General features: G+C 35.9%; 9 protein-coding genes, 1 non-coding gene and 1 pseudogene across 23 annotated transcripts; 10 read left to right on the top strand and 1 right to left on the bottom strand.

Moving 5' to 3' along the window:
• Positions 7,235-13,622, top strand: LOC109703463 (auxin response factor 12-like). 2 transcript variants are annotated; one of them, XM_020224053.1, is made up of 15 exons: positions 7,236-7,670; positions 7,752-7,861; positions 7,955-8,053; positions 8,144-8,200; positions 8,282-8,437; positions 8,526-8,610; positions 9,323-9,413; positions 9,491-9,655; positions 9,731-9,853; positions 10,094-10,169; positions 10,530-10,677; positions 11,011-11,999; positions 12,077-12,267; positions 12,461-12,575; positions 13,222-13,622. In XM_020224053.1, exons 1-14 carry the CDS (start codon positions 7,628-7,630, stop codon positions 12,546-12,548), a joined length of 2,421 nt encoding a protein of 806 aa, XP_020079642.1. In that variant the 5' UTR covers positions 7,236-7,627; the 3' UTR covers positions 12,549-12,575; positions 13,222-13,622. The 2 variants fall into 2 exon arrangements, with proteins under 2 accessions (XP_020079643.1, XP_020079642.1); XM_020224054.1 differs by lacking the exon at positions 9,731-9,853 and having other exon boundaries at positions 7,235-7,670.
• On the top strand, positions 22,432-26,829 carry LOC109703464 (zinc finger CCCH domain-containing protein 32-like). Of its 2 annotated transcripts, none has more exons than XM_020224055.1 (3): positions 22,432-22,834; positions 23,725-23,835; positions 24,516-26,829. In XM_020224055.1, exons 1-3 carry the CDS (start codon positions 22,721-22,723, stop codon positions 26,472-26,474), a joined length of 2,184 nt encoding a protein of 727 aa, XP_020079644.1. In that variant the 5' UTR covers positions 22,432-22,720; the 3' UTR covers positions 26,475-26,829. The 2 variants fall into 2 exon arrangements, with proteins under 2 accessions (XP_020079644.1, XP_020079645.1); XM_020224056.1 differs by lacking the exon at positions 22,432-22,834 and adding an exon at positions 22,992-23,080.
• LOC109703514 (protein DJ-1 homolog D) lies at positions 30,330-35,369 on the top strand. The gene is made up of 5 exons (XM_020224147.1): positions 30,330-30,487; positions 30,639-30,755; positions 32,736-33,176; positions 34,274-34,636; positions 34,940-35,369. The coding sequence occupies exons 1-5, from the start codon at positions 30,422-30,424 to the stop codon at positions 35,126-35,128; spliced, it is 1,176 nt and encodes a 391-aa protein (XP_020079736.1). The 5' UTR covers positions 30,330-30,421; the 3' UTR covers positions 35,129-35,369.
• On the top strand, positions 43,284-48,542 carry LOC109703469 (probable polyamine oxidase 2). 2 transcript variants are annotated; one of them, XM_020224064.1, is made up of 10 exons: positions 43,284-43,665; positions 45,093-45,205; positions 45,453-45,541; positions 45,640-45,753; positions 45,901-45,988; positions 46,075-46,160; positions 46,255-46,357; positions 46,656-46,753; positions 47,354-47,783; positions 48,131-48,542. In XM_020224064.1, the coding sequence occupies exons 1-10, from the start codon at positions 43,638-43,640 to the stop codon at positions 48,443-48,445; spliced, it is 1,464 nt and encodes a 487-aa protein (XP_020079653.1). In that variant the 5' UTR covers positions 43,284-43,637; the 3' UTR covers positions 48,446-48,542. The 2 variants fall into 2 exon arrangements, with proteins under 2 accessions (XP_020079653.1, XP_020079654.1); XM_020224065.1 differs by lacking the exon at positions 45,093-45,205.
• Positions 52,499-53,878, top strand: LOC109703714 (lignin-forming anionic peroxidase-like). The gene is made up of 4 exons (XM_020224434.1): positions 52,499-52,729; positions 52,835-53,026; positions 53,222-53,387; positions 53,475-53,878. Exons 1-4 carry the CDS (start codon positions 52,499-52,501, stop codon positions 53,858-53,860), a joined length of 975 nt encoding a protein of 324 aa, XP_020080023.1. The 3' UTR covers positions 53,861-53,878.
• Positions 58,540-60,196, top strand: LOC109703570 (lignin-forming anionic peroxidase-like). Its single transcript, XM_020224227.1, has 4 exons — positions 58,540-58,888; positions 58,980-59,171; positions 59,557-59,722; positions 59,809-60,196. The coding sequence occupies exons 1-4, from the start codon at positions 58,649-58,651 to the stop codon at positions 60,192-60,194; spliced, it is 984 nt and encodes a 327-aa protein (XP_020079816.1). The 5' UTR covers positions 58,540-58,648; the 3' UTR covers positions 60,195-60,196.
• On the top strand, positions 62,065-65,870 carry LOC109703622 (probable adenylate kinase 6, chloroplastic). The gene is made up of 4 exons (XM_020224317.1): positions 62,065-62,640; positions 63,210-63,350; positions 64,339-64,611; positions 65,579-65,870. Exons 1-4 carry the CDS (start codon positions 62,314-62,316, stop codon positions 65,720-65,722), a joined length of 885 nt encoding a protein of 294 aa, XP_020079906.1. The 5' UTR covers positions 62,065-62,313; the 3' UTR covers positions 65,723-65,870.
• Positions 71,526-77,554, bottom strand: LOC109728952. Of its 11 annotated transcripts, none has more exons than XR_002221169.1 (6): positions 77,180-77,554; positions 76,895-77,080; positions 73,898-73,981; positions 73,534-73,659; positions 72,217-72,366; positions 71,526-72,010 (listed from the first exon to the last, which is right to left on the bottom strand). XR_002221169.1 is itself a non-coding variant. In XM_020259517.1 (6 exons), exons 2-6 carry the CDS (start codon positions 76,975-76,977, stop codon positions 71,945-71,947), a joined length of 501 nt encoding a protein of 166 aa, XP_020115106.1. In that variant the 5' UTR covers positions 76,978-77,080; positions 77,175-77,554; the 3' UTR covers positions 71,526-71,944. The 11 variants fall into 11 exon arrangements, 8 of the variants coding, with proteins under 8 accessions (XP_020115106.1, XP_020115104.1, XP_020115105.1 ...); XR_002221170.1 differs by having other exon boundaries at positions 71,526-71,973; positions 72,219-72,366; XM_020259517.1 differs by having other exon boundaries at positions 72,219-72,341; positions 73,898-74,000; positions 77,175-77,554.
• Positions 77,907-77,979, top strand: TRNAA-CGC. Its single transcript has one exon. It is a non-coding gene; the product is annotated as a tRNA-Ala (tRNA).
• Positions 79,876-82,999, top strand: LOC109703713 (annotated as a pseudogene).
• Positions 105,491-107,782, top strand: LOC109728994 (butyrate--CoA ligase AAE11, peroxisomal-like). Its single transcript, XM_020259576.1, has 2 exons — positions 105,491-105,794; positions 105,920-107,782. Exons 1-2 carry the CDS (start codon positions 105,597-105,599, stop codon positions 107,525-107,527), a joined length of 1,806 nt encoding a protein of 601 aa, XP_020115165.1. The 5' UTR covers positions 105,491-105,596; the 3' UTR covers positions 107,528-107,782.

The raw sequence follows: 115,857 nt of genomic DNA, 5'->3' as shown, positions 1-115,857 counted from the left end.
ACTACATACTCAACCCTAGCTAGGGACCTCTTAACCGCACATTTCTCATTCCAAATGTTGAAAAATTAATAGCACCAATAATTTGGTGCTCTTTATAATATTCCAATCTATTTCTATACATATGTATGGTATTACAATAAGCTGTAAATTACCTCTCTTATTAAAGAAAATTTTGGCCCGTAATAAATTGTAAATTGTAAGTAAATTAATATAAGCTGTAACTAGAGAAATAAAATATATGATTGATTTAGCCTATCAAAAATTGGAGCAACATACATAATTAATGAGTTAGCTCAAACGAAGGACTCACTAAATAATGAATTTGAGCACTCAATCTCCATCTTTTTAAATAGAAAGAGTTTTATTAATCCTGACATAAATTGTGAAGAAGATCCTAAACCACAATAAAAATAATAAAGTGATCAACTATTAAAATTAAGATATTGCTCGGTATTGTCGCTGATTTTCTTTCTGAATAGATTTTTATGCAAAATAATATAAAAAGGATGATAAATTATTTACAATATTTACATCCAAAATATTGTCTAGCAACGAAAAAAATCAAAATGTGAAAGTAACCTTTTTGGTCTCAATTTTTTTTTAAATAAATTAGTGTTAGAAAAAAGAAAAGAAAAGGAAACATAACAACGCTGTCAAAGGAGGCCTAACTTTTCGATTTATAATTTCTTGAGCTGGACTTGAAATTGACAGTTACGAACCCCCGAGAGTTCACCGTGAGAAAAATCGGTCCGGCAAAAAATAAACCAAAAAACATCTTAACACATCATAAACACCGATTTCCACGGATTTCCTATACATTCACATGTCACTAAGAAAAGATAAAACAAAACTCAAAAACCAATAAAACTAATTTACGCATTAAAAAGGTAACGGCTAGTAAGTAATAACGAAACCTTAGGTGACTTATTCCGGCATCCAATCAGGTCCTTGCGCGAATCAAGCGCGACGCAAAGCGCCATTATGAATTTAATGCATGGGCCCGATATCTCGGGTCCATGCATCGCGGGCCGTGCCGGGTGGGACCGCGATCAGAAACATTTTATGCCAGCCTCTCTCTTCCTGACACTGTTGGCTCTCTCCCCTGCCCCCACCACACACCACCACAAGCAGGAGTTCAAATTAAAGAGTGTGGCCATCCATACTGTTCCAACTTTTCACTGCCCTTTTTTTTCAAAATAAATAAATAAATAATTAATTAATTAATTAAGCTACGTAATCGAATCTAATTATTTGCATCTTTATGTTAAAATTATTATCGTGTTTGAACTCTGTCCCCTTCGTTATGGTATTCGCCTCATTTTTAGGTGTTAGGTATGATATAGTGCGCGCGCGCGTACATATATACATATATATGTATAAAGCTTTAGCCTCCGTTTGGTTCGGGGTTAAGGAAAAAGTAGTTATTTCAAGAATAGAGTTAAGTTCAGGGTTAAAGTGGGGTTAAAGTTTTTTTGTGTTTGGTTGGGGGGTTGGAGTTAGTCTAGAATAATGAAAAATAGTGTTTGGTTTGAGTAGGTGGGATAAAAAGATAATGATTGATAAAGAAGGATAATGATTGGTTGAAGTATGTGTGATAAGAAAGATAGTGGATTATTATGAATAGAAAATAGTGTTTGGTTGGAGTTTGGTGGAATTAGATGGGATTAGCTAACCCGGGATAATTTATTTGAGGTGGGATTAGCTAACCCCACCTATTTTTTTGGATGTTTGGGGATAAAATGGGAGTTAAGGGGTTATTCCACCCCTTAACCTCCAACCAAACAAGGGCTTAAGATATAGAAATTTCTTGAGCTTCAATAGATGATGTTGATCGATACCCTAATGACATATTAAGTTAAATGTGCAGGTCAATTACTATATATGCTTTGGGATTGGTTTTGCATGAGAGTTCTAGATGAACTTCTATTGCTTTTGTACGCAAATAAATTGTGCATGCATTGATAGATGATTTTCACAAATATATTTTTATAATTGGTCACAACCAATCAGTTTCACGTGATTTACTATGTAAGCATTTGATTTGGTTGAGATATAACTAGAAGTGTTTCTACAGTATAAAATTTGAAGTAACTTTTCTACTTCACAAAACAACAGTCCAATATTTAGCAAACAAAAAATCATGCAAAGCTTTTCTTTTCTTTTTTTTCTTTTTTTTTTTTACTGTAGTGAAAAAGGTGTTCTTGATGAGTTACCTCACCTTGAGTTAAAAGTAGAAACCATGTTTTTTTTCTATTTAAGGGGCATCTTATGAATTTTTTTACTACACCTCGACGATATGCTATTTTAAAATTACAGCTGATTAATTTATTTAGTATTGCTCAATAAAATAATATTAATTTAAAGTAACCATAGCATAAAAAAAATAATATTAAAATCTTTTAAACTGTTTCTACTTTTTGCTTATCATGAGAACATCGGTTTTGGGTCTCCAAACTTTTATTTTTGCTAAAACTAAAAATACTCCACCAGAGATGGCTCACATTAAAAGTAAATTAAAGTAAAACAATTGTTTGTATATTCTACAAATAGAGTGTACATTTCATATCCCACTCATCTAATAGTATAAAAGTTATTTTGACATTTTAATATAAAAAACTAGTAAGATCATTACTTTAAAAATATAGGTAAAATTGTATAAGACTTATCTGAGCTATTACCTTTTTGGATTAGACTACCTAATCTCTACAAATTTTAGTTTTACCACATGACCATTTAGTTGATTTGATTTGAACTAAGTAGTGACATTTTAACTTCGAAATTTGAATATATTGTTTATCTTTACAAGTTAATTAATAAGCATATTTTATATAATTTGCATAATTAAAATTTTTTAAAAATAAATAATTAACTTAAATTTTATATTTGAAAAGTCATTAGATTATTTAAATTAAATATATAAAAAATTAAATATAAAATTAAAATTTTAAAAAAATTAAATAGTCAAATTAGTTTATATGAGCTTTATACATTCTTACCATAAATATATTAACATTTAATATATAAATAAATAAACTGTAGTATTTATATCTTACTAATTATAAGAGAAATGTACAACTGTACAGAGAATACTGCTGTGCAATATATACCTTGTTTATTAAGCAGAGATGTCAATTCATAGATGGGGCAAGGTGTTCTTGCAAAGCCAGATGGGTCACATCAGAAATAGTAGAGGCAAGTACACAAACACCATGCCTGATGTGACTGGTGGAACCCATGTTGTCCACCCTTTCAAACCCTAAAAATAATATATAATATATATACATATACACAGAGGGAGAGAGATGAGCTGGAATACTATTAGTAGGATTTGGCCCTTTTTGTTATTAAATTTTTAACCATCGCATAAAAATTTATGCACCCGTTTGGTTCGGGATTAAGGGGTGGAATAACCTCTTAATCGTGAAGTTATTTTCAAATATCCAATTTGAGGGGTGGGGTTAGCTAATCCCACCCCACTATTTCAAACAAATAAAATACTATTTTACTCACTATCCTTCTTATCCCACCTACTCTGACCAAATATTATTTTATCTATATCTGGACTAAACCCAATTCTCAACCAAATAGAAAATTACTTTAATCCCACCTTAATCCTGAACTTAACTCTATCCCTGGAATAACAAGTTTTTACTTAACCCCGAACCGAACGGTGGCTATAGGATTAAGATGATATTAGTCCCTTAGAATTGAGTGGTCCCCTAGGGTTGAGTGGGTAATTGGTTGAATAGTATAATCTAACGGATGGAAATGATCAAAAGGTATATCTATAGAAAACTCGATAATATCAAAAGCTTGATGCTATCCATAGTATAGTAACCGGACTCCCTTTCTCTCTCTATATATATAGAGCTAGGTTCTTATACTGTCTATAGTACCAGGACTTCGGTACTATAGTCTCGTTTTCAACATTACAATATTCAAATCAACGATTCATATCTTTAAAACCGATCTAGGGTATTTAAAGATTTTAGAAATAAAATTATATATTTTTTCGAATTAATTTACTTTACAAGCAAATTATTTTAAAATTGTCAATTTTCAATGGTCAGTACGACGACTTTGTAATTTAATGATGTAGAAGAATCTAAATTTATTCAAATTTTAATAAAAAATACTTTAAACTATCTAAATCAAGATTAACATCCTTTATTTTGAATTTAAAAGTTCCATCCTTAAATTTTAAAGATTGTTCAATTTCAACCGTTCATTAATTTTGACATAATTCACTTACTAAGTAACAACGATGTTGAAAAAAATTAAAATTTTAATTTTTTAAATTTTTTATACCCTATATAATATGTAACAAAGTGGATCGTTGATTTGAATATTTTAAGACCGAAAACAAAACTACAGTACTAGGAGTTTCAGTATTATTGATAGTATAATAATAACCTAATATTATATATATATATATATATATATATATATATATATATATATATATATATATATATATATATATATATAAAATTATTTTTTTAATAAAAAAGAAAGAAATAAGGAAATAAACAAATGCCATGTTGCCTAACATTTACATTTTGGTTTCTTATGGAAGTAATATATGGGTGATGGTTACACCTGTGTAGCTATATCTCATCTTTTTTTTTCCCTATCTAGGTCAGATGAAATATTCCTCTCATTGATACCTAAGTAGAGCCTCCACCACATATTTATTCTGCAAAAATATTCAGAATTTGATTGATTATTTTATTTCTAAATTTTAATGACAGCTCCATCAGTGTAGTTGTTTCGTGTAGAAACTGATTATTAAGTCAGAGGTGTGAGCCCACGTAAGTCTATATACAAATCTAGAGCTCTATCGAGTTTTTGATTTTAGGGTTAATTCCATACAGATTTTTATAAATATAGTAAATAATAAATATATTTTTATAAAATTTAATTTTTATATAATTTCTGTAAAAATTCTAATATTTTTAAATATATTTCTACCGTTAGAATCCGTTATAAAATTTAGTTAACTATAGATTAAATACTTAATCCTCGTTAATTTTTAATATTTTTAGCTCTCTTATATTATACTGTTATGATTTTTAGATGAACGTATTTGTGATAACAAAATTGAAAAAATAAACAGGTCTCTAGCGGTGACAAACTAGAAGGATATATTTGAAAATATTCAAATTTTTATAGAAACAATATATAAAAAGTGAACTTTGTAGGGATATATTTATCATTTACTATATTTGCATGAACATGTATGAAATTAATTCTTGATTTTGAGTGCAAAAAATATAAAATTTTCCTACGTCACCATTAGATTTATTTTTAAAGGATATAAATAGAATGAACAAATAAGTTAAAAGCATTCTAATTCTAATACATAGCCTGTTAATTTCTGTTGTTTACATTTAACAACAACTTGCGCGACTTTTGATGTAATTGTAATTGTGTGCTTAGGATCTACGTAGCAAATAATTTTTTCATCTCATCATATTGGGTTGAAATCATCAAATATGCATGGAACGGAATGTGTTAAATATATAAATTGTTGCTATAAATCATTAAGAAAGGAAAAAAAAAATCGGTCGCATTGTATTGAATCCAACAACTCAGGTTTTCATGCAATTACTAAATGCATAGAAAATTAAAGTTGTGACTTTGAAATTAAGCACTAAACATTTACTTATAATTGTACGAAGATCGACCATTTTTACCTTAGAGAACTGTGAAGTCGAGTTCGGGGAGAGTCATAAGTTTAATTTTCTGCGATCGGACTTTTCATTTTCAAACAGTTTCTGTTGATGCGACCACTCATTTAATATCAAATAATTACTAAGCATAGAATTAAATTTGTTCTAAATAATAATCTTGTTATCTTATGATAATTTAGGAATCAGAAAAAGTTATTCCTTATTAAATCCGTGCATGAAGCCCAAATTAACTACGTAGGATTATGTTCTACGCATTTACATATCCGAGAATAAGGAGACAATCGTGGAGCAGTTAAATCTCATCGGATCAGATTCGGATAAGAATTTTTTAAAAACTTGAATCTCAATATAACAGATGAATTCAAAATCCAAGCCCGATGGTTTTTGAAAATTTATATCTAAATCGGACCCAACTAAAGATCTAAAATCCGAATCCGAAACAATCGATTTCTCTTTATCATATATTAAGTGTATTATATTAAAATTTATAGTTTTAAAATATACATTTAAATATAACATCATCAAACATTCATGTGTATAATATATACTACAAAATTTATTCATCTTCGGATCATGTTCGAGTTCGGATTGAGTATAAATAAGATTCATTTCCGAATTTGTTACATCTGTATGTAAAATTATATTTGTTTACTATAGAATAAATTCATCCAATTTGGATTTAGGTTTTTATAAAATTTGTCCATATGCAGTCAACTGAGTCAAATGTTTTATGTGGTACTTATTGTTGCTTGTACCTTGTTCAATGAACCGGATTGGACAAGCAGAGTGAAATTATATGAAGACCCCTCAAACTTACAGGAGATTTTAAAATACACCCTAAACTTAAATTTCTCTTTTTCCATGGACTTCACCTTATTAGTTTTTTGTTATTGCCACTAAATTTATTTTTGTTAAGCAAATTATGAATTCTAAAAAGATTATTAATTGTTTTAATGCACAACTAGTTGGATTCATTTAAACCGTTACCAAATTCAACAATTTCTTCAATTTATGATGAATAATTTTGTTGAACTAAAAAAAAGACGGATTGTCCATAAAAAAATAAAAAAGATGGAAAGCTAATTTCAATTGTTCTGTAGTGAAAATTTTTTTATATATTTTTACAAAAAAATTGATGAGAAAAGTAAATAAAAAATATAAGTTCAGTCAAATAAAGTAGTTCAAATACGAATATTTGATTTTGATGCGTTTAAATCTTTTTTTTTTAACTCCACATCTTTAATTGCTTCATAAATGTATAAAAAGAGGCAATTTTATTTGGTTCACGGGTGACGTGGTGGACCCGGCTCAGTCAAACAGGAAACATCCTTTCCTACCCGATTATTACGGAGAGAGAGAGAGACCGTAGTTATATAACCGTCGTTGCGCCCCATCGCTACGTCCACACGTACGTACGCGACCGTAGCGTACTTAAACAGGGGAATTTTACTCGGAAACCCCTATCCTTCTCGAAATTTATAAAATCCACCCCCTGCCACACACACTCCCACAGTACCTAACGCGAACTTAAAATGGCGCATACGACCTAATTCTCCGTCCTCTCCTCGTCCTCTTCCTCCTCCTTATCTCCTCGTCCTCCCCCTTCACCCCTCCCCCCTCTTTTCCTCGTAGGATCACTAGCTTCGTAGCTCCGCTTCGTCCTCTCATGGCGATCTCGAGCTCCTCGGAGCTCGGATGAGGTCTCGCGTGGTCCGTCTAAAGAAGCTCCAGTAGCTCCTTCTTTAGCTTTGGAGTGGGGATTTGGGAGCTGATGCGAGGGTTCGCTCCTATGGGACTGTAGATCGCGGTGGTTCTGAGTTGGTTCGGCTTCTTAGAGAGATTTAGAGTGTTTCGAGGGCGATGGGGTTTTGGCGGGTTCGAGGATTGATGAAGAAGCGCTCTTGAGGGGCTTCGGCGGAATTAGGGTTTTGGAGATGAGCACTTCGGTGGGAACCCTGGATCCCCGCCCAGGAGAAGGTATTGTTTTGCGATTTTTGTGCTTAATCATGCCCCTTTTTTCGATTTCCTTCTTAAAAGAGGCACCTTTAACCTGTTCAGAGAAGAAATGCTTGAACTCGGAGCTGTGGCACGCCTGCGCCGGCCCCCTCGTTTGCCTACCGACGCTCGGAACACGCGTCGTCTACTTCCCTCAGGGTCACAGCGAGCAGGTGAGGGTTTTACTCCCCCACCAAAATTTCTTTTAATGAGCAGAGGCAAAATAACCTGGGCTTTAATATTCTATGTTTGTTTCGGAATTTAAGGTTGCTGCATCCACAAACAAGGAGGTTGAGGGACACATCCCAAATTATCCAAACCTACCTCCTCAATTGATTTGCCAACTGCATGATGTTACAATGCATGTGAGTTTTTTGGTGTTATTTTGTCACGAATTAGTGTGGTTATTTTCATGCGTTGGATCCTGGAAGTGTTGATAGGTTTCAACTTTTCAGGCAGATGTGGAAACAGATGAAGTTTATGCTCAAATGACCTTGCAGCCTCTAAACCCGGTAAGCGTAATTGTACAGGATTGTGATGTTAAATGAAGGTTGATTGAGGAGAATTGTTGGGCAATTTTGTAACTTTTGCAGCAAGAGCAAAATGATGCTTATCTTCCAGCTGAGATGGGCATTATGAGCAAGCAGCCGACGAATTATTTCTGCAAGACTTTGACGGCGAGCGATACCAGTACTCATGGAGGATTCTCCGTTCCTCGCCGCGCGGCCGAGAGAGTGTTCCCTCCTCTGGTCTGATAAGTGTGTGAATGCGATTATTTTGCTGTTACACTTATTGGCTGCGGCTAAACGAATAACCGGGGAATTTTAATGTTTCTAGGACTTCTCACAGCAGCCGCCAGCTCAGGAGCTTATTGCTCGGGATATTCATGATATTGAGTGGAAGTTCCGGCACATTTTCCGAGGTAAGTTCAAAAGGTTGCTTATCTTCAACTTTCCTGTAGAATGTTTGGGATTCTTTTTATTAGTGTTGTTCAAATTTTGTCTAATATGGGGGCATTCAACTCCAAAATATTGATTCACCAAAATCATGTGTTTTGACTTTTATGGTATTTATTGAATATCACGTTTTATTGTGCAATGCTTGTATGACGTTGTAGCTCACCTTTTCCCTATCTGGGGTAATATCCCTTTGCGCTCTTTATAGCTTGTTGTGATAAGTAACAGTGGTGCTAATGCATTTCAACTTGAGATTCTATTACCGCATTGAACCAACAACTTGGCATTGACGTGTTGGTTCTTGAGAAATTTTTTTCAGTTCATTTGAACTATTTTATCCTGTACATGTGATATCTCAGGTGGGGCACGCATAAACCACAAAATATTGGGTGCCAAATTAGTGTTGTTTTCTTTTCTGTTTTGTCCAAATGTATCGTATCCTTTACTTGTAAAACAACAATGAGGTTCATGACTAATATAGTCTATCTGCTATAAACGGTACTCTGAAATGAGTAAAGTGGTATACTGACCCAAACAATTATGTTCAATTTGGTATACATTGTGCATTCATGACCTTGAACAATTCAGGTTTTTATGCTGCAGATATAACTAGCTAAAAATCTTTGTAAGCAAAATTTAATGCCATCTTTTATGCATTTGTACATCATTTTGTTGCAGGCCAACCAAAAAGGCATCTTCTAACTACTGGCTGGAGTGTGTTTGTCAGTGCCAAGAGACTTGCAGCTGGAGATTCTGTCCTCTTTATATGGTTTGCTTTATAATGCCTACTCTTATTAGTCTTTTATGATGGTTTTCTAAATTCACTCCTGTTTTTATTTTGTTTAGGAATGAGAAGAACCAGCTTTTACTGGGAATCAGACGTGCTAGTCGGCCACAAACAATAATGCCTTCATCTGTTCTGTCAAGTGACAGTATGCACATTGGACTCCTTGCAGCAGCAGCTCATGCTGCTGCAACAAACAGTCGCTTTACTATATTTTATAACCCGAGGTAATCTTTGATTAGCCTAGGTTGTTGTGCCTATGTTTGTCCTACTGAAATCGTTGAGGCTGGTGCAATTTGTAGGGCAAGTCCATCTGAGTTTGTGATTCCACTGTCTAAGTATGTTAAAGCTGTTTTCCACACTCGAATATCGGTTGGAATGCGCTTTCGTATGCTGTTTGAGACTGAAGAATCAAGCGTTCGTAGGTAATAAACTGGTATTTGGTCATGATTGTTTCATAGGAACCTTCCCTAGTTGTGCTAAGACTTTTCCTAGTTTGGTGATTTTAGTTAATTATTTTCAGTTGGTGAGATCACTGAGATGCTCCGTAGTTGTCTTGCGGAATTTTATTTATGGTGATAAAAGTGTATATAAATGTGGGTTCAACTGGTTCTAGTTTACAATAATTTGAGGACAAGTCTAATGTAAATGTCATCTCAATCTAGGTACATGGGAACGATCACAGAAATAAGTGATATGGATCCTATACGATGGCCAAATTCTCATTGGAGATCAGTCAAGGTAATAAGTATTCTTAGCTGTTTCATTTTTTGTGTGTATCTTCTTGTTCTAAACCTGCCAAAATTTCCTTCGAGATGAATTCTATATGAAAGTTTTACTTTCACTCTCTTCGTATTTCTTACTTCCAACTGTATTAAATTGTGCAATTTAAATTGAACATTTCTAGAGGAAAGAATTGGCAGTTGACGTCTTATAAAGGTTTAATTGTTATTTTTAGTAAGTAGCTATGCAAGTTCTGATTGACTGCCTTGTAACTTATGTTTTACGTATACAATATGCCGGAGTGTTCAAGTCATACTAAACTCTGATTTTTTTCCTTTTTCTTTGGGATGGGAACGTTGTACAACCTTTAACTGACAGGTCGGTTGGGACGAATCGACGGCAGGTGAGAGACCGCCTAGAGTTTCATTATGGGAAATCGAACCTTTGACAACCTTTCCCATGTACCCCTCTTTGTTTCCACTTAGGCTGAAGCATCCTTGGTATCCCGGTGTGCCTGGTCTACACGGTATGTAACTATGCATTAGTATTTTATAAATGTCTATATTTTTTCCTCAATAGCTTTAACTTTTATAAAATCTCTGATGAGTTTCATGTGCCAATTGGGTTTCAAAAAAGATAAAACAGGAACAGATATCTTTAATACGGAAAGTCGACAAAAACCTTTAATGCAGTAATCTAATTATGGAAGTATATTCGATGAAACATATGATGTGATGTTGTTGTTATCATCCAAATTAGATATTGATCGTTCTATATAAAAGCCTGTTATATGATCGAAGCATTGATTTCTTCCCTTTCTAATATTGAATTCTTTTCCATTAACTTTTATATGTCAAAGGAGACGATAGCAATGCTTTGATGTGGCTGAGAGGTGTTGCTGGAGAGGGAAACTATCAGTCTTTAAATTTTCAGTCACCTGGTATGGGCTCATGGGGCCCACAGAGGGTCCAATCTACCTTGCTGGGAAATGATCACGACCAGTACCAAATGATGGCAGCTGCAACGTTATCAAATGGGACTTCTATGAAACAGCAATTTCTACATATTCGGCAACCTTTGCAGTCTTCCCAAGAACCCAGCAATATAAACCTGTTAATGCAGCAGCAAATTCTTCAGCAAGCAAGTCAGCAGCAGTTGATTAGTCCTCAGTCGCAACATGTTTTCCACCAGCAATTGCAACAACTGCAGCAGCAGCAGCATCAGCAGCATCAGCAGCAGCAGCATCAGCAACCGCTCAACAACCAGAAACAGAAGATTCAACAGACGCAGAATTATCAGGTCCCTAGCAGCCCTGTGTTCCAGAAACAGTCGCAGTTGCCCTCTCACCTTTGTCAGAAATTTGGCCTTTCTGATCCAAACATGAACTTTTCAACAATTCTAAATTCTAACAGTGCTCAGAATATGTTAGACTCTAGTTTCCTTGAAGGAAGTTCGAATATGATAGACTTAACTAGAATAAGTCAACCTATGATGAGTGAGCATCAGCAATTACAATGGGAACCAAAGCCAATGGCATCGCATTCTTCATCCTTTGGGGGCTCAGGTTTGCTACCATCACTTGTGGGCAAAGATGGTTCTGCCGGTAATGAAAATGATGGCCATGGTGATGTAGCGAACCACACCCTGTTTGGTGCTAATATCGATTCTTCCTCACTCCTCTATAATGTAGTGCCTAATCTAACTTCAAATGCTGGTGACAATGATGTATCAACAATTCCATATGGTTCTTCATCTCTTCAAAATCCGTTGTATGGTTGCCTCAACGAGTCATCTGGTTTGTTGCAAAATTCAGGAGAGAATGATTCAACAAACAGAACATTTGTGAAGGTGAGAACCACATATTAAGTTCTTCTGAGTATCACCGTAAAAAGTTACTAATTAAAGCTTGTAATCTTCATATGCAGGTGTACAAATCAGGATCAGTAGGAAGGTCATTGGACATCACCCGCTTCAACAACTATGATGAATTACGTGAAGAGCTGGGTCAGATGTTCGGTATTCAGGGTCAATTGGAAGACCCTCATAGATCAGGCTGGCAGCTTGTATTTGTTGACAGGGAGAATGACATACTTCTCCTTGGAGACGACCCCTGGGAGTAAGAAACAAAAGAAAGATTTAATTGCCTACAACATAGCATTTTACTTTGAAGCAAACATTTTATCTCTCCCATCCCTTGTGCTTAGTCTATCTGCTTTATAACCTGCATATTGTCCTCCTATCATAAAAAAGAAACAGTATCCCTCTTCTGTGTGTCTCACTTGGGTGCTTGCTGCCAACCTTAACTGCAGATCATTTGTCAATAGCGTTTGGTATATTAAGATACTCTCACCAGAGGATGTGCAGAGTTTGGGAAAGCAAGGAAATGATCCCCGTTAGTCGTCTCAAATAGAGCAGCAGTACGTGGTATGTATAAATTCTGTCGGTATACCCCCATGCTGAATTACCTTTTATCGCTTAATGGTATAGTATACTAGATATGCATTGCTTATTTTTCCTCTAGTCAGGAGTGATATTTCCCATTTTATCTACTGCTTTTGTTCTGCTTTAGTCCAAAAATACATGTTTTATTTAACCTGTGACAAAGAAATATATTTCATTTTTCACATTTTGGAGAGGAAAATGTTTGAAAAGAACAATCAACAACATGACTAGGAGACTAAATTTTCTAACCCAACAAGATCCATCCAAATAATGAAAAGCATGCAATAGTGAGAATGTCCAAGCTGCAACTAACCTCTTAGATATATATTAGGGTTTGAGTCTATCAATTTACACAAACAATAAAGGTTAGTTATCAGTATTTTGTGGTGGAGAATATGGCCAGAGTGTAGATATCAATTATACGTACATGTTGCTATTTCTAGCTCATTAGGGACTGAACAGAAGTTGGCCAAACTTTAATTTTAAGTTGCAAAATACTAGAAATGTTTTCCAAGGCACTACAAAATAAGCATTTTCCCCCCCTTTTATAAGCAACAGACTAATTGTCCTTAGCCAGGTCAATCGAATGTTATTTACTTTTTTCAATGGTGGTTTTTAATACTTGCAGGTTCAATGGGAGCATTCACCAGTGTGGGTTTTATGTTTAGAAGGCTCCCAACGTCAGGTTATTTTGTACTAGTAGAGATACGCTAGTCAGTAAAATGTTCACGACGCCTTCGAAAAATGCAGATTTGTCTGTTTAGATATAAATATCTTTCTTAACTTATAATTTGCTGTGGCATGTCTCTATATATATTAAACCACTGCTATAGTTGATAAGTTTTCGATAGGGATCCCGTGTGGTCTCTCGTGTTCCAGTTAACTGGTTGTAACACGAAATATTGAGGTGATTCCGTAAGCTCTTCTATTTCGGACATTTAAGTTATTTCCTATTTATTTAAGAGGTGTTTTTTTGTGTGTACATTTAAGTTATTTCGTACTTATTTAAGAGGTGTTTTTTTGTGTGTATTTTCTCTGGGGCAATTACACCACTATCTGAACTTTAGCAGAGTTAAGTTTGGTTCCTGAACTTTTGAAATGTGCATCAGACACCCTAACATTGTACACTGTTCCATATCAGTCCCTTCCCTCATCCTCTATTTGATGGGAAATATGAAATAGTTGCCTTCGCCTGATGCATCTGCGCATCCGTGCACCATGTATCCGTGCACCATGTATCCGTCGAGCATTCATCTCGTCTTTTGCTTTTAAATCGGCCATCTAATCTATAAACAAAGAAGAGGTCCTTAGTAGGATGGCGTGGCGCGTAAACATACAGATGCATCAGATGAATCAGTGTGATGCACACTTTGGAGGTTTCATTTCCAAATTGAAACACTGCTAGTGCTGTAGTTTACTTCTCTCTTCAGTGACTTGATTAGTTTGTCGTAAAAATGCTTGGAAACCCCTTAAAGTATAGACAATTTTTAAGATAGGCCCGTGAACTTGTTTTGACTCTAGAGAACTTACTCCAGGTGAAAGAATTTAGATCTGCGAAAGTTGGCAGAATCGCATACTACTTTAACAAAATTTTCGATTCAATGATTGAAACATCTTAAGCCAAAACAAGCGAAAGTTGAATGATCGTCTATTGAAAAAATAAATGAATAAACTTCAAGGAGCTATTTCAATTGAGTTAAAATTGAGTGATTATCTAATGTATATTACATGCTTGAAATTATTGAACAAGTGATATTAAAGCAGATTACGGATCATATGTTCGTAGATGCACTAGTCCTAAGATGTTTGTAAGAGACTATGAAATCAGAAGGGTTTAAGTAATATTTTATATATTTATAAAATTATGGCCTTCGTAAGTTTTATATTTGTACCAGAGTCTCCTGGCACGTCACTCGAACTCAAAAACTCCACTCGATTCCTCACCCCATCAACCAAACCAACTCATTAGCCTCTTCTCTTCCGGGTGCTGCACTCACGCGAGGAAACACCAAAAAAAGCTTCTTCCTTTATCCTATGCTGGTGTTCCTGATGCTAATGATTCCACACCACCTCCTTATTATTATTATTATTAGTATTATTATTATTATTAGTATAGAAAGAAAAATAACATAATGATTATGCAAGAATTCACCAAAAATACTACCAACTTTCTAATTCTTAGATCGAAACAATTTCGCATACCATCACTATATCCCAGACATTTTTTTGAGAAAAAGGTAGCACGCTATCCGCTTCATTCATTAAACGGATGAATTAAGCTACAAGAGTGAGGCAACATGGCCTCGAGAGAAAACAAGCCGGAAAAAAAAAAAAAAAAAAAAAAAAAAAAAAAAAACAACCATAGGTCCAAGACAGCTAAGTGGCTAGAGGGAGATCCCACTCTTTCAGCAGTAGGGAGAGTCTCTGGGTTGCTAAACCGGGGTTCGGTGGGATGTTCCGAAAGATACAATCGTTTCGGGCATTCCAGATGCTCCACCAGCAGCCAACTAGGTCTGTAAGTCTGTTCCGCTTCTTTAGATGGTTCATTAAGCACATCCACCTATCCCACACAAGGTGTACATCATCCCCCAAATCATGGGCCTGGATGTCGTCCACTCCTGTCACTAACACAAACTTGTAAAAAACACAGCGAGTGAATAGGTGATCCACAGTTTCTTCGTCCGCCCCGCAGAGCACGCAAATAGGATCGCTAATCCACCCCCGCTTAACTAGCTTATCCCGTGTGAGAATTCTTTTCTTAAGCACTAGCCAGCTGAATACTTTAACCTTGAGAGGAATTTTGAGACTCCAAATGGCGCCGGCTCGGGCATCCCTCGTCCCGCCGTCCGTCAAAGCCGAATAGGTCGATTTAACCGAGAAGTGTCCATCATTATTCCATCGCCATTGAATCTCGTCCCGTCTGCTCTCAACGGTGTAGCGGGATAGCCACTCCACTAGCTCCGAGAGGTTCGGTATCAGTGCTTGCATTTGTTCCAACTCGTCTCCCAAGATCTTGGTCCAGTTCCAGCCGCCCCTAGTAAAGCATTCGCCGACTCGAAGGTTTTTCCCTTCAGATCTAAGGAAAGCTTCCGGGAATAGTAGGTGCAATGGCTTCTCCCCACACCATCGATCCAGCCAAAAATCGACTGTATTTCCGTTCCCAAGCTTAAAAGCCGCTCCCCAATTAAAGATGGTATTAAGGCTGAGAACTCCCATCCACCAGCTAGAAAAAGGTCTGAAGGATCGCCCCTCCCTTAGCGGTTTTCGTCTTCGGTAATATAAATGTCTGACTACCTTGTTCCATTGTAAGTCAAGCGCCTTGTGGAATTTCCACCACCATTTGGTCAAAAGGGCTTGGTTCATGGTAGCAACATCCAAGATACCTAGCCCGCCTTCCTTCTTGGGCTTACAAACGTTCTTCCAAGCCACGAGGCAACCTTTCCCAGGGAGGTTGTGGCCGCCGTTCCAGAAGAAATCTCTTCTAATGGCTTCGATACGCTTAATCGCCCATGCAGGAGCCTTGAAAACGGATAGAAAGTACAGGGGTAGGTTAGTAAGAACAGCGTTAACCAAGATAAGTCTACCGCCTCTAGAGAGTAGTTTGGCTTGCCAACCCCCTATTTTGTGGTGTAGCTTTTGGATGATCTCCCTCCACGCCTCCCTGTGAGGAGGTCTAGGGGAAAGAGGTAAGCCCAAGTACTTAGTCGGGAGGGTACCCTCTCTACAACCGAGAATGTTAGCTAATCTAGCACCTTTTCCGTCGTCCTTACCCAAGTAGTAGAGTTCAGACTTAGCCCTGTTGATTCTCATACCCCAAGCCCATTCAAAGAGGCGCCAAAGAAACCTGAGGTTTTTCAAGTATCTGCTTCTTGCTTCGCTGAAGAAGAAGGTGTCATCCGCAAATTGGATGAGAGAGACCTTACAAGTCTCGTTCGGTCCAATGCCTTTGATGAGCTTATTAGAGATTGCCTCGTTGGTCATACGGGCTAGGCACTCTGCCACCAGCAGAAATAGGTAAGGCGAGATCGGATCCCCTTGCCTGACACCTCTTTTCGTCTTTATCCATTTGGTCGGCTCTCCGTTCACAAGAATAGCCACTTTCGCATAACACATACAGAGTTCGATCCAGCTACACCACTTGTCGTTGAATCCCCACCACCTTAGAACTTGAAGAAGGAAAGACCAGTTAACCCTATCGTAGGCCTTCTCGAAATCAACCTTTACCCCCACTCCATCCACTTTCTTTTTACAACTCCATCCAATAAGTTCAGCGGCGGTCACGTAAGCGTCAGTAATGTTCCTACCTTTCAGAAAAGCTGACTGAGTGGGGGATATCAAGATCGACATCACCAGTTCGAGCCTATTCGCCAATACCTTAGATAGGATCTTTTGGATCCCGTTTAGCAAGCTGATAGGGCGGAAGTCGGTTGCCCGTTCAGCTCCCTCCTTCTTAGGGATAAGGCAGATGAAAGCATAGTCAATGGGAGCCGTGGAGAGCCTCCCCTCAAACATCTCCTGAAAAATGTTCAAGATATCCTCCTTAATGGTGTCCCAAAAGGTTTGGTAGAATAGCAGCGAGAATCCGTCTGGGCCCGGCGCTTTATCACTGCCGAGTTGGAATACAGCTCGCTTTATTTCGTCTAAGCTGAAGGGTTCGGTTAACCTCGAGAGTTCAGGCGACTCAACACGATTGGATCGAAAAAGCCATGCCCAGTCACCAAAGGACGCAGGGTTGGAATCCTCGGGGGTGAAGAGGTTCTTAAACGAGCGGTATAAGTAATCTCGTTTCTCTTTCTCTGATCGGTATGTAACGCCATTCTCAACGAGTGGGCCAATCCGGTTGGCTCTGCGTCTGCCATTAGCAACTGAGTGAAAGAATTTCGTGTTACCGTCCCCCTCTCGTAGCCAATGCTGCTTGGCTCGGGCTTTCCAAATGACTTCTTCGTCACGGAGCACACATCTCAGGTTATCCTTTAGTTCGTTTCTCCTGTTGCTTAGGTCTGGCGGTATATCACCTTGTTCTTCTGCTTTATCAATTTTCTGTATTTCCTCCATAAGTTGATTCTTAACTCTCCTTACACTATAGAACTCATTGGCGCACCACTCCTTGATCCTTACCCGACAGTGTCTCAGCTTGGCTGTAAAGGTGAGGACAGCCGGCTTGTCTTGTGTTCCCTGTAAACCCTCCCTCCACCATTCCGGAAGCTTAGAAAGGAAACCCTCGTGCTTCAACCAGGCTTCCTCAAAACGAAAGATCGTATTCTTTGCCCTGGAGGAAAAATCAGCTGTAAGTAAGATAGGGCAGTGATCGGATGCAATTCTAGGTAAGGCTTCCACCCGTGAGAGAGGAAACTCCTGATCCCATTCAGGGGAAACGAGGAACCGATCCAGTTTCGCCAAGGTTGGTTTCGCTTGCAGGTTGGACCACGTGTAAGATTGGTTCAACAAGGGCAGGTCTATCAAAGCGAGTTCAGAGATCAGCTCGTTAAATAGGGCCGTGGCTTTGATGCTCCAAAGCTTTCCCCTCCGTTCGACTTGTCCTCTAGTGCAGTTGAAATCACCACAGATGATCCACTTTCCTCCGCAGTGGTTCTTCAGCTGAGCTAATTCAGCGAGGAACTCCTCTTTACCGTCCCACGAGGCAGGCCCATAAACGTTAGTGAGGTAGAACTTAGATCCGTTTGTGTTGGAGGAAAGTAGAGTAGTGATCGAGTAAGTCCTCACTAGGACTTCTAAGCAAGAGTAATAGCGAGAACTCCATCCAGTGATAATACCGCCTGAGGCGCCATCTGCTTCAAGAAAGACGCATTTGTTTAAAAAAGGACCGCCAACACTCCTAAGGAAGGACCCGGATACATATTTAACCTTCGACTCCTGAAGACAAACAACTGCATTACACAGTTTCGACACAACTGCCCTAACGGCACACCGTTTCGAGGGGTCATTAAGCCCTCTAACGTTCCAACTACAGATGCGAAACATAAGAACAACCGATAGACTCTCCACGACAAAACCCAAAATGGAGTCCACTGGTCCCCGAGCCGCTCTGACTACATGCAGTCATTCAAAAACGCCTTAAAATTCTTCGCGTCGTTCTCAGTGAGCTTCACTCCGCAAAGGAGGCTCTTGGAGGAGAGCCTCGCTGCGGATAGTCGTCGCCCGGCCGGCTGATCGCCTTCACGTAACTTGATTTTCCTGACCATAGCCTTGGACAGAATTGGTGAGGAATGGGTCTGTGTCAGCCGTTTGCTCTTTCTTAGTGGCTTCGCTGGAGGGGTTGCGTCAGTGAGATCGGGAGACATGGAATGCCCCGGGATCAAGCTCGCGGCCACTTCCTCGGCAGGTTCAGCGAAAGCCGATCCTCGACCTGTTCGTAATGCTTCATTCCTCCGCAATTCGGTGGGGGACTCCCGTCGCTGTCGCCCAAGCCTACCGCTCCTTGTGTCAGNCGGCTGATCGCCTTCACGTAACTTGATTTTCCTGACCATAGCCTTGGACAGAATTGGTGAGGAATGGGTCTGTGTCAGCCGTTTGCTCTTTCTTAGTGGCTTCGCTGGAGGGGTTGCGTCAGTGAGATCGGGAGACATGGAATGCCCCGGGATCAAGCTCGCGGCCACTTCCTCGGCAGGTTCAGCGAAAGCCGAGACCTCCAATGGCGGCTCAAGACTGGTGAGCCGATCCTCGACCTGTTCGTAATGCTTCATTCCTCCGCAATTCGGTGGGGGACTCCCGTCGCTGTCGCCCAAGCCTACCGCTCCTTGTGTCAGGAGTAACGAGCCCACATTATCCCGCACAGTAAGATGGGCCAACCCGAGGGCCCGCAGGGCAATGACATCCTTGCACGTGGTCTGACCAGTTGGCGCCAAGGGGGCCCATCTTTTGGCAGGTGGAGGGGTGGGGGGCCCAATAGTCCCCCCAGACTGTGACACGGTGGTACTTGTCGGTGGAGGAAGCTGGGCGTAACACCTAAAATCGGGTCCACCAAAGCTCCCCCCAAGCCTTCAGACATCATCACACTCCGCCCCCACTCTACAGTAATAAATCTCTGGTTCATAAAGCCTGGGCTCAGACCCGGTCTGATGATCCAGGCCCGCGTCCCCACACTCACGAGTACACTATCACCGCCACATGGGGCCAAAAGCATTAAACCCACATCTGACATCCGCTTCCCGGGTTGTGTTCCCAATGTTTGTATCAGGTCAGCAGCAGCCTCGGGCCCCTCAACTTTGGGGTTCGTGTCGGTCACATCCCCACATCCCTTATCAGGTAAGTGGGAGTGGACCTTCCGAACACCTCCCTCTACTGCCCCCTCCATTCTAATGCAACTCCAGGCTCCCTCCGGCTCCCCCTTCCTCAGACTTCTCGCTTCCCACTCCTTGGTATTGGCGCCTGCCGTTGCGCGAGGCCACCGGTCGTCCGCCGCCGGCTCCCCTTCTTTCCCGACCTTCACGGCCGAGCGCCCGGTCTCTCTCTCCCAGCCGTTCCTCCCCAGAATCTCCTTTCCGGTCTCCGACTCCGCTCGCCGTCGCACCTCGCCCACCGTCTGCCCTCCCTCGTTCAGAATCTTCTGAGCCGCATCCCTCTGACGCGTTGCCCCACCCCTTCCTTGTTCCGCCTTGTGGAGCGACTCCGCCGTTCGCTGGGTTCGCTTAGGTACCCTCTCCGTAACTCCTCGTCGCATCTCTGCCGGGCGATAAAGCCTCGCCTGGTGTGCACCACCGCTAGGGTGCACTCGGGATCGGTCGGGCCCCTCCCCCTCCTCTACTTCTCCGGCCCCCGCGTCCATCATCTCCACCGCCACCGACGATTCGCCCTCATCCCCAGTCCGCAGACTGTTGTCATCACCCTCCTCGTCCCTCCTCCCTTCCTCCGGTCCATTCTGCGGCGGCAGAGGTGGGTCTCCCCGTCCCCCTTCTTCAATCCTCTCCCAGCTCTCGATGTGCACCATCACAGGGTGCCGCTCCTCATCCAGCACTATCGACAGGTTTTGGGGGACATCTCGCACCGAATCCAGGACCACCTGGCACCGAAAAGCTCGCAGATCCGTCATTGCTTTGGTGACCGAGTCCGCCTTCACAAACCTTCCGAACCCGCTCACTATCGCCGCTACCCGTGGGACAGTCCAAATCTCAAAAGGAAGGTTGATCAGCCGGATCCAGGCACGCACCCTAGACCGGTGAGCACGGGCATACCTGTACTGACCCCACGGATAGCAGCGGATCCAGAAGTCGTTAAGGGTGAGAACCTCCCTTCTTGTTAGGTCGTATGCTGGTACCCATTCCGGCAAAAAAATTGCAAAGTCCCTCTCCCTATACCGAGCGACCGCGAAGTCGTCGATATAGCCCCCGAATCGCCTTGCTAATGCCGTTTTGATTGTTGCGATAGGATCAGGCCCCAGGTTTGCAGGGCGGAGCACGTCCGCGAGGACCGCATTACGTCGCATCTCCCGTCTTCGTAGATACTCGTCCGTGTACGGGACGAATACTTTCGACTCTGGCACACGATCTTGGCGGTGGGGAAGCCTATTCATGATGTCGTTCTCCGAAAGAGCTCTTCTCTCCTTGCACTGTTGTGCTCGATGCCCGAAGCCCAAGCAGCAGAGACACCGCACCGGATCGCGGCACGCTACAGCTTTGTGATCCTTGGCCAGACACCTAAAACACCTTTTTGCAAGGTATTTACTTGCCAAAAGCTTAGGTCTCTGGTTGTATGAGTGTTTTTTGAGTGGTACGTGGATGGAAGAGAGAGGTGGCTTCAATCCCCTCACCAGGGCCTCCTTATAAGACTGCCATCTGGGGGGGGAGGAGTTACTGCACCCACCAAACCCAAGGTACCTTCCCTCTCCATAGGCTGAGCTGTGTAGCCCATCCGTCTTGCCTTCTCGGTGTCCGGCATTAACATTGTTCTTGAACTCAGAGGTTGACCCCTTTCCGAAAACATGTAAGGTCCTCTCCTCCCCACCCTGGCACCTTTGCTTCTTCTCCCCAGCTCCGTCTACCTCGTCCGTTCCGAGCTGGCAAATCGATCGCTCACCTCTTAAATGGTCTTCAATGCTACCCCTTTGTCTCCCTCGATTAGCTCCCTGTCCAGTAAGAAACTCCTTGCCATCAAAGCACTTACCTACCTTCACTAGCTCCTTGCCCACCTCATCGGCCCATACTACCCGCTTTCGGATTGACTTGCCCTTCTTCTTGGATTGTTCACTGTGGGTATCCTCCCTCATCTCTCTGCTGTGGATGTTCTCGAAGTAAATTATGTACTACAATCAAAGGCACAGGATAAGAAGGGGCTTGATTTGATTTTCCTGCAAAGCAAAGTGTCTTCCTAATTTTGAGTACATGATTTACATGATTAAGGCTCCTGTTGAAGAAAGTTGACTACGTGATACTATATCCCAGACATTGAAAAATCAAAAAATTGATTGTAAACACCTTCCCTTTTTTTTTTTTTTTTTTTTTTTTTTTTTTTTTCTCCCTACTATTAAAAATATTTTCGCTTCGTTCATCATACAAATAATAACCGGGAACTTTCTCTCAAAGTTTCCTTAATTTTTCTCTCTCAGTTTCCACTTACACTGATTTGAATTGCTTCCACCACTGTGAATTAAAGATTCGTCAAAATTAGTCGCTCCACAGTTGTGTGTGTTAACTATAAAGAGAGTTAAGTAACTTAATAAAAGTCTAAAGAGACAACTTAAATAATTAATTTGTATTTTTTTTCAATTATTTTGCGGATCGGATCGAACTGGGTCGGGTTTTATGTTTTCGCAAGCCCTGCGGAGTCTCCTAACCCAAACCTGTCGCCAAAAAGACGAGCCCAAACCCCTTCCCCTCTCTCCAACTTCGCTGTGTTTTTATCCCCATCTCCGCCCCCAAATCCCTCTCTCTCTCTCTCTCTCTCTCTCTCTCTTATTCCGATTCCCCCCCGATCCTATCCTGCTCAGATCTATTTCCTCTCTCCTCCGCTGCCCCCATAGGTGCCCTAGTTCTTGGGCGATTACTCTGAGGATCGAGCTCTCGACGCCTCGGAATCGTCCCGGATTGGCGAGATCGATCCCGGATTCTCGATCGTATTACGCGGAGGGAGGTAAAGGAGAGAGCCTGGGAGTGGGTTGGGGGTGCGCGGCCATGGAATCCGCCGCGGAGCGGGAGGGGGTTCGCCCTTTAACGGCGGAGGAGGAGGCGCTGAAGCGGAACACCGATTGCGTCTACTTCCTCGCCTCGCCATTGACGTGCAAGAAGGTAGTTCTCTAATTCCTTTTCTCTTGATTTGTACTCTTTTCATCTTGAATTGTGGATTTTATTTGTTTTTTTTTTCCTTCTTTTTTGTGTGTGTGGTTTGTAGGTAATTTGTTGGCTTTGCTTGCATGAACTGAGCTGAAAAGGTGATATTTTTCAGCTGAAATTTGTAGGGTTTTGATTGGTTGTTGGTTCTTTTGGAGGATCTTGAAGGTCTAGGGTTGAGCAGCTAGGGTTTTGGACCTTATGGTGAGAAAACCTAGGGTTTTCTTTTCAGATGGAAATAAATTGGGTGCTTGGTTGAGATAGATCTAATCAGAATATCTAATACGGTTCTTACTAGGCTGCAGATGTTGATGTGAGAATATAGAACTGGTTGTGGAATATCTTGCTGCTTCTCCTGTAAATTTCTTGGTTAATTTTGTGAAAGAAGCTCGCATATAAGTAGTCTACAATGCTTTGCATAATCTATCAGAGTTATGACTTGAATTTGTTACCAAGTTTTATCTTTGCATAGTTTTTCATGTATTAGATGAGATCCCCTTGTGGGCTTATTCACCTCAGGGATTTGCTTTTAATTTTGGGACAGAAGAGGCCATGCAGAACAAAAAACATTGTGCAGTATAACAAATACTTGAAATTTCTTTCGGCACATTTCATAAATGAATTCCCAATGTTCTTAAACAAAAATAATAACTAATTTAACTTGCATCACATTATACTGATTTTGTCATTGTATATGGTTGGAAATTGTTGTGTTCTCTGTCGCATAGTTCACCTTTGTCTGCATTATTAGTTTAGGAAGGTTCTTAGTTTGTAGTGACTGCAATTTTTTTTTTTCTATTAAATTTAATCTTTTGATGAGTCGCATTGTTTTTTCCTCTTTTACTCAGGGTAGCGAATGTGAGTATCGTCACAGTGACGGAGCAAGAGTTAATCCCAGGGATTGTTGGTACTGGTTCAATGGCAGCTGCTTGAATTCAAAATGCTCATTTCGACACCCGGTAAGCCTTTGTTTGAATATTTTTTCTCTACACATATATATGTATAGATTTAAGCTAGAATACAACATCCTTACTCATCAATTTAGAAATCTACATTGAAGAAAGTCATAGGCACGTAGGTTCAGAGCCTGACCAACTATCCTATGCGCAGTGTTAGATTTTTCTAAGCAATTTGGAATATTTAGAAATTAAATGTAAGTCGAACAAAAATCATCTGCGCCATCCATCTTGCTCTAGAACTTTGGAAACAACTTTTTCTATCATGAATTCAACTTACTTGTGTTATTCAAAACTGTGATAAGAAACTCCCTTCTATTGTAAAAATTGCCACTTTTAAGGTGGTAAAAGAGTTTGCAAAAGTATGATTGTGAGTTTGTTATATATTTCTATCTTTAATGGCATGAATACTCAATATCAATGTCCTAAAATTGATTTGAATAGGAGGCGTTAGCTTCCAAATCCGTATGGGTGTATTTTAATATTGTCAATAGTTTCACAGATGTTTGTATCACTGAATATTTAGTTCCTATCAGTTCATATGCTGGAAACAAAGTATGCCGTTATAAATGTTCACCACCATTCAACATCTCCAGTCTTATATCACTTAGATTTTTTTTTCTTTTTCTTTTTTTTTTACCAAAAAAAACCATTAAGCTTACTGCTGCTGTTCTTTCTCTCAGCCGCTCGATGGTTTGTTTGGTGGCCCGCCAACTTCAGGACCCACCCCACCTCCTCCATCACAGGCCCCAGCATCCGCACAGGGAACTGCACCCCATTTTCCTCCTTATAACACGAACAAGCAGAGTGTTCCATGCTACTATTTTCAGAAGGGTAACTGCATGAAGGGTGACAAATGCCTGTTTATGCATGGGCCTCAGGCTGCTGCAAACCCTAATCCTCAGCAGTCGGCCAAGGTTCCGATAGCTTCTACTGAGCCACCTCAGTCCCAGAAGAAGGATTCATGGGGTATCAAGGAGTGTCAACAGCAAAATGTACCTACTCAGCAGAGTGCAGCTATAACAAGTGCCGATAAACCAAAAGCCAATATTGATAAGCCGGCTGTACATGTTGATAAGCCAAAAGTCAATGTTGAAGAGCCCGCCGTAGCACCGCCAACTTCTGCAAAAGCTTTTATCAAGGCTGAGGGTGCATCACATAATGTACAGCCTGTAAAGAAAAGTTTGCCGCCTTATTTGCCAGATGATGATCTTCCTGAATTCGATCACAATTATCTTGCTGCTGGCAAGGGGTATGTGCAGCAGAGGAGGAGCCGAAGTCACCAAGTTCAGCATTTGGATGACCGGGCCCAGAATGGTAATAGGGATGCTGATGAGTTCTTGGGGGAGTCTTCTCCGGGCTTTGATGTTCTTGTGGACAATGAAGATGAAGATTCTGGTTATTTACACAATGAAGACAATTTTGCAGGACCGTTGGTTAACCCTATTGATGATTACGACTACCATCGAAGTGAATATGAACTCGCGGTCAAAGATGAAAGAGATCGATACAACGAAATGGCAATGTACGATCGGCTTGGACGGGCACACGGCAACTACGAGCTGGATCGTTTTAGGGCTTCACCCGAGAGATTGTCTGTCCGTGAAAGAAGGCTTTTGCACAGAGAGGCTGACCGTGAGGAGATTGGTGGGTCGGATTTGCGCCATCGGCTTACAAAGCAGAGAAGACTTAATGGTTCGAGATCAGCTCTTAGTCCCGATGGCCGTGGTGAGCACTACCGAAGGGAAAAACAGTATCCAGGGGAGAGAAGGCGGGACCATCATTCTCGCAGAAACCATGACCACCCTCAGCGTGAGAGCTCAATAAGCACCCGCCTCCAAGGTAGAATAAGACTTCCTAGGAGATCTTCACCAGATAGAGCTGATCTCAAAGAGAGAGATAGAGGAAGACCTCGAGGTAGAGTCTCTCCAGTTCGGCCGGTAGACCTTCACAGTAGGCATCAGGAAAGAACGAGGAAAATAAGTGAGGAATTCACCACTGACGGTAGGAACCTTGGGGGCAGGCTAGGTAAAAGAGATGAAGTGCAGTCAGTGAACTTTCCTGGTCCGAAAAGTCTCGCAGAGCTGAAAGGTGGGAAGGCCGTCGAGAGCTCCCAAGAGCAGCCGGCAAAGGGTACGACTTCTGCTTCTAAAGAGCAACTTCGAGAACCTGTAGGTTCCCTTGGTTTTGAAGGTCCAAAACCACTTAGTGTCATCCTGAAAAGGAAAAGAGAGGCAGCATTGGGTAATGGTGAATCGTCTGGTGTCAGAAAAGAAGACGTTGAACGAGATGCTGGGACACACGAAAAAGGTGGTGAGCAAGAAATGGGCAGTACCCTTGAAGTGCACAAGGTTGGAACGGTCGAAGAAGAGGAAGAAGAAGGTCTGATCCCTTCAGATGGCGAGGATATAAATTATGATGGCAAATCTTCAGCAAAAGGAGATATGGTTGAAGCTGAAGATGGTGTTGATGCTATAGAGGATCAAGAGCTGGAGAATTATGATCAGAGGGATGGAGAGTCTGATTACGAGGCAATGGAGGGCGGTGATTATAAAGTAGAGGAGAATGCTTATCCGGAGGACGATGATGATTTGGATGATGAGGATGACTTTGCGCGGAAAGTCGGGGTCATGTTCTCTTGAAGTCTAGTTTTAGTGGGAGAGCGGAAGGGAATGTTATTGCTTGCGGTTGTTTTGCTTTAAGTAAAAGGCCTCGAGAATTTCTGTGGCGCATTATGGTTTTTTTAAAAGTTAATAGTGCCAAAACCTGTTTCTTATATGAGGCTGATAGAAGTAGGTTAGATATGAAATGGGGAGGGTCATAATTTTAAACTTGGTGCATGAGGATTTGTGGGCTTTGTTCAATTTTTGATCCTTGTGCCCTTGAAGCATGTGTTCTATTTGTTTCCTGACTCGTCGCGAGATGATTTACTTTGTCTATTTACGCAGAAAATGGATAAGATAATGAATCAGCCTGATTAGGGCATATTTGACTTCACCAATTTTGTTTCTTCTTCGTTTTTCTCTGCATGACATGTTCTCTTCTTGGGTGTCGTCTTGTTTTGCCGATGTCCCAGCCTTTGTTCTCAGCATGCTACATTGCTGCCTACCTGGTTGCTCTTCGGTCATTGCGGCGATTGCCGTGAAGGCCTCGTTGGGATGTGAGCTGTTTCTCGGCATGCTTGCGAGTAGTGTTGGTCGACGGTCTTCGACTTGACAGTTTTCCTGTTTGTAGGTTTGGTCTTACTGGCTCTGCAGTGTCATGCTCCGGTGTTCTGTGCCGGCTGTTGCCCGCGGCAGTGGATGGTGTCTTGCCGTGGTCTGATTGTTTGACTATATGCATTCTGTTTTTCTTGTGTCATCCATTTCATTAAGGGTACGTTTGTTTCACAACAAGTTGAATTTTGGATTCAAACAGAGTTTAGTTGAAAATTATTTCTTTTTCGTTGTTTATTTTTGAAGCTACGAAAGTGTAAGTTTTTTTAATTCCGCTGTTTGTTTGGCAGGAAGTAAATGGTGTACAAGCTATAAATAATACGTAAATAATGAATAACTTGATAAATGTAACCCATTGTATTATTTTAATTTATTTTATTTTTTATCTTTCTTCATCATAATTGATTTTATATTGTTTTGTTTACGGCTAAAAATAGTTTCACCTTTCTCCACTTCCACGAAACAAATAGATTCTAATTACTTTTGCAGGCTCGGGCGACCCATTTGGTGAATATGCCTTGGACTCTAGTTACTGGGCCGAATTATGCAAGCGTCCGTTCGTTATGTGGGCTTTTGCCGAGAACTAAGGGCCTCCATTAGAATTTATCCTTCTCATTTTATTGCCTGCGATTATGGAACCTTAAGAACACCTCTCTATCATGCATTACTAGTGAAGGCCCGCGCTACGCTGCGAAAAATTTATATAAAAAATTAAATTTTAAATTTTAAATTTAATTTTTATTTTTTTGTACATGATCCGTAATTATACAAATAAAAAAAATTTAGAACAGGGGAGGAAAAGGGGGAAAAAGGGTAAAGAAAAAGATAATATAAAAAAAAAAGAAAAGAGGGAGGAAAAGAAGTATTTAAAAAAAATAAATAGTAAATTATATAATAAATTATTATATAATAATATATATATATAAATAAAAAACTATATATAATAAATAAATATATATTTATAAATAAAATTATATATAATAAACAAATAATATTATTTACAAATAAAATTATATAATATATATATATATATAAATAAAATTATATATATATAATAATAAATATATATTTAAATAAAATTTAATATATATATATATATATATATATAATATATATATATATATACTTCCCTCTCCTCCTCTGCTCTCTCTCTCTCTCTCTCTCTCTCTCCCGCTCGACTATCTCCCTCTTCTGCTTCTCTGTTTCTCTCTCTCTTTCCCCCGTTCGCGTGCGAACGGCCACGCTCGTGGCCCCCACACCCGCCCGCGCGCTCGCGAGCCGCCCGCGCCCCGTAGCCGCCCTCCGCTCGGTCCCGCCGCCCCGGTGCCCATCCCTCGCCCCGCGCGCGCCCAGCAGCCGCCGCAGCGCCCCGTCTCCCGCCGTCGCCCGCCGCTCCGCGCTCGCTCCGACTCTCCCGCCCGCTCTATGGGAACGGGGAGAGAGAGCAGAGAGCGGGAGGAAGGAAAAGAAGGGGAGAGGGGTGGGAGAGTGGGAGAGAGTCTGGGGGGAGGGAGAGGTATAAAAGGAGGGGGGGGGAGAGCTCGCGCGCGCGCGGGGGGTGCGGGTCGCCCGCACCTCCCCACCGCGGCCCGCGCCCCGCCCGCACCCGTTGGGCGCGGGTCGCGCGCACGTGGGGGAGAGAGAGAAGGGGGGAGAGAGAGCCGCGGGAGGGGGGAGGAGGTGGGGAGAGAGAGAGGGGGAGAGGGAGAGAGAAGGGGGGGCTGGGTGTGGAGAGAGGGAGAGAGAGTGAGAGAGAGAACCAGGGGGTGGGGCCTGCCATGTGCGGGCGGCCCGCACCCCCTGCGCGCGCTGAGAGAGGGAGAGAGAGACACTGTCTGCTCTCTCTCTCTCTCTCTGCTCACTCTCTCTCTCTCTCTCTCTTCCCCCTCTCTCCCTCTCTCTCTCGCGCGTGCTGCGGGCGCGGGTCGCCTGCACGTAGGCCCTCCCCCCTCTCTCTCTTTCTTTTCCTTTCTCTCTTCCTCTCTTCCTGGCTCTCTCTCTCTCTCTCCCTTCTACTCTGCTCTCTCTCTCTCTCCCTCTGTTCTCTCTCTCTCTCCCCCTCTCTCTGTATGCTCTCTCTCCCTCCTCCCTCTGTTCTCTCTCTCTCCCTCTCTCTCTCTCTCTCGCGAGTCCCCCGCAAAACGCGGGGAGCCCACCGTACATACTCTCGATTCCATATTTATATAGATATGCTCTATTTGGTTGCACACAGTTGTTATTTTATTATAGATCTAACTATGTACAGTAAATTATTTTTTTTTTAAGATTGCAGCGTTAGCATCTAACTGCTGTAGCTGGACACACAAAAGCAGACAATTGCGAACGTGACATCTGTAAGTGAAACTACATGTATTGATATATACTAATATCCTATCCAATCCTATTCATTTGGAAATCTTGATTCAAATCCTTCAATGCGAGATCTAAGATGGTCTCAATTCTCGAGCGATCGCACCAAAAACTCGAGTCTCTTTTGGATTTGCCGAATTCGCCTATTTCTTGCTCGTACCAATTAAAGTATTTTTCAATGAATTGTATCGTGTTTACAACTGCACAAAAAAAGGCTCTAAAAATATAATAAAATAAATTTTTTTTTGTTGAAAAATTGATATTGTGAGAGAAAAAAAAATCAACAGTATCACATGAGAGCTGCATCACAAAACGTGGCCGGCGGATCAACTCCAAATCGAGCGATCACAACCGTCCGATCTTACCCACCGCGCTTGCGCGCACGAAATTTAAAACTCCTCCTTTATTTCTGCACCTTCAAAAAAAAACGAAAAAGCCTCCCTCGCCAAGTACGTGAGGCTTATCTAATTGCATCATTGACGTGCCACGTGGCATTATCTTATGCTCGCTCCACCGCTCCAGCGGTCCACCGAGCACCATCTCGAGATACTTCGAACACCACGAAATCGAATGGATCATCTCCTTTCTGTAAAACACCGGACACAACACAACCCACCAGATTATCGACACGTGTCCATGTGCCGCATGGGCCCACAAGAGTATTTGTGGCACGGTCCTTACTAGTAGTAATGTAGGAAGACCCCTCGACTATAACGTTATTTGAGAGGAGCTCTTTATAATTTTTATTAAATTAAAAAAAATGTGGGCTTAATTTTAATTATTTTTATGAACTTTAAGTAGTAAAATAAAATTATAACGATTGAAACTATAAAAGTTTATAAAATTACCAACAAATTAAATAAAGTTAACGCGCCCATTGCGAATTAATCTATAGTTGAGGGGGCTCGTTACATTTTCCATTCCTTCTTCTTCGCCCTATATATTGAGCCGAGCCGCAGTTTCGTGGTCTACTCGTCCGAAACTGAGAGAGAGAGAGAGAGAGCGAGAGCTTGGAGTGGGCGAAAATGGCGAAAGCTGGAGCTCAGAAGAGGGCTTTGATCTTCTGCGGAGACTACGTGGAGGATTACGAGGTCAATCTCCTCCTCTTCCCCACTTCGAATCCCTAATTCGCTTCGTAGTTCGTTCAAAATAGTGATCCTTCGCATGAATCGGGCTCCTATACGCATGAATCGAGCTTAATCTAGTAGTTTCATTTTTTTTTTTTTCTTTGATGATCCGTAGATTATGGTTCCGTTCCAAGCGTTGCAAGCGTACGGAATCGCGGTGGACGCCGTGTGTCCCGGAAAGAAGGCCGGGGAGATTTGCCGAACCGCCGTACATCAGGGATTAGGGCATCAGGTAAGCGGATTTGGGTTTTTTTTTTCCCCCCTGAAATTTGCTGCTTTGAATCATATTTTGGTAATATTTTGGTTATTCAATTGTTGATAGTGTAGAAAGATGAAAATTTGATCACGGGAAATAAAAAAAAAGGCGATTCCTTCGATTTTCATGCTTAGTTGATTGAGTTGACTTGACATGATAGTGGTTATGTGATTATAAATGACTAGTGTCGCTACAATTAGTTTGTAGGCGGATGTAATTAATATTTGACTTTTGTGCAAATTGGTTAAGATGGTGTCTTGAGGAGGATGTGTTATGATTTATGACTCAATTTCAAGATGCAACGCATGATAGTGGGAAATTTGAAATTTTTGGCCTCATCATATGAATGAGTTTTCATGTGAAACGAATAGGGAACATGTAATTGATCCTCTAGTCTCATTGTAAACTTGATGATAAATCGTTTGTATGATGTTGATGAGGCTGTAGCCTAATTATATAAAGTCAATGCATGCTTTTTAGTCTTATTTTGGCATTTCATTGAAGTGTTTTGTTTAATAGATGCAACATTGACATAGTTGTGATATATTTTGTTTTTTTTTTTTAATAATTCAACAAAATCCCTCTCACCCCTCAACTAAAACATCTATTGGACTTTTGACTAAAGAAACAATTTATAAACAGTCCACAAATAGTTGACGTGGATGTTTTATAATTGGCTCAGTTTTGAGGTTAGAAGTTACAACAAATCAAAAAATTAGTGTTTATAATTGACTCTACTAATTGAAAAAATTGTAAGATAAAAAAACTATGTAAGGACGCCTCGAATATATATAGGAGCAGAGGGGTGCTTCTCCGTCTCCGTCCATGTTCCTGTAAATATTTAGGATTTTCAGGCCCCGCCAACAAAAAAAGAAAAAATTTCTCGTCCCTATCTCCGCTAGGATCCCCAAAATTAATTGATCGTTGTATTGACTGATATATTTATTTTTTTAATACAAAAATCCTTTTTACCCTTCAAATAAGATATCTACTTTGACTATAGAAAAAGTTCTTAAAAGCACTTCTATAAATATTCTACAAATACTTAGACGTGGCAGTAATGCTAATGACTCAACTTATTAATAAACAAAATGAGTTTTTTTTAAAAAAAATAAAAAAAAGTGTATGAAGATCCCCTCAACTATAGCCCACTTTGAGTGATCCCCTCAACGTACTTTATTTTTCCTTTTCAAGATCCTCTTTATTGTGTTTTTTAAATTAATTAGTTCTATCTAGTCTAGTTAAATGATTTTAGCACATTTGATTAATATAATTATCTTATTTAGCCAATAAAACCTATTTTAAAATCACTAAGTTAGGGGGTCATCGAAAAACATGATCACTAAGAAATAGAGACAAGTACATAACACCCCAATATATATATATATATATATATATATATATATAAAATTGGATTAATGCATGAAAATGTGCACCATTTATTAATGGAGCTTGTTGAATGAATAAAAAAGATAGTAGTTGGTGATCTTTCATTTTATTTTTCCTACGATATCCTACCATGCATGGCACATGATATTAACTACATGTACCTTTCCCATGAGTTGGAGCAATAAATAATAAAGTAAAAAAAAAGGTAGTACAAACGTAGAAGCTAATGAATGGAGTACTATGTGTAAAAAAACCAAAAAAAAAAAGAGAGAGAAAGAAAATCGAAGGATTCCGTGACTATGGCGAGAACTGTCAGCTTGCACTTGAAACTTTTTTTTTTTTCTATAATAAGAATAAGAAGTTTGTAAATTTTGGGAGGTTTTATAACTGGTCCATTGATTACTTTGTAAGTGGTTCATTGATTATACAGCTAACCAACTGCCTTCAATGATATTATTATGAATTTTCTCAATTTTTGAAGCCCATTTTTGTCCGTTTTGTCATGTTTCAAGACTTCTTTGGCTCTCAGTTCTCACTCCATGAACACTCCTTTCTCATTCATTTCAGACATATTCTGAATCAAGGGGTCACAACTTCACGCTGAATGCAACATTTGATGAGATTGACGTGAGCACGTATGATGGGCTCGTAATCCCCGGAGGACGTGCACCGGAGTATCTTGCAATGAATGAACCGTTGTTAAACATTGTGCGGAAATTTTCTGAATCAAGGAAGCCTATTGCATCTATTTGCCATGGACAGCTTATTTTGGCAGCAGCAGGAGTTGTGACAAACCGAAAATGTACAGCTTATCCACCTGTAAAGCCAGTTCTGATTGATGCAGGTTCTCACTGGGTAGAAGCTGATACAATGGCAAAGTGTGTCACCGATGGGAATTTAATTACAGGAGCAACATACGAAGGGCATCCTGAATTTATCAACCTTTTCGTGAAAGCACTTGGTGGCACCATAGCAGGCTCGAATAAAAGGGTTTTGTTCCTCTGTGGGGTATGTGCAATATCTTATATCTGAAACTTGTGCCATGCATGCTTATCTCTTCGAAAGTTTTTTTTTCCCCACCCTTTTTGGTGCATTCCTCGCACTTATATCTATCTGTCTTGTTAACATTTGCTTAAGTAATGTTTGGCTGACTGTCTTATAGTAGTAGGAAACTGTTTAGCTTTATAGAAATTGTTGTATATTAAATTTTATTTTGCTTGTTACTTAAATTAGAGCTGTCTGTTGCCATTAGCCAAGTAGTTTTAGGCTGTGTTTGGATGTCGGAATAAGTTATTCGATGTGAAGATTTTCTTGTGTAATTGAAACTTCGGAAGGTAGGAGTTTGATTTTTGCTCATTGAAAGGTCTTGACATTTACGAGTTTGTAGGATAGCATTTTTCATCTACGAGGTGATTTATCTTATTCTGAAAAAATAATTTGAAAGCCGAACATACTGTACCATTCTAGACATTTGACCATACTCTCAGCTTCTAACCACAGTAAGAAACCTCAGATTGAATAGGATATCACTGGATAATCTATTTCGACATCCAAACAGGGCCTTAATCTGCTTGGGTTAATGTTTTTATGTGTATGAATTATGTATGAGTTAGAATATACACTTTCTGTGTTAAATCTTTTACAAAATATGTAGTACTTCTATAATTGATAATAAGTTTAAAACAGTCAGCTATAAACCATCAGAAGGGCAGCCCACAATATTTAATTTGACTTAAAACAGTTCTGTGACTACCAAGGAGAGAAACTGATTTGTAGCCTTTCCTGTCAATGTGTCAATTATAGGAAACCTGATTAATGTAATAGTCCTGTATGCTAACTTCTCTAAGTGACTCTTCCTAGAAGTATTCAGAGTTAACAAATTCTTTGAAAGGTTTTGAAAAGCATATATTGTGATAATCTTTTTGTAATATTAGAAAAGAAAAAAAGGAAAGAACAAATGATAAGGGCACTATTTGTTCTTATTGAAAGTTGGAGACCGAACAAGTTGTATATTAATTTATATTGTACGGTTAATTTGTTCAATTGTTCTAGAGATATAATGTTATAATGGCATGGTTTATTCTGGATTTATACAAATATGGCAGGATTACATGGAGGATTATGAGGTGATGGTACCATTCCAGTCTCTGCAAGCTCTGGGCTGCCATGTTGATGCAGTATGCCCCAATAAAGGAGCAGGCGACAAGTGTCCGACTGCTGTTCACGACTTCGAAGGCGACCAGACCTATAGTGAAAAGCCGGGCCATGATTTCACGTTGACTGCATCCTTTGATGGCTTAGATGCCTCAAGCTATGATGCACTAGTTATCCCGGGAGGGCGAGCCCCCGAGTACCTTGCATTGAACGAGAAGGTCATTGCGCTGGTGAAAGAATTCATGGGTCAAGGAAAGCCGGTTGCATCAATTTGCCATGGGCAGCAGATCTTGGCGGCTGCTGGAGTTTTGAAGGTACGTATTATTATTCTCTGTTTTTCTCTTTTTGCATCTAAAATGGCGATAAAATACTGAGTAGGGCACATTGTTATAGCACAGAAAAACCAGATTACTTTTCAGTTTTTCTGCCTGAATTTTTTACTAAATCCATCATTATACTTTAAAATTCTCATTTCTTGTCTACAGTATTTAAACAGCATCCTGTTTCTACTTTTTCTACCTGACCTTCAGCTGTCATTTGAATAGTTTGTTTTTCATCTTAGTATTTCATACGAAACAATGTACAAATTTTGATGATCACCGTACATGCGATAATAGGGAAAGAAGTGCACTGCATACCCCGCTGTGAAGCTCAATGTGGTGTTGGCCGGAGCGACATGGTTGGAACCCGACCCCATCAGCCGTTGCTTCACCGACGGCAATCTGGTTACAGGCGCGGCTTGGCCAGGGCACCCCGAGTTCGTTTCGCATCTCATGGCTCTGCTTGGAATTAAGGTCTCCTTCTAATGTATCACTACTGTCCTTGTTATTGTAAATGTATCTGAAACACTCGGCCTTATAGAACTGTTTGTGTCTCCACCTATCCTGCTTGTTTTTCCAGAGAACCTTTCAGAATTTTGGTGTTTAGTATTTTGTGTCGCGGATGCTAGCTTTGTTGTATTAAGTTTGCTTGAGGTACTGGGTTTTATTTGAGTACTGTTTTTTTCAGAGGGAAATTTCGGAAAGCCTTTAAACTTATTGCTCTAAATATCAATCTTAGTTGTTGGATCTTTCTTCTTTTTATTTTTTTTATTTTTTCTCTGACGAGTGAGGGCTCAACTAATAGGTGTTACGAGCCCTGCATCATATGTGCTTTGTTGGGACCAATTGGAGGCCCACAATGTGCGTTGTTTCGCGTGAGATCTAAACATATGGCTTCTTGTTTGGTTCTGCTTTTTTAACAAAAATTGGATAGATGATTGTAAGAATCTCAACAATTAATTTCTTTTTTCTTTTTTTAAGAATTGCGAGTTTGATTTCCTACAATCCTTTTCAGAATCCTCTCATGCGGTACTCGAATCCATTACTCTGGAACCCAACTGTTGTGCGTCGCAGTTACACACTAGAATGCTGATACTTCGGTTTATTCTCAGCACAATCGCATAATATCGGTATGTAAATCGTAACCTCATAAGTTAAAACCTAAGATCCCGTTCGCTACGAGCTTTCTCTATTTTTTTAAAAAATAAAACTTCTAGATAATTTCTTCAACTCTTATTTTTATTGATTAGATTGCACTACAGTACAGGTCACTAGTGAATTTTTTTTTTTTTTTCCAATGAACAAAATTCTAAATAATATTAGAATAAAAAATTTATAATTTTGAAAAGCTATTTTAAGCAATTAATATGTCATTCTAAAGAGCAATTAATATGTCATTCTAAAGATTAATGAGAGAAAAGAAAAAGGCAAAATTTTGTAACTTTTAAGATAGATTTATTAAATAGTGTATCACGCGTAATAGCTCGATTCCATCTCCAACATGCTCATCTCCTCTCACGAGAATATTCCTCTCCTCCTCCTACACGACACATGCAACAGGTTGGAGAGAGATCATGACTGAGATTGATGGCCAACTAACAACTACCATCGTACCCAAGGTGCCAAAAGTTGAAAAAGGTCAGAAATTCGATCCCCTGTTAATTTCGTTCTACGACTTTCTGAACCAAAAAAAAAAAATTAAAATAAAAAAATCTGTGACTAGTTTAGGTGAGGAATTTGGCATTGAGATCTGGGGGCCTTGTTCTGAAACAAAACAAACTAAGCAGGCAACTTAGCATAATTAGTGGGACAAATTTTAAGTGGGAAGTTCTCAGACGACTCATTGGGGAGTCTCAATTCATAGTCACGTGTCACTTTTATCTTTATCTAAGAATTATAATCCTTTTTATTAGACTTATCTCATTAGTTAGACTTCGTTTGAAATTGTGAAAAGATTGTAGTACTGTAGTGAGAAATTTTTTTTTTTTTTTTTTTTTTTTTTGCGAGATAGGTGGTACGTTACCCGTTTCGTTTTTGTTATTTAGAAATAAATTTAGCTAGAAAAATACGAATCAACTAGGATTCGAATTTAGGTTTCGGATACCAACCATCAAGCCCTTTATCACTTGCTCTAGGAACAGTCGGTCAGTGAAAACTTGTGTTAAAAAAATATTTTATCTATTTTCATATTTAATATTATGTTTTACATATCGCAATAAGATATATTTTTTGCGATCCCATCACAAAAAAAAAAAAAGGAGTATATTTTTCTATGCTTTCGCCCTAACTCCGATTTGTTAATGCCAGCCAAATAGACCTTAATGCCAAACGAGCATTTAATATCTCAAAACAGTCACATTTCGACATTAGGTTGTTGAAAACTCAGTTTCGTTTATAAGCAAATTATAATTTGCTTACAATTTGCCCAATTTGAGGGCGTTTTGGGATGGAAATGTCTTTCTAATAATAAGGTAAAAATGTATAAAACTTATGTAAACTATAGACTAATCTTTAAAATTTTGATTTTTGTACTCAATTTTTCAATTTGTCTGATTTTATTAATTTAAGTTAATTGCTTGCTTTAATGAATTTATAGTTACATGAATTTCACAAAACATATTAATTAAATTCATAAAGATAATCAACATATTCAAAATTTAAAATTAAGAAATTATTAGTTGGCTCAAATCAAATAAATTAAAAGATTAAATAGTAAAATCAAAATTTTTTAAAAATTAGATAGTTAAATCAAAATGATTGATAGTTGTGATAAGTTTTATACTTTTTTACCAAATAATAATAATGTGATCTACGCATGAACTATACAATTCAGGAACATAAACTATTGTATAAACATAAGAATAATTTGTTAAAAAAAAAAAGAAGAAAAGATTATTTTGACTTTTCACTTAGAAAAGTCCAAGCTATACGATTAGCTTGGACTTTAGTAAGTGAAAAGTCAAAATAATATTTCCTTTTTTATATAAATTATTCTTGTGTTTAATTAACTTTATGCAATAATTAATGTTCCTAAAAAATATGCTTAAATAACGATTATAATTTAATTCTAGGCACAGCCGGGTGGGTGTGTTCGCCGTGCGGTTACCAATATCTGTTTAAGAATTAATATTAATTTTTTGATTTTGATTTTAAATTGTTTTAAATCGGTTTGGAATATCGGTTATTCAATTTTAGCGCAAAGTGAAATTAAACTATTATTACCATAATCCTTCAAATCTAATTATGTATATATACAGAATACAATATTATAAAATATTAACATTAAAACCACAAATGTTTTACACTGACATTTTAATAATTAAAAATAATGTTCTATTGAAAAGTCAAATCAAATCAAACAAACTAATACGAGTGAAAACTGCTATAGGATTATTTTCTTATTATGGATTCATGCTTGTATTCAAAATATATAACAATATCCATATTTGGTTCGGTTAGGTTAACGGGTTTTTTTTTCTGAAAGGCCAAAATACAAGCTATGATAAATTTCCAACTACCTTCCATTAAAACACAAAAATAATTAAGTACTCAAGCAATTAAGATAAGCAAACATGCCAAAAACTACAAAATAGAAAAAGAAAAAAAGAAGAAGAGAACAACACCAAGTAACACGTTTTTATTTAATTAAAACTCACAGGGAGACCAATTGACACCATAGTCAAACTTGGAGAAGCAAAAAAAAAACCTAAAAAATATATATAAAATCTAATCTAATCTTATCAAATGGCATCATACTTCGACAAGCAAACACTATGATCACTAAAATAGTAGAAACCACCAAATCTAGTAGGGCTTAAAATACGTAGCATCATTAAGGTGGGGTATCATCATATAATATAATATGAAGTGTAATTATATAGCTTCAATGTATGCAAATGCCAACTACTATTAAGGCAGGTACATTTGAGGACAAAAAAACCATGTGATGAGACAAAGTAGGAATTATGAATCAAATCACAAGCTTAGTGTTAGGTCACATGTGGTTGGACCATAGGGTTAGGGCTTATTCCGACCCAACTTTAGAGTGTAGTACTGTTAGATAAAGCATCGTTCAAAGAGTTTAATATCTTTTTCCTAATTTTCTTTGTAGTAGAAGTACCAAACTTTTGGTTTGTCAAAAGTTTTGTATAATTAGATGGCTTTTGCTGAAAGCAGAATCAGAAGTGGGGGCCCAGAACCTCGCACTTGGTCTATTAGGCTTGTATGTAGATGTTTCCTGGATTCACTCTTTTCAAATAAGTTTGAGCAATTTCTGACTAGCAAGGAATAGATGATCAGATTAAGTTCATTAAATAAATATCGAGTGGATTTAATGAATTTATTTGTTGGTATATATAAATGCTGATATTTCTTTTCTTATCTTATTCTGAATATGCAATTTAACTCTTTTCATAAAAGTAGTAACAAATCTTATAAACAACTAATTCATTGAAATATATATATATATATATATATATATATATATATATATATATATATATATTTCAATGAGGATACTATCGATAGTACAGAGCATTTGGTGCTATCAAGTTTGCTGCCGTTAGATTTACCTCTTTTATCATTTTCATCCATTCAATTATACTATTCAACTAACCATCCACTTAATCCTAGGGGGCCCACATCATCCTAACCGCACATCTTTTAATCTAAGGGCAGAAAACTTAATAGCACAAAGTCATTGGTGCTATTATTCCAGCCTAGTTCTATGTATACATATCTACTCATAAATTTTCAATCGTTGGATTGAGGAATGTGCAGTTAGAATTATAGTGGTCCCCGGTTAGAAAGTTAGCAGTTCCCTAGGTGATTGGTTGAATAGTATGATCGAACAAAAGAAAATGATCAATGGACTAGATCTAACAGCCAAAAACTTATGAGTATAAAGGGACCAATACTCATAAGAGTATGGTAATCGGACTCTATATAGATATATAGAGAGAGTTCGGCTACTATACTATCGATATCGATAGTACCAAAGGTTTGATGTTATCAAATTTTTTACCGTTAGATCTACCTTTTTGACTATTTTCATCCGTTAGATCATACTATTTAATCATCTACCCACCCAACCCGAAGGGATCACTATCATCTTAACCGCACACCACCCCATCATACAAGAATCGACAACCTAATAGCATAGAGCGCTTGCTCCTATTATTAGTCTAATAATCCTATATATGTATATATATATATAAATATAAAATATTATACAAGTTGCTAAGGTAGATCATTTGCAGGGGAGCCATAACATGGAAGGGGGAAAAAAAAAACACACACACATTTTTAAGGCCTTCGGGATAGAAAATTTGGCTTTTAGGATTGCAAAAAGGTTTAAACTAAGAGAAAAAAAATTATATTAATTTATGTTTTTAAGAAGTCGTATATTAAAAGAACATATTAATTTTTATGCAAAAGTAAAAAAAAAAAAAAGTCAGTGAGAACTTTTAGACTTTGTTTGGGATTGCAGGGAGATTGCGTTACTTGCGGTGAAAAAATATTTTAAAAAAATACCATATTTATTGCCGTACGTAATATTGCGTTCCGTATATCGTGATGAGTCGGTTACGATATATTTTCTGCGGTCCTACCGGAGAACGCAGAAGCATATCCCTATATGCTTTTTCAACAACTCAATTTTATCCAATAACATTAGATAGGTCTCAATACCAAACTAACTCTTACTGAAGTTTTTTTTTTAGGAGATATACTTATTTGCATTCTCAAACTATATACTTTTCGAAGCATAAAGTAATTCATGTTTCCAACTTTTTAACCCAACTGTCTTGACAATTTTTTATATTTGGATTAATATTATCACTCTAAAGGAACCATCCAATCCTAAGAGGGATCACTGTTATCCCGACCTTACAATTTTTGATCCAAGGGCCAAAAAGTCGAAAGCACTAACCAAAAAGTCGAAAGCACTACCTCTGTTATACTTTCAATAGTATAGTAGCTCTGTACCATAAGAAATTGGTCATTCTAAATATAAATATGCAACATTTCGAAAATTTTATAAATCCTAAATCAAAGGACTCATAAATCCAATTATAAGAAAAAAAGGGAAGAGAACTTCAAATACCACTCCTGTGGTTTCACACTTTTTTATTTTAGTATCTTGTACCCTGTGATTTCATTTTTTTCTTTTTATTATCTTCTCCACTAATTTTTTTCATTAAATTAATGATAAAGTTAAAACTAAAAGATACTAAAGTGGATATTCGATAAACGTAGGTGAGATATTTGAAATTTTTTGTATATAATTTAACGAATGTTAACGAAAGAGCTGACGAAAAAAGAAAACTGAAACTATATAGTACTAGATTTACATTTTAAATTATAGGATAAAAGTGAGAAAATACGAAATCACATGAGTGATATTTAAAGTTTACCGGAAAAATATTAGCCTATTCATTAATCCAAATCATAAAATAATAATAATAATAATATAATAAATATTAGCTATAAAAAGAAAGTTTTTACTTGTGGCTCTTCTCTTGTCTACCACCTCGACAAGTGTCCAATATCTCCTTCCCACGTGGACCAAACTTTATATCATTTTAAAATGGTCCACTTCTCCTGTAGATTATTGCATGGACCAGGTCCATGCCATCATTCAATGGATTTTCACCCGTTTATTCCTCACGGAAGTAGAATTTAAATTATACGAACAATATTATTCGAAATTTTTTTTTACAAATTCTTAGTATGGTTGATGGAATAAATAAATACACAACAGTAGTCTATTCTAATGAGATACTACTTGAAAGCTGATAAAAATTAAAATCTGTGTATCAAAAACTATATCATCTTACCCAAATCAATCTTAATTGAAATTCTACTTTTATCTATTCTTAGTAATAGATGTAATATTATTTAGTTTTAAAATCAACATTTTTTTTCATTTTTTTCATTTTTGAGTTTATCTTATTAATGTACGACATAAAAATAGGACTGGAGGCTCAATTTTGAGGTCCTTTTGTATTGAATACTACCATATAATTCTGAATCAAAATGAGTTAGAGAACAAACATTAATAATATATATTTACTCTATTAGATTATAAAAATAATATATTTATATTTTTTTAAGATTAATTTTATACAGATTTCTGTAAACATAGTAAATAATAAATATATTCAACTTTTATATATTATTCCTGCAAATATGTGTCTTTGCCGTTAGAATCCGCAAAAAATATTTAGTTAATTATAGGTTAAACACTTAATCCTAGTTAGTTTTTATTTTTATTTTTTTGAGAGATAGGTAGCACGCTACTCGCTTTGTTTATTTCATTTAGAAATAAACTTAGTTAGAAATGTGAATCAACTAGGATTCGAACTTGGATCTCGGGTAACAACCACCAAGCCCTTTGCCACTTGCTCTAGGGACGGTCGGTTAATTTTTAATATTTTTACCTCTCTTATATTGTGATGGCAAAATTAAAAATATAAATAATTTGATAATGGTAACAAATTAAAGGGATATATATATTTAAATATATTAAAATTTTTACAAAAATAATATATAAAAATTAAATTTTATAAAAATATATTTATGTTCATTATCTATACTATATATAAAAGCACGTATATTCAAATTTGGGTCTGTCGACAGACCCATTTTTCGGCGAAAAAATTAGCGCCCATTTTTCTCTTTCCGTACGAAAAATTTTAAATATAAGAATAAAAATAGAAATAGAAACAGCAATGAATACGTCAGTTCTCTATAACAGATTACTGATGTGAAAATCCTAAAATATAAAATTTTCTATTTAATTTCAAAAGTAAGTTTTCTATAACAGATTACGGGTGTGAAAATCCTATAAAAGATATTTTTCTATTTTATTTTAAAATATCTTTTTTAGATATTATCTATTTAATTTCAAAATATATTATTTTTTTTAAGATAACGAATTTTATTTTTCTATTTAATTTCAAAATTTTATTTTCTAACAGATTTTATTTTTCTATTTAATTTCAAAAGTAATTTTTGCATTAGAGATTATTGTTAATTATTTATAATTTAAAGCATATCTTTCTTAATAGCGTGATTTATTATTTTAAATTTTTTAGATACATATTTGGCAATCATATAAAATATGGCCTAAAATTAAAAAATATTTTAAAAAAATATAAATTTTTCTAATAATTATTACGTGCATTTGTACGTACATTTTACTAGTTTTTAAAAAGATATGTATAAAATTAACTCTTTTTTTATTATACTTTCGGCTTAACAACATCTCATTCAATAGCATTAGCGGGTCCTCGATATTGATAAGATGGTCCACGAAAGACGTGGCTGATCATGGTTCAGTCAAAAACAATTCCCTCTGCGCTTTCTCCCGCCCTCGTAATAATTGCATCCGCGTGCCCTCCGACGTTTCCTCGCTCCTACCCCTCAAAAATATCACAACCGCCTAAAATCCCCCATCCCTCACAAAAGGACGGAAATACCCTCTCCAGTTCCGCGTTATTACGCCCACCGAACCGCAAGCGAAGCGGGTAATAACGCCAAATTCCGAGGGTATTTTCGGACTCGCAGGCCGAGGGGTAACGGAAGGGCGTTTTCGTCTTTTCATACCGAGCTCGGCTATATATAGGGGGAGGGGGTTTGTTCCCCTTTTCCCCTCGTCCGTAGAAAGAGAGGAACAACAACGCCCTCACGAAGAAGCGAAGAGTCGTGTGAGATCCATTTCTCTCTCTCTCTCTCTCTCTCTCTTGTTTCTCTCTCTTCCTCGTGGCGTCGTCCACCGCGGGTTTGGGGGTCTCCATCTAGGGTTTCACGTATGAGCTGGTTTGATAAGCTTCGTCGCCTCTCCGAAGCAAGCCGCTTCATGGACGGCCTGCTGATCTTCGTCCTCTCGCAGTCGATTCCTATACGTAGTAATCTCTCGTTAAATCCCCTGCAATCTTAGGCGGTGAGAGGGGGCGGGGGTATTGGGGGACTCGGTTCTCTGGATCCGGCGCCGATGGAGCCCAAGGGCTTCGCGATCGGAGGTATGTGCGATTTCCTCGGCTTTTTCGTAAGATTTTAGGTTGATCGGTTTGATTTTGTGCCGAATATCGGGGATTTTTTGGGTTTCTTATGGGGAATTGATGGTAGGGTCGTTGTATTGTTGCTGATTCGATGCGTTTCTTGCGATTGGATGCGCGTTTCCTGTTTTTCTCATATTAAGATTTTCTCTTTAATGTGTCTGTTTGTGTTCTTTAATTAAATCATTAGTTGCGCGGTTGAGTTTTTTTTGGACCTTTTTGTCTAATCTGTGCACGAGATTTAATTTTGTACTTAAATTGGGATGTAGGCTCCTCTTTTTTTTCTTCTTTGACAATGATTGGAAATATTTGCTTTTCACATTGACTGATTAGGATTGTTTCTGCTACGTTGACTATTAATTTAGAAGTATTAGGAAATCTTTTGAATTATATGGTTGGTAGATGTCACCATCCTAGTTCTTACTTTTTCTCTTTTTTTAAAACAAAAAACGTAAAAGTGATTATATTTTAATTGAAAAATGTTTATTTCTTTCTGATTCTAAAAAATATCTTAAATTTTTTTTAATTCTAGTCATCGGGCAATGTGTCACAAGTCAAAGTAAACAATTAGAAAAGTACAGAAATTAATTATGATTTATTGTATTAGATCAAAGAAAGAACAGAGAATATAAAACCCTGTGATTCATTTGTTACTTCCTTAAATTCCACTCTACTTGCCCAAAGGACATCGATTTGGACAATTTTTCCCCTTTATTCTAAAGTTTTATATTCATTTGTTTACTCTGATATAGATGGATTTCAAAAAGAAAAGTATATTTAGAACTGACGACCTTTAAATGGTAGTCTCTATGATTTGTTCTGCGTCTATAATAAGATATAACTCCTAGAGATTCAGGATCAGAAATGCAAATTTATAAAGTGGAAAGGCGCCCAGTAATAAGTTGGTGTGTTATTTAATTTAATTAGATTATAGTTGGATCATAAAAATGCATAGCTAAATTTGAAGCTAAATTTGATAACATCGAGCCAGTAGTTATGAAATTTAATCCATTAAAAAGTTTAGTTAGGGTGCTCCTTTTTTTATCATCATCATCAATTAAACGTAATTTCTCTTTCATATACTACCAGAGTTATCCTTACTTGGGAACATCTGCTGTCATATTATTGCTTTATCTGTTTGAACTTTGAACTGACTTATTCTTTTATCATTATTGATGCAATTCTTTTGTGTCACCAGGAAGATGGTTTGTACTTATTCAAGTGTGGCGTTTTCCTTCCAAGCCATTTATATTGATTTTCTTTCTTTGCTTTTTCATTTTTAGGATGAGTCTTTGAGGCAATGAGGCATATTTTTTCCTTTCTCTGCTTTCCATGCTACTGGTGGAAGGTTTTTTTTTTTTTTTCATATTTCGCATTTCCCCATGTTTCAGGTCTTTTTTCGCAAATTGAGAGGCAAAAGCTTTCTCCACCTTCAGTCATTGTAATTGGTGGAGGGATTTCAGGAATTGCTGCTGCGCGCGCATTGTCTAATGCTTCCTTTAGGGTAAAAACTAGCACAACATAAAAATTTTCTAGGAACTTGGACCAATTTTTACCTGTTCTTGTCCTTTCCCTTTTATCTCCTTTTCTTCTTCTTTTTACCTGCTTTTCTTTTAATTAGTTCTTAGTACGATTTACAAGCTGCCTTAGATTGCTTTGTAATCGGAAGTGTTGTTCCTTCATTACCTTGGGCATGCCCAAGAATCTTTTGGTATCACTTATTGGTCAACTTATCATTCATTTAATGGCAGGTCACTTTATTAGAATCACGGAATCGTCTTGGTGGCCGTGTGCATACGGATTATTCTTTTGGCTGCCCAATTGACATGGGAGCGTCATGGTGAATATCATCTTTTATCGAGAAATTTCTGTACTAGTGTCTTTTTATTGAAAGGAAATGTAACTTTGTCTTATGACCCCCCCCTTTTTTTCATACAGGTTACATGGTGTATGCAATGAAAATTCTTTGGCACCATTGATCCGTTGCCTGGGGCTAAAATTATACCGCACTAGTGGTGACAACTCTGTTTTGTATGATCATGATTTGGAGAGGTACATATTTATTTTGATATTTGCCTCCTTTCCATTTTAGCTTTATGTGTGCAGGCATTTCGTTCTTCTGTATTATACTAAAAATCTTCAAGATTGCCAAATTTGAATTTCTGGTCTAACAAATCTGCATATTTATGGTTTGCGTAGCTATGCTTTGTTTGGTAGGGATGGACATCAAGTTTCACAACAGCTAGTCATTGAAGTTGGGGAAACGTTTGAGAGAATCCTTAAAGAGGTATACCATTTACGTCCATTTATGTGTTTTCATCCTATGGCTTCTTTGCGAAGGAGATATGAGACTGAAACTTTCTAGTATTACAGACAGTGAAAGTGCGTGATGAACATGCCAATGATATGTCTCTTCAGCAAGCAATCTCGATTGTTCTTGAGAGGCATCCACATCTAAGGTATGGATAAAGCCACTGTACTCAACTAGAATACGAACATGCTTTCAATATCATCTTATTAGGGGTTTTCTGATGTATTCTATTCATTGTGTAGGCAAGAGGGTTTGGCATATGAAGTGTTACAATGGTACATTTGCAGAATGGAGGCATGGTTTGCTGCAGATGTCGATACTATATCTTTGAAAAACTGGGATCAGGTAAGAAATTATGGAAAAATTTCTACATATAAATTAAAGATTCTATGCTTTAGCCAACTACGTATACTCACCAAACTATCACATACTTTATTATATAATGTGATCACGCTAAGAATTTATATTTTATCCTCAGGGTAGTATGTTGGCTACTTTGTCTCTTTATGGCTTAGACAAACTATAGCATTGTGTTGCTTAATTTAATGTCGCTGTTGAAAGATCCTAAGGAAAAATTGTGAAAACCAATCTCTAGCTTGTGATTTATTTTTTTGGCATTGTTGCTGATCTTCGAAATATGCAGGAGCATGTTCTTACTGGTGGTCATGGACTAATGGTGCAAGGTTACTATCCTGTTATAAAAGCACTTGCAGAAGGCCTTGATATCCGTTTGAACCACAGGTATGCTATTGCTATCAAGGGGCATGCTAGGGTCTCTTAACAAACATAATTATCTTGTGTCATTTCAAGTATCTTCCTTATCTCTGAATATAGGTTATGTTTCTACATTACTGTGACATCTAGTAATATTTGCTATCTCAAAGTAGTCGTGTAGTCTTATTATTGGCTATTTGACATGCTTCACCCAAGTAAACATGTAGTCCTTTATAGGAGTGGTTGTGCAAATAGCTTGATGTTTACTTGGCAATGAATCTTATGGTCTTTTGATCAATCGAGGGGGTCTAATGTGAACAATTATTTCTAAATTATTCTGCAATAACATAACTGCTTCTTCAACAACTATTTTTAAACTATTCTGCAATAACAAACTGCTTATTCAAGGGGATCTAATGTGAACAATTATTTCTAAATTCTTCTGCAATACATATCTGCTGCTTCAACAACTATTTTTAAACTATTCTGCAATAACAAACTGCTTATTCTGCTCCAAGTTATAGAGTTAAGGTCTTTCTAGTACTCCTTTTAACACTACATAGTACTTGAACATTCGAGACTTTGTTATTCAAATCCTTACCATCCTTCACTCATCTTGGTTCCTAGGGTTGCGAAAATCATTCAGAGGTATAACAGAGTTATAGTGACTGTGGAGAACGGAACAACCTTTGTCGCCGATGCTGCTATAATTACCGTGCCTCTTGGGGTACTTAAGGCAAACACAATCAAGTTTGAACCCGAATTACCAGAATGGAAAGTCTCAGCTATCTCCGATCTCGGCGTCGGCAATGAAAACAAGATAGCTCTTCGCTTTAGTACTGTTTTCTGGCCTAATGTAGAGGTCTTAGGTACGGTGGCCCCGACATCATATGCCTGTGGCTATTTCCTCAATCTTCACAAGGCGACAGGCCACCCTGTTCTTGTCTACATGGCTGCGGGGAGGTTCGCATACGATATAGAAAAGTTGTCAGATGAAGAAGCGGTTAAGTTGGTGATGGCGCAGCTTAGGAAGATGCTCCCAGATGCTGCAGAGCCTGTAAGTCCTTACTCTTCATGATTGTTAGATTTCCCAAATTATTAATCTAGATCTTATTATTCGCCATGCGTAACAATTAAGCCCCGCCTGTCTATCATCTTGGAGAAGATTCCACTTTACATAATTTATAGAAGTTCAGTGACATTGTTAAGATTCACGTTGGCAGCAGATGATGCTGACATGGACTTAATTGTTATGCAGACAAACTTCGGATGATAAATTATTTAATCAACTCTGACAAGTGCTTGAAAATCAGGGTTGAACCTTCGGGGCTAAGTTTCTACCAAATTTTTTACTGCGAAGCTGTTCTCCTTAATAAAATTGAAAATGTTGATGATTTATTGCAGATTCAATACTTATTCTCGCGCTGGGGGACGGACCCAGACTCGCTTGGGTCCTATTCGTGCGACTTAGTAGGAAAGCCAGCCGACTTATATGAAAGGTTTTGCGCCCCTGTGGACAACTTGTACTTTGCCGGGGAGGCCGCCAGTGTCGATCATTCTGGGTCTGTTCACGGGGCCTACTCATCGGGTATCGCGGCTGCGGAGGACTGCCGAAGGCGGCTCTCGCTGCTCCACGGTATCTCTGATCTCTTCCAGATTGTTCTGAGGGAGGAGATGAGTACTGAAGTTATGGTTCCCCTTCAGATATCCCGGATGTAATTTAATTCGAGTGGTTGTTTTTTCTGTTGCATTGAGGTTGATAATTCTCTCTGTGGCTTTAGCTTGGCACTCAATAAAAGTTTCTCTTTGGGATATGTATGAGCCCTCTTTCTTTCCTATATAATATATATATAGAGGCCTTATATACTATTAGGAGAACGGAGTCCTCCGTGCTCCTAAGGCCTTATGTGCTATTAGAAGCATGGAGTCTTCCGTGCTCCTAAGCTGTTTTCAATAATGGAGTTTCCGAATCAACGATCGGCTTCGTTAGATTTGATCTATTGTATTTGAAGTATTCAAAAAATAAAGTTTGCGAATTTTCGATATCATTTACCTAGCGATCGAAAGGGTTCAAAATTAATATTTCTAATCGAAAATTTTAGTGTTATATTATTATTTTTTGTAAAATTTTTATTTTCAGCCGTTTATTTTGAACCCTTTTGATAGCTAGATAAATGATCGAAAATTCGTAAAATTTATTTTCTAGACACTTCAAATACAGTAGATCGTCTAACGGAATCGGTTGTCGATTTGAAAGCTTCGTTATCGAAAACGGCTCAGGAACACGGAGGCTTTCGTTCTCCTAATAACACACAAGATCTATTATATATATATAGAGAGAGAGAGAGTTTTCCATGTTAATTTGGACATGTATTTGCCTAATTATTTTTTTAGAATAAAATAGCAAACTATTATTCATTCATAAAATAGTAGGAACTTGACAACATAGATGAAGAAAGGTTAAAATAATCCAGTGTAAATGAATGTATACGATGAAAAACTTGAGCTGCGCTTGAGTCTCGTCTTTTAAAGATAATACTAATTTTTTCTAGCTAGATTGCCATCATGTAGCTGAAAGTTTAGTAAGTGCGGCTATCAATCCTACTGCAATATTTCTTCCAAAGCCTTGTTACACTGTACTCATGCGCTGCGGTAGGCAGTCGTTTGTTGAGTAAAAAAATAGATGCCGAAAGTAGTGACATCTTGAAAATAGCCAATTATTATTATTATATGTACGAAAGTGTAATTGAGCCTTGCTCGAGTGGGAAATTTGGTAAAGAGCCAAGCTCGAGCTCGGCTCTTTACCAAATTGTAGCTGAAAGTTTTCGTAGTCTAAGCTCGACCTCGAATTGTTGGCTCAAGTCTTAATTATTACAGGTGGCATATAGCTTGACTAAGGTTTAAGAAAACAAAGAAAACATACAAGGCACTAACACTTCAAAATATTCATAGGAATGTCAGGATATTTCTAAGCCAAGCTTGAGCGAGTTATGCCGCTTTGTACTCGGCTAGTTTAACAAATCAAGCTCAAGTTGTGGCTCATATTCGGTTCTTTTAGTAAACGGGAAAGCCAGGTTTGGGTTAAGAATGGGTCGGATTAGGTCTGATTAGTTAGTCGTAACACCTCAGAGTGATTTGGATTAAAAGAATTTTATTAAAAATAAAAATATATTAATTAATATTGCCATGTGAAATAAAGAGAAGATCTGGTAGGTAATTATGGGCTTGAATTCTCTAACTTAATAAGCTTATCTTATTTTGTTACAATAATTTAAAAGAAATGAGCAGCAGAAATGCGGAATTTGTACAAGTGAAGGTCAGGTAAATCTGGGGACTCTACAACAGTACAAGTGAAGGTCAGGTAAACATGGAAGGATAAGGAATTGATAGATTCACAGCCATTTCATTGTTTCTTTGTGTACTTGTAGAACTGCAGTCCCTCCAATTTCATTTGTTAATTCAGTAAAAAGTTAACATGATAAAAATTGAAGAGATCGAAAGTGAAGTTACGATAAATCCAACAACAAAAATTTGTATTTACGGTAAAAGGTTGGTTCACCCCTCTTCACTTTTGGTAGAACAAACATACTCGGAGTATAATTTTCTGGCCTTCTTACGTAGTTCTCTTTCTTTTTATATCCAATATAAATTATCCTTTTCCTTTCAAGTAACAAAATGAAATAAATAATTCTCAATCTCTCTCTTCCTTCGGCTGACATAAAATATATCCACATGATATATATCAGAAGCACAACATCATCTATATCCCGAATGAATCAAATTCTGCCCTGATGTTTATCCATTCCATCATAATTTTTAAAAAATAATTTATATTAATAACTTTTTTTTTAAAAAAAAAAGTTGATTGGCTTGAAATATAGTAATATAATGCAACTGTCACATAAAAGACCACTTCCCACACGCCATTACAGCACGTGCATGACTCTATTTGAACAATTAGCTGCTGTGTGATTCAAAATGAAGAGCCTCGTCAAAAAAAAGACTGGAACTAATCTTTACTGAAAATCTAAAATTTGAAAAAGAAATGTTCTTGCTCCCAACTAACACTTCTAATTTTTTTAAAAAAAGAAAATTTCAAATTATCTGAACTTCTATTGAATTACAATTCGTCATTCGAAGTTTCAAAGTTTTAAACAGTTCTTTCTCTTTTAACCAGTGAATCGGTCCACTTCTGAATATATTGGCTTAATTTTTTTTTGATTTTTATCTTTTTTTTCTTATTAGTTTTACTTATGACTGGTTTTGATGATTTTATTTTCTATTATGAAAAGTGAAACTTGAAAACTTACATTTACTTAATTTAGTCTGAAAATTTGTATTTTGTATTTAGTTTGATATTAGAACAATAATATATATATATATATATATATATATATATATATAGCTAGTCTCCTATACTATATATAGTACCGGGGCTTTGGTACTATAGTTTCGTTTTCGATTTTAGGGTGTTTAAATCAACGATCCACACCGTTAAAACTGATCTAAGGTATTTAAAGTTTTTAGAAATAAAATTTTATATTTTTTCGATATAGTTTACTTTATGATCAAACCATTTCAAAATTGTCAATTTTTAATGGCTATTATGGCGAGTTTGGAGTTTAACGGTGTAGAAGAATCTAGATTTCTTCAAATTTTGATAAAAAAATATTTTAAATTATCTAGATTAAGGTTAATATTCTTGATCTTGAATTTTAAAATCCTATACTCAAATTTTAAAGATTATTCAATTTCCACCGTCCATTTTGACATAATTTATTTACTAAATAAACAATATCGAAAAAAAACTAAAATTTTATTTCTAAGAACTTGATATACCCTAGATCATATTTAACGGTATGAATTGTTAATTTGAGCACCCTAAGATCGAAAACAACACTATAGTATCGGAGCTCCGGTACTATAAATAGTATAGTAGTCTAATTCTATATATATAATAAAATTAAAAAAAAAATAAATATTTTGATGTTATTGGTTCCATCAGTGTGGTTGAACCAATAACCCAGTAATATTTTCGAGTTGCTGTTCAACCTGATTTTTAAAATTCATATCGCTATCAGACCAGCAAGAGAAATTATTGGTTGCTCTCCGTGCATTTGTACATCTACACATTTAAAATTCTATTTCAGAGATCTCAAATTTAGTTTAATTTATTAGAAATAGTTCTTATACAATCAAAACGTACAACTATAGATATATAGTTCTTATGCAATCAAATCCTAGATTCCTAGTTGATCCACATTTCTAGCTAAATTTATTTTTAAATGAAATAAACAAAGCGAGTAGCGTGTAATCTATCTCTCAAAAAAAAAAAAAAAAAAAAAAATTCTATATGCTATCAATTTTTTGCGACTATCTGATAGGTCAGTAGATATATATGATGATCAATCACATTTCTCGAATTAAAATTTGATTTTAAAATATCACGTAGTAAATATTTGAAAGTGGCGCATGAGACGTAAAGATAAACCGCGTGCGACCAATAATTTCTCAGGACTGAGACAAATAAATAAATTTTTGTTTGGTAGAGACCGGGACAAACCTTAATTAATTTGTCCTATTGAAAGTTTCTTGTTGAACATTTTGTGCACTCTATAAATTTGCTATTTGTGTTTCCTTCTCCACTCAATCCTCTACTGCAACACCTTCTCACAGTACTGATCCTCACATTTACAAACACCTCTCTCTCTCTCTCTCTCTATTTCTCTCTCTCTTATACACATATTTGGAGACTCAAAGAACCCTAAAAAAATGAGTTCTAAGGGTTGTAGTTTCCACATTACCACATGTTTTGCTGCCACTGTTCTATTGCTGCTGCTCTCCACTTTCTCTTGTGAAGCACAACTTACACCAAACTACTATGACTACGCATGCCCACAAGCTCTCTCGACGATCCGCGCCGCCGTTCGCGCCGCGATCGCCAAGGAGCGCCGCATGGCGGCCTCGCTCATCCGCCTCCACTTCCACGACTGCTTCGTCCAAGTAAGTAGTATTACAGCCGCGCGTCGAAATATATATACACTATTTTAGAAGGAAAAATTGTGGTCGATTTCTAATGAGTTTGAAATGATGCATGTGTGGTTTTAGGGATGCGATGCGTCGCTTCTGCTCGACGATGCTCCGAACATCGTGAGCGAGAAGAATGCGTTCCAGAGTTTCAAGTCGCTGAGGGGCTTCGAAGTGATCGACAGCGTGAAGTCTGCGGTCGAGGAGGTGTGCCCGGGGGTCGTGTCGTGCGCAGACATCCTCGCAGTCGTCGCACGAGACTCTTCTGAATATGTAAGTGCTAGCTAGCTAGCATGTATTTTTCACGAGTACTTGTTCAATCACCCGACTGAAGATTCTATGAAGTACTATTTAAAAAGAGATGATAAAGTTATTTTAGAAGTTAGGCCAAACAGACGATAAAATCAAAATGCGCGAGCTTATAATCACGACTTAAACTTGATGATTGATACATAAATGTTGTAACAGGTTGGCGGTCCGACATGGACGGTTAAGCTAGGAAGACGAGACTCGACGACGGCCAACAAAGACTTGGCTCGGGCCAACCTCCCGAACGCTACCAACGACCTCGACGCACTCGTCTCTATCTTCGCTCGACAGGGCCTTAGTGTCAAAGACATGGTTGCTCTCTCAGGTACTTAACTAATTACTAAGTTCCCTAAACTTAATCAATCTCTACTTAATTATTGATTAATAATTAACAAAATCAAATCCATTGCAGGTGCCCACACTATCGGCCTAGCCCGATGTGTCTCGTTCCGTGACCACATCTACAATGACACCGACATCGACGCGGGGTTCGCGAGCACACGGCGTTGGCGGTGCCCTTCCGCGGGCGGCGACTGCAACCTCGCCCCGCTCGATTTGGTCACACCGTATTCGTTCGACAACAACTACTACAAGAATCTGCTGCAGGAGAAGGGGCTCCTGCACTCGGACCAGGTTCTGTTTAACGGAGGCGCGACCGACGACATTGTGAGGGTTTACAGCGCGAACCAGGCCGCGTTTTACGCCGACTTCGCGGCGGCGATGGTGAAGATGGGGGACATTTGTCCGTTGACGGGTGCGGCGGGGGAGATTCGAAAGGTCTGCAGATTAGTTAACTAAGAACAAATGATCATGTGTGACATTTTCGTTTTTTTTTTAAAAAAAGAAATGTGTGGGTGGGCGGGTGAATTCTTTCGAAATGATATTCAGTAATTAATAAAAATGATAATTAATAAGCCACTGCCCAATAAAATTGGGTTTGGCCATGTTCATTTTATGTAATTGTACTCTTCTCTTTGTAGAGGAAACTTTGTTTTATATTTTACATTAATTTGTTCCTCCTCTCTCTCGCGCGACAACTATTATTTATATAAGATTATTGGATAAACCAAACATGAAAATATTATATATTATAAGAATCTAATTTCTACAAATAAATTTTCTTTAATTAAATTCTTTTTTGTAACGCTTCATTAAATTCCTGATCCATCATGAACTAGTCCAATGTGGGTTCGAAAATAATACGCAGCATTTTTTTTATTTTAATTAGTGGTTCATGGAGAGGGCATGTTTGCTTGGAGAGAGAGAGAGAGATGGTTGATCAAGTCACGTTGAATTTGAGTTGCTCAAATGTAAAACATGTTTTTACGTTGGCCAGAGAACCCAACGTCGCGCCCCATGTTTTGATGTTGACTAGTACTTTTTTAGCCATGTCAACTAAGGATGCAAATGCATTCGGAATGGTGGAGTGCTTATTTAGTCAGGCTTCGTCGCCAAAAAAATAAAGAATAACTCGTTCAAAATCCATCCTATTCTGTCAAAAAATAGAACATAAAAAATAAAGCAGAAGATAGGAGACTCTTTCTTCTCGGGATTCATTTCGATCTGCTAAAAATTTACCAAAGATTCGTTGGTTCTTATCGATTCCGAATGAAGTTATAAATAAAGATAAAAAAAATAAAAAACAATCCGTCGCGAATTCATCCAAAGAGGAGAACCTTTTCCACCCTCAGATTCAGATGATTCGTCCTGTTTCCATCCCTAGCACTGCCATGCGATTTTATAAGCTTTGTCCTAGCACTTCATTTTTTGTGACAATTTGTGTTCAGAATATATATATATATATTTTGAAAAATTCAATCAATAGTATTTAATTAGTAAGAAAATAATAATCATATTTAATAATTCTATTAAATAATACGAAATAACCGTTATTCTTTAAAAACTTAAACTGGTAGAGAACGGTGTTTAAATATTTTTATATTTAACAAATTCATTTACCAGTAGTAAAATGAGCCTCGTATGTTCTATCATTGGTCAATGATTAATTTATAATTATTCTGAGTAGAATAAGAAACCATTCAGTTACAGAAAACACTATCTATACATCTATATGCAGATTTAAATCTTACACCTCATCTATTCTAAGATTTATGATTTTTATATTTTTTGTATTAAAAATAAAACCTTTCAATTAGTGCATGGGATGTAAAATTTACACCTAATTTATAAATGGATAGATAGCATTGCTCTTCAATTATATATACTGCAGCCCAAAAAGCTTCTTCCCTTACAAGCCTCTCAGATTCTTTAAATTATAACACACTAACGCTTGTAACTACATAAATCTGATTAAATTCAGTTAATAAATGATAACCATATAAAATTGATAAATGCTTGTATCAGCATAAGTGCAGTTAAGGATTTCTTAGATAAGTTACATAGTTAAGGTTGAAAGGTTTCCCCCAATTTCATCACAAAATGAGGTTTATTTATAGTTTAGTTGTATTTCAAAACTCAAATCTACGCATTATAGGAAATTTTTTCTAAAATTTAGAAGTGTCCCTGTGGAATCTGCTCCTTTCTAACACCCCACTCACTGCTGAATTAATGGCCAACCGAGTTGGGGACGTCTCGACCAGATGGACGCACGGCAAAGAGTCATTGTCGGGAGCAGCAAGAGCACTTTTCGACCTATGCTTTGTTGGAGCCTATTGGGAACTTTGGAAATTAAGAGCGGAATTCACGGATCTTCAGCAATCACCACTCTACGTACGAAGAACTGGGAACGATTGTTGTTTCAGTCGTAAAGCGCTGGGAATCCATTTTGGGGTCCTATGTGTGCTTCGTTTTAATTGTTTTTACCCTTGTTATTAGTGGTTCAGATATACTTCCTAAAGCTAGCTCAATGAGCAGCTTCGCTGTTTTAATTTGTACTCCCTTTATCAAATAGGGTATATATCCCTATTTAATCAAAAAAAAAAAAAATTTAGAAGTGATCATGTGGTATATAACTATGATCAATCAGTAATTGATTTTGCGTCATATATGTGATCAAAACAACGTTAGAATGATACACAAATTAGCCCGCTCTTATTCAACTGGCTTGCAGTTTGGAACAAGAATATATTTTAATTTTTCCTTATATGATATTACATTGCATAATCGCAAATACCACGTGTCTATCGTCATATTTGAATAGTAGAGCTCGTTATTGGTGACCCTCACACGGGCCAAAACGCGGCCGTCGCTGTTGAGGAATTCTACACTGTCACACTTGCACCACGTCATCAATAACAAGCCAATCACATTCCTTCTTTTTAAATAAAAGTACAATAAAAATACTTTTTTACAATCATGATGGGACATATATTCTTAAAAGGATTAATTTGATTGGTTTGTTACGCCACGTCACTAATATACCCGTTGTATTCTAGAATTTTTCGTCGCTGTTAGACCAACGAGAGAAATTATTGCTTGTTCCCTGTGTATTCTTATCCATCTCATACACCACGGAACTTTGAAATTAGAATTTAGTTTATTAGATATAATTCTGTCAAATATAAAATACTAAAAATATTTTTCTCTGATAAATTAAGTTTTTTTTTAAAAAAAAGAGGGGCTATTTATAAGTTTTTCCTATTTAATATAGAGATAATTGCCTATATACCCTTCATGCATTCGGAAATATTCAATCTACCCCTACTTTTTTTTTCTTTCTAAAATGCCCCTAATATGTTCCATCGTTATTCCAAAATACCCCGCAGTTATTCCCTGTTAGCTTAACTCGGGTTAAACATGGGTTAAATCTATACTAAAGTTAAAATCTAAATAAAATACCTATTTTGTCCCTACCTTATTATACTAATCCCTAAGATTATCTTCTCTTTCTTTCCCAACTTGGTCGCCACCACCGGCCGGCTCCTCCGCCTCCACCTCGCCTCATCTCCTCCCAGACCACCACCACCTCCCACACCTTCACCTCCAACACCATCCCTCTCGCCGCTCTCGTCGTCTTCTTCCACCGCTGCTCTCATCGTCGCCGTCGTCCACCTCCTCCGCCGCCTTGGCCGGCACCGGGAGCAAGAGGGCCGCAGCGACGATCCCATCTGTCGCCGCTCTCGTCGTCCTTCTCCTCCTCCGCTGCCTTGGCCGGCGCCAGGAGCAAGAGGGCCGCAGCGCCATTGGACCCCTGCACGCCCTCTGCTCCGGATCCGACTGAAGGGCAAATAAGAAAAGTATTTGCTATATGAAGGATATATAAAAAAAGTTTGTTACGGTACAAAGGTATATTGGAATGGGCAAAATGGTAATTTTTCAGAGATAACGGCAGCTCACTAATGGAACTTAACTCCAGGGATATTTTAGAAAAACTTGAAACATAAGAAGGGTATTTTCAATATTAGCCTTTTAAGAGGGGTAAATAAGAAAATCGAAAACTTTTCAGGAGTATATAGACAATTGCCCCTTTAATATAAGTCTACATCTTAAATTTATAAAAATACCTTGAGCAAAGACATGGAGGGAGCATTTAGTATAAATATTAAAAATACCGTTTATAGCAGCTTTACCATTCTAAGAGAAACACCGTTTCATATAATTTAACAAATGCTAGCAATCGATCAAAATAGTAAAGATATAGTTCTTTCTTCTATTCAATATATAGGACTAGCAATTGTTCTTCTTAACATTTTATACTGATAACCGACCGTCCCTAGAGCAAGTGGCAAAAGGTTTGGTGGTTGGTACCCAAAGTTCTAAGTTCGAACATTTCCAGCTAAGTTTATTTCTAAATGAAATAAACGAAACGGATAGTGTGCTATCTATCTCTCTCAAAAAAAAAAAATATTTTATACTGATAATTTTTTTTGCGACTATCCGATAGGATAGGCCTGTAGATATGATTGATTAACTTTCTCTAATTACACTTTGATTTCAAAATATCAAGCGGCAAATATTGAATGCGGTGCATGAGATGTAAGGATACACGTACACGGCGCGCAAGCAATAATTTCATAGGACGGAGACAAATCATAAAATAGGGAAAACTTCAAAACCCCCCCTGTGGTTTCGTGCATTCTCACTTTGCTACCCTGTGGTTTAAAACGTATCAATTTGCCCCCCTGTGGTTTCGTTTTTATCTTTTCGGAAGCTTTTTCGTTAATATTTCGTTAAATTATATACAAAAAACTTCAGATAACCATCTATATTTATCGAATAGTCACTTTAGTATCCTTTAATTTTAACTTTGTCACTGATTTTAAAAAAAATAATAATAAAATTGATAACAAAAAGATAAAAACGAAACCACAGGGGGGCAAATTGATACGTTTTAAACCACAGGGTAGGAAAGTGAGAATGCACGAAACCACAGGGGGGGTTTTTGAAGTTTTCCCTAAACTTTTGGTTGGTAGAAGACCTGGCAAACCTTTATCTTATATCGTTGAAAGTTTCTTATTTCCTTGTTATTCAATGTTTTTAGAACCCTATAAATTCGCCATTTGTGTTTGTTTCTCCACTCCATCCTCTACTACAACACCTTCTCACACTCCTCACATTTACAAACACCTCTCTCTCTATTTCTCTCTCTCTTATATACATATTTGGAGACACTAAGAACCCATAGAAATGAGTACTACTTCTAAAGGCTCTGGTTTCCACATTATTATTACAAGTTTTGCTGCTACTGTTCTATTGCTGCTGCTCTCCACTTTCACTTGTGAAGCACAACTTACACCAAACTACTATGACTACACATGCCCACAAGCTCTCTCGACGATCCGCGCTGCCGTTCGCACCGCGATCACCAAGGAGCGCCGCATGGCGGCCTCGCTCATCCGCCTCCACTTCCACGATTGCTTCGTCCAAGTATGTAATATTGCCGTCGAAAGATATATGTGCTATTTTAGAAGAAAAAAATTTCGAATGTTCGTGATCGATTTCGCATGTGTGGTTTTAGGGATGTGATGCGTCGCTTTTGCTTGTCGATGCTCCAAACATCGTGAGCGAGCAGAACGCACTCCAGAATTTCAAGTCAGCCAGGGGCTTCGAAGTGATCGACGGCGTGAAGTCTGCAGTTGAGAAGGTGTGCCCGGGGGTCATGTCGTGTGCCGACATCCTCGCAGTTGTCGCAAGAGATTCTTCTGAATATGTAGGTGCAAGCTAGCATGCATTATTCCTAAATTAGTACTTGTTCAATAAATCCAACATAAAATTCTATAAAAGTAGTATTTAAGCAGAGCTGTTCAAAAAAACTTTATAAAATTTTTAAGTTAAATAATCTAACCTGCAACTTCCTACAGAAGCTAAAAGTAGAAGCTTAAAATCTCAAATTCTACATGCTTTAGATTCAAAGATTCATGTTAGTTTTATTTATAATCTAGCGCAAAGGCAAAGCTCTTAAGTTTTTCTATGACAGATATCTTCGTAAGCAGTAAAGCTATTTTAAAAGTTAGGCTAAACAGACGATAAAATCAAAATGCGCGAGCTTATAATCACAACTTAACTTGATCATCAATTCATAAATGTTGTAACAGGTGGGCGGTCCGACGTGGACGGTTAAGCTAGGAAGACGAGACTCAACGACAGCCAACAAAGACTTGGCTCGGGCCGACCTTCCGACCGCTTTCGATGATCTCGACGCCCTCGTCTCCTCCTTTGCTCGACAGGGCCTAAGTGTCAAAGACATGGTTGCCCTCTCTGGTAATTAACTTATAACTAATCACCCTAAATTAATCAATCTCTACTTACTTAATGAGTAATAATTAACAAAATCAAATCCATTGCAGGTGCCCACACTATAGGCCAAGCACAATGTGTCACGTTCCGTAACCGCATCTACAACGAGACCGACATCGACGCGGGGTTCGCAAGCACACGGCGAAGGCGGTGCCCTTCAGCGGGCGGCAACACCAACCTCGCCCCGCTCGATTTGGTCACGCCGAATTCGTTCGACAACAACTACTACAAGAATCTACTGCAGCAGAAGGGGCTCCTGCACTCAGACCAGGTTCTGTTCAACGGAGGCGCGACCGACGACATTGTGAGGGGTTACAGCACGAACAGGGCCGCGTTTTACGCCGACTTCGCAGCAGCGATGGTGAAGATGGGGGACATTAGTCCGTTGGCAGGCGCGGCTGGCGAGATTAGAAAGATCTGCGGATTAGTTAACTAAGAACAAATGATCATGTGTGGCATTTTTTTTTTAATTATTTGTTTGTATTTAAACATGAATTCTTTTGAAATTGTGAATGGCGTGTGTGGGTGGGCCAGTGTATTCTTTTGAAATCATATTCATTAATTAATTAATGTGTAATTAACACAGTTCTCTTTGTAGAGGAAATTTTGTTTTATATTTTATTGATGTGTTTATGACAAATTTGTTCCTCCTCTAGCTCTCTTGAAACATTAAATTTGATATCGAGAACAGCTATAATTTAGTTTATGCAAGATCATTGGATAACCAAACATGAAAATGTTGTATTTTATAAGAATCTAATTTCCACAAATATATTTTTTTAAACTAATTCTTTTTTATAACGCTTCATTAAATTTCTGATCCATCATGAACTAGTCCAATGCTGGCGGTTGCATTAATGCGAAAAGAATACGTAGCTTTTCTTTCTTCTTTTTTTTTTTCCCTTTTAGTTAGTGGTTGATGGGGAGGGCACGTTTGATCAAGTCACGTTGGATTTGTGTTCCTCAAATGTAACGTGTTTTCATAACGTGTTTTCATATTGGCCAGGGAACCCAATGTCGCACACCATGATTTGATATTTTTTTTTATTTTTTTTTAAGAGATAGATAGCAGGCTATCCGCTTCGTTTATTTAATTTAGAAATAAACTTAGCTAAAAATGCGAATCAACTAGAATTCGAACTTGAGTCTCTGAGTACCAACCATCAAATCCTTTACCACTTGCTCTAGAGACGGTCGGTTCCATGATTTGATGTTGACTACTTATTCAGGCCACGTCAACTAGGGATATTAAGTGAAGGCTAAAAATAAGATAAAGTTAATCTGTTCTGAATTCACCTTGATCCGTCAAGAAAACATGACAGAAGGTAAAAAAAAACCCTTTCCGTCCTCTGGATCCGTTTGCATCCCAGATGCCACCATGTAATTATACAAGCTTTGTCCTCATACTTCAATCTTTGCGCTAATTTGTATTAAAAAAATATATATATTTGGAAAATTCAAGCAATAGTATTTAATTAGTAAGAAAATAATAATCATATTTAATAATTTCATCTTCCAATAGTAAAATGAGTCTAGTGTGTCTTTCTATCATTGGTCAATGAATAATTTATCATTATTCTTATGAGTGGAATAAGAAGTCATTCAATTACAAAAATACTATTTGTAGATCACACGTAAGGTATCAATCTTACATCTCACCTTTCTAAGATTTATAAATTTTTTTTATTTTTGGTATTGAAATAAAATTTATAAAATCGGTGAAAATATGGCAGTATTTAAATTAGTGAAATGTAAGATTTACGCTTAATTTATAGATGTACATATAGCACTGCTCTTTAATTATGCGGCAACCCAAAAAAATTTTCCTTACACTTTACTCACTGATTCTTTAAATTATAACATTTTGACACTTGTAACTATATAAATCCGATCAAATTCAGTTAATAAATAATAACCTATGTAACTGGATAAATGGTTACATCAACATAAGTGTTGTTAAGCTTGTTAAGGATTTCTTACATAGTTAGTGTGGAAAGGTTTACTTAGATATATAGCTAGAAATTCAAAGATGCTGTATAAAATTATCGGGACATCAACATCAACATCAACAATCTCCCTAAAAGATTTAATAATTAAAATTGGAGGTCCAACTCAAAGTCTAATTACTTCACATTAAAAAAAAAAAGTCTAACGTCCCTGAAAAAAAAAAAGAAAAAAAAGTCATTCATAAGTCACCCTAAAACAATAGTCTTGTATAGTTTTTTTTTCTTAAAAAAAAAAAGTGAGTAAATTTGTATGGGTAATAGGTTGTTCATCTGAATTCGGGAACCGTCTTAAACCCTCTTATTGGGATTCTCTTCTAGATTCCTATTGTCCTTCCCAATAAAATAAGTAAAAATCCCATCGTTTATTTTTATCCCCATTATTTATTCGCTACGGCCCTACGCTGTTCTCCTCCTCGAGTAACTTATTCTCATCTTTATTCTCGCATTTTATTCCATTTCTTCGCCTCGTCCCCGCCACCCTCTCCGCGATCATCGCCGAACCCTAAATCTCTCTCTCTCTCGCTCTCTCGCCCTCGCGCGGCTCCGGCGATGGCGATCCTAAACCGCTTGATGCGAGGCCGGGCCGCCGCCTCTGCGGCGGCGGCTGCGGCGGCGGCGCGGAGGTTTGCGGCGGCGGCGTCGTCCGAGGTAGGCGCCGCGTTCGCGGCGAGCGTGGGGCGCGAGGGAGAGACAGCGGAGAGGAGGACGAAGAGGGATCCGAGGAGCTGGAACGTGCAGTGGGTGTTCCTGGGGTGCCCCGGCGTGGGGAAGGGAACCTACGCGAGCCGCCTCTCCCACCTCCTCGGCGTCCCCCACATCGCCACGGGTGACCTCGTCCGTGAAGAGCTCGCCTCGTCCGGACCCCTCGCCAAAGAGGTAAACGATCGTTGTACCCTCCCGATCTTTGCCTTTTCCCGTTGTGTCTTTGATCCATAAGGTGTTCTTTAGGGTTTCTTGTTTGATGAGATAAAGGGGGATTCGCTGTTCTGTTTCCTAAATTACGGTATAATTAGGCATATCGAGGCTAGTTTGGATGAGTAGGTCTTTAGAATTTAGATTCAAGAATTATTAAGGGTTAGAGATTCATTACGTTGATCTTGCCGATACCATTACAATGAAATGGAACGAGATTAGGTTTTTCTTTTGCATATATCTGGTAGAGATTTAAAGTTAACAAGTAGGATATGCTTACAGAATAAGACACTTTGGAAACAAACAAATTACCCTAATCTTAAGCAAGTTTTGTTGGGCGTATTTTCTTAGACCTGAATATAAGTATGTATTGTTGGCATGTTAATAAAGTGCTTCTCCAAATAGCACTGCAGTTTCTCTGATCCTGAAGATGTTACTTGAAATTTTTGCTGCTTGTATTGAATCGTCTTCTGATGTGCTTCGAAGGCACTGATTTTGATATATGCTAATTCATTTCATATTTTGTACTTTAGCTGGCAGAGATTGTGAATCAAGGCAAGTTGGTATCAGATGAGATCATCATTAGCTTATTGTCGAAGCGCCTTGAAGACGGAGAAGCTAAGGGTGAATCAGGATTCATTCTTGATGGATTTCCACGAACGATAAGACAAGCGGTGAGCTAGCTATGCGTTCTGATTGTAAGTACACATAGTAATATTTACTTCTTGTCTAATATTTAGCTTGGTATTCTATCTGTTTTCATTATAAGATGTCTTCAAGATAAGTGACCCTGATTTTGTGCATGATTGTCCTGTGTAATTGATGTCATCATACTTGTTGCTGTCTACTAATGCAGGAGTCTGTTTTATAAAGTTTTTTACTTTTGTTCATTCTTACCGGCCATTGACTCGCAATATCATCACAATACTTTGTTTCCGTGGTGTTTTTGTTTGCAATTTGCTGAGTCTTTATTCACTGTATTAAAATTTGCATTGTATGAAGAGTAAGAATTTATTCATAGGCGCCAGCGGCTGGCAAAAGTATACTACCTTTGAAGTTTATTTCATATGTTTCAGAATTCCACCTGTTTGCACTTGCCCTATAGAAAAAGAGTGTTCTCCTTTTTTTCTTTTTTCTTTTTTCTTTTTTTGAGAGAGAGAATGGTAGCATGCTATTTGCGGAAACGTAAAGAAATAAGGCTTTGAACTTGAGACCTTAGGTGCCAACCGTTAAGCCTTTGGTCACTTGTGCTAAGTATTATCCATAGAAAAAGAGAGCTTTCCATTTAAAACAAGGGGCGAATTCCTTTGAGGTAAAACGCCCCTGTTAACAAATAACAAGAGCCACAGCCGTCTTTTGAATGCATAATAATTGGGTGAATTGTAAATAATTTTGCATTAAGTGATAACATAAATGCTTTGAGAACATGAATCCCATTTTTTAGCTGTTAATTGCAGAGCTTACAATCTGTAACCTGAATTTTGTTTCCTATATTTTACCATGAATGGTTCAACTTCAATTCTTTGGAAACTGTCTGTTCCCTCAGAAAATCTAGTTTACTGTCAATTGAGATACTTAATTGCAGCTGCTTAAGTTTCAAATTTACTGCATAAAAAATGCTCTACTCATTCCAATTCCATCCCTTGGTGTCTGATTTGTTAGGAAATACTGGAGGGAGTGACTGACATCGATCTGGTGATCAACCTTAAGCTTCGAGAAGATGTGCTGCTCACAAAGTGCCTGGGGAGAAGGATTTGCAGTCAGTGTGGAGGGAACTTCAATGTGGCCTCCATTGACATCAAGGGCGAGAATGGGACGCCAGGCATATACATGGCTCCGCTTCTACCTCCTCCACAATGTGCGTCGAAGCTCATTACTCGATCAGATGACACCGAAAAAGTGGTGAAGGAACGATTACGCGTGTATCACGATTTGGTACGTTCCAGATTCTTATGCTCTCCTTCCTGCAAAATTAGCTCAACTTTTCATAACCGTGTTGTATTTAGTAATTTACAAATTTTTATGCCTCCATAAATGCTTCATAGGAGGGTTTCAATTATTTAGTTTGCGTATATTGGTAGTGTTCCGTAATTGTGAAGTCACTTGGTTGCTTGTGTTAGAAAGTGCAGAGTACCCAATCTTGGTTTATAAATTTGATATGAGGCAATTTTTTATATACCCCTGACTGTTGTTTCACTTTTTCAAAATTTACCCTTTAATTTTCAAAATACCCTCTAAAATTTCAAATCTCCCCAATAAACCCTCAAAGGCAGGCGTATATTTGTAACAAAAAGATCTTTCTCACATTTTTTTTAGAGAGGCAATTAGGCAAATTTGGAAACAAAAAAGTCAATTTTGAAAACCAGGGGCAAATTAGATATTCTCCAAAGCTTTAAAGGTTAGATTAGAATGGCTAACCAGATGGTGATTCTACTTTGGGAACAACCTAACCTGCCTCTTGTTGGTATCGAACAATACATTTCACCAAATTGGACGACAACTTTTTCAGTAGAAGCAGTTTTGAATAGATGCTGATATTTGAAACCAGGTATTGATGGCAAAATACCTACAATTTTTTCTGAAAGAAAAAACAACAGCCGTGTTCTTTTCACCTCCATTGGTTCGGAGTATTCTACTTTGTAGCGTACCCTTTCATTGTGGGTACTTCCACATCATATTACCGATACTTGCTGTGGTTTGTTCTAGACCTCTAGCGCCTTGACTTTCGCTTTCACGTCTTATTTATTTGACAAGCTTTTAGCAATCTAATTATTTCCAGTATTCTCTTGTATATTGAATCTTTAGGGGCTACTTTTAACCAACATATACAAATCTCCAATATATTCTTTCTCAGAAGCAAAAAATCCCTCTCGTTTTTTTCTTTCTTTTCTTTTTCCTGCAGAGCGAGCCAGTAGAGGAGTTCTACGGCAGACGAGGGAAACTCTTGGAGTTTGAGTTACCCGGGGGCATCCCGGAGTCTTGGCCGAAGCTGTTGCAAGCATTGAATCTGGAAGACCCAGATGATAAGCAATCCGCAGCTGCTTAATTGGTATGTGGATATCAGTGTTTGTTAAACGCAGGTGTGTGTAATGTACATGAAAGCCTAACTACACTGCGATTCTTTCAATAAGATCTGAAACCAAGCCGCCGATTAAAGGGGTGGATACTGGGGTAATCCTTGTTGACGTCAAAAATAGGTGTTTTTCAATTAGTAGGCGCATATATATATATATATATATATATATATATATATAATATCCTACTATAGTTACGGAGTGACGCACTCATAATCCTACTTCCGGCAGCAACCGAAGCCTGTCGCGTGCCCTTCCAACACTCATTCTTCCGATGTTGGCAAAGCTTTGCGAATCCGTCCGATCCGCGCCTCACGTATAAACGTTAGGATCTATCACGCTATCTTGAAAGTACCTAAGACAAATAAACTTTTCATGATTTTATACCGACTACTCATTATTTAAGTGAACCGAAGGCGCGTTCTAAAATCCAAGCGGCTGCAAAATCAAAAATACTTACAAAATGTATAATATGCACATTAAACATCTTTAAATCAACAGATATTGGAATCTTTGAGAGTTTCCTATACTGTCATACGAGAATCTTTCTATCAACAATATCACCAGTGATTTGATATTCCTCACACCGAAAACCGTTCAAACTTGCAAAACCTCCTACTGCACACCATCTGGACAATTTGTTGATTTTGAGACGGCGCGCAGTTCCGATACACTAGGACAGAATGACTATCCGAAAAAATAATCCAACATCTATAACTCTTCTCCTACGGAACCTTTTCAATCCTCTATTGGAGTCGCGAGTTTTAACCAGGAGCCCTGGATCGTCGAACTTCAACAAGTCTGCAACATCGAAACACTGCAACTGGAAGCACGCGAAGGCTCCGTGTCTTCCGATAAGCATAGTAGCCTCACTATATAATACCTGTACTAATATACATATCTATATTATACTAGTGAGAGAGAGAGAGACCCGAGGGAGAGGAGGAGAGAGAGAGAGGTTCTTCTGCGTGCTATTAGCGAGCATGCAGGACTCTAACGTGTTCCTAAGCGGAACTTCCGATGAAAAATCAGACCGCTTGTACTTACTATGAATATATATATTATAAATATAAGTAATGATACTAATATATATATTGAGTATGAGGCTTTATGCTATCGAAGCACGCGAGCCTTCCGTGGCTCCAACTTCATTTTCTTATGTTGCAACTTTCAATCGCGATCGCTCGTTAAACTTGATCTAGATATTGAAGTACTAGAAAATAAAAATTTTATGATTTTACGATATCATTTGCCTAGTGAACGAAGGGGTTTTAAAATCAACGGTGAAAATAAAAATCTTACAAATGTGATAATAGACATTAAAATTTTAAATCAAAGATATTGATTTTGTTTTATATAGTATAAAGAATTTTCTATCAAAATTTCACTGATTTGGATATTTCTACACCGTTAAATTGCAAACGCTCACTACGACCATTGAAATTTGTTGATTTTGAGCCCATTCGATCACTAGCAATGATATCGAAAATAATAAAATTTATTTTCTTAAGTACTTCAAATACTTAGATCAAGTTTAACGGAGCGCGACGTGATTCAAAAGTTGCAAACATCGAAAACGAACTGAAGCACGAAGGCTCCGTGCCTTCCGATAGCATAGTAGCCTCACTATATATATATATATATATCTATATATATATAGAAGAGAGAGAGAGATGAGAGAGAGAGAGAGAGAGAGGAGAAGGTGCTTGCGTGCTATTAGGCATGAGAGACTCAAGTGTTCCTAAAGCGGCTTCGATGTATAGAGCTTTATATATATATATATATATAATATATATCATATATATATATATATGCTAGATTTACTATCCTATTAATAGGATAGGAGCACTTGTCCTATCAAATTGTTTTTGATGATCCAGATTCCGAATGATGATCGGAGCCGTTGAAATTGATCTAGAGTATTTGAAATATCTAGAAACTAAATTCATAAATTTTAAAATTATTTACATAGTGATCAAAGTTGCGTAAAATTGACAATTTTTGACGGCATGTATGAGCCTTGTTTGTTTAACGGTGTAAAGCAATCCAAATTGCTTGAATTTTTGATAAAAATGTTTTTATATTATTTAGATAATGTTTGAAACCTGATTATGAATTGAGAAAGTCTAACTCTATTTTAAGAAAGTTATTCATTACGACCGTTTATTTTTAACTCTTAAGATGAATTGATAATATTTTTAAATATTACAAAATTTGCGTTTTAAATACTTCTAATTGTGTAATCAATTTCAACGGGCCGATTTCAATTTGAAATTTCGATAAATCAAAACGATTTGATTAGGGGACAATAGCTCCAATTCTATAATAAGATAGTAGCCGACTCTATATATATATATATATATATATATTATATATATATAATATATATATTATATATATATTAGAGTGAGGCTACTATGCTATCGGAAGCACGGTAGCCTTCCGTTGCTTTCAGCTGTTTTAAGTTGCGACTTTCGAATCGTCGATTGCTCGTTAAACTTGATCTAGAGTATTTGAAAGTCCTAAAAAATAAATTTTATGATTTTACGATATCATTGCCTATGACGAAGGGCTCAAAATCAACGGCTGAAAATAAAAAATCTACAAAATGAATAATATGACATTAAATTTTAAATCAAGATATTGATCTTGTTTAAATAGTATAAAAATTTTCTATCAAAATTTCACGTGATTTGGATATTTCTACACCGTAAACTTGCAAACGGCTCACTGCGGCCATTGAAATTTGTGATTTTGAGCCCATTCGATCACTAGCGAATATGATATCGAAAAAATAATAAAATTTATTTTCTAGGTATTCTAAATACTCTAGATCAAGTTTAACGGAGCCGATCGACGATTCGAAAGTCGCCAACATCGAAACGGCTGGAAGTACGGAAGGTCCGTGCTTCGATAGAATAGTAGCTCAACTACATATACTATATATATATATATATATATATATAGAGAGAGAGAGAGAGAGAGAGAGAGAGAGAGAGAGAGAGAGAGAGTAGATCTTGTGTGCTATTATGCTAGATTTGATCTAGCATAATTGAAATATTTAAAAAATAAACTTTATATCGTTACCTAGCGATCGAAAAGGTTCAAAATTAATAACTGAAAATAAAAATTTCATAAAAAAAATTGATATATATCAACCATTAAAAATTATTCATTTTGAAACCTTTCGATCGCTAGATAAATGATATCGAAAAATCATAAAATTTATTTTCTAGATATATTAAATACGCTAGATCAAATCTAACGAACCGATTGTCGATATGAAAGCTCTATCATCGAAAACGGTTCAGGAGCACGAAAGACTCCGTGCTCCTAGTAGCATGCAAGATTTACTCTCTCTCTCTCTCTCTCTATGAGTAAGGCTACTGTGCTATTAAGAGAACAGCAGTTATTGTGCTCCTAATTTACTAACCATTCATCAATTTTGATGGGTAGTTAGGATGAGAGAAAAAATTTTGAGAGATTAACGACTATTATGCTATTAAGAGCACAGCAGTCCTTGTACTTCTATCTTTCTAGCCATCCATCAATTTTGATGGATAAGATGAGAGAGAAAAAAAAATTGGGGAGAAATTAAATGTTCTGCTCTTAATAGTACAGTAGCCATGCATATATATAGTAGGACTAGTTTGCTATTAAGAGCACATAGGCCTCCTTATTTCCAAACCATTTTTGATAATAGAATTTTCGAATCAACAATCGATTCCGTTAGACTTGATCTAATATATTTGAAGGACATAAAAAACTAATTTTGTAATTTTTTTGATATAATTTATCTATTGATCAAAAAAATTTATATCATATATTAACAGTATAAAAGTATTCAAATTAAAAAAAAAATTGATAGAAAATTTTTTATTCTATCTACAATAAGATCAATATCTCTCAATATCTCTGATTGAAAATTTGTACTATATCATAATTTTTTATGAGATTTTTATTTTTAGTCGTCCATCATTTTTAGTCATTTCGATCACTAGATAAATAATACCCTAATAATTACATAATTTATACTATTTGTAACAAGATCAATATTTCTAATCACTAGGTAAAAAATATTAAAGAATCATAAAATTTATTTTCTAAATATTTAGAATACGCTAAATCAAGTATAACAGAGCTGATCGCCGATTCGAAAATTTCATTATCGAAAACGGCTTAATAGTTATTTCAAATTAATATCCTAAAAGTTATCTCAAAATAATATAAATTTGTGCATTATATTTATCCAAAAATTTAGAATAAAAAAATTAATTAAAAAAATAAATTTATTTATTATAATCTATTATAAATTATCTGTCATATTCTAACGCAAATTTAAATAATTATTGGTGACAGTAATAACATAATTTTATTTTTTATTTTATAAAATTTCAATTTAAATCATAAATTAAATTTAATTTTTGAAAATCAAATTTAATTTAATATTTAAAATATTTTAGTTAAAATAAATTAATTTTAAATTTTGAATTTTGAATTAAAGGTGCATTAAAATTTTGATAGTTTTAATTTAATTTAAGATACGTACTTAAATTTTGAGTTCCTCAAACTTTTAAAAATATACAAAAATATTCAATTTATAATTAAATTTTAACTTCGAATTTAATATAAAATAAAACTTTAAATCACATAAACTAAAAAATAAATATATATTTAAAAATTTATTTAACTTAAATTTATAGTTAAAATTTAACTATATATTGTATATTTTTGTATTTTTTTTATTTTTGTCGAGGTCAAAAATTAAGTATATGTTGTAAACTAAAAATATGAATTTAAGTTTGATCCACTTTAAATAAAACTTTGTAATTGTTAATTGAAATTTGATATTCAAAATTAAATTTAGTTAATGATCTAAACTTATATTTTATAAAATAAAAAATAGAACAATATAATTATTATTGGCAATAAATATTTAAATTTGAATTTAAATATGACAAATTTTTTTAATAGAATTTAATATATAAATTTATTTTTTAAATTTAAATTTTTATCATAAATTTTTAGATAAATATGATACATAAATTTATATTAATTTGACTCTACTAGAATAGACATTTAATATCAATATGTATGAATATATACACACAACTTATAAAAGGGGGAGTTTGGTTTTCTTTTGACTAATTTGTATAAAAAATTTATTAGTTTGAACTTTTACAAAAGTAAACTGTCTTTTTATATATTGTAGATTCAAACCTAATTTTCAAAATACTATTTTTTCTTTTTTTCTCTCGTTCTTTTTTTTCTTTCTTTCTCTCGGAGGAGGAGGCGAAAGCAAAAGCGAAGGCAGAGGCGGCCTACCTCGTCTCTATCTCACGCGCACTCGCCCTCACCCGCACACCTCCCTCCGCCTTCCTCGCCTGTCGAGATGCAGTCAAGGTCGAAGGCAAGGAATGCGAAAAGAGGGTGCACAAACGAGGGCGAGGGCGAGGGCGAGGGCGAGGGCGAGGACGGGGGCGGGGGCGGGGGCAAAGGCGAAGCAGGCCGCTTCCGCTTTCACCGCCCTCTTCAAAGAGAAAGAAAAAAAAACGAGAAAAAAAATTAAAAACATTTTAATCAAATTTTTAAAAATCTGAATCGAATTTGCAAAATAAAAAAGACGGCTTACTTTTGCAAAAATTAAAAGCTAATAAATTTTTTATGCAAGTTGGCATTTTTTTTTAATTATTTTCATTTAAAAGAGGGAGTTTGATATTGAAAATTAAATGTGAATTAAATTTTAACACTTTTAGTTTAAATTTATTTATTTTAAACTAAAAGTATCAAAATTTAATTCACATTACCAGCGCAGCTGAAGGATTTATTTTAAATGGATTCAGTGATTGAACAAATAACAACTAATCATTAACATCTTACGATAATATATTTATTTAAATTATAAATCACGAACTTATATGACTATTATTAACACCAAAATGGTGCTCTTGCCATTATTAGTGACATCACAAACTCAGTAGTATTCATCTATGAGTCGGAAATGGTGCAAGAATGGTGATCTGGCTTTCGAAACTATTGTTTCAGTATTTTCAGGTGGAAAAATGTTTTGGGTTTCGCACAAAACTACAAAAGGTCTAATACGGATTTTTGATGTGTTGGTTAGCCCATGCAGCGCCTCCAGCCAATTAGGGGCCAAGCAATTAAAAAACCTTTAAATCATGCATGCCTGCACATCAAACATTTCCTGAGGGCACCACCACTCCTGTAGACCCGTAGCAGGACTCTTTCAAGTTTAAATCCTGCTCGCAAAGTGAAAGAAAATAAAGGGCCAAAAAAAAAAAAAAAAAAATACAACCTTGGCACCACATTTACACCCCTGACTAAATGAAATCACTTTGGCAAGCAGCCATGAGGTTTTTTTTTTTTATTTTATTTTATTTTTTTTTAAGGGAGAGAGAGAGAGAGAGAGAGAGAGAGAGAGAGAGAGTAAAGAAGAGAATATTACACCGTTTCACTTGTGCAGCATTGTAGATTTCGATGACAAAGGCTCTCTCTTGAGGAACTTGCATAGGAAAAATCAGTCGCCCCACCGGTTGGACTGTTGTCCCTGAGGCTTGCTTTACGTTTTCCCTGCGTACGTCGACGAACGACAATGCTTCGGTGTTTCATTACATAATAATTAGTAGTGCTCTTAAAAATGTTTAACAACAATGCCAACATTTTATTTTTAAAAGGGTAAAATCGCCCTCCCACTCTCCAAATTTCTTAGTCAAGTTTCATTTTGAAACTCAAAACTCCTGAATTGGTCATTCAATACCCCAAGCTTTTAGAGGAAATTGCACCGTGTGCATTATGCACATCTTTGTACCACAAACAGGCTCTCTATCCATTTCTACTTTCGATTCAGCAAACAGCCAAATTTACAAAGAGAAATGGCTGCCACAGTGGGGCAGAGATCACAATATGAGAGGAGATTGAGGTTTGATGCATGGGTGACATGCGGTTGTGCAGATGCAACAGGTGCAGACAATAATTTTCCTACTTGATTAGACTAAGGGCGTGTTTGGTTTGCACTATAAAATATTACTAAGAACAAAAAGATGTCCGAAAATCTTATTCATATTCATCCTATTACTAAGATTGTGGTATTACTGTGTTTGGTTCGTACGGTCATATTATTTAATCATGTTATTTAAGATACAAAAAAAATATACTATTTATTTATTTATTTAATTTTAGATAATGTTATAAAAAATTTTAACATTTTTTTAGAAAAAAAATGAGAGAACATAGGTTAGAGAGAGAAAGCAAAATTAAAAAAATAAGAAGAGAAATAGAGTCGAGATTAGAGAGAGTGAGAAAATTGAGATTTTAGGAAAAAAAAAGGGAGAGCTTAGTTTAGAGAGAAAAAAAGTTAAAGTTTAGAGAGAAAAAGATAAGTTTAGAGAGAGATGAAGTTAGAGTGTAAAGAAAAATAATACCAACTAACCGGCGAATAGAAAGAAAGAAAGAGATTAGACATATTATGATTATCCGAATTCATTAATATGAAGATACTCACCCTTCCTCAAGGAAATGAAATTAGTACTTTGGGATGAATCTCATTCCCAAGTTAATCTAATATTATCAACTAGATTATTTAGTGCGTTTAGCCAAACACCGTCATATTTTGTTATTCCTATTAGATTACTAGGAATCTTAAAAAGATAACGCGAACCAAACGCACCCTAAAATGAAACTTGACGGCAAAGTTCAGGAAGTGATGGTTCAAATTCATAAGCAGCCAAAACTTGAACATTAAGAGGATTTTGTACTTGCTTACTTTAACTGAGGCACTACTAGAGTTTTTGCTGTCAGACGATCTGAGAAGCCTCTTACTTTCCAAAAGCAGCAGCAATGTCTTGTTCTCTTCATTCAGAAATCTGTTTTCTTCAAACAGAACCACCACCTTCGAGTATTGCAGAAGAACATGTTTAATATGTGGCACATAAAAAAGCAAAAGTTAAGAATTATGCTTACCTAACGACCATCCCTAGCGCAAGTGGCAAAAGGCTTGGTGGTTGGTACCCGAGGTCCCAAGTTCGAATCATAACTGATTCACATTTCTAGCTAAGTTTATTTCTAAATGAAATAAACGAAGCGGGTAGCATGCTACCTAGCTCTCAAAAAAAAAGAATCATGCTTACCTCCTCTTCCGCTTTGTGGAGAGTAACCAGCACAATTTCCTTGTCCTTCTGCAAGGATTCTACTTCAGAAGCTCGCGCCGTCAGCTGCAATATTTGTCGGCGACTTCAAAAGAATATAATGCAAATATTAATAAGCAACAATTGAAACAACAACAACACAAAGCATGACAAAGAGTAGGTTACTTTTCTTCGAAGAAATGAAAAAAAAAAAAAAAATACAGAGAACAATGAAAAAATGCTTCTCTTTTTAATGTCTTTTTTCCTTCAAAAATTTCCTCTCTACTGGACTTCTCTATAGTACCCAGCCAGTCCAAGAAGTTCTGATCATCCAATGGAGGAAAAACCAAATAGGTATTTTAGGTTATCAAAAAAATTCTTGTCTTCAAATAGCAGATGACCTCATGTTTTGCAACGATGAACATTTATGTTCAGAAAAGGCATTTGACTGCCAATCTAATGAAAGGAAAGATTCCAAAGAATTGATCTTTCATTGAACGCGTCAAAACACTACTACATGAGCCAATGTGTAATATTGCTAGTCCCCATTGTGAATTGAATTTAAAAAAAGGATTGGCAGGACTTGTCAGAAGATCCTTTTCAGTTTTCGTTGGCCACAATCCTTTAGTTCTGTGGAAATTATATATACATAATATGTAATCATATTGATTAATCAATTGTAGACTTTTGAGATTTAATAAAATAATAATATGGAAGTTTGCTGTGTATAGTTGCTTACCAAGTTAAAAGAGAGACACTTAAGCATAAATAAGCTAAACATGATGAGTAACAAGAGACCATTCTTTAACAGCACAATGGAGATCGCCGGACAAGCTACCAGTTGGGGACCTAATGGAAAAGCAACCACATAAATTATCTAAATAAAGGCATGATGCTCGTGTTGTATATTAGGCATAAACCCGAAAAGTTGTTGAAGAAAACGGTTATCCTTCAAATCTCAACCATTTCTCATTGTCTGTCAAGGTAACATCCACTACCAAAACTATTCTTACACATTAGACTAAACATAGGTTACTCTAGTTACATATCCTTGCACATCTGAGTTTCTCTCTGCCCATTGGTGTGTCAACTCTCGAGATAAAAGACGTCTATATTGGTGTTCAGCCGATATAGCATTTGTACGGCACCAAGTGTAAATAAGATACATGAATATTTAACTGGTGATCTTAGTAAAAATAACAACCTCCTATTGGCCCTTTACAAAGTAAGATGTAGGTAATAACCAATAACAGAGATGTGACAGAAGAATGTACAATGCCATAATTAAATGATGCAATATCAATATATAAAAATGTCCCACAGAGTCCCTTAGCTATTACTCCAACAGGCTGCTGAAATTTCGCTTTGAGTTGATCTTGTAGTTTGAACTTTGAAGAGTTGCATTTATAGGGACACGCCTCAGCACCTAGGCTAAAGGAATCAAGCCTAGCACCATGCGGCCTAAATATGCCCCTCACCCTAGGCCCAAGGCATCAACTAAATCTGGTTAGGTAAGACAAAGGCTTCGAATTTCAAAAGAAGGTTTCGGATATTTCTGTAAAAGGATTCAGAAACCATATATGCATGTTTCGGGTGTTTATATACATAACCAAGATGCACACTTGGGATCTTTTTGTGGTTTTAAATATTCTTGATAAACAATTTCCATCACCAGATTTATTTGTTTATTGTAAAAACAATGTTATCTTTCTGAATTATGCATGTTATTTGTTCAGGATGTATAGGTCTTTTAATGAGATTTTTTTTTAAAACAAAATTTGTGAAAAGTGTGTCCCTTGTCTTCCTCAAGCGCATGCCTTCTGCCTTACACCTTGTACCTAGGCTCTATAAGCCCTTGAATTTGTGAATGTCGAAACTATGGTTGACGCCAAAAGACAAGCGCTTCCGCTGCTTTTGTTCTAGAACCATAACAATCAATAAGCTTTAATATTCTACCACTCAAACATTTCATGGGAAGAAAGCATCAAAACGACAATTTTTGCTGTGTGAACCTGATTGGTGTAATACATCAACAACCTTTCCAAGTAAGTAACATTTCCATGGGCTTACAACTAACATTTCCATGGAAGCCCAGACCTCTTTCCATCTCCTTGCACCCACACATGTCAATCCTTTCTTATTCCTTTCAGAAACAACTACGACGAGCATGTACGATCACAAAAATAACCAACTTACTCCTTAAACAATACCGACACAAAATTTCAAAAACTAGTGAAAACTATTGCCTATATCTTCTTCATAACAAATGCCTATATCCTCTTCATAACAAATTATGGACTCGTATATTGAAAGATGTTCTCTAATAAAATCAGTAAAAGAACGCGACAATAATATGGCAACCTTTCTGCAATTTCATATGTATATCCGAGATAAGGATTACACATCTACAAATAATTCTTCTCAGATCTTTCATATTTCAGACAAATTTGTACAGTTGAGCAAAAGAAGCTATACCAATACCTAAAACCAGCTCAAATAGTAGTCGAAGATTCAAATATATAAACTCATCTTCTCTCTATCCTTTCTATAGTAGATTCAGATCCAAAGAAATGCATAGAAAAAGAAATGGATAAAAGAGGAAGGATTGCCTCCATCATCATCATCAATCATCAATCGTCAATCATCACTCATCAAAATTCTCTCAATTGCATCATCATCATCATCAAAACTTTCTCTCGATGGCATCAAGTTGACTAATCAAGCTAATATATTAAGTTAATAAAATTATTATCCCATCAGAAATATGAAACCAAAAAAGATGCCACCTACAAGAACAAGGTTTGTCCTTATGTCCTCAAGAAACTAGTAATATGTTTCATAACATGAGCATCACTCAACACCAATTATATGACCTAATTCCAATATATTTGATAAGAAGATGACACTTAACATCTCACTAAGGAATCCAAAGTATCATCATTTAAGAAATAAAACTCTTTTGCCATCAATTCAAAAATTGATTCAAATAACAACACTTACATGCAAGTTATCCTGCGGATGCGCTCGAAGATCGTCGTTCTCCTTCGCCAATTCATCATACGACTCCACGACCCTGTTAACATCCTGCTCGTACAGCGGAGTGAGTCTCCATATCATTGCATGTCGACGCCAAAGCCTCCTCCTCCTCGACGCACCTCTTCAAACCATTCGCGTTCATACTCGCCTCTGCCCATTCCCCAACATGGAAAACCCTAATTCACCAATGTGAAAAGAAAACCCTTGCCAAGGAGAAAAGAGACAAGAGGGGACAAAATCAAACCGTACAGAACTCCAATCGCTTGGTATCCTCGCGGAGGCGATCCTCAAAGGCACAGATCTGATCTTGGAGGCGGCGACGAGCGTCTTCGGATGTTGTGAGCTTCGATCGCGTACTCTGGGTGGATATTGGGAGGCCGGGGGAGCTCTCGATGGATACTTTGATGTGGTGGTAGGTTTCTCGGGGCGGGGCCATCGCAAGATCTCCCTCCAACGACAAAGATGAGAAATTTGGAAACCCCAAGAACGGTAAAAACCCTAATCCTTATAAGCGATTGAGAAAGGGGGAGAGATCTTGGGAGAGGAAACCCTAGGGAAAGGGGCGAAATGGGAATGCGCCATGGGAGAAAGGGATTAGGGTTTCGATGAGGAGAGAGAGAGAGAGATAGAAATGGAGAGGAGTCGAGTGTCGAGCCCTCGACTGGTTTTTAAACGGACGAGGGAACCTAGGAGGGGTTTTTATGAGAGGATATTCCCTGCACCCAGTGTACCAAGCATCTCCCGTGCACCGCACATAATATTTAATGACTAATGCTAAATAAAAAATTTCATCCAATGAATATGATTTTCACAAAATCTTGTGGGTGTAACATGACACTCATAAATTTTGAAAATGAATCTAAAAATCAATGGCGCAGAAAAATCAATGGACTCGTACAAATAAGTGCGTACAAATAGTAACAGTGCACCTGTTTCACGTAATATCATAGAATGAAATGAAATACTCATCACAAACGGGGGTGTAGCTCATATGGTAGAGCGCTCGCTTCGCATGCGAGAGGCACGGGGTTCGATTCCCCGCACCTCCAATCTTTTTGAAAAGAGCATTTTTTTTAATTTAAAAAATATATTATTTTTTTATTTTAATAGAAAATTATTTTTCCAATAAGCACATAGAATTATGAATCATTATCATTATCCATTATTAAGTAGAATGCATGATCTTTTATTGATTTGATAGTCTCTCCATAGCTCCATTGTTGTACGTGGTCGCTCATTAACTCCATATTCAAGCATCTTACTTACTACTACAATCATATTTTACATTAATTTGATCTTCATATATGTTAAAATAATAATATTATTTTTTCGACGCTATTTGTATTTTTATGAAATTCACAGTAGTGAAAAAAATACTAACGGGCATGTCAAACACTCTACGTCCTATCTACATCAAACAAAATCAATTCGGAAACATAATTTTCCAACCATGCTTTTTCATTTGAATTTGTCCCATTCCACAAAACGGGTTCTGCTAACCGCTTCAGTAGCAATTCCAAAACCTACTTAACTCCAAGACCTTTCCGATTACAAGAGACCGTTTTTAGCACACGCAAATTGCTTTTATTTCTTCCATGAAAAATGGTTTTTTTTTTTTATGTGATAGAGAGAAATGTAATATCATAGTTTTAGCACCCATTAAATATTGTTGTAGGTTCAAGGATCTAAAAAACGTCGCACGTTTTAATTCACCTTCATTTTCATCACCGTAACGTATGTCCAAACTCCCCGATTTTTTTTGCCTAATTTTTTGCACACAAGTCCTTAACAAGCACAGTAATTACCTAGCAACCATTTTTCACCATAGTAAAAACTTAACGAGTAAAAAATGGCTCCAAAAAAAAAAGAGGAGAAATTTAGCAATTTATAGATCATTCGAAAGTGATGGGTATGGACCTATCAACATGCCAATTCCATTGATATCGAACCCGAATTGTGTTTTCATCATAAATTTAGCATTCAGAACATATCAAGTTTGTAAACAATGTTTTTTCAAAAAACATTTTCTATGTTAAGAATAATCGTTCTATACTAAACATAAGATAAAATTTAAATCTGCATATATTGGAGAATGTATCTTCACCTATCAGCTTATGTTTTTGAATTGATTTGAATATGCGCGCCCAAGTTTTTTAGAATTCTAAATATCAAAACGGGCCAAACGGGCCTGTTACTTATCGGGCTTATTTATGCAGCTGAGGTAACAGAAGCTAAAAATATTTAATGGTATTTATGTCGTGACAAAAAAATATTAAAATCAGCAAGAAAGAAAAAAACAATTGTACTAACCATTCCTCCTGTGTCACGTTCCCCCTGTTACGATTGTCTATTGCATGCGCCCGGTCCACCACGCACGGAAAAACATATATGAGATTAAACTAAGAATCTATCTGTACCGCATGTCGAATTTCTGTAAGTTACCCCAATCTAGATTTTTAATTTTTAATGTCTTGTGAAGTACGAAGTATCAGTCAAAGTCTATTAGGATAAGTATATATTTCGCCTCCAAGATTATTTCTTACATGGCACTGAGAGGATCTAATCGTCATTCGTCTTTGTCGCTTAAAAAGTGCAAATAAGATGTTGATGCATGAGAATACACTCGGTGCATGAGCCATAAGAATACACTCGGTGCAATGGATAACAATATCTCCATTTCCCTAGCTGCTACTATAACACCGTACTCCTCTGCCTTTTACTGGTTGGCCCCTTCCCCTCACACTTATTACTCCCATCCCCCAAATATAGTAGTTATTATTATATATAAATTATAGATATTTCGATACGATAATGAATAAACATAATAGTAATAATATAATATAATATAATAATAAATATAAAAATGGCATATAATCAAATCCCCACCCTCTCTATTCTCTACTTCCTCCCTATTCTGTGTCCTGTTCCCCAATGCCCAAAAAACCATGTCCTCCGAGCCCTCGGACTCCTCTCCCTTAGCTCTCCTCCCCCACCACCCCCACCCCCACCACCACCTACCACCACTCACCACCGCAAACCCACCTCCACCTCCACCTCCACTCCGCCCCGCCGCCGCCGCGCCGCGAACCTCGCGTCCTCGCCTCCCCGGCCTCTATCCTCCCCCGCGACTACCGCAAGGAAACTGACCCTCACGAGACGCTCATCCTCATCACCTGCCAAGCGCCTCGACGACGAGCGCCGCGCCGGGGAGCGGCGCCCGCCGGGGGGGCGCCCCCTCGTCGGCGGCGGGGGGGCGGCGGCGGCGGGGGCCCCGCGCTCGGCGGAGCAGAGGTGGAAGTGGGTCGAGAACTACTGCTGGAACCACGGGTGCCTCCGGAGCCAGAACCAGTGCAACGACAAGTGGGACAACCTCCTCCGCGACTACAAGAAGGTCCGCGACTACGAGTCCCGCGCCTCCGCCTCCGCCTCCGCCTCCGCCTCCGCCGCCGCGTCCTCCTCCTCCTCCGCCCCCGCCCCCGCCTCCGCCGCGTCCTACTGGGCCATGGAGCGCCACGAGCGCAAGGAGCGGAACCTCCCCACCAACCTCGCCGCCGAGGTCTTCGACGCGCTCACCGACGTCCTCGCTCGCCGCGCCGCCCGCCGCGGCGGCGCCGGAGCCTCCGCCGCTGCGCCCCTCTCGTCCCGCGCTCCGCCGCCGCAGCTTCCGCCGCCGGCCGACCCTCCGCCGCCGCCGCCTCCTCCTCCTCCTCCTCCTCCTCCTCCTCCTCCGCTGCCGCAGGCGTCCGTTTCCGGTACGATCTCTACGGCCTCTTAATCGATCAATGCACGTAATTATTACATCCATTTGTCTCCATGTTAAAAGCAAAGCAAAAACGGGAGGGGGGAGGTTACATTTGCATGCATAGCCCGTGTATTATCCAAAATTTGCAACTTACGTCCCTATACTTCCATCTTAAATGTATCATAAAAATGATTCAAACCACTCTCAAGCCCCCTTAGTCAAGTGTTAAAATTAATATTTTCCCAAGTCACTATAGATCAATATTTTTGGATAACATCGACTTTATTTAAATGACTTTTAGTGTAGTTATTTTGCAGGGGGGAAAAAACATTCGTTAAATCTTAAGTTTAGTTTTAATTATCGTTTAAAATTAAATTGTACCAAATAAAAAAATATTACTGGGACCAAGTTAATAGTCGGAAATGTGGAAGCACCCATCCATAAACTTCACTAACAGCGAAAAAGGTCACGAGGATTAGGAAAATAAAATAAAATAAAATAAAACAAACTGAAAGTAACGGTTGTGTGTGATCATTATACAAATCGTAATCTCTGATCCACTGTTTCATCCTCCATTTATTCCTCAATTAAATAAAAAGGAATATTATAATAAAGTATTATGGCTTTTAAATAAAGCTGTTGTTGCATGCATAAGCTTTCAATGGAACGAATAAAAGAAACGGGGAAAGGAACGAATCAGATTTCAATACAATTTTTAATATATAGGCTTATCGTACAACCAAACTTTTTCCTCTTTAACTCCTATACCATAATTTCTCATTTTAAAATACTACCACTCCTATAAAGCTACAAAAGCGCTCCTTTTTAAACTCCTTATCCTAAAAATATTATTTTAGCCAAGGTCTCATTTCTCTATAAGTTAAAAATGTACGAATAATACTCCATCAACTACTGGCTATTTTGGAATTTTGGAATAACTTGTAATTTTATTAGTATATATAATTTATAGTCAAATAAAATAAAAGTTTTACTTAATCCAACAAAAATTGTTGTAAATTTAATAATAAAACAAAGTCTCACTTCCACTAGCTAAAAAATATATACATTTTAAAAATAATAAAAAGCTTTTTTTATTTCTGATGTGATTTCGCCGAGCAGCGTATTATCCAATTGCTTTTTTAAACGTGAATCTCAAATTTAAACTCTCATATGGGCTCAAAATTTCCAACATCATATTCTGCATTAAGACATCTAATCACCATAGCAAAAGAAATATAATGTTGAGTGACCATCTCAATTCTATATTATTATATAGTTAAGGGGTCTCTGTGCATATTTACCACTCTAACTATTCTCTGGCAACATTATAAAATCGCCATTTTATTAAACTTACTATTGGCTATTAGTAATTATTTAAGAAAAAATTAATATGGCGTCTTCAGAATTATGTAAAATTACAATATGCATGGAATACCACGCAGTTTAACCAAAGAGCTCTTCAAATCGCACGTTATGCTATGATTTTGCTTGCACGTAATTGTAGGAGGACGTAGCAAAATTCTGAGTTATTTGTTTAGAACTACGTGAAAGTTAGTGATTATTTGAGCGAAATACCGTGGTCTCGGAATTGCATGCTTATGTTTAATTTGAATACGCGGAACACACTCTGTTCAATCAACCAGCACTTCAAATCGCACAGATGTTATGTTATGATTTTGCTTGCACGTAATTGTAAGCGAACATCACCAAAATTCTCCATTATTTGATCAGGATTCTGTGTAGTGTAGGTGACTATTAGTTGCGTTGTGATTTTACTTGCATGTAACTGTTGAGCATTGCAAAATTTATTATTTTTTGATTGGGGCACTGTGCAGTGGAGGCGTCGGAGTCGTCGTGGGAGTCGGAGTCGGAGTCGGAGTCGGAGTCGTCGACGGAGGGGGAGTCTGGGGGGGAGGCGGATGAGCCGGAGCGAAAGCGGCAGCGGCGGCGGCGGCGGCGGCGGCGGCGGCAGGTGATGAAGCGGGTGGGGTCGAGCGTGGTGCGGAGCGCGACGGTGCTGGCGCGCACGCTGGTGGCGTGCGAGGAGAAGCGGGAGCGGCGGCACCAGGAGCTGGTGGCGCTGGAGGAGCGCCGCCTCCGCTTCCAGGAGCAGCGCGCCGACACCCGCCGCCAGGGCTTCGCCGCCCTCGTCTCCGCCGTCAACAACCTCTCCGCCGCCATCCACGCCCTCGTCTCTGACCACCGCTGCCCCGACTCCTCCCGTCAATAATAACAATATTAATCATAAGAGTAATAGTGTATATTTTACACTCCATCCATTACATATTTTTTTTTATTGATCACCCCCGCGTGATTGGTGAAAACATTCGGACTGGAATGGAAATGAACCATCAATGTATATAGGGTAATATTTTTTGGGAGGTCCATTACTCTTCTCATAATTTTACGACAGTCCCTAACTTTTTGTCCTCTCTTATGTAAGCTCCCCGTGTTTGAGGTATTATGGTATGCAAATTTTTTTTTAAAAAAAAGAGCAGAGAATGTTCAGTTGAAAGAATTTTTATACATGGTTTATAATGATTAATTCGTGAAAATAGAAGAAGAAAAGTATTCATTGTTGATGAAATATTTTAAGATTTTTGAAAAAATAAAATGCGAACTGAGAATTTTAATTGAAAAAAAAAAGAAATTCGGAGATTCATGGGAGGAGAAAAAAAGTTAAAAGGTTTCTTTAAAACATTACGCAAAAGGTTAGGGGTTTATCTGAATTACCAATATAAAATAAAGGGAAAATTTCCTCTATAACCTTCTAAAAGCATCTAATTTCATAAATACCCTTTTAAAAATTGAAATATCATGTATACCCCCTCAAATTTAAAAAACTTTCAAAAATACCCTTGCCATCAAATCTCCATCAATATTAAAGTTAATAATATTTATATTCCAACTTTACCCTTCTTAATTATTCATTGGTCAATTAATAATTCTATTTCATAAATACCCTCTATTATATTTCAAAATTAATTAACTTCTATCTAGACTAAAAATTTAGTAAAATTCAATTGATTTTAGTTTAAAAAATTATTTATTTTAATTAAATAAATATTTCTATTGGGAATAAATTATAGTTAAATTAAATTTTATTCTGTAAAGTAATAATTTTTTTTATTTGACTACTTAACATAGAGAAAATTCGTTACTATGAATACATTACAACTAAGAGCATTAGTATAAAATCTGACTTCAAATAAAAAAATTAGTTATATTATAAAAGGACAAACTAAATTCTTGTAACGGACTTTACATAAACCAATAATTGTTTTAAATAATAAATTGAAAAAATTTTAGATGATGAAAAATTTTCACAAATTAAGATAATTATTCTATTAAATTTAATACCTTTGACTAATTTTCAGTTGAAACTAGCATAAATTCATTTAATAGTTAATTATTATTAGCTAATTACCTATTAATTGAATTTCTTTATTAATTGATTACAATATTTAAAATCTGAATGGATAAAGAAAATTTTTTAAAAAATGGACCACGTACATTTATACGCCCCTCAACAGTTTAGGGGCAAAATGGATAATTTTATTCTTAACCTTTATTATATCATGGTATAACTAAGATTAAAATGAATTGAGGGTATTTTTGAAACAAAGTATATATTTGTAGGGGCAATTTTGATATTTCAAATTATGTAAGGGCATCTACGTTAATTTTGAACTTTCCAGGGGTACGAATGAAATTGCCCCTAAAATAAAGTATGTTTCGTTTACTAATTTATTTTTGAATTACCAATGTAAAATAAAATAAAGTGTGTTTCATTTACTAATTAATTTTTCGCTATTTATTTATTTATTTTCTTTTTGGTCTCGATATTGGGGACGGTTATGATCATGTGTGGCGCAGGGCGCACAGTGGCGACTGTGTCGTGTCCTTGTATGAAGATGGGGCCCACACCCCCTCGAGTTCTCAAATGACGAAATTGCCCTCCAAAGTGAAATGACAAACTTGTTCGTGGAAACGTACATTGCGTGATTCGTAACGTACAGTAGCAGCAGTGTTCAATTATCACGTTGTGTGGATGAGAGAGCACATATATATATATATATATATATATAATATCATATAAAAAGAATCTTACTATCATTAATATTTGAAGTAGTACATAAGGCCCTATTGATTTCTCATGAGTAATAAAATTTGAAAAATGGTATAATATTTCTACTCAGTACAGTTGGTTGATATTTTAAGCCGCTGATATTTTAAGCCGCTGATCATATCACTAGTTTGATTCTTGCACATGTTATTTCTGAAAAAAAAATAGTTTAGTCGCTCACTTGTTTGAAAAAAAATAAAATATTTAACTTGTGTGGGAAAAGAATTTAGCGTTTGCAGCAAGAAAAAAAAAATGTATAAAATTATTTCATTATGTATAATTATATATTTGGTTATAGGTGCTATGTTTGGTTTTTACAGTTTCTGACTTTCGATTTTTGCTTTTAATGCGAGTGATTATACTACTTATTCATTTCTTGATGTCAATTATGTCAGTGTAAATCAAAAAAGAGTTGTGTCACTAATTTGACCTCGTTGTTAGGATTATATCTTATCATTATTTGAAAAAAAAAAGAAAATGTTACGGTATATTCGTATTTACACTGTAGGGCAGTTCTACTAGATAGTTCGTACGTCTCCAATATTAGAGGGTGTAAATCTTGTACATATGATCTTATGATTTATTTATTTTTTACAATTTTTAGTAAAAATAAAATAAAATAAGTGAGTTTATCTACGTCAATAGAAATTTGTATTAAACCATTCAATTTATTAAAAATAAAATTTGTAAAAGTCAACAATAAAATTCAAAATCATTATGTCCTAAAATTGAAAGTGTATGCGCAGCACACAACTTAAAAACAAAAAAAAACAAAAAACTGTGCAAATGAGTCCAAATTTACAGTTCTCTACTGTAATTAAATTTTGCGCATCGCGTGTTGTGAGGCTGACACGTGTGGAAGACTCGTGCGGACACCCGCATGCGAGGATCTGAACGGTTGTAATTGCTCGGCACACCGAAGACCACCGTGGCAGCATGATGCGGATCGACCGCAGCCGTACGATCAGCAGGGCCCACCATCTGGGCCGTCTATCCCGTGGTCCTAAAATTCTTTACCTTTAGGTGCTCAGTTTTCATAGGCCGGGAGAAGATACGGTACAACCGGGATTGTACTTAAGCAGGTAGAATCCTGAAAACTAACAGTATTTTTTTTTTTGGTTTCATAGAAATTAATAGAAAAATAATTTTGTGCTTTTAAAATAGTTCCCATAGTGTTTTTTTCAATATAAAAACATGTAAATCTAGCTAATTATGATGGTTAATTTTCACACTTCTGATTAATGTTATTTAAATTTTTAATTTTTCTACGAAGCAAAAGAGTAAAAAAAGACTTTTTTTTTTTATACATAGCAACTTTAAATATTGTAGATCATTAATAATTCTAAGTATCATTCTCTAAACTAGTGAACTACAACTCCACAATCCTGTGTTTTATCATGAATACATGTTATGGCAATTTTGCAGTAAAAAAAAATCTTTTGTTTGATTAAAAAGATATACTACATTTTACTCTACACTAATACAATAGATTACAATTATTTCATTTTGGTTATCCTAGATATCATCCTACACTAAATCATACCATCGTTTTCATCTACCACATTAACTAATGTAATTAATCATTATAGAATTTTCCCAAATAAACATAGCATTGTACCGTTACTATCTTAAATTGAAAAATCATATCTATATATAGAGCTGTAAATTAATTTTTCACAGATATAAAATTGTTGCACTTACGATGAAGAAAATAATTTTCAGTATTCGTGGAATACAATGATTGGTCAAATTATGGAGCTGAACGACGAAAATAGCATTCCTCATTTAATGAATAGTTAAAAATCTAATATGCAAGAATTTTTCACACACCTTATATTAGAAATAAGTACTATTTGTCATTAGTCATTACTAGTACATATTCGATCGGGTTGTAGCAAATTACTACAACCATGATTCTACAAAATCCTTAGTGCGCAAATGAATTACGCAGCAAAAGAAGTGAAAAAACAAAAAAAGTTTCAACTCTTCCACGCATACAGTCAAACCGGGACCCGTGCGGGCGACAACTTTTCGCAGAGACAAAAGTACCCTCGTACGACACCCTAAATTACGGATTTACCCTGCGTAGAGCTCTACGCAGAGCACGTTCCCGCTGTGTGGGTTTTGTCGTTTTCTGAGACGGAGGGGCATTTTAGTAACTTAGGAAATTCCAAGAGACGGGCACTGATTGGCTACTGTTGATCTGCGGCTGTCTGATTCACTGTAAAAGCATATAATATGATAGTTTAACCGGCAAATATAGTAAATAATAAATATATTCTTATAAAATTTAATTTTCAGTTTCTATAAAAATTATGATATTTTTAAATATATTCCTGTGATTAGAATTCGTTAGAAAATTTTAATTAATCATAAATTAAATACTTAATTCTAATTAGTTTTTGATATTTTTACTTTTTTATATTATATTATTATAATTTTTGGAGAGATATATGTATGATGGCAAAATTACAAATATAAACAGTTTTCTAATAGTAACAAATCAGATAGGCATATCTGAAAACATCAATACTTTTGCAGAAAGAATATATAAAAATTGAACTTTGTATGAATATATTTATCATTCACGGTATTTACAAGAGTGTTTGGTTAGGGGACAGGGATAGGGATAGGGATAGGCCCTTATCCCCCCTTTTATACACAAACGCTAATTTTTTATCTAAGAACAGTAATTCTCGGTTACTTATAATAACCGGTTATAACTATCCCCACCAATACCTTTATTTTCTATATAAAACTATCTAATATTTTTCTTATTCCATATTATCTATCTAAACGCTATTTTTCTTATCCCCGGAAACAACCCAATTTTCATCCAAACGCTATTTTTCTTATCCTCATACTTATACTTATCCATGTAATAGTTAGTTCTTGCTTATACCCAAACCAAAGGGTACCATATAGAATTAATCCTAGTTTAAATACATAACACAGCAAATCACGTTGAGCTATAGCACACCGAAAGTATATATACACATATAGACCCGGTCCACCACGTCATTTCTAAATTGTCTAACTTATAGGCCTATAAGAATTTATTTATGACCAATTCTATTAAGAGATATATATATATAAATATTTTTTTACAAATTCGCGTATTAGATGTTTCCGTGTGTAGTGTCATTCTCTGTAAAAGGACGAATGAGTTGTTCTATGTACAAAATTTTCTAACACATACAGCAATACCAAATCAGTTTGTGTTAATGAAAAATCTAAGTGAATTTTTGTTATTTTACACTTAACCAAATCCTTGATGGATAGGCGGTCCACGATGATGTGGTGCACAGGGACCACGAAAGAACTCGTCCACTAAAAGCCGAGCAACATTATTGGCTGTCACAGGTGGGCCCCACTTGTTATTACCGTATGGGGTTTTTGGTGTTGTGTGTATTTGTGGTGCGCCCTTTTTCTGCGTCAGGAAAGGGCCCTGACAATCTCGGCTGTCACTGCGATCAGGGCCGTAGTCAAACTCGTTTGACCGGCTCCCACACTCTTTTTCCCACTTCCCGAAAATACCCCTGCTAGATTTTCCAAATGACGATTCTACCCTTCATCTGTCGCCATGTCCCCCGAAGAATTATTATTACTATGGACCGCGGTCAACAACCAAGACCTGGGAGAAATTGTTCCCTGAACCTGGTCCACCTGCCACATTTCTTATTTTAATCTTCTATAAAGTGAGTAGTAATTCTTTTGTAACGAAATTAATTGATTTGGTTCGAAAGTAGTAAAGAATAGGGAGTGAATTATACAAATAAAATAATTATTTTGTGATTGACTAACAAAGTGGATCAATCCATAAAATAACTTCTCTAAGCTGCAAAGTTTTTTACAACAAAGTATAATAGAGAAAGATCAAGTTACACTATTAGTCTTCCATTCTATTCTACTAATGTGAATCTATCTCGATAGTTTATGACGAATAAATATAATTTAAAAATTATTTATATAAACACTAACTAAATAGGACATAATTAATAATGTTTAAGAACCTATTATTTATTATAAGATAAAATTATTATGAAAATTTTGTTTTAATATTACTATCCCACTGACTAGAGTAGCACATACCTGTCACTCAGATCAAATTCTATTTCAAATAAAAAAATATGTTCGCATGTGATTTATAGACTATAGACATCTTTTATAGAGAGAGAGAGAGAGAGAGAGAGCCAAAAAAAGCCTTTTATGTGGTGTGTATCATATCTAAATTCTTACATTTTCATACGCGAAGGTTTTTGTTTGGGAGGAGGTTCTCGGGACTATGGACCGCGGTCCACGCATTAATTCAACTACCAACCCACCGACACTAACGTCCCGGTTCATGGCCGCAACGGCTCCGTTCACTTTTTACGAGTTGGTGCTGGATGTTGGAACGGAGCAGTAACGGCCGTTACATATATATATATATTTAAGTCGCTCAAGATGATCGACGGCGACAAACTCGCTTTACGATCAGTGCGTCACAGCGAAGGTAAAAAACCTGTTACTACAGTGGACTTTAATTTGTGCGCTTTATTTCCATGGGTTATTATGCATTTTGAGCTGTAGCGTAGGATGCCATGTACGCTGAGTGCTGGACAAATCGGGTGTTGACAAGTGGCAAGTGCTTAATGGCTGAGCGGAGTAATTATTAATTAATTACGTATTGTCACTTTACACTTTCTGAGAAGAAAATGGGTTAATTGTGCGAACATTATGAAATACTTATTTTTTTTATTAAAATTTAAGCCATCAATATGAACTCACGAGTCACGACCCCTCTCTGCATAAAATAACTATTTTTTAAAAAAATTTAAAAACTTAAGATATCAATTTAGAATAATATTTAGAGTATCTACGATTCTACATACTCTTAAATCTTGCTAAATAAGATCAAGCATTCAAATTTTTGGTAGATTAATAGTCAACTTTTTAGAAATCAAGTATCCTCTCACTATAAATATAAAGACAAAGAGAAAAAGATAGCATATTTCGCTCACCAATTCTTCAGTTGCAGTAAATATTACTAAGAAGCACCGAAAAATGTATTCTTAAATTTTGTTGATTCTAATAAGAGCATATATACTACGAGCAGTAGCTTTTTTTTTTTTTTTTTTTTCTTTTGTAGAGAAAAATAAGTTAGCTGGTAAATGTGAAAGTGAATAGATTTTTGAGCTTTGTCACTCAAACTTATCCCCTACAAAAGCTGCATAGGGTTGAATCACATAACTTATTGTTTTAATATGTGGTCATTTCAACTTATCCAACTCATTATTCATGATATTGATAGCCTCCACTTTAGATCCTCCAGTAGTCCACAAATAGTAATTGATGTCAAATTAATACAGTGTAGTGCACAGAATCTCGAGAGCACAAGTTTTTATATAGATTAATATGTTAAGTGGGTAGAGATTATCTTTTTTCTCTCTCCTTTTAAATTAAGTGAATGTAATGTGATTTTATATAAAAACATTTTTAAATTATATTGACTTGTATAATCAAATTAAGTACTAGTAGTACTAATAAAAAATTATAATTTAGAAATATTATTATTAATAAATAAATTGTTTATTAAGTGTTCATATATAAAATCACATTACATTTACTTAATTTAAAAGGAGAGAGAAAAAAGATAATCTCCACCCACTTAACATATTAATCTATATAAAATTATTCACTTATCGTTCTTTTTTCTAATCTATAAAAATGAGGCTAGATTGAGAATATTTTTCAAAAGGAGGCTAGGTAAATTTTTTTTTTTTCTAAAGAGGCTAGACAAGTAAATGAATCTGTGAAATTATAAATAATAATTTGGTATTGGTACAAAAAATGCTTGAGGATTATTAACTGGGCAGGAGGAATTCTACACTGTCACGCTTGCACCACGTCATCAATAACAAGCCAATCACATTTCTTCTTTTCAAACAAAAGCACAATAAAAATATTTTTTTTACAATCATGATGAAATATATATTTCTAAAATTAAGAAGATATTTGATTGATTTGTTTACGCCACGTCACGAATATACATGTTGCATTATAGAATTTTTCACTGGGCTGGGATTGGGGTGGTTTTGGGGAAGTGGGGAAAAGCCCAATTTGGGTTACACCCCATCCCTGAGAAGCAGAAGCCACTCAGTGTGGGGAAGTCAGAAGCTGCAGCAGTTCTCTCAGCCTGACAGCAACAGCTGCTGCCGCTGGCGGCAGCAGCAGCAGCAGCAGCAAATGATGGGGGCGTCCCCATCCGGTCAAACACACCAGTCAAGATCCCCCATATATCCATTCCATGTAGCTTGAGTACTAACATGTAATGCTTTAGATAAGATACTCTTCAATATGTGCCAAGGTACCTTGTTTGTTTGTGCTAAGTAATTTTTAGATTGAACAAAAAAAATTTTAATTGAATTGAAGTACAAGATGAAAAAAAATATTTGTTTTGGCTGCTTGATCGGTAGAAAGTTAATATATTTGAAACTTTTGATCATCTCCCTTTTTTTTTATTTATTTTATTGAAAATTTCAACAATAGTACATAGACAGATGAAAATGATGGCACCAACTTTTTTAGCTACTTTTTTCTGTCTCTTTTTCTTCAGTAATTAACTTGGAAGCCACTTAGAGCGAAGTCAGTTACGACATTTTAGAAAAGTAGAATTACGGGCTAATTGAATTTACGCCAAATCAGATGACGAAAGTGAGCATTTACGGTTGAAAATACTTTCACCCTGCTCCACTTTCGATGAAACAAACATGTCCCGAATTACTTTTGATTGTTAGTTACACCTAATTTGAAATTACAATATTAGTATACCCACTTTTATATTTTGCAAGATACAAGAAAATTCAATAGCAAATTTAGTCTTTTCTTCTTCAATATTATAAAATTATTATAGAAGAAACTGTCACGAAAGAAGCAAATGTTCCACCCACTAGTTTATAGTATTAAAGTAGAAAATCCTCAAAACACTTTGGAAATTTTTAAGACAGGTGCTTTTTAAGCACCTCAATCCCAAAATCATATTCTCGCATAGTAGTTAGAAAGAATGCCTCCTCTACATGGGTAGTGTCAGATGATATTGACACCAAACTTATCCCACTATGCTATATACATGGAGAAGATAAGAAAAGCCATTTATTAAAGAATGTTAAAACTATATCTTAATCATTTTCCACAAAATTATTAAATCTTTTTTGTAACATGGTATGAGAGCTGATCCAATGCTCTCTCAGTTCCAAGAGGTCGTCACATTCGCTATTTAGTGATTTAGGCCCTCATTGAACGTAAGAATTTCTTAATTATTCTACATATCATTTTGATTTATACTTAAAAAACTTACACTATTTTAGAGATGAGAAGTAATATTATGTTTGACAATCAAATAAATAAAATATATTATTCTAGCAAATCATAGACATTAATATTTTATTTATTTTCAGTTGCACAAAAAAAATTATACCGATATCTAAACAGGGCTTTAATTTTATTTTTTATTTTTTTTTGCCGTCTCTTTTATTATCGCTTCCGTATATGCATGTGGCATGACTCACCGTATCCCACCGCGCACACGTGAGTGTCTAGTGTAAGAAAAACTGTACCTGGACCGAGCAATAAAGTTTAAACAAAGTTTCAATTTAAAGTGGCAGAAAACAATTACAAAATGCACTTTTCCATTTTAATCAGATCAAAAGTACAACTTAAAACCAAAATCTGGTAGAATCAGCAATACAAGTTTACTGTGGCTCCATACAAACAGAACATGGGCCGGGCCTAAATGAGGCCCATGGTCCAGAGCCTTAGTTGGGCCGTGCGTTTGGGCTCTCAAATATACTTTGGTGCCAAAATTGGCCCAAAAATTAGGCCTGATTATAGTTTGGATTTTAGTCAAACTGGGCCTCAGTGAGGAAGCCTAGTTATGGGCCCATGCCTAGCTCTTAAGCCTGAACTTGGTGTATCCACAGGCATCATGCACCACACCCAAATTTGATGATCAATATCGTAAAATTAGAAATCCAAACCAAATTCGAAAATCGACCATCCCGAGAGCAAGTGGAAAAGGGCTTGGTGGTTGGTATCCGAAGTCCCAAGTTCGAATCCTAGTTGATTCACATTTTCAGCTAAGTTTATTTCTAAATGAAATAAACGAAGCGGGTAGCGTGTTACCTATCTCTCTCTCAAAAAAAAATCCAAACCAAATAGATGCGATTTGCGGTAGAAGTTTAAAAATCATTAACAACAAAATCGACAGCCCAAAATTATAAAACATATCTAATAAGTTAGATTTTTAATTTTAAGGTCTTGATATAACATAGCATTCATTTTAGAGGTGTGGTGCATGAGATGTACTCATATACCCGGTGCAAGCAATAATTTCTCTTTCAGTATTCTTTTTAGTATTGATAGGCGATTTAAATCCAAAAAAAAAAGACAACCATAAAACTACATTTTGGGCTAGTTTGGCAACTGGAACAAGTTATTATATTGGTTATGATGAGTTGGTTATGAAATCCTAATAGTTTTTTTTTCTATTTTTTTCTAGGATAGTAGGTACTACTTACAACATCATATTCCCAAAAATAGAACTTAACTAATATTGTATACGATATGCATTCGCTCTTATCGGCCACATATAACTGAGTTCATTTCTTAAAGAAATTTAGCTGAGAAAGAAATTAACTATTTTTACAATTAGCAATCGGTTCGGTTAGATATGATCTACGTTATTAGAACTATCTAGAAATTAAATTTTACAATTTTTTGATTTCATTTACCTAGTGAACGAGTAGCCTAAAAATGAACGGCTGTAAATTAAAATCTCATAAAATATAGTGATAAAAGACTTAAATTTCAAATCAGAAGTATTGATCTTGTTATGAATATTTATTAAAGTTTTATGTAATTTGGATTTTAAAATAGTTAATTTTGAGACCTTTTGATAACGTGGTAAATGATATCAAAAGATTATTAAATTTAGTTTCCAGATAGTTTCAATAGCGTAGATTATACCTAACAGAGTCAATTGTCAAATCGAATATTCTATCATTAAAAATAACTTATAAATATGGAGGCCTCCCACTACAACAGAATTAGATTATAGGGACACATGTTTGGGACACTTTTGAGTAAGTGTCCCATTTATGCTAAAATTTTAAAAAATAAATACTAATGCCTAAATATAAAGCCCAATCCAACCAAAAATAAAAGATTACTCTACTCAACCCACCACATCCAGTCCATTTGGCCCGATTACAAACAGAAAAAAAAAAAAAAATCAATTACCATCTTTTCTTCTCTCTTCACTCAATCCACTGAAATTCTAGACGAAGAGCCTTTCCTGTCGTCCTCCTCCGCCACCGCAACCAACGAGATAGAATTTCGATGATTGCTAAATGCTTAAATAAGTTTTGGTAAATTAGCAGCACTCTTTTAGGTTATAGCGACACTCTTTAACTGTCACTATATACCTAGCGACCCTACATATAGCAACACTTTTTAAAAGTGTCGGTAATTTTAGCTAGCAGCACTTTTTTGACATGTACTTACATTTAAAAGTGTCGCTATAGACCGTTTTTGTTGTAGTGTCCGTATTTTCAAAAGTACAGGAGGCGCGTGTACTCTATATAATAGAAGAATTAAAAAGGAAAAAATACAAAGAAATAGATACTAACAAGCTAAGAGCCAAAGACTAATGAGTAATGTTTCTATACTTTATTTTTTTTTTTCATTACCGTTCATTCACGCGTATTCAACTACTCAGATTTAATTTTTTAAAAATTGTGACCTGCAATAGCAGTCACTTTGGGAAAGGTACCGATTACGAGGTACCTCAAAAAAAGGTATTTTTGTCTTTTAATACATAGTCAATTTAGTCATTTTACCTCTACTATATTTTCAAAATTTTTATTTTCTCTTTGTTTACTTTTTCTCTCTCTCTATCTTTCCTTTCATAATTTGGCATTTCATATAAGAAAATTTTCAAATTATTTGACAATATGATCTTTTAATTTTTCTTTTCTCTTTGTTAAACGTATTAAATATGTTAAATTTAAATATTTACCAACATCACAAATGTTTTTAAATAGTCATACAAAATTAATGTCTAAGGTACTGGANTTTGTATAGAGTAATACTTCTATACTTTTTTTTTTTTTCGTTACCGTTTATTCATGCGTATTCAATTGCTCAAATTTAGTTTTTTTTTTTAAATTGTGACCTGCAATAGCAGGTCACTTTGGGAGAGGTACCGATTACTAGGTATCTCAAAAAAGAATATTTTTATCTTTTAATACATGGGCAATTTAGTCATTTTACCTCTACTATATTTTCAAAATTTTTATTTTCTCTTTGTTTACTTTTTCTCTCTCTATCTTTCCTTTCATAATTTGGCATTTCATATAAAAAAATTTTCAAATTATTTGACAATATGATCTTTTAATTTTTCTTTTCGCTTTGTTTATTTGTTTAATATTTCAAACGAGTTTAATTTTAAGAAACTATGCATTAAAATTTCTTTCCATACCTATTGTTTTCTAAATCTTTTTTTAATAAAATAAGAATGAAATTTAGATTATTTTGTGATTAAATATGTTGAATTTAAATATTTGCCCACATTTAATTTTTTAAAATTAGTATACAAAATTAATGACTAAGATGAATTCATAATTTTGTTAAACGTATTAAATATGTTAAATTTAAATATTTACCAACATTACAAATGTTTTTAAATAGTCATACAAAATTAATGTCTAAAGTACTAGCACAACTCTAATTTTTTTTTAACATATTAAATATATTTAAATTATAAATTTTTTAACCTACATTCAAAATTTTTTAAATAAGTGATACAAAATTATTGTCTAAACTATATGAATTTAAAAGTTTCTTAAATATATTAAATATGTTGAATTAAAATATTTACCAACATTACAATTTTTTTAAATAGTAATACAAAATTCCTCTAATTTAAATTTCACTTTTAAATTTTAAATATTTAATATTTAAAATTTAAATTCATCGTATTTAGAAATAGAACTATTTCTAAAATTCCTATAATTTAAATTAATGCATAATTTTAGAAACACTAAAACATTTAAAGTAGATGCCTAAATTAATGCCTAATTAATGCATAAATTTGGTTAATCAATTAATTTCTCTAATTAGTGCAATTAATGCCTAAATTTAGGACCTCAATTAAAAGTTCTTTAAATGTTGTATTGTTTAATTACCAAACAAACCTTGAATAAAATAATCTTTTTACCTGCTAAATATTAAAATTACATTTTTACTATATTAATCAACGGTTAAGATCTTTTTTATTATTATTTTTTAAAAGTACGAATCATTTCTCAAGACTAAACAATACTCAGTTTCACATATTATATACTTTGCTCAATTGTTGTTGGTAACTAAAAATATTATTGGATTAAACTCACTACCTCATATCGTATAAAACAACGTTAATCCAAAAACTTAATGGGTGGTTTGGTTCGCAATTATGAAAGATTACTAGGAATAAAAGATATCCGAGAATCTTATTCCTATTCATCCTATTACTAAGAATGTGGAATTCCTGTGCTTGGTTCGCACGGTAATATTAATCTATGTTATTTAATATTACAAAAATATAACAATTAATTAATAATTACATTAAATTAATTTTAAATAATGTTACCAAAAGTTTAACATTTTTTTAGAAAAGATGAGAGAGATATAAGTTAAGAGAGAGAGAGTATATTAAAAAATAAAAAGAAAAATATAGTCGAAATTAGAGGACGTGAGAGAGTTGAAATTTTAGAAAAAGAGAGAGAGAGAGAGAAGAGAAAGCTTAGTTTAGAGAGGAGAAAAAAAAGTTGAATTTTAGAGAGAAAAATAAGTTTAGAGAGAGATATAAGGTTAGAGTGTAAAGAAAAATAATATCAATTAGCCGGCGGGTATGAAGAAAGAAAAAGATTAGACATATTATGATTACCCCAATCCATTAATATGAGGATACCCATCCCCCTCAAGGGAATGAGATTAGTACTTTGGGGTGAATCTTATTCCCAAGTGAATCCAATATTACCAACTAAATTACTTAGTGCGTTTAGCCAAACACCGTCATATTTTTTTATTCTCATTGGATTACTATGAATCTTTAAAAGATAGCGCGAACCAAACGCACCCAATAAGTAATTAGAGAACAACGTTTTTAATGCTTTATGTTAACATTGTGTTTCTATATTGACACACCTAAGTCTTTCAATTGGTTCTGGGTCGTAGCCGTACAACGAAGAAACTCAGTAGTAAACTGTTCCCATGCATATATGTTTCTACATCATGCGCTTGAAATCGTACGTGTTGTCTCCAAAACGAGTTACATATGAGGCCTAATTAAGCTTAGCTTTTGGTCGTAATAGTACAAACGAAGAATTAACTCAAAACAATTCGATGTAGTTGGTTGGGTAAACCCATAGATTTACTCCAGCCAAAAATATAATGAGTATTTATAATATAATTAGCGTAAGCGCTAAAAAATTTAATGACTAATACTCAAAATTCTAAGTTCAAAGTCTATAGTTAATTTTATTTTTTAGATAAAAAAGAACTAAGCAGATGATATGCTATTTCCCTCTTTCAAAATTAAATATTTTGTTCAATATAATTTTAGTGCAAAAGTTTCGAAAAATCTCTTGTTCTTGTGAAATAACTAATATTCAAAGATTTGGAGAGACATGCATGCGCTTGTGAAAACTCTGCACGTAAAAAGACACTGTGCATTCATCTAGAAACATATAGGATAGTGTAATTTACTAGGGTCAAATTTAGAATTTGAATTGTTTGAATCGAATAATGAAAATTTTAAATCATGTTTTGCACATTCATTCTCTTTGGGACTAAACTCGTTTGCTGTTTGATTGGAAAACAAAGGTGGAATAAGGGTCTTATTTCGGTTTATTCTCTCAAACAAATGGGAAACAACAATTCGCCTTATTTCTGAATTTTGGGATTAATCACTTATGAGAATGGGACTACTATTTTCCTTTCTTGTTTTGTCGTTAAATTACAAATTAAGCTTGTAAATATTACTAATAAATATATCGTATACCAAAACTTATTAACTAATTCCCTTAACTCATCAAATTTATAAATATTTAATTAACTATCTAGGTACGTAATTAATTTTTTGTGCGTAATTAACTAGCCAGTTAAATCATTAATTATCTTATGTGCTTATTCCTTAAGTAATATATATTAATTAAGCAATTAGTATTATATATGACAAATCTAATTAGTTTATTAACTAATTATCTAATTGATTAAATAATAAATTAGCATATTAACTTATTTTTTATAGGTAAGTAAATAATTAATGTGGTTCTCTCCATTATCTTGCACAATATTCATAATTAATTAATTATTGATTAAATTATTATTTATTAATATTCAATAATTATTAATTAGATAAAATATTTTTATTTTAAAATTTCAATTACTCCTATTCCACTATGCCAATCTAACTATTAAAATGTTATTTTTCTTATTTTTAAGAATAAGTCAATTCTCAAACATAAAGTTAGTTTAGTTCGGACTTATTTCAAAAATTATATATATACTAGAAAGATAAAAATATATAAAATTCACATGAACTATGGAGTATTTTGAGTTAACTATCTTATTTCAAAATTTTAATTTTATTATACATACATATATTTAATATTTTAATTTTTTTGATTTAAATCAATCAATGGTGCTTTAATTTCATAATTTGTATATACATATATCTTTGTGTGTGTGTTTAGGAATGCAAACGGGACAGATTCGAAGGCAGAAGGGGTCTCTCACCTAGCCCTATTTTTTTTTGGCAAGTCAAAGTGGATTTGCAACGCATTAAATTTTATCTTATTTTTTGTCTCGACTTGTTGCTTTATTTGGGAGTGATCAGAATGGGAGCGAATTTTTGATAGATTGAAATAAATCAACCAAAGAAAGGGATTCTCTACCCTTGCACTATTTTATTTTATTAATGATTCGAGGTTTTTTTTTTTTAAAAAAAAAAATTAGCTTCTACTTTTCGCCCTAGTAAGAAGAACCCATCAGAATCAAAGCTCTATATGTAAATCCGAATCAACTTGCATCTGTACGCATGTTCCCCACCCTACTTCGGAAATATGTACGTATATATTGTTTATTCTCTATTTCAATTCACGTGGCAAACGTTGTACTCCATGCATTGTTATAATGAACCAATAAGGCAAATAGACTCATTCGATTTTGCATCTAAATACACACACTTTTCACACTCTAACACGTGCGATGGGTCCATCATTCTCATCACCTAACATGTGGGCTTCTCGAAAATGTACTGATAAGAGGAAATTGCTATTCTTTGCCAATTTTGGCATACTACATTTTGTCCCTTGGGATATCTACTCTACAGTAAAAACATAAAACTGCATAGGGGCACGCACAAGTTTGATTCCTAAATCCTAACCTGTGTATATATTTTAATGCTAGCATGTGTGTCACGTTTAACTTAGCACAAGGAACCGCGTTTTTTTCATCGATCAATGGAAAGGGATGAAGTAAAATTTCGATCGTAAATATTCACTTTTGTAATTCGGTTCACCGTAATTTAATAACATTAGCATATATTTTGCCCTAATAAGGTCGTTGTTCTGTAACTTCAAACCAACTCAAAAAAACTAGACCCAAATTTCCAAATTGTGAGAACCAAACCTCACCCAAATTGTACTGGATTAAGTCGGGTAATGAATACTAACATCACCTGTACAAAAATTATCACAATTGACGGTTCGCTCTCGGTGTTTTTTTTTTTTTTTTTTTTTTTTTTTTCTTCTGTATCTTTTAAGTGTCTGCTCGACTTAGCTTTTAAAATAACGTCAGTAGTTGGAGCTCCATTCACTACAACAGAATTAGGTTATAGGGACACATGTTTGGGATAAGTGTCCTATTTATCCTAAAATTTAAAAAAACATCTACTAATGCCTAAATATAAAGCCAAATCCGACCAAAAATAAAAGATTATTCTACTCAACCCACCACACCCAGTCCATTTGGCTCGATTACAAACAGAAAAGAAAAAAAAAAAATTAATTACCATCTTTTCTTCTCTTTTCACTCAATCCACTGAAATTCTAGACGAAGAGCCTTTCCTGTCGTCCTCCTCCGCCACCGTAGCCAACGAGATAGAGTTTCGGCGGTTGCTAAATACTTAAATAAGTGTTGGTAAATTAGCAGCACTCTTTTAGGTTATAGCGACACTTTTTAACTGTCACTATATACCTAGCGACCCCACATATAGCAACACTTTTTAAAAGTGTCGGTAATTTTAGTTAGCAGCACTTTTTTGACATGTACTTACATTTAAAAGTGTCGCTATAAACCGTTTTTGTTATAGTGATTGGAGAAATGAAGCTGCTTAGATATCTTTTTATGACCAAAATATAAAATGAGTTTTTAAATTTGCAATACTTAATATTAATGCATATTTTTTTCCGGGCCAACATGTTTGGGAGTTTCAATCCAATCTAACTGCACAAAGCTTAGGATATTTAATTCCGATATAATCATCAGAATCAACCCAATCCAAAACATTACATTTATAGGTTTAGTCCCTAGCTTTTTTTTGTTCTAATTCGTGACGTAATCTCACATCAAATAAAAAAGAGATTATGATTGATAAATTCTAATACTAAGAATTGCACTTAAATATTTTTCACCAATGGTTAGGATTAACGTATTATCAGCGCCAATGAACTGAGTCGTTAAAGTTAGTATCATAGACGGTTGCAAGCCAGAAGTGTGGGATCGGACTCATTTCATTTGATAATTTTTTCGGGCAATGGATTATTCAGTAATAGAATAATAAAAACAATGTATTACTTATTTTGCTTCCCTACTTTTTGCATACGATACACATTGTTTTATATCCGCTACATCATTAGCCATACGACAAAAGATAAGAATAAAAAAAAATTCATCCGTTAATTTTTTTAGAATAAAAACAAATAAAATACTGAGAGCTCCTGGATTCGCTCAATCGATCGATGTTTTTCCCAAAAAAAATAATAAAAAAAATTTATACGTTATTATTACAAGCATATAAGTCCAATTTTGGTTGGTGGGATATATCCCGAGAGTTTTGAAAAAATGACACAACCGTTATTTTGGAATTAATTGCCTTAGGTGACGTATAGTTTAATTATCTTGTAAATGACTTTTAAACTATTAAATTATGTGCTAACATCATTGTTTGTTTACTGTAATTTGACAATCCCATGCGTAGATGCAAAATTAAACGCCACTCCTTTTGTTACCTTGACATCTTCATTTACTTTGAATTTTATACTTAACCCCTAGATGAGACATTATAGCAATCAAATATTAAAAAAAAAGAAAGAAAGAAAGAAATAAAGAAAGAAAGAAGTTTGGTTTTTACCTAGTCAAAACAATTATTTCGTTTAAATTCTTTGGTTAAAATTTGAATTGACCACACGTCGCCAATGTCCTATTACTTAAACGTATTAGGATTAACGATTTCAATATTTGTAGAGATCAATAAATAATTCAAAGATAATATTACTTATATCTACCAAAGTACGTGGCTCGAGATTATCAATCGAAAAGAAACTCTTGAGTCTCTGACCATAGAAAAACCTTTTGCATTGATGGAGTAAAATGATTGGCTACAGTGCATGCACCATGCTATCTGATGTAGGTGAAAATTAAATTAATTTGTTGACCGATGGGTGGAAACTAAAATCAATTTGTTAGGAAATGATCCAAAAATCTTAACATCTCAACTTATATATATATGCATCGTGAAGATCAGATGAACTATAATATAAGCACCGATTACAAAAACTTTATAAACAAAAAATTATGTCATTAAATAACATATATAGAAACTAAACTTAGAACCTCTTAGAGCTGATAAATAAAACTCTATGTCAGGTAGAGAATAGCTTACCAACAGTTCTTAACAATTCAAGGAACTGAAAATACTTAGTTAAGTGATTTATCATTTTATTTTTTTTGTTAGAAGGAGATTAATCTCATATTATAATTGGGGTAAAAACACAAGATATGGAAGTTCCGCGCAATTAAGCGGTTATCATTAGATTATATATTAATAATTCCTGCACTATTTTTTATAAAAATCAATTTTTTGGGGTGACATTTCTTTCCAACTTATAATTAACGATGACATACTTCCTTAAAACTATATAAAATACAAAGATAAGAAAAAAAAAAAGGGACCTAGTTAAGTTACTAGGCTTATCAAATTTGACATCATTAATTTAAAAAAAATATAATCTCATATTACAATTGAATAGGGTAAAACCACAAGCACGTGGAATACAAGTTCCTAGCAAATATTTTTTTTTTTTTTTAAGGAGAAAGATAGCACGCTACCCGCTTCATTCATTGGATTGATAAACTAAGCTACTGAGGTGAGGCAGTCAAAGCCTCGGAGGAAAAAAAAAAAAAAAAAACAACCACCCAAACTACTACAACTACTACATGCGCTGCTTTGCAGGGAGGAAGTGATCCCAATCCTTCATCAACAGTTTGAGCTTGTGAACTACTTGCACCGGGTGCATTTCAATTTTTCTAAAGATTGTATCGTTTCTGGCCTTCCAAACGACCCACTAGTAGTCTACTAATTCGGTTAAATTGTTTCTCAAATAGTGTATTCCTTTCCTATGTACCCATCCACCTGTCCCAAACGGAGATCACGTCATTCCCCAGGTCCCTAGATTGAACGTTCTCCAGACCTATCACTAAAATGAATCTGCTAAAAACACACCGGGTGAATAGGTGGTCCACAGTTTCCCGATCCGTCCCACATAGCACACAAGTTGTGTCCCCTGTCCACCCTCTCTTTACTAGGTTTTTCGCAGAGAATAAGCCAACAGAACACTTTTACTTTAAGGGGCATTTGGAGTCCCTAATCCTGCTCACGTGTGCGTCCCTTATACCCCCTTCGCTTAACGCTGCATAGGTTGATCTAACCGAGAAACGCCTGTCGGTGCTCCGGCGCCAAAATAGTCTGGGGCGCGGTTCATGAGTAAAACTAGCTAGTACCATCTCTCAGGATCCTAGTTCAGTTCCAACCGTTGCTCCCCCAACATTCACTGACTTTCAATTTTTGGTAATCCATCACATTGAAGACCTCTGGGAAGGAAAGTTCCTAGCAATTATTAATGAACATTGTTGCATGGTTCATGCGCCAACAACAACTTAAGTCGTTAACGTGGTCGATCAATCAATAAAAGGAATGGAAAAATTAAAGAGGGAGAAAACGAAGTACGTGGAACAGTTCTTTTTTTCTTTTTTTTTTCCCCTCTCTTTTTCTGGTCGGGGTCTCGTGTTGCTGGAGTTTGCTTAGACCATCCCACCAAGTTGCCTTTAATGAACGAACGAAAAGACCATTTACCATAAGAACTTTTTTCCAAAGAAAAGTGGAGAACAGCATACGATCATGATAAGTTTTTTTTTTTTTTTTTTTTTTTTTTNAGATAGATAGCACGCTACCCGCTTCGTTTATTTCATTTAGAAATAAACTTAGCTGAAAATATGAATCAATTAGGATTCGAACTTGAAATCTCGGATACTAACCACTAAGCCCTTTGTCACTTGCTCTAAGAACAGTTGGTTATATGATCATGATTAGTTAGTCCAGTTTACTTTCAAACATGAGACGGGCAAATAAGATATGGCTAAATTGGATGTGACTAGCTACTAAAAACAAAAATTTGGTGGGAACAATCTTGCCGTATAAGCAAAATCTCATTATAATGATGCTTTTTAGACGACACTTGAAAAAAGCGTTCCCAAACTTCTCCATAATATAGCAAATACTGACGCTTCAAAAGCACTGTCATATGAAATCAATTTATACAATAATAAATTTTACTATTATTTTTTTATTTTTTAATGCTGGAGATGTTAGAATATTAAAAAAGTTTCAAAAAGTTCTGACGCTTTAAAATATTAGAATATATTTTACCGACGCTTGGCATAAGCGTCAGTATATAAGTGACGATTCTTTATTTACTAGTGTTTTCAAATATGATGCTAAACTATATTAGAACATTTTTAAGTATTTTATAAATATGAAAAAAGTATCCTTAAATGTTAATTTTTTTATAGTGTTGAATGCAAGGCTGTCCTATTCGCCTCGTTATCACATAAATTAAAGACACATGCATGGTAGATAAAATGGTCTCGTGTTATTTGAAACCGTTCTTTTCTAATTTCTTTTTTTTTTCTTTTTTTCTTAACTTGTCTCCATGTTCCATTTGATTAATAAAATATGCTTACTTAAGAATATATAGTGACAAAAGGTCAGAATAGGATGCATGTATTGAATTCAAATTCTACACACTTATAGTTTTATTTTAGTTGAATCTCTCAAAAGAAAAAGTCTCGATCAAGTCGAGATGTGAGGGACGTTTAAAATACAAAATAGTAAAATAGTGTTCACATCCAGCTTAAGTTTTTAAATATTTTAAGTGGTTATTTCGTATTCTTAAAATTTTAAGTTAGATATTTTGAAGTCTCAAAATTTGAAAAATGTTTCACTTTAGCTCCAATCCTTTCAAACCTAATTATTACATTTAGCAATTCTTAATATCATTTCATATTTTAATTCCATCAATATTCACTCAGTTACGTATAATTTTTTTTTCTACTTACAAATTATTAGATTGCTGGATTGGAAGTATAAGTCTATAAGATCCACAAAAGAAACTAATTTAGTTTCACCCAAAATGTTGCATGCATGATTTTAATTTAAACAATATATGGTCTACAACTCAAAATGAATTGTAAACTTTTTTTTTTTTTTTTACAATTTTTATCATAACCACGACCCCATTTTTTTTCTTACTAAATATATATTTTTTTTAGAGAAAGATAACAGGCCGCTTCGTTTATTTTTCTTTAGAAATAAGCTTAGTTGAAAATATTTATCAACTATAATTCGAATTTGGGACTGAGTATCAATCACCAAATCTTTTGTCACTTGTGGTATCTATTTCTCAAAAAAAAAAAATAGTAATTTTCCGATTTGTGGAATTCCTAAATCGCCACTATATATCCTTTCCTTTCAATATCTCCCTTCCTTCCTTGAAAAGACTCGTTAAACCAAAAGTAAGAGCATCAGCAGTCAACAGTCAACGTTCAACCCACTAATTTTTTATATCCTGCAATTTCCCTACACTCTCCCCCTGCACCTCCTCCCTGCACAAATCACATGGGCCTTATTTTTGCTTCACATTATCACAAATTAATTAATCCCACACTAAACATTTACCATTCTAATTTATTTTCAGATTTACAATTAACTGGGAATTATTGGGTAAATTAACTTTCCAATTAATTACCTATCAACTATTAACAGCAAATAAATTAGCTGCGCGACTTGCTAAAGCCTGTTTAGCATCATTTAAGTTTTTTTAAAAAATCATTGATATTATTTAATGTATTTTTTTTTTTTTTTTGAAACGGTCGATATCAAATGATGTAATTAATGCTGAAAAATATGATGTAAGACTTAGAATGCAATTTTCTCATTTCAAATCGGTTTTAATATTAGTGGGCCCGTATACATTTTGATTCCACGCTCTCTTTCTATATAAAGCATGTACAACCCTGCCTCTTAGAACTCGCACACTCTCATCTTGGCTCTTTTTGCACTAGTAACTAATAAACACATCTCCTGCACCCTTGTTCTCTCAACTCCAACTCGAGTAACCTAAAAAGTTTCGTTGAGGAGATCGATTGAGCCACTCATGGATCAATTGCCTAAATGCGGAGCTAACTACATCCCCCTTACACCCGTCACCTTCTTGCGGAGGGCGGCCGCCGTCTACGCGGATCGCCCGTCCGTCATCTACGAGCGCACCTGCTTCACCTGGAAGCAGACGTACGACCGCTGCTGTCGCCTCGCTGCTTCTCTCCGATCTCTCGGCATTTCCAAAAACGATGTGGTAAGTGCCATCAGAAATATTGTAACGCATTTTTTTTATGCTAGCTTATAATGCATGGTCGCGTATTTTTTTTCTTATTTTTTATAATATATATATTTTTGACGTATCTAAATATATATACATAGGTTTCTGTTCTTGCGCCGAATGTTCCGGCACTTTATGAGATGCACTTCGCGGTGCCGATGGCCGGGGCGGTGCTCAACACCATAAACATGCGGCTCAATGCGGCGAACGTGGCCGGGCTGCTGAAGCACTCGGAGGCCAAGGTGTTCTTCGTCGACTACGAATTCGTCGGCCTCGCCGCCGACGCCATCCGCCACCTGGCGTCCGGCTCGGGTGCTAACCCCCGCCTCCCTCTCCTAGTCCTGATCGATGACGTCGACGCCCCGACCGGCGCGCGCTTCGGCGAGGCGGAGTACGAACTGCTGGTGGCGAGCGGCGACCCGGGCAGGTTCCCGCCGGTGGCGGTGGAGGACGAGTGGGACCCGATCGCGCTGAACTACACGTCGGGCACGACGTCGGCACCGAAGGGGGTTGTGTACAGCCACCGGGGGGCGTACCTGAGCACCCTGGCGCTGCTCCTGCAGTGGGGGGTGGGCGCGGCCCCGGTGTACCTGTGGACCCTCCCCATGTTCCACTGCAACGGCTGGACCTTCACGTGGGGGGTCGCGGCGCGCGGCGGCGCCAACGTGTGCCTCCGGGGGACGGCGGCGCGCGACGTCTACCGCGCCATCGCCGAGCGCGGGGTGACCCACATGTGCTGCGCGCCCGTCATCTTCGGCATGCTGCTCGACGCCGCCGAGTCCGACCGCAGGCCCCTGGCCAACGTGGTCGAAGTGCTGACCGGCGGCGCCCCGCCCCCCGCGGCGCTCCTGGAGAGCATCGAGAGCCTCGGCTTCCGCGTGACGCACGCCTACGGGCTCACGGAGGCCACGGGCCCAGCGCTGGTGTGCGAGTGGCCCGGCGAGTGGGACCGCCTCCCCGTGCAGGACCGGGCGCGGCTCAAGGCCCGCCAGGGCATCAGCGCGCTCTGCCTCGGCGACGTCGATGTCAAGCATGCCGACACCATGCGGAGCGTCCCCCGCGACGGCGCCACCCTCGGCGAGATCGTCCTCCGGGGGAGCAGCATCATGAAGGGCTACTACAAGAACGAGGCCGACACCGCCGCTGCGTTCAGAGACGGGTGGTTCCTCACCGGAGACGTCGGGGTCATCCACCCGGACGGGTACGTCGAGATAAAGGACCGGTCCAAGGACGTGATTATATCGGGGGGCGAGAACATCAGCAGCGTCGAGGTCGAAGCCGTGCTCTACCGCCACCCGATGGTGCGCGAGGCCGCCGTGGTGGCGATGCCGCACCCGCGGTGGGGCGAGACGCCCTGCGCCTTCCTAGCGCTGAAGAAGGAGTACGCCAACGGCGGCGGAGGCGTGGTCGAGGAGGACGACATCATTTCCTACTGCAGGGACAACATGCCCAAGTTCATGGCGCCGCGCAAGGTGGTGTTCTTGGAGGAGCTGCCAAAGACGTCGACGGGGAAGATACAGAAGTTCGTATTGAGAGAAGAGGCGCGCTCGCTTCAAAGCATCGACGAAAGGATGCGGACGCCACCGCAGGGGGCGGCCGTGGCGGCGGCAAAGGAGAAAGGGGCGGTCAAGGTGGTTGGTGGCAACAACGGTAGAAACAGTAGACCGGTGAACCAAGTGCAGGAGGTGCATGCCATGTCCCGGCTTTGACTTTGACTTTTACTTTGACTGCGGGTGTTGACCCAGCCCGTACACCGAACGAACTCGTGTCTACTACTATTCAGCACGCCTCACTTTTGCTGTGTGAGGTTCAGATAATAATAATGTTTTAAAAAAAGCAAGTAGGGAACGCTACGAAAGTGTAGTGTGATAGAGGAAAAAAACAGAATATGCTTTTTTTTTTTGTAATAATTAATTAGATGTAAAGGAAGTGCTAAATAATGCTTTGAGAATCTGCGTCTGCGTCGGACCATTGTGTTCACGCCATTAGTGCTTACTGCAACCTATCTTATTATTATGGTTATTAAAAAATAATTTTATTATATTTTGCTCTCGGAAAAAAAAAAAAGTGACGAGCTGAAAATAAATGATGTGGTATAAGTGCTACAATATATATAGACTTTCTTCACAACATAGGGCATGTTTGTTTGAGTGGAATTAAGTAAAGAGGGAGAATGCCGTTTTCGCCATCAACGATCACTACCGTTGTTTGGTTCTTTGTAAAATGGTTATGGTCAAAACATGAGTTAACCTAAAACGGTAGGCCAAAATCAATTATGGTGATAGAGATAAAAAAAATAATAAAATAATATATTAGATAAAATAGTTATATTTAAATATATTTAATTATGATACTAATTACTTTTTTTGTTGAGTTGGTATATTTAAAATATGATATAAATTGATTAGTTAAGTTTTAATATGTTTTTATTTAGTTTGTATAATTAAAATATAATAAAATTAATTAATTAAGTATTAATATTTTTACTTTATAATTTTATTGTTGTATTATTATAATTTATATATAAAAAAATAACTTTGTTGTTTAAAATTAAATTTTAATTATATAAAATAGAATTATATTAGTTTTATTTATTAATTATTTATACATAAATTCTAGTTTTATATTCACACTTCCTACCAAAATAAACAACAGAATTAATGAAATTCACTTTCATAACTACGAAACAAACATCGAAAAAGAAATAGTTTTCACCGAACTTTATTTCAATCCAAAGTCTATTTCAGTAAAACTTTGAAGTCTAGTTTCGGTGAAACAAACATGCCTATAGAGGGCTTGTTTAATTTGTCCCCTTTCTTCTATTTTTTAATACTTGGAGAGAGGGGATATGGTTTTGGCAGTAAATGTTTATTTTAGCTACTTCATTCATCACAATTTTATTTTTGATTTAAACTCAAAATTTTAAAAATAGCGTTTGAAGTCAATTACAGTAAAAATTAAAATGATAGTATTCACACTTCTTATCAAACAAGCAATAGCATTTGAAAATTTTGTCTTTCACAGCTATAAAAATAAATAGTAAAAATATTTGAGTTAATTTCACACAGTTTTCTGTAAACATATCGAATAAAAAATATATATTCTTATAAAATTTATCTCTTCATATTTATTTCTATAAAAATTCGGTGATATTCATTTTTGCCCCTCTAGTTTATTATTGTTTGGTTCGGGTATAAGTAAGAACTGCTAGTTTCAGGGATAGATACAAGTTCAGGTATAAACAGGTACTAGACTAATTTTACGTTTGGATGAAAATTGAGTTGTTCCTAGGAATAAAATAAATAGTGTTTGGATGATTAGATTGGAACAAAAGGAATAAGAGTTATAATTGAAATTAAAATTATATTATGTAATTAATTAATATCAAAATATTATTTAAAAATAAATAATAAATTAATTATTAATAATTAATTATAAATTAATAATATTAATTATCTAATTATTAAAATTATAAATAATAAATTAATATCGATTATCTAATTATTAATAATAATAAATAATAATAATTATTAGTAATTAATTATAAATAATAAATTAATAATATCGATCATCTATTTAATAATAATAAATAATTATTAATAATAATTATCAATAAATAATAATAATTATTAATAAATAATAATAAATATTATTAATTTATTAATTATTAATTATAAATAATAAATTAAATAATAATAATTATCTAATTATTAACAATTAAATATAAATAATAAAATAATAATAATAATTATCTAATTATTAATAATTAATTATAAATAATAAATTAATTAATTATTTAATTATTAAAGTAATAAATAATAATTTAAATATATTAATTAGATTAATTAATAATTTACTGCCATTAAAATTAAATTTAGATTTTAATTAATCTTGTTTTTATCAAGGAACACGCTAGTTCTAGAAAACGGGTGGAACAGCAGTTCCAGCCTTATATCGGATTGTTCCAGAAACCCGGAAACTACTGTTCCCGAAAACCAAACATATCGTTTGGGAACAAAGGGGGGAACAAGGGCTTATTCCCCCCTTGTTTCCGAACCAAACGCTATCTTAGAGTGCTGGTATTTTTTAAATAGAGAATAAGTGAAATGATATTTTTGTCCTCATAAATATATTTCGCTAAAAGTCTCAACGGTTAGAATTCTATAGAAATGCCCTTCTAAAAATCTCAAACAATCATATTTTTTCTTTCTGCCGCCACAAATAATATAAGAGGGATAAAAAAACTAATTATCTTTTTTACAAATTAGGATTAAGTAATTTATATATGATTAATCATATTTTTATAATGAATCACGATAGTATGAATATATTTGAAAATGTTTCGTATTTTATAAAAATAATATTTATACATATACATACACCGTCCAACTCGGATTTTTTGTCATTATGGAGTTTGCATCTAACAGCACAAGAAAAAGAGAGCCACACGTACTTTTGCAAATTTTCATTGTCTCCGAAAGGGCAAACTCCCACATCCATAGTTTAAACGCATCTGTTTTCTTCGCGCCTACAATTTTGATCAACGGTCAGGAATAAATGTTGGGCAAATTGATGACCAGGTTATTTTATTTTATTTTATTTTGTTTATTTACTTATTTTTCTTTCTGTCCCTTCCTCAGGCCAGTGTTCTTTAGTCTTTCAAAGTAATTAAGTGCGCCAAACAAAAACACTTTCCTTTTCATGCGTTGCCATTAGGGATGCAAGGATCCGGATTGGTGGAGCTTCCGTCCCGATCCGTCCCGACGAGAACAGTAAATGGGAGAAAATAAACGAATTCGGAGCGAAAAATATGATAAATTTTACGATCTGAGAGGAATTCGGGGCAGGAAACGAAAAAAATTTTGACCCGCCCTGAATCCGCCCCGTCATGATCCGCCCCGAATTCGTCCCGAAAATTATTTATATTTAAAAAAAATATTTATAGAAAATTATAGATTTATAAAAAAGTTTAAAATACAAATAAGTTAATACTCCCATTTCTAATGTATTTGAAACTTTTAAATTTTGTTTTGAATTGTGATTGATGTTTTTAATTTTTATAATTGATATTGTTAAATTATATATATAATATTATTAAAAATTATTATTTTATATTTTACAAAATATTAATAATATTATAATTTATAAAAAATATTAGTTTGCGGAGCGGATTCGGGGCACCGGCGGGAGGCGGGTTACAAGGCGGGGCGGATTATGGGATGCATTTTTTAACCCGTTACGAATTCGGGGCGGAAGGCGGGGCGGAATTTTGCTAGTCGGGGCGGGAGGCGGGGCTGGGCTCCCGCTCCGAGATCCGCCCGGTTTGCATCCCTAGTTGCCATGTACATGCTTTACTTTTCGCCTTTTTTTTGGTTTTTATTTCAGTCATTAATAATATAGCATTTGCTAAATAATAGCAATAATTATAATGTACATAATTAATTGGGGCAATTGTTTATATATTTTTGAAAATTTTCTGACTTTTTGATTTATCTTTCCTAAAAGGTTAATATTAAAAATATTTTTTTTACGTTTCAACTTATTTCAAATATAATTTTAGAGTTAAATTCTATTAATAAACTGTTAGTTATAACTGTTATCTTTATAAATTTAATATTTTGCCTTTTCAAATATATTCTTCTATTATCAACAACTATTTTTATTTGTCTTTAAGTTAGAAGTACAAAAAAGCATTTTGATTTTTGGTCTTTTCAAATTTACCTTTCTACCATTACCAACATTTTTTATTTGTCCTTAAGTTAAGGGCAAAAGAGATATTTTGATTTTTTTAACTTTGATAGATATTTAGCTCACGTTTAACGCAAGTTAACTTAATGGATGGTAATTACTAGAGCATTTTGGAATACAGGAGGAATATATGAGGGGTATATTGAAAAAAAAAAGCTAGAAATAAATGAGATATTTTTTAAGTTTTGAAGGATATATAGACAATTATCCTTAATTAATTATGAGCTATTATCCAACTAATCTTCTGTATTATTTTTTTTTTTTAAAAAAAAAGATAGCGCGCTACCCGTTTCATTCATTGGATAGATGAACTAGACTACAAGAGTGGGGCAACCAGGACCCCTAAAAAAAAAAAAAAAAAAGCTACTTACATAAACTACAACTAACCTTCTGTATTATTTGTAAGAGAATATTGCCATATACTGATTCTTAAAATGCTGCTTACATTGAACTACAAATATGTTGGCATTTATAATATGAACAATTTTGTTTAGTTCACTCATGCAATATTCTAAAACTTGACATCGCGTTAAGCACTTATAAATAAAGGACCCAAAGAATTTCGCTATTTATTATAATTATTTTTGTAATCATTATATTGGCCCTCTGTTATTTGGTGTATCTCTGAATTTTTTTTTGTACTGTAAAATCAAAAGAAAAAAAAAAAGGTTTGATTTTGTACATGCACTTGCTTATTCTAAGAACTATCCTAATTAAGGAAGCTCCAATTATTTTGCTCTCATAGTAGTGGTCCACATGTTTGACCTCGTAATGAATTCACATTTAATTCTCCAAAGTCTCCGAACAAAAGGACATCCATTCCTTTTTGTGGTCGGAGAGAGCTTACACTAAAAAAAGAAAAAAAAAAAAAAAAAAAAAAAAGGGGTAACTCACCTTTTAATCGTCAAACTATAACGTGCAGGACACCTAATTCTCAAATTTTAATTTATAATTTTTTGTTCGACTCTTTTCTGAATTATTATAATTAAGTTCGATAAATTTAATTTAATTAACTAAATATTAATTTACAACTAATGTACATCAATATGTAGTAATATATAATGACGACACACATAATAGATAAAAACATCACATTACTTCAATCGACGATATATTAAATTTAATTAACTAAATTGGTTGTAAATTTAACTATAATAATTTTAAAAAATCAAGTAAAAAATTATAACATGTTAAAGTTTTAATGACGAAAATGACAGCGCCCTTTATAAAAACATAAATTAAATATATACGTACTTTCATGTTTTTTTTTTTTTGGCAATGACTTGAAGTTGTGTTCATATTTTTTATTTTGTTTTTTTTTCTTGCATGATACTTGTTGGCACCAAAGACGCTCAAAACGAGTATATATACTTTCTCACATCAAGGCCCCCACAAATTAACTTTCATTTTCCAAGTTTCTTTCCCCCCACAATTATTCACTCTCACAAATTAAATTAGTAAAATGTAAGAAAATGAAATGTGAAAAGAAGGAAAAAAAAAGATTAAAAAATTATTAGGATAGCTACAAGTAAAAGTAGTTATCTTTAAACGTTGCTTTTGATGTTTTTCATTGATATGCGAATATTCATGAACTCGTGTTAGAACCATCGCATAATTGCCACGTAGAAGGACAAAAGTGGAAATTTCATGAACAAGCCTATGTTCCCCAAGTACGAATTAATTAGTCAGAAATTTTGAAAAACTCGTAGAGAGTAAGCTAGAAATTTAATTTAATTAATTTAATTTGTGAAGTCTCTTTGAATGTTGTTTAGAGTTTCCTGAAAATTGATATCGAAATTGAACAGTAATATTCATAGACAGGATCAACCGTCGTAATAAAGTATACTAAATCTAATCAAATTTATTGAACAGATCCGAAGTAATTCAATATTTTTTTTTCTTCAATAACAATACTGTTTTGTTAATCTTATTTTTCGTACTCTTTTAGCTCTTCTTAGCGGTGTTGGAAATAGTATCAAAAATAATAATTAAAACAACAATTAAGGAAAAAAATAAAAACAATTCCGAAAAGGAGTATGCTAAATTTTAAATTATTTTTTGTTGGCACAGACCCATTTGTTCACGAATGTAATATCTCATTATTCTTCCATATTTTCTATTGAAAATACTCTAAATCGCGGCGTATCATCAACTCAATTGCAAAGGAAAGTGTTAGCGAAGTATTTAAGAAATATATAAACTTTTAGGGATTATAGTAATACTAAATATTATGAATTAGGAGTATGCCCATTTCTATATTGGATGAGAATCATTTAGTTAGTCTATTAATTTTCATCCGAGCGACTCAATAAAAAAAAATACCATTAATCCAATAAAATATACAATTCTTCTAAAACATTAATAAACCTCCGAACCAAATTGTCCCTGTTAACATAGGTTTAACGCAGAGATTAAGCATTAGCTAGAGGTCCGTGTAACCCACAAACCCAGGGCCCATTAATCCCCAAAGTCTTCGGTTCTTGAGAGGAGACAAAAGTAAAACTAAAATGATATAATATATAATATAATATGGAGTGAGCTATCGGAGCATACGGAATACGGGACCTCCGTGCTTCCAGCTCATTTTCGATGTTGTGACTTCCGAATCGTCGATCGGCTTCCGTTAAACTTATCTAGAGATTTGAAGTTACCTAGAAAATAAATTTTATGATTTATTTAACGATATCTTTTGCCTAGTGAACAAGGGGCTCAAAATCAAGGCTGAAAATAAAAATCTTATAAATGTAATAATATGACATTAAATTTTAAATCAAAGATATTGATCTTGTTTTATATAGTATAAAGAATTTTTCTATCAAAATGTCACGTGATTGGATATTTCTACAAGCAGTTAAACTTGCAAACGGCTCACTACGGCCATTGAAATTTGTTGATTTTGAGCCCATTCGATCACTAGGCCAAATGATATCGAAAAACAATAAAATTTATTTTCTAGGTACTCCAAATACTCTAGACAAATTTAACCGAGCCGATCGAAGAGAGTCGCAACATCGAAAACTGACTGAAGCACGAAAGGCTCTGTGCCTTTCGATAGCTAGTAGCCTCACCTCTCTCTCTCTCTCCTCTCTCTATAAATATATATAGTCTTGCTATGGTGCTTGTAAAAGCACCAGCATTTGTACTTGTAATTTTTTTACCATTAATCTACACCTTTGATCATTTTTATCCGTTAGATTATACTATTTAACCAACCACCACTCAACCCTAAAGGCTCAAATCATCTCTAACCATATATATATATATATATAATATATATAATAATTGAGCTGAATACTCTCAAAAGCATCAACTCCTTGGTGCTTTTGAATTTTTAGCCCTTAATCACTCCTTAATACTAATAATCTTGGATCAAACATATTCCACCTCCCATCACCTACCACCATCATCTCAACCCTACATCTCTCCATCCAATTGGCTAGAATAAATACAAAAGCCCCAACCCCTTGTGTTTTTGATTTCTAACCCTTGGATCTACTCCTTGATTACTAATAACCTTGCGATCAAACACTATTTCAGCCTACCACCATTAATCCACTCTACATCTCTCAGTCCACATTGCTAAAACACCAACCCCTTAGTGCTTTTGAAGAACTTTACCTCAACTCTCTATCTCTTTAATATATATAAGTTCAAGTATAGATGATGCTATTTTTCGCAGAATAGATAGCCCGCTACCTGCTTCATTTATGAATATGATGAATTAGTCTATAAGGGTGAGACAGCACAAGACCTCAAGAAAAAACCGCAACACAAAAGACTAGCAAAAAAAAAAAGAAAAGAAAAAAGAATTGATCTAGGAGATATTCCAGTAAGTATGCTATTATTAATATTATATGAATAATAGCTACCATCCATTTTTTCAACCTTATTAAACTATTATTATTTTACAAACCCCCACTAATATCCACTAGTCAAAAATAGATATTAAATATATTAATAATATTTATATACAAACTCTCTCTCTCTCTCTCTCCTCTCTCTAATATATATAATAATATAATTAAATTTCTAAAAAGATCCTAAGCATTTCCACAGCATTTACTCTCCTTGTACTAACGAATACCGGAGATACACACTTCTCTAATGCGGACATAATAGTTGGTGTTGGCTTCATTATAACAGTAAAAGCAATATATAATAATACACATTAATTATTTTCTACCTTTTCATCATTGTTGTCTTTGACCATTTATTGCATTTCTGGGAATATTTAACATATTTGAATGTTGCATGGAATTTTTTTTTTTTTTTGAGAGAGAGATAAGCTAGG

Source organism: Ananas comosus, linkage group 25, assembly GCF_001540865.1.
Source record: "Ananas comosus cultivar F153 linkage group 25, ASM154086v1, whole genome shotgun sequence".
Taxonomy (NCBI): domain Eukaryota; kingdom Viridiplantae; phylum Streptophyta; class Magnoliopsida; order Poales; family Bromeliaceae; genus Ananas; species Ananas comosus.
The sequence above is the reverse complement of the archived record's forward strand: the minus strand, read 5'-3'. Positions and strand labels throughout refer to the sequence as shown.

What these genes read in the sequence shown, in the direction of transcription:
- LOC109703622 (XM_020224317.1), top strand. Translation starts at nt 62,314, where the DNA reads ATGGCGATCCTAAACCGCTTGATGCGAGGCCGGGCCGCCGCCTCTGCG. An exon ending in CACGAACGATAAGACAAGCG is followed by an intron (nt 63,351 to 64,338) that starts GTGAGCTAGCTA and finishes CTGATTTGTTAG; the next exon opens with GAAATACTGGAGGGAGTGAC. An exon ending in TACGCGTGTATCACGATTTG is followed by an intron (nt 64,612 to 65,578) that starts GTACGTTCCAGA and finishes TTTTTCCTGCAG; the next exon opens with AGCGAGCCAGTAGAGGAGTT.
- LOC109728994 (XM_020259576.1), top strand. Translation starts at nt 105,597, where the DNA reads ATGGATCAATTGCCTAAATGCGGAGCTAACTACATCCCCCTTACACCC. An exon ending in GCATTTCCAAAAACGATGTG is followed by an intron (nt 105,795 to 105,919) that starts GTAAGTGCCATC and finishes ATATATACATAG; the next exon opens with GTTTCTGTTCTTGCGCCGAA.
- LOC109703463 (XM_020224053.1), top strand. Translation starts at nt 7,628, where the DNA reads ATGAGCACTTCGGTGGGAACCCTGGATCCCCGCCCAGGAGAAG. An exon ending in CTCAGGGTCACAGCGAGCAG is followed by an intron (nt 7,862 to 7,954) that starts GTGAGGGTTTTA and finishes TCGGAATTTAAG; the next exon opens with GTTGCTGCATCCACAAACAA. An exon ending in GTTCCGGCACATTTTCCGAG is followed by an intron (nt 8,611 to 9,322) that starts GTAAGTTCAAAA and finishes ATTTTGTTGCAG; the next exon opens with GCCAACCAAAAAGGCATCTT.
- LOC109728952 (XM_020259515.1), bottom strand. Translation starts at nt 77,011, where the DNA reads ATGATATGGAGACTCACTCCGCTGTACGAGCAGGATGTTAACAGGGTC. An exon ending in TCCACAAAGCGGAAGAGGAG is followed by an intron (nt 73,660 to 73,897) that starts GTAAGCATGATT and finishes CAATACTCGAAG; the next exon opens with GTGGTGGTTCTGTTTGAAGA. An exon ending in AATGCTGCACAAGTGAAACG is followed by an intron (nt 72,011 to 72,218) that starts GTGTAATATTCT and finishes CTTTGCGAGCAG; the next exon opens with GATTTAAACTTGAAAGAGTC.
- LOC109703464 (XM_020224055.1), top strand. Translation starts at nt 22,721, where the DNA reads ATGGAATCCGCCGCGGAGCGGGAGGGGGTTCGCCCTTTAACGGCGGAG. An exon ending in CGCCATTGACGTGCAAGAAG is followed by an intron (nt 22,835 to 23,724) that starts GTAGTTCTCTAA and finishes TCTTTTACTCAG; the next exon opens with GGTAGCGAATGTGAGTATCG. An exon ending in AATGCTCATTTCGACACCCG is followed by an intron (nt 23,836 to 24,515) that starts GTAAGCCTTTGT and finishes TCTTTCTCTCAG; the next exon opens with CCGCTCGATGGTTTGTTTGG.
- LOC109703469 (XM_020224064.1), top strand. Translation starts at nt 43,638, where the DNA reads ATGGAGCCCAAGGGCTTCGCGATCGGAG. An exon ending in ATTGACATGGGAGCGTCATG is followed by an intron (nt 45,542 to 45,639) that starts GTGAATATCATC and finishes TTTTTCATACAG; the next exon opens with GTTACATGGTGTATGCAATG. An exon ending in GAGAGGCATCCACATCTAAG is followed by an intron (nt 46,161 to 46,254) that starts GTATGGATAAAG and finishes TTCATTGTGTAG; the next exon opens with GCAAGAGGGTTTGGCATATG.
- LOC109703514 (XM_020224147.1), top strand. Translation starts at nt 30,422, where the DNA reads ATGGCGAAAGCTGGAGCTCAGAAGAGGGCTTTGATCTTCTGCGGAGAC. An exon ending in ATCAGGGATTAGGGCATCAG is followed by an intron (nt 30,756 to 32,735) that starts GTAAGCGGATTT and finishes CATTCATTTCAG; the next exon opens with ACATATTCTGAATCAAGGGG. An exon ending in CGGCTGCTGGAGTTTTGAAG is followed by an intron (nt 34,637 to 34,939) that starts GTACGTATTATT and finishes ATGCGATAATAG; the next exon opens with GGAAAGAAGTGCACTGCATA.
- LOC109703714 (XM_020224434.1), top strand. Translation starts at nt 52,499, where the DNA reads ATGAGTTCTAAGGGTTGTAGTTTCCACATTACCACATGTTTTGCTGCC. An exon ending in TCCACGACTGCTTCGTCCAA is followed by an intron (nt 52,730 to 52,834) that starts GTAAGTAGTATT and finishes GTGTGGTTTTAG; the next exon opens with GGATGCGATGCGTCGCTTCT. An exon ending in CACGAGACTCTTCTGAATAT is followed by an intron (nt 53,027 to 53,221) that starts GTAAGTGCTAGC and finishes ATGTTGTAACAG; the next exon opens with GTTGGCGGTCCGACATGGAC.
- LOC109703570 (XM_020224227.1), top strand. Translation starts at nt 58,649, where the DNA reads ATGAGTACTACTTCTAAAGGCTCTGGTTTCCACATTATTATTACAAGT. An exon ending in TCCACGATTGCTTCGTCCAA is followed by an intron (nt 58,889 to 58,979) that starts GTATGTAATATT and finishes GTGTGGTTTTAG; the next exon opens with GGATGTGATGCGTCGCTTTT. An exon ending in CAAGAGATTCTTCTGAATAT is followed by an intron (nt 59,172 to 59,556) that starts GTAGGTGCAAGC and finishes ATGTTGTAACAG; the next exon opens with GTGGGCGGTCCGACGTGGAC.